At 46.6% G+C, this 144,179-nt stretch overlaps 2 long non-coding RNA genes and 3 other non-coding genes across 5 annotated transcripts; 1 reads left to right on the forward strand and 4 right to left on the reverse strand.

Moving 5' to 3' along the window:
* Positions 1-891: 891 nt before the first annotated feature.
* On the reverse strand, positions 892-964 carry TRNAV-UAC. The gene has a single exon. It is a non-coding gene; the product is annotated as a tRNA-Val (tRNA).
* A 1,788-nt stretch (positions 965-2,752) lies between these two features.
* On the reverse strand, positions 2,753-2,834 carry TRNAS-AGA. The gene has a single exon. It is a non-coding gene; the product is annotated as a tRNA-Ser (tRNA).
* A 19,101-nt stretch (positions 2,835-21,935) lies between these two features.
* LOC115653603 lies at positions 21,936-37,236 on the forward strand. Its single transcript, XR_004000963.1, has 3 exons — positions 21,936-22,207; positions 33,279-33,289; positions 37,227-37,236. It is a non-coding gene; the product is annotated as an uncharacterized LOC115653603 (long non-coding RNA).
* Positions 37,237-49,700: 12,464 nt separating this feature from the next.
* LOC115653606 lies at positions 49,701-67,582 on the reverse strand. The gene is made up of 3 exons (XR_004000966.1): positions 67,416-67,582; positions 65,618-65,700; positions 49,701-49,818 (listed from the first exon to the last, which is right to left on the reverse strand). It is a non-coding gene; the product is annotated as an uncharacterized LOC115653606 (long non-coding RNA).
* On the reverse strand, positions 50,930-51,001 carry TRNAC-GCA. Its single transcript has one exon. It is a non-coding gene; the product is annotated as a tRNA-Cys (tRNA).
* Positions 67,583-144,179: the final 76,597 nt, after the last annotated feature.

Genomic DNA, 144,179 nt, shown 5'->3' on the forward strand with positions numbered 1-144,179 from the left:
TCATTGACTCCAGCCTTTTTTTCTATTCATCATCAGCATCATTGTAAACAAGCTGTCCCCTCACCACCTGTTCCCTCCAAGGCCCAGTGTCCCCTGTAAATCACTGACCTCTTTCCTCTCTAGCACTGACTGCCCCTCCACGTCCTTGTCCCTCCCTCTGTGCTGATGGGACCCTGCTCTCCAGTCCTTCCTCATCAAGCAGCTCAGTGGATGGGAATCGTAGAGTCACCGTGGTGCTTTAGGAGCAGAAACCCCCACAGAGCTTCCATGCGATTGGTACTTTGCCCTCACTGCTCAGGACTGAAACTTGTGCAGGGAGACTGGCTGGGCCACGAGCAAAGCAGCAGGGGTGAACGGGAGTGAACCCAGGGCCTTATACATGCAAAGCAGGCACAGTACCACTGAGCCACATCCCCAAACTAGACCTTTTCTGCTGACTGTTACACTCAGAGCTGCCTCTTGCCAATGCATCCAGTGGCTTATAAGCTTCATGGGAAACCCTTTCCCCCCAGTCATGCTCTCGTGCAGGTTGCTGGTTCTTAGGGGTCACTTTTCAGCAGGGCCAGAGTCAATGTGTGGGGCAGAGAGAGTGTGTGTGCCCTGGACTCAAGGTTAGCTCAAAAAAAAAAAACGGCAAGGGAAAAACTGCTGGCTGGGAGCTAAATATGCAGAACAATGGGTTGGGATTCTTCTACGCTCAGATTTGTTATGTAACTGGCAGTCTCCCAAATGATGGTCTGTTCCTTCCCTCAAAATGCTGGCTAAGCCTCTTCTTTTGAATTTAAAGCTCCATGAAAGGAAAAAAAATAATGAGGAAGAAAGCATAGAAGCTACAGATGTAGTTGAGAATGGACTTGGAGTGATAAAAGGCCAAAGGAAGGAAAGTAGCATTGTTTCTGCCTGGTTTTGAACCAGACACCTTTTGCATGTAAGGCAAATGTGATAATCACTACACTACAGAAATCAACTGCTGTCAATTTTGAGGCCCTTTTCTAAGGCTTTCTCAGTAGCTGCTACACCAGCTTATTTCCCTTTGAAGAACAGAGAAACCAAAGGGCATCAAGAACTTATGTTTTTTTGAATGAGCCAAGAAAAGGGAGTAGCATTGTTCCCCTCGGGTAGCCCCTGTTCAATTCCAGGTCAGAAAACAAAACTCTTCTGCAAGAATATCCAAAAAATATTGTGTTTCGCTTTACTTCATAAGTACAGTTGTGTGGCAATTAAATGATGACCCTAAAGTTTCATAAAAGCAAAGAACGCTAACACAATAGTGTGGGAAATATGGATATATCTGAGATAGTGGTTTGGAATGAAGGAAGCCAAAAATTGGTGGGTCAAGAGAACAGGCACTGTTTCCCCCTGGTTTGGAGCTTCTCTCACAACTACTGGAATAGAAAAGCTAAGCAAATGACGCTCTATTGTTCCAAAGGAGATTGAAGTGAGGCCATTTTCTCCAGATAGAATTAAATGGTCATGTCAGGAGTGGGATTTAAAACCACATCTCTGTGCAGAGACCAGAACACCCAAAAGATAGGAAGAAAGAATCTTAAAACTAGTACTTTAGACCAGTCCACCAGCCTAGTGCTACAAAGATCTTGACTTATTAACCCTAGTTTTCATTAATACTTGATGAATTCTTTAGGAAGGTCAAGATGGCACATCTCTTTCAACTCCTAGAGACCTTCTACAGCATAGCTGATTTTTAGACACACTCACCCGGACCTAAAGTTACACGTTTCCTGGAGCTCCATGAGTTCTGAGGTGTTGTAATCTCCCTGTTCATGTTTTAAGAGAACAAAAGATGGGTGCTGGCATTCTGAGAAAGTAATGTTGAACCTCAAAATCCTGCCTTGCCTGCCAGACAGTTAAGCAACCAGCACCCACAACCTCTACCAGGATAGCATCCTATCTGGGAACAACTCATTGGTCAATAGCTGGGGGGTGAAATCTTCATTTCTTTGTTGTTCTGTCACTGTAGTCCCCTCTTTCCTATTGCTTGTCTGTATAATCTCTGTCTGGTGCTGTGACTGTTTCTGTCTGCTGTATAATTAATTTGTTGGGTGTAAACCAATTAAGGTGGTGAGGTATAATTGGTTAGATAATCGTGTTACAATATGTTAAGATTGGTTAGTTATATTTCAGTAAAATGATTGGTTAAGCTAGAGCTAAGCAGAACTCAAGTGTTATTATAGTCTGCAGTCAATCAGGAAGTAAGCGGGGAATTGGAATGGGAATGGGGGTAGGGGAACTGGAATTATGCTTTGCTAAGGGGTGGGGGGAATAGGAACAAGGGCACAGACAAGCCTCTGTGGTGTCAGAGCTGGGAAGGGGGATACTGAGGAAGGAAACTGGAATCATTGCTTGCTGGAAGTTTACCCCAATAAACATTGAATTGTTTGCACCTTTGAGCTTCATGCATTGCTGCTCTCTGGTCACGTGAGAAGGTCCAGGGAATGGGAGGGTGATGGGATAAACCCTGTAACAAGTACGTCTTTCAGGGTGTGAAACCCCCCAGAACCAGTATAATTAAGCTGACCTAAGCCATGGTTAGATAGTGCTAAATGAAAGGAAAGATTGTTTTGCCAATGCAGCTATTACAGGGATGGAAAACCCTTGTGGTCCCTGTAGCAACTGTATACTCCACAGTGCTACAGCAGTATTTTAACAATAGCCAGCCTCAGAGGGAGACCAGATCTGGCTCCATGGATGCTCAGGCACTAATACAGCAGCAATGACAATACACTAACACTTCCGTAGTTGACAGGATTTGAACCTGCGTGGGGAGACCCCAATGGATTTCTAGTCCATCGCCTTAACCACTCGGCCACAACTACCTGATGAACAATTACTGCACTACACAATGATTCTGTTCTCACAGAATTGTCACTTCAAATTGCTCAGACCAGCTCCCCCAGCACACTCACGGCTGTGCATTGGTGTAAGTGTGTCCATGGTGAACAACAAGAGTTCCTGCCCATTTCCCTTCCAGCTGGAGCACGATGAGAGTGTGTTTGTGGCTAACGACATTGCTATAGATTGTTGTTCATTCCCCACACTGACAATTCAGACAGTCCCTTTCCTATTCGAATCTCCACCATATCATTCCAATAGCCGGGGGCAGGATTTCTCTGGGGCACTGAAATGTTTCAGGGGATTGGTGTGTGAGCTCAGCCTTGCATTCCATCCCTGATGTTTAATGGACTAACAACAGCAGCAGAAAGAAAGAGCTGAGCCAATATCTCACTGTCAGAGGTGAAGGTGGCCACGTCCCCTCTGTCTGACCATCGCCATTGCAGGAGAGAAGGGTTCACTGGAATCGAATGCCCTGGCTCAGACCAGAGACACAGGGAGGTTTTACTGTTATTGGATCTGTGCAAAGGAAATTGTGCCTCTATGTGAAATTGAGGAGGGAAATGAAACGTCCACATGGTGGCCCAATGCCCTAAGGAATGTGGGCGATTGACTCTGGCTGAGAAATGATTTAACAGGAATTTGTATCAATGTATTGCCCTGATTAAAAGCTATGGCTGTAAGGTGCCACTGTTGTTAGTACTTGAACCTGCGTGGAGACACCCAAGTGGGCGTCAAGTCCATTACCTTAACGAGGGGTAGTTGATTATTTTGTCAAGATCCAAATTTCTTGGTCAAGATCTAGTCAATGTCTAGATGACAGAGAAAATAATACACTGATGATAATAAGAAGAATTTAGAAATATTTACAGTTGCTATGGGCATAACTATGATGATTGTTTCATGTTTCACTCTTTATATCTGACACCACCATCACCTTTCCCTTTAGCCTTGTAGTTTGCCAAGGGTAAAACTAAACATCTCTTCAGATACAAGGGAGTGTTTGTGTTCACTCCTGCTAGCTACACAGAGGCTTGATGTAGCTGCTTTCAGTCCTCCGGCTCTGCCCTGATAAGTAACATTTCAGGGTGTCACTGAACTGAAGGAGGGAGATCATTTTTTGACAGATGACGCCTCCTCTTAAAGGTGTTTGTCTGGCTGGCAGCCCTGGTTCCCAGGTGTCTCCTGAGGGAAGAAAGTTTCTGTGCAAAATACTAAAACTTTTAACAGAGAGGAGGGAAAGGCGACGACCACATGGTGGGGCCAGTATGTACCACAACATGGTTCTTTTATGTGGGATGACTCTGAACATTGACTGATCTCCACTCCCTTGGATTTGAAGAGATGTTTAGTTGTGCACTTAGGAACCTATAAGGCTGAAGCAATTTTATGGGTGGTGACACTACGATGGAAGGGTTTTTTAATGTTGTAGAAATTGTTAAAAACACTTAGCTTAAACTGGAACTGCCTGTTATTAAAGGCTGGTTTCCCCACCTCAGTTCCATAAGCTCTGCTAGAAACACGCTGGGTTCTCTCCTGCCTCGGCGGGAACTACAGGGAATCGTCCCCTGCTGCCCTTGGCTCCAGGCTGATTTTTCTGGGGAGGGGACGTGGAATTGATTTGTTCGCTGTTGAGAAGGGAGCCGGGCCAGTTCTCAGGGAACCAGAACTCCCAGCATCTTCCCAGCCCAGCCCAGGCTGCTGCCCTGTCCCAGCCTCTGTTCCCCTGGGGTCCCTGCATGTTTGACTCTAGAGCAGGCCGGGAGCAGCAGCTGAGGCAGAGGACAACCTGGGCCAGGGAGATAAGGAGTTTAGCAAGCAAAAAAGGTAAAATGGCAGTGGAGTATTGCCTTGGACTCGACGGTATTTCTCCATTGGTCTGTCTGCTTTGGGGCAGGGACAAGAACACGTCCTGCTGCATTTGTTATTTCAAAGGGTGGTTTAGGATTTTCATTCTCACACATGGTGCACAAAGCAGGACTCAACCTTTGGCGTAAACTAAACAAGCTGCTCACAGATTCTGGCAGCCACAATGAGCATTTGGTGTGAGAGCTCAGACCTTCCCCTGTCCCAGAGGGAAGGGGTCACGTGTGTGGGGACTGGACCACTGACCTACCCACTCCCAAACTTTCAGTAACTCTGTTATCAGTGCCTGTGAGTGTTATTTAAACCATAAGAAAAACCACACTGGGCTAGACCAAAGGTCTATCTAGGTCTGAATCTTGTCTTCTGACAGTAGCCAATAGCAGGTGCCCTAACAACCAATCAACAGGGCACCACTAGGAGTTGAACCCAAAATCTCTTGTTTATGAAGCAGCTGCTTTAGCCAGCTAAGCCATGGCACGTGTGGGTGGTTGAAATACAGTGTCTGCCCACACCTGACTCCCTGCCATCACCACTGGGGCCTGACAAGCTTTGCTTGTGTTTGGATTCTGCAAAGCAGAGGAGCAGGTGACGTTTTCCTTACAAGTTGTGTGTTAGTGAATCTTTGGCCAGGTCTGCACTACAAAGTTGTTTCAGCAGAATTATATTGCTCAGGTGTGTGAAAAACACACAACGCTACCTCAGTCGGCAGCTTGTGGCTGGTGTACACACTGCAATGCCACGTCTGGCGACAAAACTGCCCTGTTTTGCTGACAAAATAAAACAGCTTTGATGAGAGGTCTAGAGCTTTTTGCAGCAAACTTGAAGTGACAGAGTAGACGCTGCTGTTCATTATATCACCATAACTGGCCTCCTCCAGTATCCCACAATGGCCGCCATGAACTCGCCTGCCCTGCATTCCTGCTACAGAGCCATGGGCCCTCCCCTTTCATTGCTCTGGGAAGTTCTGACAGCTGAGCCTGCTGCTCTGCTCTGGCAGCCAGGAGCAAATCACTGCCGTGGAATGCTGCTCTCTCCCGCACTGCGAACACAGAGCAGGGTGGCGGGAACTTCGTTACAGTGTGGGGGGCCACTGGCATCCGAACTGTGACATGCCCAGGACACCCCTTTTCTCGAGGAGGCTCTTACCTTCTAAACAGGGACGGCTGTTTTCTAGTAAAATCAGGAAAAGGGAAGGAGAAAACTCGAAAGAAGTTCCTCCTGGCACTCACATACGTGAACCCGAATACTTTCTCAGTCCTCAAAGAGAGACCTTGAGAAAGAGACTTGCTGAAGCAAAGCCACAGGGGTCTCTGAGGTTTCCTTGGCCCCTCGCCCCTGTCCTGCCTGGCTGATGTCAGCATCTCTCTGTGAGGTCACCACCTCCCCATCACCTTTGACCAATAGTCTGAGGTCCTGCAAAAGGCCTTTGTGATGTCACTGCCACATCCCTCCCTTGCTGTGCTAATGTCCTGCCCCTGGCCAGGAACTTTGGAGGTTTGAGCTACTCCTGTGGTCACCCCACTCAAGGAGCGTTCATTCTAGGAAGCAAGCCGGCTAGACAGTAAAACATCAGACTCTGATCCCAATGCTACACTCCGTTTTTCAGAAATTAGTCAACTTTATGGCCAGAAGAGATCATTAGAGCATCTAATCTGACCCCCTGCATATCACAGGCCTCCTGTATGACACAATAGCTACTTCTGGGGCAAACACATTCCAGAAAGGCATCTAGTCTTCATTAAATGACATCAAGAGATGGTGAATCCACCACTTTCCTTGGTAGCTTGTTCCTGTGGTGAAACATCCTCGCTGTTGAATTTTTGTGCCTTATTTGTAATATGAATTTGTCTCTTTTCACCTTCCAGCCATTGGGGCTTGTTATGCCTTTCTCTGCTAGATTCAAGGAGCCTTTTAATACCCAATATTTTCTCTCCATTAAGGCCCTTCAACACATCACTGAAGTCACCTTTCAGTCTTCTTTTGATAAGCTAAACAGGTCGAGCTCTTTCAGCAAGCTCACTAGAAGGCATTTTTCTCCAGCCCTCAGAACATTTGATGGCTCTTTGCTGCCTCAGCTCCAATTTCACAACATCTTTTTCAAATGAGGACACCAAAACTGGAGGCAGTATTCCAGTATCAGTCTCACTGATGCCGTGTCACCTCCTGTGACGTTATTGACATAATCTGTAACTGTATAGATCACCATTACGACCACTGACATATATTTGCAGCCAATATTGTAGAAAGGTTGTCGTTTAAGGGGTCTGTGGAGAGGTTATGATTGGTTGATTAGAATTATGCTATCTCTAGATGTGTATCATTTTTTGTAGTAGACGTTATAAATATTGGCTCTATGCTGCTCATATTTCAAACTTGTGCTCTGCTTACAGGGAACACCCCAGACAAGTTGGTGTCAGTTCTGCCTAGCCTGCTTGATGGCCCATTAAGGACCATCAGCTATAAAATCGACCCATTGAGAGAAGGCAGATATGCCTTGTGACTCAGCAAGGTATGCAGGGACCTGCCTATGGACAGAACTCTAAGGTTTTTCTATGTCACATGCTGGATAAAGTGTCCTTGGGACAAAGAAAGCGAAGACTACATGGCAAAGACTATAAAATGCTGAGGCCTCGCCTCCACCTTGTTTTCAATCCTGCTTCATACCTCTGGAGGGACTTTTCTACAAACTGAAGCTCTCTACAAAGGACTGAATGACCCATCCCAGCTGTGGATATATTCCAGAGACTTGATTTCAACCTGCAGTTTATTCCATGACTGCTATAAGCCTGAACCAAGATCTTTGCCATTACTGGATGTGAAGGGTTAAAATCCATATGCAGTTTATATAACAACCTGGTCTATGGATTGTGCCAGCTCTTTTCCAGACCCAAAGTCCAGAGCATGGTCAAGGGATCAGAGGCCTAGCAAATTGTGATCAGCTAAGAGAAAGATGGGGTAAACAGAAAGCCATGCTTGCTAAGATAGGCCTGGTCAGCAAGTTGCCAGGTGTTGGAGCTGAGAACTAAAGAATTGTGTCTTATTCAGAGTTTCAGATTGAACAAAGAATCCCTGTTCCTATTGTGTTAGTCTCTTCTGTAGGGAGACATTCTTCCCACAAATCCAACCTTGAGTTTATGAGAAGTTGGCACATGTCAGTATAAGATATGACATCCTTCCACCTCCCCTCCAAGGAACCAATGCCTGCCTTAAGACACACAAAAAACAATCTTTATTGCCATATACTTTCACTGTTTCTTTGCTTTAACCCCTAGGAATGTACCTGGTGGACAATCAAAGGAGTTGCTCCATTCTGATGGACCCCAAATCAGAATTCAACATATATATTTTATACTACTAACATTTTATCAAAGTATTCATTAAATGTTAACTTGCTAACTTGAGACCATGGGCGGAGACATTATGTAACCTGTTAACTATTGGCTAATATGTTTATCTTGTCCTGCTGCAAAACCTAAGTTGGGGTGCGGAACTGCCTACCCCGTCACTTTCCCCCACCCATGGAAAATCTATATATTCTGTTGCAATCAATTAATTGACAGTGCCTCTGAGCCTAATAGCAAGGTGACACTCCGCCAGCGCTGTGTGCAATAAACTCCTCTGCTTGACCTCTACACGGTGTGGTTTACGTCCTTCAGAGAACAAAGAAAGAGGTGGAGGCCAGGTGACCAAGTTGCCAGGGAAAGAGAACCAAGGACAGAAGAGGGACAAAAGGGCCTGGCTGAGCTGGGCTGTTGGAAGCAAGGAGTCTGCTGGTTTTGGGACTCAAGGGGAGAGCCCAGGCTCTGAGTTTTGGGTCTCATGAAGATGGACTTTGCTGAATCTTCCTACTTCCTGTGCTAACAAAGAACTTTCCCAGGCTGTATTCCGGAGAACTAATAAACCTTCTGTTTTACAATGCTGGCTGAGAGTCACTGGTGATTGTGGAAGTTGGGAGTGCATGACTTCTTGGGGAGGGGTGTAAGGCTTTCCCAGGTGTCCTGCTAAGGTGACTCACTACAGGAAGCTCCTGGCATGGAACAGGGGTGCTGAAAGGTCCAAGGTCAGTCCCAGGACATGCTGAAGGCAAGGAGGTTTCCCCCAGTGACAGCATCCCTTGAGCAGTGTCACACTGGTGAGGACTCTGCCTGTGTTTGGTTCAGAGCTGTTCCAGAGCACTGAGCCTGTGTCAGACCCCCAGCATGTGACCTGCAGGCTCCACTCTGGCAAAGCTCCCTGTCCCTAGGCTTTGGCATCTGTCATAAACAGATAGTTAAGGGTTAATGTCTCCTTTACCTGTAAAGGGTTAACAAGCTCAGTGAACCTGGCTGACACCTGACCAGAGGAGCAATTGAGAGACAAGATACTTTCAAATCTTGGTGGAGGGAAGTCTTTGTTTTGTGCTTTTTGTTCTGTTCTTTGTTCTCTCTTCGGATTAAGAGAAGCCAGACATGTAACCAGATTTCTCTAATCTTACTGAAACCGTCTCTCAGGTTCCAGATAGTAAGTAATAGATAGAAAGCGGATTAGATTTATGTTTGTTTTCTTTATTTGCAAATGTGTATTTTGCTGGAAGGATATTTCACCTTTGTTTGCTGTAACTTATACTTAGGCTGGGAGAGGGAGTCCCTCTGGTCTAGGTGAAGCTGAGACCCTGTAAACATTTTTCCATCTTGATTTTACAGAGATAATTTTTACTTTTTCTTTATTTGATTAAAAGAAAGAAAAAGTAAAAATTCTTTCTTTTAAGAACCTGATTGATTTTTTTATTCCTGTGTAAGACCCAAGGGGAGTGGGTCTGAACTCACCAGGGATTGGGAGGGGAAAGGAGAGAAGGGGGAGGAAAAGCTTAATTTCTCTCTGTTTTAGGATCCAAGGAGTTTGGATCAGGTACTTCTCAGGAAAAGTCTGGGAGGGGGAAGGGAGAGGGAAAGGTTAATTTCTCTCTGTGTTAGGATCCAAGGAGTTGGGATTAGTGTCTCTCTCTCAGGGAGAGTCTGGGAGGGGAAGAGAAGGGGGGAAGGTGAATTTCTTCTCTGTTTTAAGATTCAAGGAGTTTGAATCACAGTATCTCTCAGGGTAACCCAAGGAGGGAAAATTCTGGGAGGAGAAAGTAGGGGGATTGTTTATTTCCCTTTGTTTTAAGACCCAGGGGGGTTGGGTCTTAGTCTCCCCAGGGAAGGTTTTGGGGGGACAAGGAGTGCACCAGACACTGCAATCTCTGGTTGGTGGCAGCGCTATCAGATCCAAGCTAGGAATTAATTTAGAGGGGTACATGCAGGTCCTCACTTTCTGGACACTAAAGTTCAAAGTGGGAAAGAGACCCTGACAGCATCACTAGCCTCTGCTTAATGATTAGGGGTCAGTTTAGGGCTGTGATTCCCAAAATGTGGGGCATGCCTCCTAGGGGGGCACAGAGGAATGTTCATGGAGGCACCTCAGGGTTGAGCCAGCCCCCATGGAGAGCAGGGAGGGAGCCCCACTCAGCCCCACTCTGTCCCAGCTCTTCGCCCACCCTACCCTCAGCCTGAGCCTGAGCCCCTGGCCCAGCTGCGACCCCCTTACCTGTGTCTGCACCCCTCTCCCCAGCATACCACAGCCCCCCTCCCAGCCCTGGTTCTCGACCGTGGCTTCCGAGGGCCCACAGCCATGGATAAGAGGACACAGTGTGCAATGTTTGGGGACCACTGGTTTAGGGTGACGTCCTCAATTGCTTCTATGCAGTCCAATAAAAGCTATTCCTCACCTACCTACCCCTCCATCAGAACGGACTAGGTATGTTCTGCTGCCTTTCACTCATGCAGGAAGGATAAAAACATTTCATTCCACTCAGGGCTAAGGTGATTTGTAACCTACCACCATCCAAAACTGATCATTTTGGGGAAGTGGCCCCATCATGCTGCATAGCTAGGCAGAGCAGTGGTGTCTATGCAAACACGATCTGTTCCTGAAGTCTTTCCCCCAGCTCCTCACTAGATGTTCATTCTAGGAAGCAAGCCCCTGCTTCCGCTTAGTATTTAAAAACTCCAAATTGTCCTTATCACTGCTGCCCTTCGATTTTTCCTTCTGTCCCTTTTTTTAACAGTTCAGATGAGGTGGTCAAGTGGTTATGGTGATGGATTGCTAATCCATTATGCTCTGCATGCATGGGTTCGGATCCTATCCTTATCAAATGCATTTAGTTTTCACCCCTCCTTTATAGACAACCATATCCCCCTTTGGTACAATAACAGATCCAACAATATTACTTCTTGCAAACAAAAACCTTCTCAGAAACTCAGAACCCCCTCCTTGCTTTAAATTAAATGTCTAAATCCCAGATTTCTAAAAAAAATTTTCTCTTGTCCTGTATTTCTTAGTTTTTATCTCAAACGGTAACATCCTCATCATCTTCCCCAAACAGCCTGGGACCTTCCCAAATAGTTAAAAGATCCCCATCTTGAGCAAGGCCACAACCGTGAACCAGAGCTAGTGTCTAGGCCATGCTGTTCTGAAGGAGGCAACTCAGACATTTTCTCCCTGCTTCCCTTGGCAAAGTCTGACTGAGAAAACAAAATCTCTCAAACTGAAAATTTTCTGCTGAAAAACCAATACTAGTCTGTTTGGGGACTTTGATTTGAATGTATTATTATTATTCTCTTCTGATTTATCTCAGTTCAGTGTTTGTCCTCCAGCTGTGTTTACAGGTATTGAGTTGTGGGGGAGAGAGGCCAAGTCATAATGTCTCTATCCCCCTTTCATAGTTTCTTCCAACTTGCTAGGAAATACCTTTGCTACGACTGAGTCTAGCAGTGTCCATTGTCTCCGTGCTATCTCGGAGAAGTCTGCATTGTACACGGTTTCTGGGATAGTCCTTGGGAGTGTGGATACCTTCAATGGGCCAGCAGCGAGTCTGGCTCCTCCATTGTCAAAGCTTGTGGGGGGCATTTCCCAACCTCATAACATATCTCAGTAATGCACACATAGCAAAACTTCATAACTTCCCAACCAATGCTAGCACATACAATCCGTGATATTAATGTTCAACAGATTAAGACTTTTGACATCATACCTCACCAGGCAGACTTTGTACAAACCATGTCATCATTATATGAGAGTGGTGAATATGGGGCTTCCAGGGTGCTGCTTTGAGCACAGTGTGCCACACCTGGCTTCCATTGCAATGGAGACGTACCCTTAGAGTCCATCTCTCCTGGGATAAAGATGGCAGCATGGCTGGCCTGGGTCATCTGACTTGGACTCATGGAGCTAAAGATGTGGGGCTAAAAACTGTTATGCAGATATTTGTGTTCACACTTAAGCCTGGGTTCAGAAACCCTCAGCCCTCGTGGGGTCTCAGAGGTTGGGCTCAAGCCCCTATGTCTGTACTGTAATTTTATAGTCTGGCACAGCCCAAGCCCCATAGCCCTGAGTCAGCTGACCCGGGCTTTCAGACAGGTGCCCTGGCTGTTTTAATCACAGTGTAGACATAACATTAGGCTACGTCTCCACTGCAAAGAAACACCCTCAGCTGGCCCATGTCGGATTAATCAGGATCATGCAGCTAGGTCTGGAGTAAAGTTGCAGTATACATGTCTCGGCTCAGGCTCAGTACCCTGCTCTAGGAGCCCAGAAGGTTGGGCGGGAGTTTAGCAAGTGGAAATGGTAAAACCCCAGAGGAGTATTACTCTGGACTCATGGCAGTTCTCCATTGGTCTGTCTGCTTTGGGGCAGTGACAGAATCACGTCCTGCTGCATTCGTTATTTCAAAGGGCGGTTTAGGATTTTCATTCCTAGACACAGTGCACAAAGTAGGTCTCAACCCTGGATGTAACCTAAATGAGCTACCCACAGATTCTGGCAGCCACAATGAGCATTTGGTGTGAGAGCCCAGACCTGCCCCTGCCCCTGCCCCAGAGGGAGGGGGTCATCCTTGAGGGGACTGGACCACTGACCTATCAGCTCTTAACATCTAAACTTTCAGGAACTCTGTTATCAGTGCCTGTGAGTGTAATTTAAGGCATAGGAATAATCACACTGGGATAGACCATTGGTCCATCTAGCTCCGAATTTTGTTTTCTGACAGTAGCCAATGCAAGGTGCTCCAAAAGCCATTCCCCAAGGCACCACTGGAGTTGAACCCAGAATCTCCTGTTTGCTAAATAGGTGCTTTAACCAGCTAAGCCATGGTGCCTGCTGTTAGCTACAACATCCTGTCTGCCCACACCTGACTATCTGCCAACCCCCACAGGGGCCTAACAAGCTTTGCTTGTGTTTGGATTCTGTAAAGCAGAGGAGCAGGTGACGTTTTACTCCCAAGCTTTGTGTGAGTGATTCTTTGGGCAGGTCTACACTACAAAATTTGGTGGATGTAACTACATTACACAAGAGTGTAAAAAATTCACACCCTCTCGAGCAATGCAGTTATATCAACTTAATCCTGATGCAGATAGCGCTGTGTGAACAGGAGGGCTTCTCCCAGCAACACAGCTTGGGAAGGGGCTTGGTTAGTGAAGACCCAGAGAACAGGTGGCCCATGACTCTTGCATGTGGGGAGACTGGGCATGAGTGCTGGAAGCTCCCTAGAAGCTAGTCTGCCTCTTGCTCACTCCTCTCCTCCCCTGAGACCTCCTTGCCTGCTGGTCGTGCCTCTACACCCTCTGCCCCAAAGTCTGCTCACCACCCACACCTGTCTGCCCCCCCCTGAGACCTGCTCTGCCCACCACCCACACCTCTTTGTCCCCTGTCCTGTCCACCACCCACGCCTCTCTGCCCCTCCTGTGACACCCATCCTGCCTGCCACTCACACCTCTCTGCCCCTCCCCTCCCCTGCGCAGCTCAGCCCCGCCCACCGCTTGCACCTCTCTGCCCCTCCCCTGAGACCTGCTCTGCCCACCACCCACACCTCTTTGTCCCCTGTCCTGTCCACCACCCACACCTCTCTGCCCCTCCTGTGACACCCATCCTGCCTGCCACTCACGCCTCTCTGCCCCTCCCCTGACCTGCACTGCCCATCACCCACAGCTCTCTGCCCCTCCTGTTACATACATCCTGCCTGCCACTCACGCCTCTCTGCCCCTCCCCTGACCTGCACTGCCCACCACCCACAGCTCTCTGCCCCTCCCATGACACCCGTCCTGCCTGCCACCCACACCCAGCCCACCGCTTGCACCTCTCTGCCCTCCCCTGAGACCCGCGGTGCCCACCTCTTTCTTCATGCTGCTGTTGTTATTCCATGAAACATCAAGGATACAATAAAGAGCTGAGTTTACTCCAGGGTGAGGGAAGAAAAAAACCACCAACCCCCTGGCAAAGCTCAGTGCCTCAACGAAAAACTGCCCCCCGCTATTGCAATCACAGATGTTCTGGGGATATGACAGGAGAGGGTCTGTCTGAATTAAGACAGGCCCCAGGGGATGGGGGAAGCGGCAGGGGGAGCACTGGGGGCAAGCAGGGAAGTGACTCTCCTCAAGCGGCCCCTCCTCAGCCCATCTCTGCCCCCCTGTGTCTGTGGCTGCCAGTGCTGCTGGCCCCACTGACCCCCCCCCCCCGGCTATGGCTCCTCTCAGGAGCAGCTGATCCAGCTCCAGGAGAGCATGTGCCCCCGGGGTTATAAATTAAGCATTTAAAATAAAGTTAAATATGAAAAAATGTGTTTTGAATTGATGGGGGGGGGTCGCATTCGGCACCTTGCTTTGTGCAAGGGGTCACCAGTTCAAAAAGTCTGAGAACCACTGGGTTACACAGGGAAAGCGCAAAGAGAGACACTGAAACAGGCCTGCAGGGGAAATACCTGGGGAGAGTAGTTCCCAGCTCACAAATCTTCCCCGCTCCATTTACTGCCCCATCCCTGGGCTGTATCACAAGTGCCGAGAACATCCCAGATCCCCCTCTCTGCCAAGGGGGTTTGCACAGGTAGTTCCTTCTGCCAGGCCTCTGCCTCACTGAATAATCGCATAAATTCACTGGTGCTTCTCCCTCCGCCCCCGCTTCTTTCTGTGACCCTTCTGCCAGTTGCAGTCGGCAGCAACATGGCCCAGGGTTCAATATCTTGGGGATCCTTTATAACAACACAACACAGAGCCCGCTCGAGCCCCCACCCAGTAACCTGGGACAATCCCACACCACTCCTGGGTGTCTCTAGAGGCAATACTTCCCCTCGCCAGCACCGATTCTGAGGCTGTGTCTACACTATCAGTGCCAACAATGGGTTCCGCTCGACAACGATTCACAGCAGTGAGGCCCGACACACGTTCATTTTCATCCTCTGAGTCAGGAAACCCACAAAAGCCTCTTCTTTTGTACTGAGGCAGGCAAAAATAAGGTGACACTAAATTATTCTGATTGCTAAAAGCAGGTTTAGGGGGTTATGTATTTTTGAAAAAAGAAATCCATACTGATCCTTCTAACTAGCAGCATGAGATAAAGAAAAGAACACGGACAAACCTTGTCAGTAATGGCTATTGTCCTAAATGGGAAATCAGCAGTGGGTTATAGCTGGGGGAGCGCACAGTCTGAATTTGTGTGACCCGACCTCAGGCCCCACCCCCACATAGCAGTAGGGCTTGGCACTCTCTGTGAATTGGTGTGGTGGCTGAGTGGTTAACCAAGCAGGGACAATCCAAGGAGGTTCTCTGACTTGGTTTCACTCCTGAGGAGATTCTGCACCAAAAAAATAAAAATTCTGTGCATAATATTTTAAATTCTGCAAATTTTATTTGCCAATAAATAAATGTGGAGGCTCCAGCATGGTAGAGGGGAGCAGAGGCTCCTGGATGCACAGAGGTGGGAGATCACCCTGCAGCCCTCTCTCTCCTCCAGGGAAACAGACTTGGTGGTGAGGCTGCACCTCTCTGCCGCCTACTCCAGGAGCCCCAAACAGACTCCCCAGAAGTGCTCATGAGGGGTGCATGAGGAATGCATGAGGGGTGCACTCCAGTGGCTTCCCTCTCAGACAGTCAGATCAGCTGGCCCTGGGGGCTCCAGCCACCACTACCGGCAGCACAGTGGGGCTAAAGTGGATTCCTGCCCACCCTCGCTCTGCACGGCGCACCACTGCCAGAAGCAGCTGGCACGTCCCTGCGGGGTGTGTCTCTCACACGCTGCTCCTGCCCCAAGCACCAACTCTGCCATTAGAACTGCGGCAATGGGAGCTGCAGGGTGGTGCCTGTGGGCAGTGGCCCCAGGAGATCCCTCCGGCCTCCTCCACATAGAAGTTGCTGTGAGTCACTTTCAGGAGCTGCCCAAGATAGGTGCTACACCCCAACACTCTGCCCCAGCCCAGATCCTGCACCCTACGTGCACCCAAACTCCCTCCCTGAGTTTGCCACTGCCCCCCTGCACCCCAACCCCCTGCTCCAGCCCAGAGCCCACACCCAAACTCCCTCCCTGAGTCTGCCCCCTGCATCTTCTGCACCCCAACCCCCTGTTCCAGCCGAGAACCTGCATCTCATGCACCCAAATTCCCTCCCAGAGCCTTAGGCAGAGCTGGGGGGTGGGGAGAGGGGAACAGGCAGGACTTGGTCCCTTTCTGGGCATCACCAAAAGTTATATAAACCTGGCAACCCTGAGCTGGAGCCCCAGTCACTGCACATCTCTTGCCTTCCAGGATAGGACTCTGTGGGGCAGGGCTCTGCTGGGGCTTTATTCCTTCCTTTAACCACCCTGGAAGTATGAACAGGGAGAGAATTTGTTCTTCTTTTCTGTGCAGAACACAGGCAGGCAGATGGATTATTGCCAGGGCTGTAATAAAACCCGAGCTAGCAGAGGATGGTTTCAGTCCATACACCTCTGGGTTATGGGCCCAGCTCGCTCCTGCTGCACCACTTGGCTGTGGGGGGAGCAGGGGCATCCTGCAGGATGTGTTCGCAGTGCAGCTCCCAAGCTGTGTCCTGGCGAGCGGTGCCCAGGGGATTTAGACACTTTAGAGGCAGGTGATTGACACGTGCTGGGTCCCAGCTCCAGCGCTGAACTGACACGTGCTCGCTGCATTCTCAGCCGGGGGCTCCTTGGGCTGATGGTTCAGCAGCACCAGCCCCTGCCCCTGCTTTTCCCCTGGGGAGACCCAGTCCCTCTCCTGCCCCCTCCGGGCTGAGGCGGGTCCCCGCTTCCCCACGTGTCCCAACCCCCCTGCGTGGGGCCCGGGGGCAGGGCCAGACCCGGGAAGGAGCTCCTTCCTGCCCCCCCCCACCGGCTCCCACCCCTTAGTGCCGGCAGCAGGGCCATGGCCGGGGCCGGGAGCGCAGCCCGGAAGCTGCTCCAGCCCTGCAGCTCGTGGGACGGGCAGGGACACGCATGGAGGGACACGCTCCTGCCGGGAGGGGCCAGGCCCAGCTGCCTGGTTCGCCCCCTGCCCGGGGGGGTCCCCGAGTTCCCCAAAACTGGAGCGGGACTGCGGGGGACCAGTGGCCCGGGCCGGGGAGGCGGAGCAGCCCCTGCTGCGGGGCCGGGGAGACGGAGCCCAGGAGTGGCTGGGTCGGGAGCTGCAGGAGGGGCCCGGAGCGCGGCTCGGCTGCAGAGCTCGGAGCCCAGGCTGGGCCGGGGAGCCTGGGGGGGGATCAGGGGTGTCAGAGCCAGGATGGGGTAGGGGTAGCAGCTGTGGATGGAGACTGTGGGGCTGCTGGGAGTTTGGGGTGTGCTGGGGGGTCAGGGCTGGAGAGGACTGTGGGGCTGCTGGGAGCTGGGAGTTTGGGGTGTACTGGGGGGGTCAGGGCTGTGGACGGGGACTGTGGGGCTGCTGGGAGTTTGGAGTGTGCTGGGGGCGTCAGGGATGGGGACTGTGGGACTGCTGGGAGTTCGGGGTGTGCTAGAGGGGTCAGGGCTGGGGGTTGGGGATGTTTGGGGGGCTCCATGTTCACAGCTGACCCTGCGGTAGCTTTGGGGGCTGGAGCTGGGGAAAGTGGGGGACTGTCTGAAGTTGGCTGCTTCGGGTGTGGGTGAGGCCCCGGGGACCTGGGGGTTGGGCTGCACCCCTGTCGCTGCAGCCTGGGGCCCTTCGTTTCCTCTGGAAAAGCTGCTCCCTGTTTCTCCATCTCCTCTCAGTCTGAGTCCCAGGGACCCTTCACAGGCGTCTGCAGGGCAGGACGGGACCTGAAATCTGGCAGCTGGGAGGCTGTTTGCAGCAGTTTCTAACCCTCCCTCCCCTGCTTCTTCCAGGAGGAACCACAAAAGCATCTGGCCCCTCTGGGAAAAGAGAGAGAAGCAGCCAAAGCCTAGAAAGAGTGACAAAGTGAGGAGCTGCTGGTAGGAGCCCAGAGCCCCCCGCCACTGAGGTTTGCCTGGCATAAGAATGACCTGGTGAATGCAGGGCCCCCCTGCCAGCCTCAACCAGGGACCCATACCCACTGGAGCCCAGGGAGAGGGCAGGGTCAGACACGGGGGTGACATGATGCCCTTAGGATGCAGGAGACAGCTGGGCAGGAGAGGGTCAGTCTGTGTTAGCCCAGAGCCCCTGCCCACGGGCTGTCTGGATGTCACAGTGACCAGGGATCCTTTCTAGCTCCTGGGAGGGATGAGGAGGAAGGAGGTGAAATGTGGGCTGCAGAGATGGGGGGATTTGGCTCAGTGCAAGTTGATGAGGTTTTGGGGAGAAGTGTCCCTCCTGTTGGTGATGTACAGCTCACCCCAGCCCTGATCCCTCCTCTCTTCCTGGGATAAATGAACTTCCCATCACTCACCACAAGAGATCTCATGTTCTGGTAAATAACTCTGCCACCTGCCCTGAGGCGCATTTATGATTTTCCCCAGTTACCAAACAGATGAATTTCAATGTTGATAAATGCAAAGTAATGCACATTGGAAAAGATAATATCAAATACACATAAAATGATGGGGTCTAAATTAGCTGTTACCACTCAAAAAGAGATTTTGGAGTCACTGTGGATAGTTCTCTGGAAACAGCTACGCCATCTGCAGCAGCAGTCAAAAAAGTGAACAGAATGTGGGGAATCATTAGGAAAGGGATAGACAATAAAACAGAAAATATCCTATTGCCTCTATATAAATCCATGGTATGCCCACATCTTGAATACTATGTGCAGATCTGGTCAAAAAAAAATATATATATTGGAATTGGAAAAGGCACAGAGAAGGCCAACAAAATGATGCAGGGTGCGGAACAGCTTCCCTACGAGGAGAGATGAATAAGACTGAGGCTATGGCTGCACACCGCAGCTTTAGCAACACGTCTGTGCCACTACAGCCGTGCTGGTGACAGGCCCGCAGTGTAGCTGCTAAAGCAGCAAAGAGTCCTGTGCATGCATCCGACGAAGTGGGTATTCACCCACGAGAGCTCATGCTCCAAAACGTCTGTTAGTCTATAAGGTGCCACAGGACTCTTTGCTGCTTTTACAGATCCAGACTAACACAGCTACCCCTCTGATAGTGTAGCTGCTGTTTGTCAGCAGGAGAGAAGTGCCGGTGTAGACAAAGCCTGAAACTGTTCAGCTTGGACAAGAGACGACTAAGGGGAGATATGAGAGAGGTCTATTAAATCATGACTTGTGTGGTGAAAGTAAATAAGGAAGTGTTATTTATTCCTCATAACACAAGAACTAGGGGTCATCCAGTGAAATGAATAGGCAGCAGGTTTAAAACAAACAAAAGGAAGTATTTCTTCACACAACACACAGTCAACCTGTGGAACCCCTTGCCAGAGGATGTTGTGAAGGCCAAGACACTAACAGCGTTCTAAAAAGAACTAGATGAGTTCATGGAGGACAGGTCCATCAGTGGTTATTAGCCAGGATGGACAGGGATGGTGTCCCTAGCCTCTGTTTGCCAGGAGCTGGTAATGGGCGACAGGGGATGGATCACTTGATGATTCCCTGTTCTGTTCATTGCTTCTGGGGCACCTGGCATTGGCCACTGTCAGAAGACAGGGTACTGGGCTAGATGGACTTTTGGTCTGACCCAGTCTGGCCGTTCTTATGTTCTATGTTCCCTTGTTACTGAGCCACCTTCTCCCTGTTGCAGAAACAGATGGCAGTTGAAAGGCAGAAGATCGTCTTGGAGTGGCAGGAGCTGCGAGGGTTTCTGGAGGAGCAGGAGCAGCGGCTGCTGTCCTGGCTGGAAGAGCTAGAGAGAGCCATTGTCCAGAGAAGGGATGAGGGCTTCTGCAGCCTGTCCTGGGAGATTTCCCTGCTCAGGGAGAGGGGAGGAGAGAAGGGGCAGCAGCCGCTGAGCCAACCCCTGCAGGTCAGGCTGTCATTGCAATGATGATACTCAGCGTTTCTATAGATGCTTCTGAGCCCTGGACCCCAAAGAACTTTACAGAGTGGAGTCAAGGGCATTATCCCTATGGGACAAATGGGGAAAGTGAGTCCGAGGGAGGGGCAGAGCCCTGCCCAAGGTCACACAGTGAGTCTGACAGCAGGACCATGGGTGGGTCATGGGAGTCCTGGATGCTGCAGCCCCAAGGTCTTCTCTCCTGGAAATGAGTCTCTGCATTGGCACTTGGAGGGTGAAATTCCCTCCCCCACCATGCTGAGGTCCCGAACCAGGACCAAGGCCCTTCTCATGGCAGGTTGATGGATTTAGTGGGGCCAGGGGCCTTTTGGGTCTCTCAGCACTGAGGGGAATTGGATTCTCAATGCAGAGAAATATCTGGACCCATGGGAAGGAGACTCTGGAAAAATTCCACCACAATCTCAACAGCTTCCACCCCACCATCAACCTCAGCCTGGACCAATCTACATGGGAGGTCCACTTTCTTGACACCACGGTGCAAATAAGTGATGGTCACATTAACACCACCCTATATCGAAAACCTACCAACCACTATGCCTACCTTCATGCCTCCAGCTTCCATCCCGGACACATCACACGATCCATTGTCTATAGCCAAGCACTGAGGTACAACCACATCTGCTCTAACCCTTCAAACAGAGACCAACACCTACAAAGTCTCCACCAAGCATTCTCAAAAGTACAATACCCGCACGAGGAAATAAGGAAACAGATCAACAGAGCCAGACGTGTACCCAGAAGCCTCCTACTGCAAGACAAACCTAAGAAAGAAACCAACAGGATTCCACTGGCCATCACATACAGCCCCCAGCTAAAACCCCTCCAACGCATCATCAAGGATCTACAACCCATCCTGGACAATGATCCCAAATTTTCACAGGCCTTGGGTGGCAGGCCAGTCCTTGCCCACAGACAACATGCCAACCTGAAACATATTCTCACCAGTAACTGCACACCGCACCATAATAACTCTAGCTCAGGAACCAATCCATGCAACAAACCTCGATGCCAACTCTGCCCACGTATCTACACCAGCGACACCATCACGGGACCTAACCAGATCAGCCACACCATCACTGGTTCATTCACCTGCACATCCACCAATGTAATATACGCCATCATATGCCAGCAATGCCCCTCTGCTATGTACATCGGCCAAACTGGACAGTCTCTACGGAAAAGGATAAATGGACACAAATCAGACATTAGGAATGGCAACATACAAAAACCTGTAGGAGAGCAATTCAATCTCCCTGGCCACACTATAGCAGACCTTAAGGTGGCCATCCTGCAGCAAAAAAACTTCAGGACCAGACTTCAAAGAGAAACTGCTGAGCTTCAGTTCATCTGCAAATTTGACACCATCAGCTCAGGATTGAACAAAGACTGTGAATGGCTTTCCAACTACAGAACCAGCTTCTCCTCTCTCGGTTTTCACACCTCAACTGCTAGAACAGGGCCTCATCCTCCCAGATTGAACTGACCTCATTATCTCTAGCTTGCTTGCTAGCATATATATACCTGCCCCTGGAAATTTCCACTACATGCATCTGAGGAAATGGATATTCACCCACAGAAGCTCATGCTCCAAAACGTCTGTTAGCCTCTAAGGTGCCACAGGATTCTTTGCTGCTATTTGTGGAATGGGTTTGTTTTGGGGGTGAGGGAACCCTGGACAGCGCGGGGAAAATGTTTCAGATTCCCAGTGCAAGAATATGAGCCTACTGACCAGAGGCTGCTAGGAGATTCGAAGGAGGGGTGAGAGGTTACCCACCAGTAGGGCCTAGAGTAAATAACCCCTCCCCTTCCTTCCAGGTGCCAGCACTGGGAAGCCTTTTGGGATTCCTACCCGGGAGCCGACCCTGGAGCCTGCTGGGGGCCCCGTCCCCCGCATCAGCCTCTGGCTTGTAGGTGTGTGATGGATTAGAAGACCCTTCCCCCTCTGTCTGCGGGGGAGTGGTGGTGAGGGGATTTTTATCTCCCCTCCTGTTTTGCCTCCTGGCTGCTCTGAGCAGAGTAGGGGTGGGGCCTTGCTGACTGTGAGTCTGCCAGAGCTTCCATTTGATTGGCTTCTCTCCCCCATGAATAGTGGGACTGTGAGTGGGACAGCAGGTTGTGAGTGGGGGGCTCTTGCTCTTTCAGGGACCGGTGACCTTCAAGGAGGTGGCTGTGTATTTCACCAGGGAAGAGTGGGCTCTGCTGCACCCCCGTCAAAGAGCCCTCTACAGCGAAGTCATGCAGGAGAACTTTGAGAATGTGACCTCGTTGGGTAAGGATTCCCATCCCCTCCATTCGTGGAAGGGAAAATGAAGAGGTAAGGTTCACACCACCCCCACAATGCCACCTCTGCTCTGCCCTGTCTCAGCAACAGCCCATTGAGAGCATTGAAATGGGGCAGGCTAGGTCCCTCAGGGTTCACATGCACCTCCCTTCATATCACAGTCACAGCTCTGCCAAGCTGCTCCAACTCCTCCCGCCACCATCCAGTTACAGCTACAGCTGACCCAGTGCACACGGCTGGAGGCATGTGGAGAAATGCCGGGATTCCCACCTGTGAACACAACACAGACAGTGGCACGTTCTTAGTCCTTCATAGCTATTGTAGAATCATAGATTTTATGGCCAGAAAGGGCTATTAGATCCTGTATAAGACAGGTCATAGAATTTCCCCAGTTATTGCTGTACTGAGCTGAATACCTTGTGTTGGACTAAATCCTCCCCCAAAAGGCATCCACTGGGACTTGACGACTTCAAGAAATGGAGAAACCTCCACTTCCTTTGTTAGCTTGTTAACCTTTGCACCAGCCTTACTGAACCATTCCCAGTGGCTAGTGCCAGCTGCAGGGCTGGGGCAGAGTTAAGGTTGCATTTTAGGAGTGGTGTGTATATTAACTCTTCCTCTCCTGGTTTTCAGAAGTTTAAGTTTAGCTACCACCCACCTAGTGGAAAGGCATGCAGCAGAACTGGGCAACCTGTGCTCAGTACTTATGTAGGTTATGGGCATCTGATTTCCTTATTTTTTTAATAGACTTTTTTAGCATTCTGTGTCTGCATGAGAGATTTTGCCAGCATAATTCTGTCAATTAAGGATGTGGTTTCCCTTAATTGACAGAATCTCTAACAAACAGAGCTATGCCGACAAAACTTTGCAGCTCAGAAGAGGCCACAGTGGATTTTAAAACACTTTAAAATATTGTTCTCAGCCCTGAAATTTTGGAATCAGGGGGAAACATTGAAGAGGAACTCCTTCAGAATGCAAGCAAAAACGCATAATACACCTAGTCTGAAAGTTAACAGTGGTACGGCTCCGACTCAGATGAATGGGTGTAGCTCAGAGGCAGTGGCCACAGCATGTCCTCTTGACCAATGACTGTGAGAGCAGTGTGAGGTTCCTGTTCAGGAGTTCTTGGGAGGTACGGGGGAAGGAGAGCAGGGAGCAGTGTTGGGGAGAAGATGATGGGGAAGCTAGTGCTTGTGGGGTGCCACAAGGTAGGGAAGGCTGAATGTAGTGAGAGGAAAGGGATAGGGATGTGGCAGACTAGAGGGAAGCAGGGAGGGATGGGTACCATGGAAGGAAGAGGAGATGAGGAATCAGAGACAGAATCTCCTGGGAACAAGGAGTGTGGTGGTCTGGGGGAGTGGGAGACTGGGAATGGAGACAGGGGGTGGAAGTCCCAGCAGTGGTGCTGTTGGAGTGGGAAGGATTGGGTAGAAGGTGTTGGACCCTTGGAAGTGGAAAAGTATCCCTGAGGATAGTGGGAAGGGGATGGGGAGTGGTTGCTCCAAGGAGCAGGAAGGATCTGGTGGCAGTGGGAAGGGAAGGTTTCAGGGAGGCAGATGTTTGGGGCCCTCCACTGAGAATGCTTTTGCTATAGTCTCTAATGACCTCTCCCTAAGCAAAGCTCAGAACCAGTGCTCCACCCTTATTCTTCTTAACCCGTCATCCGCTTTTAATACCACTGACCATGGTCGTCTTCTTGATATCTTGTCTGCTTCCTGGTTCTCCTCCTACCTCTGTAACCACTTCTTCAGCGTGTCCTTAGGAAGATCCTCCTCACTCCCACTCCACTTTTCTGTGGGGGTTCTACAGGCCTCAGTCCTTGGTCACTTCCTCCACACTTTATCTCTGGGAAATCTCACCCCCAAACACAAATTCAGCTACTGTCCGTATGCTGATGAATCCCAGACCTACCGCTCTGCTCCAGACCTGTCTCCCTCTGTCCAAACTGAAATCTCTTCCTCCCTCTGATGCCTCCTCGTGGATGGCCAGCCATCAGCTCAAGCTCAACAGCTGAAATGTTGATAGCAGAGCTCTTCATCCCCCAAACCAACCCCCCACGTCCTTTCCTGCTGTTCAGCCCAGAATTAGCTGTTGAAATCTCAGAGCCTCTGGCAATATTTGCAAACTCAGATGACGGAAGAGGTCCCAGAAGCCTGGAGAACGGTTAACATAGTGCCCATCTTTACAGAGGGGAAAAAGGAGTTGCTGGAGCCTAGTCAGCCTGACCCCAGTACCAGGGAAGCTACTAGATCAATGTATGAAACATTCCATTTGCGAATACCTGGAGGATGAAGGGGTAATTGCTAGCAGCCAGCATGGATTTACTAAGAACATAGCATGACAAACCAGCCTGATATCCTTCTTTGATAGGGTAACTGGTTTGGTGGCTAAAATAGACCTGGACATCAAAAAGGCTTTTGACACAGTCCCATGAGTAAGCTGGAGAAATGCATGCTCAACAGAACTCCCATTAAGTGGATATATAATTGATTACACAACCGCAAGCAAAGAATAACTATTATCGGAATGATGTCAGATTGGAGGGATTTCTCAAATGGGGTTTCACAGGGATCTGTTTTGGGTCTGCTGCTGTTTAACATCTTCATTAATGACCTGGATGTAGGAATAGAGAGCATACTGATCAAATTTGCAGATGACATTAAGATGGGGGGTTGTCAACACTTTGGAGGATAGAGCAAAACTTGAAAGAGATCATGATAAATTGGCAAACTGGGCTATAGACAACAATGACATTGAGCATAGACAAAGTGTAAGGTGCTACAGTTCGGGAAGAAAAACCCAATGCACAAATCCTGACTGGGGGATAACTGGCATGGCAGCAGCACCGCTGAGAAGGATCTGGGAGTTGTGGATCACAACCTCAGCATTAAGTCAACAGTGTGATAGTAATGCAAAAAAGAAGCAAATGCCTTAACAGAAGCATAGCACGCAAATCACAGGTGGTGATAGTACTGCTCTACTCAGCACTGGTTAGGCCTCAGGGAAGTCCTGCGTCCAGTTTTCGTCATCAGTGACTAGTCAGGATGTAGAAAAACTGGAAAGAATCCAGAGGCAAGTGACAAAGATGATCAAAGGGATGGAATGCAAACCAGTGAGCAAAGGCTGATGGAACTGGGTATGTTTACTTTGAAAAAAAGAGTTATTGCGGGGAGATATGACAGTGGTTTTCAAATACTCAAAAGGCCGTGTGAGCTTGTGTGGCCATCCTTCCTGGTCTGTCTCAGGGCAGAGCTGCAAAGTATCCAAGCATAGGCCCTCAGGCAGGGTGGGGCAGCAAACAATTAGGGGCTTTGCCCAGAGCGAGCACCAAACAGTCTAGGGCTCAGGTAGGGGCAAGCACCAAACAGTCTAGTGTCCTAGCTCGGCAGACGGTTGGCCAACACAGGCCTGCTGGCCGAAGGTGGGATGGCAGAAAGTAGGGAGACCCTGGCCCAGTCCCAGACCCTGGCCCAGTCCCAGACCCTAACAGTGGCAGTGTAATCCGCCACTGGATCAGCGGGGATCCACCCACAACACCCTTACTTAGTGTCAGGCCAACATAGCCTGACGATGGTCTAGTTTCCCTGGGCTACTTCCTACAATCCTCTGGTGACTGCCCCAGCTGGTCCCCGGTGTCCCACTCCGGCAGCAGGTAATAACTGTTTTTCTCCCTCAGCAGCTTCAGCCTAACTGAGCTTCAGGGCCCCTTCCTTTCGTGCTTCTGCTTCCTATCCCACCCCTCATCTTCCAGAGGGGTGAAGGTGGCTTTCCTGGCTCTCTGGCCCAAGGGGCTGGTTGTGGTCCCTGCTGGTTATGCTTGCTGCCGGTTGCCATACAGAGGATGGAGAACAGTTCTTCTCTTTTGTCACAGAGGGAAGGACAAGAGGCTATGAGTTCAAACTACAGCACAGCAGATTTTGATTAAATCTCAGGAAAAAACTTCCTAACTGGAAGAGCGGTAGGACAATGAAACAGATGCCTAGGGAGGTGGTGGAAGGTTTTTCACTGGAATTTTCAAAAGGCATGCTGTTAGACTAGATGACCTTTGTGGTCCGTTTAACTCTATGGTTCTAACGGGAACCAGGGTTCACCCTTGGAAAAAGCTAAAGCGAGCATGTCACTCATTAAGGGTATGTCTGCACTGCGTCTGGAAGCTGCCTCCCAGCCAGCGTCCATGCTGACTCACTACAAATTACAGTGTAGGCGCTGTTGGTTGGGTTGTAGCTTGGGTTCTAAAGCCAGGGGTTGAGTGGAGTGGGTGGGTTGGATGGTCTGAACTCCAAGCGGAGCCCTAACATCAAAGCAATGTCTCCACAGCCATTTTTAATGCATTAGCATGAGACTCAGCCTGAAAGGTGGCTGATTCCCTGATGCACCTTAGACATACCCTAAAGAGGGCGGTTCCAAGGGCAACAGTATGACGTTTGAGTCACCTAACTCCCTGTAAATCCATGACCCAGCCCCCTCCCTTGGCACCCTGTCACCAAGCCTTAGTGGGTCACAACTGAGGATGCCAAATTCAGGATGAACTGCTGAGAAATAGGACCAACACAACCCAAAACTGGTGGATATTCTTTTATAAGTTTCAGAGTAGCAGCCATGTTAGTCTGTATCCGCAAAAAGGAACAGGAGTACTTGTGGCACCTAAGAGACTAACAAATTTATTTGCGCATAAGCATGCATCTGATAAAGTGGGCTGTAGCCCACAAAAGCTTATGCTCAAATACATTTGTTAGTCTCTTAGGTGCCACAAGTACTTCTGTTCTTTTATAAGATAGACCAAAGCAGCAACAAAAGTAAACTCCTGTTTCACCACACTGGCTAACAAGAAAACATAAAGGCTGTTTTCTCAGGCATTCTGGTTCTAAAACACTGGATTCAGAGATGAGTGATTCTTTACAACCAGTGTCATTAAATGATAGTTTCTTCTGATCCCAAAGGGCCAGCCACTCCCAGGTCAATACACAACTTAAATCTTACCCCAAAATCATGCTGGTGCCCATCCTTAGTATCTAATATCTAAAGGTTTATTCATAAAAAGAAAGAAAGGGAAGAGGTAAAATTGGCTAAGGGAATCAATTACATCCAGCAATGGCAAAGTCCTTGGTTCAGGCTTGTAGCAGTGATGAAATAAACTGTTGGCTTAAGTCAAGTCTCTGGAGCACATCTACAGCTGGGATGGGTCATTCAGTCCTTTGTTCAGAGCTTCAGTTTGTAGCAAAGTTCCTCCGGAGGTAAGAAGCAGGATTGAAGACAAAATGGAGGTGTTTCCAGGGCCTTTAATACTTTTGCCATGTGAAGGGCATTCCATGGTTCTTCCTGTGGAAAATTACAGCAACAAGATGGGAGTATGGAGTCACATGTGCAAGTCACATGTTCATACCCAGTTCCCTCAGTCATTGCAGGAAGCCATTATCTAGATTCCAGACAGTCCACATGACAGTTCACTTAGTGTAGATGGGCTTCTCCCATGGTCCATTGTCAACCAGGTGTGTCTTGATGAACAACTTAATTTGAACAGTCCCTCCAAGATGTGCTAGCTAGATACCTTGTGGGTTTTACCCTGTTATGCTTATAAGAAGCACATGGGATCTTTTTCAGGGGAAAAGACAATATGCTGCATTTATTGAAGCTACAACAATTAGCATATGCATCAATCACACACCACACACACACACTGTCCCGCCAGTCGATGTTATAGTTACCAGTCCAGAGTCTAGATTAACCTAGTGGCCAGCTAGTTTGATCATGGGTAGGAGGAGCCGGGTTCCGTGGTTGCCACACAATCCTCTGGGGAAGTCTTGGCAGAATGAACCCAAAGTTTCATGGCAAGGCACCCTGGTTATATACTGATTTTCCTTCATTGGAACCAATGAGCTTTGCACTGTCATGTTGTAATTAATTGTTTGATGAGTGCTTGTTTTCTTAAATTGTCCTTTTCATCCTTCATCTTGATCTTTCATCAAGTAGTTCCTCAGAGAGTTCTCCCATGTTGGTTTTGATCACAGCTATCTTGTCCCCACTGATAGGTGCCTATCTCATCTTTAGATTCATCAATCAGCCCTCCTCTGGCAATTCAATAGGGGCGTGTTGCAGCCTCCTGGCACCCTTGCGTCTGTTGCCGCTTCCTCCCTCGTACATCTGGTTCAGCGATGGCCTTCACGCTTATCTCTTAACACACACATTTCTCATTCACACACAAAACAGAATTAATTTACACATAACATTTTGAACAGGAACATCAGATTGCAATGCAAAAGAAAACAGCCATGGCATTCTTTTACTTATTTTAAAATGCTAAACCTGCAACAAATTGGTGCCCCTCAAAGATCTGTTACTGCCTTGAAATCAGTCCAGACACAGATTCTGGCTGATGTATCTCTACCCATTGGCCTATTGGCCATTCCTTTCTGTTATTCAAAAAGGATGACTGGCAAGATGTGATCAGATCATAAACCAATACACAATGCACGCTACATAATGATTCGTAATCCTTCATTCTAAATCAGATAAAACATAAACATAAAATCCTACTACAACATTTGGGGGAAGAGTTTGGGGGAGTTCAGTTCCTAGTTTTTATTTGACCTCTCTCCAGAACTTATATTGGTTTGGCCTTCCCCTTTCCATCCCTGTCTGAGATTTCTGTCTCTATCGCAGCAAGTGATGCAATGGTGTGCGAGAAAGAGGAGCAGAATTATCAGCAGGAAAACGTTGAGTAAGTGGCTAAACACAGAGAATTATCACAAAGGTCGAAAAGGAATGTGTCCAGGAGTTATAAGCAGGAAAAATCCCATGATATTCAGCACAGACCAGAAAGAGAGCAGGGAAAGCAGCCAGGGAAGAAAGTGTTTAAATGTATTTCCTGTCAGGGAACTGAGACAGACCTCAAGGAAATCACAAAACAGCAGGAAATCTTCAGGGGAAAGAGAAAAAATACATGCACTGAGTGTGGGAAAAGTTATGTGACTACTCAACCCATATAAAGCATCAGAGAATCCACACAGGGGAGAGGACCTATGAATGCAGTGACTGTGGAAAATGCTTCACTAAGAGCTCAGGCCTTTCTGAACATGAGAGAATCCACACAGGCGAGAGGCCCTATGAATGCTCTGAGTGTGGGAAATGCTTCACTAACTCCTCAGCGCTTTCTAAACATCAGAGAATCCACACAGGGGAGTGGCCCTATGAATGCCATGAGCGTGGGAAAAGCTTCTCTTAGCATTCAGATCATGTTAGCCATGAGAGAATCTGCAAGGGAGATCAACACCTTAAAAACCTCTAGGGCTATCAATACTTGTTTTCTTTAATATTTTTTCCTGATTCTGACATCGTAACTTTTAAAACTGCTTGAACTGTTTGCAGCACCGTTATCCCTCAGCTTGTTCAGATGAGTGGCCCATTTTTGACTTTCGCAGTTTGCCCTGTTTGAGGTGGGCCCATTTGTCCTTTCTTTCAACTCCATTCTCCCATGAGTAATTCGAGTGTGCCCTTCCTATCAGGAACCAGGGAGCATCACATTTATACCATTCCTCCTATTGCAAAGTTATTGTTAGAGTCACAAATGATACAGATTGTATCATTGCCAGTTGTTCTCACATTACTCTGGGTTGTGCTGAAGAGCAGTTCTATTGGGAACTTTTCAAATTATATGTAAATGAAGAGGAGCAGGGACAGGAAAAAAGGTGTCATTTCAGCCTATGTGACACCAGAAGGAGATGGGGCGACTCAGAGATTCCTTTCTTCCTCATCACTGCAGAACTGTTAACTTTTATCTGAGCCAGGCAGAGTTTATCATCATCACATTCTATCCATCCACTTCTCAAAGTGTCCTGTGATGAAGCATTCTCCGTTGTCTGTGCTTGGACATGATGGTTTGACTTCCTTAATCCTATATCAGAGTCACTATGACTGGAGAGGAAAGTGTCAAAGACCTGGAAGAGGAATTCAAATGGATCCCAAACACAGTGTGATCATTGGGAGTTTAAATTCCAGGTCCCATCTATTGCTAAAGCCACTTCTTACAAGGTAGCTGTTTTGTCCCCCATTATGGGGATGCTAGGATACTAAACATGTTGTAAATAACATAACTGACTATTGAGACAGTGCTGAGTGAAGCAGGTTTGAATGGATCAGAGGAGAATGTGATGGGAGAATCTCTTGTCCTGATTCTGAATAATCAGATGTAACTTGCTCTGGAATTTCACTTGACACTTCCATTGTCATGTATTCTGTCTCTCTGTGATGTGGGTTTCTATCTTTCCTGAATGCTGTTTGGTTACCCAGTTGGATAATAGTTCAGGTTGATAGGATGTAGCTCAGATTTTTTGGAGAACTTAAGACAAATGACCATTTACTAAAGTCATCCATTTCTCACTTCAGCTTTGCTTTTTCCTCACCCCTCCATGACGACTTGGAGAAAATTCAAGTGCAGTTCTGCCAAAAGGGGAGAACTCCCCAATTTACTGGGCATGCTAACAAAGACACAGCAGTGATTTAAAATCTCCAGTCAGAAATGGTGAACAGCAGCAGAACCCGAGCTAACTGAAGGAAGTGCATATGATCACAGTGTAGTTCAGTTGTTGAAGTCAATATTATCTGAGCTGATCTGGGGGAAGAATTCCACATTAGGTGATTTTGAACTAGGCAAAATGCCCATGTATTTGGTTCCCAAATGATTTGTAGCCCAGACCCTACAAAAGATCTCTCCTAGCTAATCCTATGTTATGGGAAATGCTGCCCTTCTTGACACAGATGTTGAGGAAATAGAAGTGGGTTTTTTGTTGTATTTATCCTTTTTAGGTGTTGAAAATGTGTATAAAATCAGTGTTGGAAATCTAATAGCTGCAGAAAAATAGCTATTTTTGAATAGAATCTCCAGCTCTGGTAACAAACGAAGATTATGATCCAGCCCTGTGTCCAGTCCCTTCCCTGGAACTGTGCTACCAAATTAAAGAAAAACTGGGCATGTTTCGGGAAGCCATTGCTCACTAAACACAGCAGAAATTTTGAGTGTTTCTTTAAAGGTTTCTGCTTCGGAGAATTGTAAATTTACCCTAACCAAGGCCAAGGACTTGGAAAGAACTCAGGTGGAAAGAGCACGCACTCAGTTCTTTGTTCTCACCCCAGTAAAAGCAGCAAGAGTCCTGTGGCACCTTATAGACTAACAGACGTTTTGGAGCATGAGCTTTCGTGGGTGAATACCCACTTCCTCAGATGCATGTAGTGGAAATTTCCAGGAGCAGGTATATGTATGTAGGCAAGCTAGAGATAATGAGGTAGTTCAATCAGGGAGGATGAGGCCCTGTTCTAGCAGTTGAGATGTGAAAACCAAGAGAGGAGAAGCTGGTCCTGTAGTTGGCAAGCCATTCACAGTCTTTGTTCAATCCTGAGCTGATGGTGTCAAATTTGCAGATGAACTGAAGCTCAGCAGTTTCTCTCTGAAGTCTGGTCCTGAAGTTTTTTTGCTGCAGGATGGCCACATTAAGGTCTGCTATAGTGAGGCCAGGGAGGCTGAAGTGTTCTCCTACAGGTTTATTGCCATTCCTAATATCTGATTTGTGTCGGTTTATCCCTTTCCGTAGTGACAGTCGCTACGGAAAAGAATAAACGGACACAAATCAGATATTAGGAATGGCAATATACAAAAACCTGTAGGGGGAGATTTTTGTATCCTCATTAGGCTCCTATATTGGGGCCTCATTGTGTTGAGCACTGCAGATGCCCCATCCAAGAGTGAGTGCCCCAGTTGTGCCAAACACTGAAGAGACCCTGACCGACAGTGGGGGCCATGATTCTGCCAGGTATTCTACAACTCAGCATGAGAGAGAGAGAGTCCTTGCTGCCAACAGCTCACAGGTGAAATAGACAAAGTGTGGGAGGGTGGTTCCCGTTTTACAGATAGGGAAACTGAGGCCCGAAGATATGATGTCATTTGTCCATGTTTGCACAGAAAATAATGGGATCAAACTGAGAACTGAATCCGAATTTTCTGAATCACAGCCTGGCCCTTAACCACAAGCCAAGCATTGTTGATTGCATGGCAGAGGCCTCAATGGAAATTTTCAGAATCTCCATCATTGGAGAATTTTAAGAAGGGGTTATACAAACACCTGTCAGGGATGGCCTAGAGATACTTGGCCCTGACTCTTGGGATCCCTCCCTGCTCCTCCTTTCTATATGATTCAATGGATCATCTTATTTATAATGAGCAAAGTTTTCTCTCTGGACTTATCCGATAAATGGTGGTTATCCCCCCTCTGTTGCCTGGGGCAAAATGGAAGAGGAGAAAAACCTGTCTCAACAGAGGATGCAAACGTCAGTTTGTTCTCTCTTCATGTTTTACTGAAGCTTACAGGGAGGAAAACATATTACCTGCCTAAGAAGGTAGAGAGGACAGAGAGTTTATTTCGTTTTGGGCTGTGAATATAAGCGGAAGAGTGGCTGTTAACTACCACCCAATGTGGGGCTTTAATGCACAACCATGGGATTTAAAGTGTTATGTGCTACCAACTGAGCTAGCCAGGTTTGAATCTGTTCAGCTGCTAAGTCTCTATGTAGAAGGAGCCCTGAGGGTGTTTATTTGCAAGCTGAGGTCCCCTTTCTGACATTCGCCTTCTTTCCTGGTTATGTCTCCAGCGAGCAAACCGGAGCCGTTACTTAAATGCTGCTTTCTAGACCAGAGAGCTGGGGTTGATTTAGCATGCTATCGCCATCAGCTGGTCAGAGAAACCAGGAGGGGAGGGTGGAATTTAGGATTCTCCCACCAAGGGAAGGTGCTGTTGGACTCATCTAGTGGAGAACAGTCTGAAAAAGCTTCTCAGCTCCCAGAGAGGGGGAAGACAAGCTGGTGCCACACACATATTTTCTCAAGGAATCAGGCTTCACTTGGGAAAAATTCAAAAGAAGCCTGGCCCAGGAGTAACAGAGAAGGGAATCACTGTTTGCTTTAAGAGATGGGTGAGGGAAACCTGCAGGTCCTTAGATCCCTCCAGTGTCTGATAGAACCATTTGTGGGGAAGGGCCGGGGAAGTGGAGGAGGACAAGGAGAGGGAAAAAGGGTTTGCAGCTGTTGTGCAATCACCATGCTCCCAGCAGAAGGATCCAGGGGGCTCAGCACTTTGGCTGCTTGTTGAGGACTCAGAACTCACAAGATGGCAAAGCTCAGAGCCCCGTTACACGGAGTCAGAATGTGATCAGCTCACACCAAGGGGGAGCAACACTCCTCCCTTGGTCTCTATGTCAGAGCTCCTATCAGCTCGGTGTCCTTCCTGCAAGAGTCGGCTGCTGAGAGGGTTGAAATGGGGTAAATGAAGGCAGAGGAGGATTTTTCCTCATGGGTTTTCTTTGTATTGCTCTGTGATCCTGCTGGAGGAAGCTGAAACATCATTTGAGTTTGTTTCAGTGGCCTGGGTTTGGCTGAGGCTGTGACCCTGAGTACAGGGGTTCCTGCACTCTCTGCTCTTAGCCCCTCAAGGAGTGGACAATGGAGCTGCTTTAGAAATTGGACAGAAAGTAGCCTAAGGAAGTATAACATAAGTGAGAAGAAAAGCCCTATCATTAGCTCCCTGGTGGTCTAGTGGTTTGGATTTGGCACTTTCACTGCAATGGCCTGGGTTCAATTCCCAGTCAAGGGAAAGTTACTTCACATTAGGAAGCCTTCAATTATTTTTCACTTCCAATTTAAACAAATCCATGTTTCTTCCTGGTTCCCCCTTCTTCTACATGATGTTGGGAAGGGCTTTGGAGACCATATAAAAATCAAAGCTTCCCACTGACTAGTAACATAATATGGGCATTTTTCCCATGTGCACCTGGAAGTGCAGGCTGCATGCCCTTTTACACAAATAGACTTGGCAAATTATTTTCCCCCTTGCTAGCTAGTCTAACCAATGTTATAATAACAATAATAGACATTCAAGTTGACCCAAGATGAATATTTTTTCCAATTTTCTTGTGAAACAAAACCAAAAAATCATTTTAGGCTAACCAAAATATTTCAGCAAATAAAATATTCAGCCAAACACTTTCATCTCACTCTTTGGAAGTAACTAGCCCAGAGAAACTGATCATTAGCCTCTTCCATTCCTGAAGTCTAGCTGCTGAAGTGTTCTAAGCATGGACAATGGGCCTTTCACCTGTTGCCCACTGGTTACTACCTTGCTCAGGGAGCTACTGATGAAAGGAAATGTGATTTAGTGGCAGACCGACTTCTATCCCTCTGCCCAACTAGGGGTGTTTGTTTCACATTGCATGTAAAAATACAACAAATGTATTTTGTTGGTATCTAAACCTGAGATCAAGATAAAACATTGTGATTGTAAGTCAGTGAGAAAATATCTGCTGAGTTCTACAGAAGGAAGGTTTTCTCATCAGGCTCTCACACAAGATAAAAGTTCTGAAGGTTCTTAGAGCTTCCAGACACAGAGGCCAGATTTTCAGAAGGTCTCACACTCACCCCTAGAGCCAGAATTTCAGAAGAACTCAGTTGCCATTTGGGCAACAAAAATGTTGGCCAGGTTTTCAGAAACGCTGAACACACTGAGGGCTGAGCTATTTTGCAAACAAAAGTTGGAAGCAGTTTTTAACTCAATCATCAGAAATGCTGCAAGAGCTCCTCCAATTTGCCTATCTCACAAGGAGACAAAACACAGTCAAATCTCCCAACCAACAAAGCTCACATCTATTCTCCTTTTCCATGGATATTTGCCTGACAGCTCCCAGGGACCCATTCAACAAGACAGGAAATCCAAATTCAGTAAAGTCAAGGGAAAGTTTTTCACTGCAGGTTTCACTGACTGAGAAGGGTCAGGTAGAAAAGTTTGGTCATTTAATGCCAGACTACTAGACTCTCCCTTATTCCATTCCTATCTCTGGACATTTCCTTTTTCTCAGGCACAGGGAGTGACCTATGTCTGGATTCTCTCTGTCTCCCATCAGGTGTTGGGATTGTGAGTGAGAACGAGGAGGCGAATCCCCAGCAGGAAGATGCTGAGTAAGTAGAACCACATGGGATGTTATCAGGAAGACGCAAAGGAAATGTTTCCGGGAGTTGTGCACTGCCAGAAAAAGCAAAAGCCTGTGAGACTCAGCAGAGGCCAGAGGAAAACTTAAGTAGGCTCTCAGTCCTTATTACGCGCGAGAGAATCAACTCAGAAGAGACACGCTACACATGCTCTGAGTGCGGGAAAACCTTCATAGAGCGCTCAGACCTTGTCAGACATCTCAGAATCCACAGTGGAGAGAGACCCTACAGATGTTCTTCATTTGGGAAAAGCTTCAATCAGAGCTCATTCCCTATTAGACATCAGAAAATCCAAATGGGAGAGAACTGTAAGAAATGCCTTGATTAGGGCTGGCCAAAGATTTGTTTTTTTTAAAAATCACATTTGCTCATTCCAATATAGTAATCTTTGCACCATCTTCACCGTGGTCTCTCAGCTCCCCCAGATGAGTTGTCTGCTTCTACCTTTTGAAGCTCACACCACTCTGGGGTCAGTTCTGTGATCTTTTCTATCAGCTCCTTTCCTTTTGACTCGTAGGAGTGTGTGTCCCTCCAGCCAGGAATGTTCGTCAGCTCGAGGTGGGGGAGAGAGGTTTGATCCCAACAAGCTACACTGAGGTAAAAGCTCCCTGTGCCTGACATCCACTAGGGCTGCGCATGGCATTGGCTGCTCAAGTTACTGATCTTGGTGTAAAAAGACAGTTATAGCTGTAGAGCAGATGCAGCCCAGGTGCAGTGGTTGCATTAGCTTCCCCCTTGACCTGACCTAAACTCCATCACTTTTCCTAGTCTAAACAAACCCTGAGCATCACGGTTATCCTGTTCCCCCATTTCAAAGTCATCAGGTTCCCCCTTTGGAAACAAATTGTTTCATTCCAAGTTGCTGATGTTGTTTCAAGTTGTGTTGGAGAGCAGATATTTTTACTACCATTTTCCTCACTTAAAATATATTGAACTATAACAAAGAGTAGTAACAGGGCAGGGATAGGGAAAAATGTCATTTCACCCTCTGTAACAACAGAAGAAGATAGGGTAAGTCAGAGGGATTCCGGTATTCCCCATCACCATCCCAATCCCCCTGTTGTTAAGTTCGTTAGGTCTGTATTTTTTCTAATGGTCTGGGAAGAGGATTCCGTAGTCAATGACTTTTAACTAAGCAGGATACCCATGCATTGGGCTCCCAAAGCAGTTGTGGCCCAGACCCTGCAGGAGGTTGCTCCTGAAGAGATCTCCTTTGTAGTCGGATGCATGTTGCCTATTATTTTGGAAATGCAATTCCTATCTAGGTAGAGATGGGAAAATTGCAGTGACATTTTGGTTCAGCTCACCCCTGGGAGATGCTGCAAATATGTAGAAAATGAAATCCATGTTGAACGTGATATTGCTGCAGAAAGAGACCTATTTTCCATAGATACCTGACATTTGGTGTTTTACAGGGATTCTAAACCGCACCTGAATTTAGTCCCTAATTTAAATCTGTGCCACCAGATTAAAGAAATGAAAGGGCATATTTGGGGGAGTTGTACCTCACTATCGCTACTGATCTGTTGTGCGGTTGGTGAAGAATTCTACACCAGAGACGTGTAAAATTATTCCAAGTCAGGCTGAAGATTTGACAGGAACTCAGGTAGAAATTGCAGGTAGTGGTGGTTGATTTTCACCCCAGAGAGGGAAGCTATGGTGACCTGTGGCCCAGGTAAACTATTTTTAGAAAGCTGCTCCCTAGTTCAGTGGCATTGGTCACACTCCTAAAGGCACCATGATTAAATTGGAAACAACTATCTTTTACCTTTTGGATCCAAAGTTTCATGAAGCGCAGAGAGAAACAAGGAACAGCTGATTCCTTCAGAGCCATTCCATGCCTATGGGCCCCAATCTGGTTGCCTTGTTGGACAAGAAGCACTTCCATGCTGGGCAAACAATGGTAGCCAATGAGGGAATGTATCAGATTCGAAGTTCAGACTGCAGGATACTTGAATGCTGAGTCCAGGGTCTGTGGTTTAGTCCAAACCTGCACAACTCATAAGGCGACGAGGGCAATATTACTCCAGAGAAAACAACTGAGGGTTGAAAACCCCCCAGTCCCACTGACCCCCCCCAGTGCTGCCGAAATACCCCCCAATGCCACTCAGCCATCCCAAAACACAACCACCCAGCCTGCAAAAACACCCCCCCCAGCACTGCCCAGCCCCCACAAAACAATCCCCCCCAAGCGCTGCCCGCCCCATGGAAACAAACCCTCCTTCCCCAGAACTGCCCAGCCAGAACAGTGGTATTGAACCTTGGTAATATGTTATAGCGGGCCCCTAAGGTAGTGTAATTAAGGTAAAAGAAAAATGTCTTTTTGCTAGAAGTAGAATAGGATCTTCCCGCCAGGTTGTAATCAGTTGCCCTGCTGAATGAATGAGGTGTGACTGAGGAAGGTGCAGAAGGTCAACCACTGACTCACCACTCGCCTTCTCAGCCCCACCACCCCCTGCTCACCTCCTCAACTCTCCTCCACTGCCACCGACTCACCCCCCCACTGCCTGCCTGCTAGCCTCCTCAGCCCCCACAGCTCACCTGTCTGCCCGCCCCCTCCTCAGCTCTCCTCCCCCACTGCCAGCTCACCTGACCCCCTACTAATGCCTGCCAGCTTGCCTTCTCAGTCCCCCGCTCACCTCAGCTTCCCCCTCCCTGGCTCGCATACTCACCCCCTGCCACTGCCCTTCCATTCTCCTCCTCAGCCTCCCAACCCCCCGGGAAGTGATGAGCTGCCAAAATCTTAACAAATGATTCCCTCCTCACCATACACCGGGGTCATGGCCCACCCCCACCCCCCGGGACTCCTGCCTCATCCAACCCCCCGGGTTCCTTGACACCCCCCCAGGGCCCCTACTCCATCCACCATTCCCTGCCCCCTGGCACCCCATCCACTCCTCCTCTCATTCCTGATGGCCCCCCTTGGGACCCTTGCCCCATCCAACCACCCCTTCTCCCTATCCCCTGACTGCCCCTGGAACCCCTGCCCCTGACAGTTTGCGCGGGAAGGCTGAGAAGCAGATGGTTGCTCAGGCCGAGGGAGGCAGAGGGGAGGTGGGTGAGTGGGTGTGAGGAGCGGTTCCCCTGTGTGCCTCCCGGGTTACCTGCTGCAGTTTGGGTGGCCCCTCTGCCTCACCCCACCTTGTCTCTGTCTCCACCTTGCTGGGACTGAGTGTGAAGCGCCACACAGCTTCTCTTCCAACCAAGGCTTCCTTCGCGAACAGCTGATTTGCAGGAAGCAGAGAGGAGGGGGGAAATTGGGGTGGGGCATTCTGGGGGAGGGGGAGCGGAGGTGAGCTGAGGCCAGCCGCCAGCTCACCTGCCCCCCAGCCACTGCCTGCCCACTCGCCTCCTCAGGCCCTCTACCCCACCGCCGGCTCTCCTGTCCCCCCACCACTGCCCACCCGCTCACCTCCTCAGCTCCCCTCCCTCACCCACTATTGTGTCATACAGAAGGCCTGTGATATGCAGGGGTCAGATTAAATGCTCTAATGATATCTTCTGGCCATAAAATCGACTAATTTCTGAAAAACTGAGTGTAGCATTGGGAGCAGCGTCTGATGTTTTACTGTCTAGCCGGCTTGCTGCCTAGAACGAATGCTCTTTGAGTGGGGTGATCCACAGGGAGTAGCTCAAACCTCCAAAGTGCCTGGTCAGGGGCAGGACATTAGCACAGCAAGGGAGGGGTGTGGCAGTGATATCACAAAGGCCTTTTGCAGGACCTCAGACTATTGGTCAAGGGTAGTGGGGTGGTGGTGACCTCACAGAGAGATGCTGACATCAGCCAAGCAGGACAGGGGCGAGGATCCAGGGAAACCTCAGAGACCCCTGTGGTTTTGCTTCAGCAAATCTCCTTCTCCAGATCTCTCTTTGAGGACTGAGAGAGTATTCGGGTTCATGTACGTGAGTGTCAAGGGGAACCTCTTTCGAGTTTTCGCCTTCCCTTTTCCTGATTTTACTAGAAAACAGCCATCCCTGTTTAGAAGGTAAGAGCCTCCTTGAGGTTTGAAATCTGTTCAGTCTGATCCATCTGGTGACGAAGTCTAAGCATGGAAAACACGAGCTTAAAGAGGCAGTATTTAATTCTGCACCTAGGATCACTGGGGACATTAGGGTTTGTGCTTTGTGTTTCACCTTTTCCTCCATCCCTTCCTCCTGTCTCTTCTCTTGCTTCTTTTGTCCTTTCACCTGTTCCCCTCCCAACACCAGGAGTGGGGTGTGTGTGTGTGTGTATGTGTGTGTGCGTGTGTGTGTGTGTGTGTGTGTGTGTGGGAGAAAACTCAGTTCTCGCTTTTTGTTTGGATGCAGCAAAATCAAATACTTTATTATTTCTCAAGCAATTGTAATTGAGGGAGGGAGTGCCCTAGGACACAAGGTTGCCCCAGACCCGGACAGGTCTCTCAACAGGTAAACAATTACAGCAAGCATTTATACCTTTGTTGCAGACAATAGCAAGCAATATTACAGACAATGATGAGCAATAGCTGCATTTTGTTTATGCATAGGCCATCCTGCTATCTTTTTTTTCTCAGCTTCTGGGTACCAATCTGCATATTCGATTATCAGTGCAAGGTCGTGATAACTTCTCACACAGTTCTTTTCTGCTTGCCTCACACAATCCTCGCTTCTACAAATCTCATGTCATAAGGGTTACAGCTGGCCTAACTCTTGCTAACAAACTGACATGAATTCAGATCCCCCACAAATCCTTGTTAATTCTTTCCCTTCTTCCACATGTATGTGTTGCGGGGGAGTGCTCTGCAGCTCCCACTGTGGGAGGTCCACCCTAAAATGTGAGGCTGAAATAGTGCTCGGGCACTGATCCCCATCAGTCACCTGGGCCATCCTTTGGACTCCCTGGTGAGAACCCTCAGCCTCCTGTCCTCAGTCTCTACCCTGATTGGCTGAGCAGGGGTTTATTGACAGGGGGGAGACTCAGGTCCTTGTTCTTCTCTTTTAAGACCAAGTCATAACCACTTATATGTTTGATGAATTTTGCTGCTTTCTGCATTAAGTGTCTCTGAGTAGTTCATGATTCTAACATTGCAGTTCCCCTCAAATACTTGCTGAATAATTACTGTGCACTGTTGTGGTCTGGAGCTCATCTGAGAGCACTTTATTCAGGTCAGTCAATGTAAGAAATTCAAGATCTGATGGTTAGTTTGAAAATCAGGACTCTTGGGTCCTATTCCCAACCCTGCCAGTGACTGGCTGTGTGACCTAAGACAAGTCAATTCTCCTTTCTCAGCCTTAGCATCTCCCTCTTTCAAGTAGGGATAATAATGATCTGCTCCTACCTGCCTCACGGTGGGTGGAGGATGGGGATCCATTGGAGAGTGTCACTAGGAGTAGTACGTATTATGAGGTGTCCTATCATGTTTACTCAGAGCAGATTATGACATAATAGAATAGCTGAAATAGTCTTTTTTATTTGTATTTTTTTTATTTTGCAGTTGTGAAGAGCAGCAATTACTTAGCTCAGCCTGAGGCATCTTCTCTAATGTTTAAGATCTAAGTGTCTCCTCTTTGCATGTGACGAGACAATTTAACACACTCTGAGAAACAGGAGATGTTTTTCTTTTGCAATAAAATCTTTTTGCAAAGAACTTTCATCCCACTTCTTTTGATTTTGAGAAACAAACTGGTTTAGTCTGAAGGGGATTTTCTGACAGAAATGGTTTCAATGAAATTTCCCCACCTTCTCGATTCCTGGGCTCTATCTCTTCCTCTGTTTTTTTTTTTTGTCCATTAGAACAAGAGTCAGGACTGGTGGCTTCTCTTTCTGGCTCTGCCACCACCTTGCTGTGTAGGCCCTTGGGTAGGTCACTTCCCTTCTCTGTATTTCAGGCTTCTCCCCATCTGTCCAGTGAGAACAGGGACAGTTCTCGAACTCTTGGCAGTCATTTTCGGCAGAGTCCCAGCAAGGATGACTAAAAATATATATATATTTATATTAAATATATATATATATAAGGAGTTTCATTTCTCAGGAACCAGTTCCTTATAAATAGTTCTGGGATGTGCCACAGTATGTATTTTTTGTACCAATAGCGTTACCATGCGTCCATATTTTCCCAAGACAGTGATTTAAGAATCAAAAAGCCTGATGTGTCTGGGAAAATACGGATGTATGTTAACCCTACCTAAAGTTCTTTTTTAAAAAGATGGACCTGAACTAGAAATGAGCTCCGTTTTACATGTGTGGGTCCCCACCACTCCCTGGGGGTGTGCTGGGGTGACTAAATGTCCTGATTTTATAAGGACAGTCCCAATTTTGGGGTCTTTTTCTTATATAGGATCCTATTATCCCCCACCCCCATCCTGATTTTTCACACTTGCTGTCTGGTCACCCCAGGGTGTGCACATGTCTGGGTCCCAGCTGCTCCCTCCCCCCTCATTGAAGCAGGTGTGGGAACTGCAGGCACCAGTGGACATGGGGCTGGCTGGAGGCAAGGCAGGGGCTGACTGGAGGTAAGATCTGGCTGCAGGCAGGACAAGGGGTGCAGGGTTGGCTGGAAACAGGGGTATGTGGGGCTGGCTGGCTTCAGGCAGGGCTGCAGGGGAGTGCGGCAGGAGTTGGCAGGGCTGGAGACAGAGGAGTGTAGACTGGCTGGCTTCAGGCAGGGTGGTGCAGCAGGGGTTGGCTGGAGCCAGAGCAGGGGGTGCAGGGCTGGTTGCAGGGGGTGTGGGGCTGGTGCAGGCAGAGTGTGCAGCAAGGGCTGGCTGTGGGCAGGAAGTGCAGGGCTGGCTGGAGACGGGCTGGCTGCGGTCAGGGCAGGGGGGCTGGCTGGAGATGGGCTGGCTATGGCCAGAAGGTGTGGGCTGGCTGGGGATGGGCTGGCTGGGGACGGGCTGATGCGGACAGGGCAGGGGTTGAGGGGCTGGTGAGGGCAGGGGCTGCAGCAGGGACTGGCTGAGGGCAGGAGGTGTGGGTACAGGGGGTACAGCCCACCCTGTATAGTAAGTGCCCCCTCCTCCCTCCCTCAGCACTGGGGTAGCAGCAGCAACCTGGGGCTTGGGGGCTATTTAAATGGCCTGGGAATCCCCAGCTACTATTGCCCTGACCCTTTAAATAGCTGAGGGAGCCCTGGGGAAGCGCGAGGCTCGGGGCTATTTAAAGGGCTGGGGCGGTAGAAGCAATGGGAACCCTGGACTTTAAAAGAGCCCCTAGAGCCCCGCAACCCTACCCCAGCCCTATCCCAGCCCCTACTGGGAGCTCCAGGCCCTTTAAATTGCCCCCTGGGGAAGCCAGGCCACCCCAGTGTGGCGAACTGGCTCTTGCTGGTACACAGTACCGGGGCTTGGGCATAGGGCCCTCTTAGGCATGGGACCCAATTCAGGGGAATCGGGAGAATTGGCCTAATTATACAAACCTGCCACCCCTGCCACCCCTGTCCAGCCCAACCTTCTGCTGATGCACCTCAGCCCACACCAGTGCAGGGTTTGAAGCTTCCATTGCTTAAATTCCAGGACACTGAGGGATTTTAGCTCCACTTTGCCCACAGGGAGCCTTCACCCCACTCCCAACCAGGTTCTTGTCCATAGGATCACTGTAGGGGGGCTGGGTCCCTCCATGTCTTTTCTCTCTCTATGACAGGCCAGGTGCTCAGATGCCTCAGCAATAACTGAGGCATCTGAGCACCCAAGACCTTCTGTGGGGCTGCCCTTCCCCTTCCCCTTCCCCGGTCTCATCTGTCATTGACTCCAGCCTTTTTTCTACCCATCGTCAGCACCATCCCAAGCCAGCTGCACTCACCTCAAAAAGACAGCATCCCCTAGTGGGTGTAAATCACTGATCTCTTTCAGCACTGACTGCCCCTCTGTTTCCTTGCCTCTCAGTCTGTGCAGATGGGACTTTTCTCTCTAGTGCTGGAGAATTTACCTTTCTCATCTACCACTGTCCTAAGCAGCAGAGCAGGTGGGAATCTTATATGTACCAAGGTGACTTAGGAGCAGAAACACCCCCCCCCCCGCTGAGACATTCCATGCAGTTGGCACTTGCCCCTCACTCAGCAGGATTGAAACTCACACAGGGAGATTGCTGGGCCCCATCCCTTCTGGGCATGAGCAAAGCAGCAGGGTGACAAAGGAACCTGGAGATGCTGGGGATTGAACCAAGGACCTCATACATGCTCAGCATGTGCTCTGCCACTGAGCTACATCCCCAGAGAAGCTGTGTTTGCTTTAGGTTACACCAGAGGTAGACAACCTATAGCAACTGTGCAAAAGTTACATGCAAGCTGATTTTCCGTGGCACTCAAACTGCCCAGGTCCTGGCCACCAGTCTTGGAGGCTCTGCATTTTAATTTAATTTTAAATGAAGCTCTTTAAACATTTTAAAAAACCTTGTTTACTTTACATACAACAATAGTTATATATTATAGACTTATAGAAAGAGACCTTCTAAAAACGTTAAAATGTATGACTGGCATGCGAAACCTTAAATAAGAGTGAAAAAATGAAGACTCAGCATAACACTTCTGAAATGTTGCCAACCCTTGGGTTACAGTCAGAGCCCTCCTGTTTCCAGAGCATACAGTGGCCTAAGAGCAGCATGGAGGACACATTCCCTGCTCTGAGGGCCAAACCTGCCACCCTGGAGGTTGCTGGTTCTTAGGGGTCACTTTTCAGCAGGGCCAGATTCTATGTGTGGGGCAGAGAGTGGGTGCCCTGAACTCAGGGTGCAGAGATACACTCGGGCCTCTCCCCAGCAGAGGCGTAGTGGGCGCCCTCTGTACCCTCCGACCGAAGGGGACCCCACAAGGAAGGAGGCCCCTAAAAGTGGCAAAAAAAAGTAAGCTATAACTAGGTAAGTGACATTTATTGACGCTATTGCACAATCCATGTTGGTTTTACTGACAAAACCGTGAAGTCATTATGATACATCATAATGCTATTGGCTACATCAGTTGTCTGTCGGTCAGTTTCGAATTTTAGTTGGACCCATTCAAAGAACATGTATTTGTATTCATAATGGCGGTCGGCGGATAAATGTTATTAATTCAGTTGTTTAGTTTTTTATCGTTTCCAATGCAGAAGCGTGCTTTGAGATGTCTAAGAGAATGTATAAGAGCGGAGCTAGTAAACGAAAGGCAGCAAAAGATGCTGAGAAGGAACTTGAGAAAATTCCAAAGATGTCAACGTATTTTGCGCTGCAATCCAATGTACAGGTACAGGCACATGAAACGGACAGTGCTAGCAGCAAAGAATCATATCCAGAAGTATCCAGAAGTGCTTCAAGTGAAGTTGAAGGTGAAGCCAGTTGTTCTACCAAACAAACTGTGACAGATAGTCCAGTTGCTGCCGGGAAAGAAGTATCTGAATCTGAACCGCTGACTGATGATCCAGGAGATTGGCCGTCTATAATATCGGACAGGCAAGTGTTTGACATTGTTCCACGTGGCCCACCGCAGCAGAATGAAGGTTACGAATTTCCATTTAACGAGGAAAGACGGAGGTTCACAAGTACTCATTTCTATCGAACCATGGCAAATGGCGAGAAAATGAGACGTTCATGGTTAATGTACTCAGTTCAGAAAAATGCCATTTTTTGTTTTTGTTGTAAATTATTTGGCACTGGCGACATACCGCTACGTCGTGGAACATCTGCTTGGAAAGCACTGTCAAAAAGATTTCAGCAGCATGAAACAGGCAAAGGTCATCAAGACTGTATGGTGAAATGGTTTGACCTTCGGTCAGGCATAGTAAACCGTACATCTATTGACCAACTCTAATTGCAGGCTTTTCTGAAAGAAAGAGATTTCTGGAGAAATGTTGTCAAATGCATAGTTGATGTCATTATTTTCTTGTCTGAAAGAAACTTGGCATTTCGAGGAAGTAATGAAAAGCTCGGCGATCCTTCGAATGGCAACTTTTTGGGACTGTTTGAATTGCTTGCAAAGTATGATACTGTCCTCAGCGAACTTTTACAGAGGATTAAGAAGGCAGAGACACATGTTCAGTACCTCAGTCCACAGATCCAAAACGAGCTGATTCAACTTGTTGCCAGTAACATTCAAAAGGCCAACATAGCACAGCTTAAAAAAGAAAAATATTATTCAGTTATTTTGGACTGTACTCCCGACGTGTCACATGAAGAACAGATGTCTGTGGTGTTATGCTTTGTTGAATGCAATGGTGAAGATGGTGTCAATATTCGTGAAGCGTTTGTTGGTTTTCTTAATGTTCATGATACAACTGGCGAGGGCTTATTGGAAGCATTTCTTGAAAAGGCAAACAACTTAGGAATAGACATTGCTGACATGAGAGGCCACGCTTATGATAACGGCGCAAATATGAGAGGAAAGAATAAAGGAGTTCAAGCCCACATGCTAGAAATAAATGACGGTGCCTTGTATGTACCATGTGGAGCTCACACTTGGAATCTTGTGATCTCAGACACAGCAAAGTCATCGAAATATGCCGTTGACTTTTTTGGTCTGATTAACAGAATATATGTTATCTTTTCTTCTTCACCTTCACATTGGGATATACTTCAAGAACATATGCCAATATCTGTTAAACGGTTATCGGACACTCGTTGGGAGTTGAGAATTGATGCTGTGAAGCCATTGCGTTATCACCTTGAAGAATTGTGCAATGCTTTGTCATCTTTGCGAGAATATGCGCTCGAAAAGAAAGATGGCAGTACAGCAACAGAAGCTGGCGCGCTTTTAGACCATGTTACTATGTAGCCTTTTGTTCTGACTGTGTACACGTGGTACGATATACTATTTCACGTCAATAAAACCAGCAAATTAATTCAGTCACCAGATGTGTCAATTGACGTACATTGAAGTCGGTGCTACAATGAAGTTTTTGGAAGACTATCGAAATAAAGGATATAACTGTGGTCACAAATGCACGTGAAATAGCAGAGCATATGGGTATTGAGCAGGTGTTTCCAGAAACCAGGGTGCAACGTAAGAAGAGAATGTTTGATTACGAATGTGCTGATGATTCGAGTCGTCTTTCTGCTGAAGAAAAATTCAAATCGCAGTTCTTTCTTGTTCACACTGATCAGGCCATATCTTCTGTTTCGTCGCGATTTGACCAACTCGTGGAGTGGTATAAGTTGTTTGGATTTCTGTACAACGCTAACAGCCTGAAGCAGTGTCACAGAGAAAATGAACTGGAGAATCACAGCAAAAATTTTGAAAGAAAAGTGGGAGACATTGATGCCAACGATCTCATAATGGAATTGAATCGTTTTATTTATGTCATCGAGAAAGAGAGAGGACTTGTCACGGCAAACAATTTTTTAACATACATATACAAGAACAGCCTTCAGGAGATATATCTGAATCTTTGCATTTGCATCAGAATTCTTCTGACCACACCAGTTACTGTCGCTGGTGCTGAAAGGAGCTTCAGCAGAATGAAACTGATCAAGAATATCCTGCGCTCAACCAAGACAGATGACAGGCTTTCTGTGCTTGCAGTTATCTCAATCGAAAACAAGATTGCCAGATCTCTGGACTATGACGCATTGATTAACCAATTTGTGGAGAACAAGGCTTGAAAGAAGTGCTTTGCGTAAATACGGAATACATGTACACTGTAGGCCTATGTATACATAATATGAACCCTGTATATTGTATAAAATAAATACCGCATTCCAGTTTCTGCATTGTAAGGGGCCCCGGACATATGTTCGGAGGGGGCCACGTTCTTTGTTGCTATGGCCCTGCTCCCCAGCATTGAGTGGGGGGTGCTGCCACCTCCTGCTGGAAGGTAATGTGTGGGGGGCGGATATGTGAGTCGCTCAACACCTGATCCTGGTGGCAGAAGAGCTGTGGGAAGCTCCAGGTGTTTTCAGGATCTGCTATTGCCACCTGCCTGTGAAGTCCAGCTTTCCCCAGCACATTCACTGCGCTGCAATTGGGTCACTGTTTCCGTGGCTGCACAACAAAGAATCACTCCCAGTTTCCCTTCTGTCTGCAGCAGAATTAGCCTGTGTCAGTGATTAATTAGGTGGCTCTTGTTGTAGATTGTTATTCATTCCTCACCTTGACAATTCACACAGTCCCTTTCCCATGCAGATTCCCAGCACCTCAGTGATCCTGGTAGCAGGAGTTGGGCCATGAGACTTTCAGCATTCTTTCCCCCCCTCCATCTGGAGTGAACTCATGTTTTTCCCCATCTGAGACAATCCATGAAATAACAACAGGAGCATAAAGAAAGAAGGGAGGGAACATCTCATGGCCAGGGCTGGATGTGCCCAGGGCCCCCCTGCTTGTCCATTGTTTCCATGGAATTTGGCCCCGTTTTGCACAAGGGACAGAGAAAGGTCTTGCTGTTCCTGTGTCTGTGCAGGGAAAATAGTGCTTCTGTATGAAAGAGGAGGGAAATGGCCCCATGATGGGACAATATCCTCAGGATTAAGACCTAGGGACTCAGGTTGAGAACTGACAGAACTCCACCCACCTGGGATTTAACAAATTGTCTTCCATGGAGACACTGGGAACTTGTGACATTGATCCAGACTCTAGGGGTTTGGGCTGTTTTAACTCATGGTAAAAACATGATCTTGATTCCAAGAAGGGAGAGAGGAGAAGCCTGAAGCTGCCTTTAGTCCCAAGCTGGGGTCTCCTGAATGATGGGAAACATCCTTTGCTGCTACCCATGGACAGCAGGCTACTGGCGACATACCAGTGCTGGGATGAGAGGGAAATGTTGCATGGACGTTATCATACAGGCCCCCATCCTGCTTCTCAGAGCCCACAGGTGAAAATCTAGAGAAGGATGAGTCATTTCTCAGCTGCATTCTCAGGAGAAGCCGGTAGCCGTCCTTGACCAGAGACCCAGGAGAGCAACCACAGCAGTGCTGCAGCGATCTCTGCCTGCCGGGGATCCAGCTAGGAGAGGGAGTGCTGGGGGCTCTGCAGTTTTTGCAGTGGGGAGGAGGCCAAACCGGTAGGGCTGTCTCAGGAGTTGCAGGTCGCTTTGTTGGGGGTGGTGGTGAAGTAGGGACTACAGGATGTGAGGCTGGCTGAAACGAAACTGCACAAAAATCCTCCCCCTTTGCTCCAGTTAAAGCCCTCCTGTGGCCTCTCCCTCTTTCATAAATATCTCCATATCTACCCCAGCTCTCAGAAACCTCCTTTCTCCCATAGGTATTTTCACAGTTTCTTCCTTTTTCCATGGAGAGAGAGAGAGAAAAAACCTATTAATTTGAGCTACAGTTCACAGCATGAAATACATAATTTTGTGTTCAGTGAGTTGTGTTCATTTACATAACATGAAAAAATATGTTTTTTGGTCAATGCATGAAAACCTCACTGCATTGAACAACCCACTTGATACAGTCAATGTACTACAGAATATTTAAAGAAGTTAAGAAAGATGTGTTATAAATTAACGTGTTGTGCCATTTACACACGCACAAGACACAGAAGAAACTGAATTATTTGCGCTACTAAAATTTCCACTTTCTCACAGTATTTTAGTTCTCAAGGTTGTTTTAATTTGCTTATTTTTTTTGGAAAAGAAATGGGGAAAGAGCACATTGAAGTCAGTGGAATTACCGCAGTAAGAGATTAGTCTAATTATTTGTCACTAACAACAGCCTTTATTAATACAGAGTTAACTTTGACTGTGAATATCTCTTACCTTCCAGAACGTCATGTTCGGTGAAATTCAAACTCTGGAAAAACAGGGGATACAGGGTGATGGTACATGCCCAGATAACCTTAACTCTGCCCTCTAGAAGAGAATCCCTGATAGCATATGAGAACAAGGAAAGGTTTGGGGACAAATTACATCTACTTCCCAAGAGTTTGTTTCTTCTGTAATTAATTGATCCTGGCCCCATCAGTTGATCCTGGCCTGGTGTCTGGCCACAGAACTTACTATTTATATCCCAGCATATTTAAAGATGAAACTGCTTTACAAAAGCTCCATTATTTTAGATTATACAAACAGGTCACTTCCCCACCTATTTCAAGCAGATGGAATTTTCCTGACCCACAAAGAACTTAAAATAACGTGCTCAAGATCACACATTCCTTAGGAGAAAAGGAAGGGGAAAAAAACAAAAACCACCAAACTGTTGCTGTTTCTACCCAAATGATCAATGAGACCAGAAAGGGAGACTGTGCAATTAACTGTCTGGCACTACACTGACTCTGCAGTTACTTGGATGCAGACACACCCAGCTCTACAGTTGGTAAAAGTACAGAGACTCTGCTGCTGCTCATGAACTAGAAGCACATGACCTCTAAACAGCTGCTATTTGAATGTATCTGAAAGTTACAAGGAACAATGATCTGTGTTAAAGGAAGGTTGCCATTTATTAGAGCCCCAATTGATGCCGTGTGCGCAAAGAGAGGATTGAATGTGTAACAGGGAGTTTGGTAAATCTTGGTTATTTTAGTTTTGTAACAAGTTCCTGTCCATCTCCAGTAGAGTTTTCAGTCCCAATGGCAACTTACTTACCAAATATAATCCAGACTAGTCCATTCCTCCCAAGTGGATGTGGTTCTTGTTCTTCTGCACATTGTAGCCCATGGAGGCCAAGGACCTGCAAATGTGTCTTCATGTGCCTTTGTTTAATTGATGAAAACAAACCTAGACACTTAGAAGATTGGAACTGTGAGGGATCATAACCCCCCCCCGCGTCTTGTTAGACGAAGCTTTGCAACCATCCATAAAGAGCCTTGTCTAGCCACCACGACCTTTGAGAGTTTGCTGTCACTGTCACGGATGCTGCACCAGGGTCCTGATTGAAATAACAAACGAACGGTATCCTGCTGCAGAGCCCTGACATTGATACAGGCATCTGTAATCCTAACATATAATATTGTAACAAGTAATGCTTTTAGCTTTATTAGTTTATAGGTCCATATATCTAGGCCTTAGACTTTAGCTAAACTTAATATAAGCCAAATAATTGTTAAATAAAAGCCATGGTTTTAGTTCTCAAATAGACTTGTTTAGCAACATATCAGGCACTGGGTGTGGAGAAACTAGATATGAAGAAATGGGGTATGGAACACTGACAAAAGAGGAACTAGGAGGGGGACAAGGGGTCCCCTTGAGTGCCAGCTTAGCCTTATGCAATATACAATATAATAGCTAATGCTTGCTTAAGGGAAACTCCAAGGAGGGGCTATCAAAATAACCAGCTCAATCACTGCCAGAACACATGAAATATGTTCAACTAGCTTGCTGATATGCACTATTTTAATGACTTCTGCAATATGTATTTGCAATCAAGGGGTCATAAGACAGTCAATATAATTGCAAAAGAAACAATAACTGGAAATACCCCAAACTGGACTTACAGTAAATAACCTGCTGATTTGCAAAATTGCATTACCAAAAATGTAAAATAACTTGTGTAATCTATATGATGTTTTGCAGTTTTAACCTTTATAAGCTTGGCAAAATTTGTAAGGCACAGAGCGGCTTATCTCTTGCTGGAGGTTACGCTCTCTCTCCCTGTGTGCATACTTGTAATCTTGTTATAACAATAAAGGTGCCTCAGGCTGTCTGATTCAAAATCAACTGGGTGGTGGTCTTTTCCATGACAGAACTGATTTCAGCTGGGGGACATGTTTGCTAGATTTTTATGCATTTTCACAGGAAAGCATTGAGTGTGTCTATTTGGTTCAGAGATCCCTATTTAGTGGGGCTCCTGAACATACTAGAAATGAAATGATTTTTATTGAAGAAACAAGTTTGTGAGGGGGCACTTGGATTTGAACCAAGGACCACTTGATCTGCAGTCAAACACTCTACCACTGAGTTATACCCCCCTGACATTTGCATAGGCAAGTCAGTGATCTTAAGGATTTTGAAGGACAGGCTGTGCCCCAGAGAGCTCCTTTTCTATTCCCATAACACAGGGGGGTTAAAAATGGGGTTTGATTAAACTTTATATACACATTTAGACATCACAGCTTGCACACACCCCAGTATAGCTTCCCCCCACTGACAGAGCTACCACCTCTTGGGGAGATGGGTTAACTACACGGACAGGACAGCTCTTTCCCCTCCATGTAGAGCATCGTCATTATTTATGAATAGGTGGGAAATAACCTCCTGAATGGACAGTATCCAATTAGTCAAATATTGCTGTGTCTGCATTCAATATGGGTAACTGGTCATATTGGGCTGGATTAGTAGAAGCGTTGTCAGTAGATCGAGGGAAGTGATTATTCCCCTCTATTTGGCACTGGTGAGGCCACACCTGGAGCATTGAGTCCAGTTTTCCCCACCCTCCACTACAGAAACAAATTGGAGAGAGTCTAGGGGAGGGCAACAAAAATGATTAGGGTTTAGGGGACTTACGAGGAGAGGCTGAGGGCAGGGCCCCCCATGGGGAGGGCAGGTGGGGCAATTTGCCCCAGGCCCTGCAGGGGCCCCCATGAGAATATAGTATTCTATAGTATTGCAACTTTTTTTGTGGAAGGGGCCCCCGAAATTGTTTTGCCCCAGGCCCCATGAATCCTCTGGACGGCCCTGCCTAGACCGTGGTGCTGTCCTCCCACTCCATCCCCTTCCCTCGTTCTCCTCCCTCTGAGGCTCATCCTGTGCTCTGCCCTCACTCCCATTTGGCCACTTCCCACCTCAGCTCTTCTTCTTTGGCTGAGGCCTGCTGGTCCACCTTACACTTGCTCCTCTCCTCCCCCAAGGCCTCCCCATGCCTCTCCACCCGCTACCCCAAGGTCTGCCTGCTGCCCTCACCTCTCTGCCCCCTCCCCTAAGTCCAGCCCTGCCCACTGCTCGTACCCCTCTGCCCCTCCCATGAGACTGCCCACCGCTTGCACCTCTCTACCCCCTCCCCTGTGACCTGCCCTGCCCAGCACTCACACCTCTCTGACCCTCCCCTGAGACCTGCCCTGTCCACCCCTCTCACTTCTCTGACCTCTCCCCTGAGAACCGCCCTGCTCACCACCCATGCCTCTCTGCACCCTCCCCTGCCCTGCCCACCTCTTGAACCTCTCTGCCCCTCCCCTGAGACCCACCCTGTCCACCTCTTTCTTTGGTCATCTGTTGTTATTCCTTGAAACATCAAGGATGGAATAAAAAGCTGAGTTTACTCCAGTGTGAGGAAAGACAGGAGCCACCAACCCCTCGGCAAAGCTCAGTGCCCCAGAGAAAACCTGCCCTCTGCTATCGCAGTCACTGATGTGCTGGGGATATGACGGGAAAGGGACTGTCTGAATGATCAAGGCAGGAAATGGACAACAAGCTACAGCAACGTCATTAACCCCAAACACACTCTCCTCATGCTCCAGTCAGAAGGGAAAGGAGCAAGAATTCTTGCTGTTCAGCCATGGACACACTTACACAACGGCACAGCAGTGTGTGTTGTGGAAGCTGGTCTGAGGAAACAACTGGAATTGATCACTCAGTGAGAACAGAACTAGAATGTAGTGAGAGAAATGTCTCAAGAAAGTAGTTGTGACTAAGTGGTTAAGGTGGTGGACTAGAAATCCTTTGGGGTATCTCTGTCCAGGTTCAAATCCTGCCAACTATGGAGGAAGTTGTGGCTCTTTAGCTCCAAGGGAGCTGGGTCTTGTCTTACTCTCAAGCTAGGCCTACACTAAAGGTTGATGTGGCTTTAATTAAGGTGTTTTAATTGAACAGCTATTGCATGTCCACCCTGTGTCTCCAGAGCACATCCATGCTAGCATCTCTTGGATCACCACAGACAACAGTGCACTGTTGGTAGCTATCCCACTGTGCTGCAGGGTGCTTTGGGAAGGGTTTGCAATGCCTCATGGATTGGTACAGCATGACATGATGCAGGTTTCTCCATCCTATTGTTCTAATGGGCATCCTACTAGATTGCCAACTGCTTTTCAACTGCAGTGTGTGTGTGTGGGAGAGACAGTGTGTGTTGGGGAAGAGTGAGTATGTTAGCATCAGCCCCCCTTCTCTCACTGGCTCAGTTCAGCACAACTCAGCACAGCACTCTCTGTCACACGCACATGCTGCTGCCTGCTTAGCGCTGTGTCAGGGGTGCTGGAACAGGGGGTTTAGAGGGCCATGTCCCCACCACTCTTTACTGACTGTTAGGACAAATGATGAAGGCGGGGAAGGGTGCAGTCTTGGGGGGAAGAGGCATTCTGTGGGTGTGGCCTCGGGGGGAGAGGTGGTGTGAGTGTGGGTCCTTAGGGGAGGGGTATCATGGGGGTGCCACAGTTCGGACAATGGTGCCCTCCCCACCGTAAGAAAGCTTCTGCTGCCCCTGCTCTGTGTTTGCAGAGTGGGAGAGAGCAGCATCCATGGCAGTGATTTGCTCCCCGGGGCTCTGGCAGGGGGGCTCGGGAAGTGATTTAAAGGGCCCAGGGCTCCGGCTTCTGCAGGGAGCCCAGGACCCTTTAAATCACCAGCCTGGGGAAGCCAGGTCGGGCTGGCACAGCGTACCAGCTCTTGTCGGTACCCCATACCAGAACACACCGGTTTACTATCACCTCCGGAAGGTCCTCACGTGGATCAATAACTGGTTAAAAGATAGGAAACAAAGGGTAAGACTAAATGGTCAGTTGTCAGGATGGAAACAGGGAACTAGTGGTGTCTGTACTGGGACCAGGACTAGTCAATATATTCATAAACGATCTGCTAAACAACAAGGTGACAAAATTTGCAGATGATCCAAAACTACTGAGGATAGTTAAGTCCAAAGCAGATTGTGAAGAGTTCAAAAGAGATTTCATAAAACTGGGTGAAAGGGCAACAAAATGGCAGATGAAATTCATTGCTGATCAATACAAAGTGATGCACATTGGAAAACATAATCCCAACGATACATAGAAAACGATGGGATGTCAAATAGCTGCTGCAACTCAAGCAGGAGATCTTGGAGTCACTGTGGATAGTTCTCTGCAAACATCCACTCAGTGTGCAGCGGCAGTCAAAAAAGGGAACAGACTATTGGGAATCATTGAGAAAAGGGTAGATAATGAGAGAGAAAATATTATTGCCACTACATAAATCCATGGTGAGCTCACATCTTGAATATCACGTGCAGATATGGTCGCCCCATCTTAAAAAAAGATGTTTTGGAACTGGAAAAGGTTCAGAAAAGGGGTGTGGAGTGTCTGCCATATGAGGAGAGAATAATAAGACTGGGACTTTTCAGCTTTGAAAAAGGGTGACTGAGGGGGGATACGATAGAGGGCTAGAAAATCATGACTGGTGTGGAGAAAGTAAATAAGGAAGTATTACTTATTCCTTCTTATAACACAAGAACTAGGGGGTCACCAAATGAAATTAATAGGTAGCACATTTAAAACAAACAAATGGAAGTATTTTTTCCACAACGCATAATCAACCTGCGGAACTCCTTGCCAGAGGATGTTGTAAAGGCCAAGACTATAACAGGGTTCCAAAAAAGAGCTAAATCAATTCATGGAGGATATACTCTGAGCCAGGATGGATAGGGATGGTGTCCCTAGTCTCTGTTTGCCAGGAGCTGGGAATAGGTGACAGGGGATGGATCACTTGATGATCACCTGTTCTGTTCATTTCCTCTGAAGCATCTGGCTTTGGCCACTATGGGAAGACAGGAAACTGGACTAGATGGATCCAGTCTGATCCAGTACGGCCGTTCTTATGTCCTTATGCTCCTTTCATACAGATGCCTGGGGTTCTGCCTCACAATGTGTCCCTGAGGTCTCAGCCCAAATGCCCCAGACAGGCAAACACTCTGGGCTCCTGAAGCCTCTGCCCCTCACCTAGTGCCCTACGGCTCATCCCTGACCCTTGTTGCTGCTTCTTGCTATAGACTGTGAAAAGAGCAGAGTTAGTTCAGGAGCCTTCTGGGGACGCAGATCTGAGGCTTTGGGAGAGACACATTGTCTGAGACATCAGAGCACTGTAAACCATGCAGCCACCCCCTCAATCAGGGGCCTGTTCCAGCCCCGAGTCTGGGCTACTGCGATCCCTGCCCCAGAGAAGGGTGCCCACAGATTACAGCCTGAAAATAGGCATGTGACACTAACTCCTGCTTTCCCTGACAGGGCCTCCCCTAGCTCAAGTGGCATCCCAGGCAAGAAGTGTCTTCAGTTATTTTTAATTGCATTTGTAGCTCAGGCCATGGCTACACTGGTGCTTTACAGCGCTGCAACTTTCGAGCTCAGGGGTGTGAAAAAAACACCCCTCTGAGCCCTGCAAGATACAGCGCTGTAAAGCGTCAGTGTAAACAGTGCCGCAGCGCTGTACGTGCAGTGCTGGGAGAGCTCTCTCCCAGCACTGGCGCTGTGACCACACTCACACATCAAAGCGCTGCCGCGGCAGCGCTTTGAAGTTTCAAGTGTAGCCATAGCCTCAGTTCATGATTTTGATGCACAATGTGGATGCACGATTCTCTCTGTCATATCAAATGATAAATTTGCAGGTTAGGATCTGTAAACCTGTATTTATTCATGCCAAATGGAAATGGAACTGTCACCAGCACAGGGTGGGCCAGTATTAAACAGTGTTACAGGAGGAGACAGCGTTAGGATGTTAACCCTAGTGCTTTATTTCAAAGGTCACTTTTCTCGCCTTTGCCCTCACGAACTGAAGCACAGCATCAGAGAGATCCAAAGATTGGCCAATGGGATTTTCAAGTGCTAAAATAGCAAGCGATGTCGGTCTCTCATTGGCCAGCACTGATTGAAAATATGGTTTAATGAGCTGGAGCTTCAAGGCAAGGGTAGCTCTGTCCACTGCCTTCCATTGTAGTGCTGGGCACCAAGTCCCTGTTGGCCAAGATGTGAAGCTGGGAGAAGAGAGTGGGGTGGCAAGTGGCGGCAGGACTTTTGCCACCAGAGTCTAGCTGCCCAACTTCATCCTCATACCACTGGGCCCCTGTTGCCATCAGGAAACCCAGGAACTAAGGCAGGAATAGGGTGAGGAAGTGAGTAAAGCCAAGCAAGGAAGGCAAAAGTGAATCTTGCCTTCATGGGCCACTCCCAGTGACCTCCTTTTTCTGTGCCACAGCTGACAAAAACATCCCATACAGAAAAGCAGTAGGATGAAAAGAAACCTAGCAGCTGCTGAAATAGTTCAGTTGGGTGAGTGCTGAACTAAAGGTCCCTGGCTCAATCCCTGACCTTGGAATGCTCTTCTATCCTCCTGTGTGCAGGGTGGGGTTCTTCTGAAAGTGCAGTAGGTCCTTTAACTGCCCCAAGTCCCTCATTTCAGGCTATGCAGCAGGAAAAGACAGCATGGGCTTCTGCACCGAGTTGGCCCATCTGACCTTTGGTTCTTCTCTTGCTCTCCCTCAGCAAGGGGAAGAAAAAGAAGCTCTTCCTTAAGCTGGAGTCACAAGGGCGATGTAAGGATGACTTCATGAGCCCTGGCTCCAATCCTCTGCTCTGCCAGCTGACCTATTGGAGGGCTGCCACCACTATCTCTAGGTTTGCCCATCGTTGTGTGCCAGGGCGAGCACCAGCCAAGCGGATGGATTTTCTACAGTGTAGTGGTTATCTTATTTGCCTAACACGCAAAAGGTCCCTGGATTAAAATCTGGTAGAAACATGCTGGCTTCCTTTTCTCGGATCCCCTTGCTGTCCAAGAAGGGGCTCCTCCTTCTACTATTGTCCTGTCCCTGGGATAATTCCAACCCCCGCATGACAGAGAGTGCTGACGTCAGTGGAGAAAGCACCTTGGTGTCAGTCTGGAGAACCTAGAGCAGTATGGCGTGTCACCTTTTGGAGGCTTGTGGCTTGGCCTCCTCTGCCCTTGGAGGTTGGCCTATAGAGGCTGTCACTTCCTGCTGGCCTCCTTTGCATGACTTGCCGATGGAGGAAGTAAGCCAGGAATGGGGCAATAGAGGAAAGTCGAGCTGAGGAAGGCAGGGCAGAAGCTGTGCAGCTAAATGGGGTTAGTAGAATAGCCTGGGGAGGTGCGGTTGGCTGCTGGGAGGTAGAATCCTGTGCCTGCCTCTTGGCATCCCAGGGATGGCTATTTGCATCCCAGGAGAAGAAGGATGGTGCTGGGTGAAAGGAAAACAAGCAAAGCTAAGTCCAGTGGAGAATGGCTGTCCCTTTATGGCCCACCTGGGGGCGTGATTGATGGCTTTGGAGGTGGGGACTGGGCTGGCTGTGAACAGCTGGGATCCAGGAAAGCCCCATCTGCCCTTCTGAGGGCCGAACCCATGGAGGTGTGGTTGGTTTTTGGGAGATAGATCCCGTTGCGTGCCTCTTGGCATCCCAGAGATGGCTACGTACAGGCCAGGAGAAGTAGGGTTCTGGAGGGAAGGAAAAGAAGCAATGGGGAGGCTGAGTGGGCTTCTTTCTGGCCGAGATGGTGGGCTATGGGGGGTCTGGGAGTTGCCTGTAAACCATAAGTGGACTTGGTGCAGTGAAAACCACTGCTTTATTCTGGCCGACCTGAGGGCACAATGGATGACTTGGGAGTGGGGGTGGGGGGCTGACTGTGAGCAACTGGGATCCAGGAAGCCCCAACCTGCCCCTTCAGGGGCCCAGTCTTCTGATCTCCTGCCATGGGCAGCCCAGCCTTAAGCCTGTCCAGTATGTGCTGCAGCTCGAGCATTAAGCCTTCCTGTGTGCATAACCTATCTACTGCCTAGTGTAATAAGGTGTCAAGTTTAGAGTGTGAATTTTTCTTTGGTAACTTACTTTGATCTTTTATGCCTACCACTTCTAATCCTTAAAAATCCACCTTTCTGCAGTTAATAAATCTGTTTTATGCTGTACTTAAACTAGTACATTTTGCTTGAGAAAATTTGCTTCGGAAATCTCAGCTCCATTACAAGGCTGGTTCATGTACTAGTCACAGTGAGGGAGGGGTGGACTCTGCGTAATAAACTCACACCGATCAGGCTTCTGATTAAGGCAGGATGGTATGATCCAGGGGTGCCAGGCTGCAGAGCTGGGGGGAATTGGCGGAGTCTCTCTAGCGTTAGTGTTATGAGTGGCTGGGAGAAGCATTCATGTCACTCAGTTGGATGTGCCCCTACCTGTGGATGTCTGTGTAAGTGCAATATGTGCCAGAGATTCGCAGCCTGTCACAGCATCACAGTGTGAGAGGGAATCCAGGCGGTGGGACACAGGGCTCAGGTTGCATCCCCTAGATCCCTTCACAGACTTTCATGAGCCACAGCAGATGTTCACTGAGATAGAGAGAGAGATGCCAAATAGTGATCTCCAGGACCTGCAAACATCAAATGATGAGGAATTCTGCACACAGAGAGAACCCTGCTAGTGGAAAATGCCTTTGGAAAAGCCCCTTCTGTCACCAGCTGTGGTCGTACAGTGCTCAGTGCTCTGCATTGTAGCCTCAAGATGCAAGTTGAGTTACGATGACCTTTTCCTTGTTTCCACATTTCTTAGGTGCCCCCTTCCGACACTTGTCAGAAAAGATGACCGCTTTCTTTTGGAAGCATTTGCACTGCAAGGCAGAGGAAGTCTTCTCTGCTTCCTCGAAAGATTGACCAAAAGGTGGGAAGAGCAGACACACTTGGCAAGGCACCACTGGGTGCTGCATCCCTAACCACCACTTTACCTGGCAGGTGCCTCGGCCAGCTTAGCTACGGTGCTGCTCTCTGGGACTTTTCTCCCAGCTGCTCCATTTCTCATCACTGACAATCAAAAGGAAGGTGACATGGCCTCTGTGTGTGGACATCCCCAGCGAATCCCAAGGACGTGTGGCACAGGCTCTTGTGTTGCAGCAATTGCAGTTGAAGCAACTGCCATGCCATTGGCAGTCACAGCAGCCTTTTCATCAGCTCCAGGCTTGTGATTTGATTCTTTCCAATGCTTCTCTCCAAAGAAGCCTTTTTCTTAGCAAGCAGTTACTTGTATACAAAGGGAGGTCTCTTCTGTTTCCTAGAAAGACACAGGAAAATGTGAGCAGAGGAGACAAAAGCCATACAACAAGGCACCACTGGATGTTGCACCCAGGATCTCCTGTTTACTAGGCAGGTGCTTTAGCCAGCTAAGCCAGGGTATCTGCCTCAAGAAAGTATTTACAACTGTTCCATTTGATGGCCCAGGAAAACACCTGCAAATTCCAAAGTACAGACATTCTCCATTTCCCTCAAGGCTTGCAGACCTTGCGGTGTCTGGCTCTCCGTGCACAGAAAGCCACAGCTGAGTTGACAGAGGGCTTCTAACATGTGCTTCTCCCACCAGCCACTGTGATCATATAGTGGCTAGTGACCTGTGTTTCAGTCGCAGCAACCTCGGCTCAGTTCTGAGTCATGGTAACCTTTCCTTCAGCTCTAGACTTCTCATTTGCCACTTTCCAAGTGTGGTGGGATGGCTGCCCCAAACAAGCAGGAAAAAAATTAAGGCAGCCTTGCAGAGGCGGCGCAGAACTCAGCCAGTCAGGAAAGGGCTTATTGGGAGAGCCAATCAGGAGAAGGCTTGATGGAGCAGCCCATATATAAAGGGCTGCTCAGCACCGCAAGAGTCAGTCACTCCTTGGAGTTTGAGGAGGGAGGATTGGCTGCCCTGAAGGAAGGAGGTGGGGGGGTACCATGATCAGAGTAGTGCTGGGCGGGTAAGGGGGGCATGAGTGACCTCCTGGCCCACTACTGCCAGACTGAGGCCCTGATACAAAGGTGGAGGAAGGTGCTAGGTCTGTGGGGAAGTGGTCCAGGGAAGGAGATGGCGGGTGTTGGAGGTGCACCCCGTTTGCCTCAGTCGCCACTGACACAGGTGGCTACACCCTGGACTGCAGCTGGCCACTGAGGCAAGTGTCTGGGTAGAGGACAGGTGCCCCCTGGAAGTGGGGAGAGACCTGAGTGGGGCACAGCCAGAGGGCTGTGTCCATAAGAGGACACTGAAGTCCTGAGAGCAACATGGGTCCTAATGATAAAACAGATGGCAGCCAGACGCCACTGGATGCAGGTGCACCGGAGGACCAGAGCTAATTCCCAGGATGGCCAACAGGAGGCTCTGCAGTGGTGAGACGTGCCCCATGGCACCAAGGCTCAGCCACAAGGAAGGTTCTCTCCATCTTGAACCACCACTTAGAAGGATTCTGCTGACAGGTCTTTTCTTTTTATGAAGAGAGATATGAAAAAGGAGCCAACAGAGACATTAGGTTCAGCAAGGAAGAACTGTCAGGCCAAGCCAGAATTTCTTGGTTACTAGGAAGGTTCTTCAGCCAGCTCTTCCCAAAGACCCCTGTCCAGAGGCCTTTCAACAGTTACTGCAGATGTTCACCCCAAAGAGACAAAGAGATGCCAAAACAGAGTTCTCCACTGCCTGCAGCCATCAAGCTACCAGGAGTTCTGTGCACAGAGAGGCCCCTGCTGGTGAAAAAAGGCTTTGGTAGAGACTCTTCTGAAAGTTCAGTTAGGGGATGTTTTTCTTGTCTCCACATTTGTCTAGTGGCTCCTTTCAAAACTTGTCACCAAAAAGACCTGTTTCTTTTGCAAGAAATGTATAGCTAGGCAAAGGCAGTCTTCTCCATTTCCTCAAAAGATCACCAAGCTGTGGGGAGAGGAGGCACATTCAGCCAGGCACCACTGAGTGCTGGATGCTGAATCTCCTCTTTATTCAGCAGGTGTCTGTGAAGGACATAAATCTACACCGTGTAGAGGTCAATAATAGGAGTTTATTACACACAGCACTGGCAGAGTGTCACCTTGCTTATTAGGCTTAGAGACACTGTCAATCAATTGATTACAATAGAATATATAGGTTTTCCTTGGGCGGGGGAAAGTGATGGGTTAGGCAGTTCCACACCCCAGGCTAGGTTTTGCAGCAAGACAAGACAGCACATTAGCCAGTGGTTAACAGGTTACATAATGTCTCCGCCCATGGTCTCAAGTTAGCAGGTTAACATTTAATTAATAATTTGATAAAATGTTATTAGTATAAAATACCTGTGTTGAATTCTGATTTGAAGTCCATAGGATGGGAGGAACTCCTTTGATGGTCCAACAGGTACATTCATAGGGGTTAAAGCAAATAACCAGTGACAATATATGGCAATAAAGATTGTTTTCTGGGTGTCTAAAGGCAAGGCATTGGTCCCTGGGAAGGGAGGTGGAAGGATGCCATATCTTACACTGTCATGTGCCAACTTCTCATAAACTCAAGGTTGGATCTGTGGGAAGAATGTCTCCCTACAGAAGAGACTAACAGAATAGGAACAGGGATTCTTTGTTCAGTTTGCAACTCTGAATAAGACACAATTCTTTAGTTCTTAGCTCCAACACCTGGCAATTTGCTGACCAGGTCTATCTTAGCAAGCAAGGCTTTCTGTTTACCCCAGCTTCCTCTTAGCAGATCACGATTTGCTAGGCCTCTGATCCCTTGACCATGCTCTGGACTTTGGGTCTGGAAAAGAGCTGGCACAATCCATAGATCAGGTTGTTATATAAAATGCACATGGATTTGAACCCTTCACATCCAGTAATGGCAAAGTTCTTGGTTCAGGCTTGTAGCAGTCATGGAATAAACTGCAGGTTGAAATCAAGTCTCTGGAGTCCATCCACAGCTGAGATGGGTCATTCAGTAGTTTGTAGAGAGCGTCAGTTTGTAGCAAAGTCCCTCCAGAGGTATGAAGCAGGATTGGAGACAAGTCATCAGCCTTTTATATATCAGGGGGTAGCCGTGTTAGTCTGGATCTGTAAAAGCAGCAAAGAATCCTGTGGCACCTTATAGACTAACAGACGTTTTGGAGCATGAGCCTTTTATAGTCTCTTGCCATGAGGTCTTTGCTTTCTTTGTCCCAAGGGCACTCTATTCATCACGTGGCAGAGAAAAAAACCCTTAAAGTTCTGTCCATAGGCAGGTCCCTGCATACCTTGCTGAGTCACAAGGCATATCTGCCTTCTCTCAGTGGGTCAGTTGTATAACTCATGGTCCTTAATGAGCCATCAAGCAGGCTAGGCAGAACTGATACCAACTTGTCTGGCTGGAGTGTTCCCGGGAAGCATAGCACAAGTTTGAAATACGGGCAGCATACAGCCATTATTCATAACATCAACTAGAAAAATGATACACTTCTAGAGATAGCATCATTATAATCAGCCAGTCAGAACTTCTCCATACACCCCTTACACAACAACCTTTCTACAATATTGGCTGCAAATATATGAGTGGTTGCAACAGTGATCTATAGTTACAGATTATGTCAATAACATCACAGGAGGTGACACGGCATCAGTGAGACTAAGAGTGGAATACTGCCTCCAATTTTGGTGTTTTCATTTGAAAAAGATAATGTGAAATTGGAGCTGGGACAGCAAAGAGCCGCCAAATGTTCTGAGGGCTGGAGAAAAATACCTTCTAGAGAGCTACTGAAAGAGCTCAACCTGTTTAGCTTATCAAAAGAAAATTGAAAGGTGACTTCATTGAAGTCTTGAAGTGCCTTAATGGAGAGAAAATATTGGGTATTAAGGGGCTCTTTAATCGAGCAGAGAAAGGCCTAACAAGACCCAGTGGCTGGAAGATGAAAAGAGACAAATTCATATTACATCTAAGGCACAAATAGTCAACAACGAGGATGATTCAGCACAGGAACAAGCTACCAAGGAAAGTGGTGGATTCGCCATCTTCTGATGTCATTTAATGAAGACTAGATGTCTTTCTGGAATGTGTTTGCCCCAAATGTAGCTTTTGTGTCATACAGGAGGCTTGTGATATGAAGGGGGTAAGATTAGATGCTCTAAAGGTCTCTTCTGGCCATAAAGTCAACTAATTTCTGAAAAAATGACTGTAGCATTGGGAACAGTGTCTGATGTATTTCTGTCTAGCCGGCTTGCTTCCTAGAACGAACGCTCCTTGAGTGGGGTGATCCATAGGGAGTAGCTCAAACCTCCAAAGTGCCTGGCCAGGGACAGGACATTAGCACAGCAAGGTAGGGGGTGTGGCAGTGACATCACAAAGGCCTTTTGCAGGACCTCAGACTATTGGTCAAAGGTGGTGGGGAGGTGGTGACCTCACAGAGAGATGCTGACATCAACCAGGCACGACAGGGGCGAGGAGCCAGGGAAACCTCAGAGACCCCTATGGCTTTGTTTCAGCAAGTCTCCTTCTCAAGGTCTGTCTTTGAGGACTGAGAGTATTTGGGTTCACGTACGTGAGCACCAGGAGGAACCTCTTTCAAGTTTTCTCCTTTCCTTTTAGTGATTTTACTAGAAAACAGCTGTCCCTGTTTAGAAGGTAAGAGCCTCCTCGAGGTTTGAAACCTGTTCAGTCTGATCCATCTGGTGACAGTTGAATTCTAGGCATGGAAAACACGAGCTTAAGGAGGCAGAATTTTATTCCACACCTGAGATTTTGTCCCTTAGACTCACTGGGGACATTAGGGTTTGTCCTTTTGGTTTCAAATTTTCCTCCATCCATCTCTCCCTCCTTTCTCTTTGTCTCTTGCATCTTTTGTCCTTTCTCCTGTTTCCCTCCCAATACCAGGAGAGGGGTGGGTGGGTGTGTGTGTTGCGGGGAAGTGCTCGGCAGCTCCCACTGTGGGAGGTCCACCCAAAAATGTGGGGCTGAAATAGTGCTCAGGCAGTGATTCCCACCGGTGACCTGGGCCATTCTTTGGGCTCCCTGGTGAGAACCCTCAGCCTCCTTTCCTCAGTCTCTACCCTGATTGGCTGAGCAGGGGGTTATTGACAGGGAGGAGACTCAGGTCCTTGTTCTTCTCTTTTAAGACCAAGGAAATAAGTCATAACCACTTATATGTTTGATGAATTTTGCTGCTTCTCTGCATTAATTGTCTCTGAGCAGTTCATGATTCTCTCTAACATTGCAGTTCTCCTCAAAAACTTGCTGAATAATTACTGTGCACTGTTGTTGGTCTGGAGCTCATGTGAGAGCACTTTATTCAGGTCATTCAATGTCTGAAATTCAAGATCTGATGGTTAGTTTGAAAATCAGGGCTCTTGGTATCATACCCCAGCTCCCTAAGCCCTCAGCCACAACCACTTAACACAGGAGACTTTCTACATTCTGGTTCTGTTCTCACTGAAGGGGCATTTCCAATTGTTTGCTCAGACCATCTTCCCCAGCACAGTCACTGCTGTGCAGCTCTGTACTTGTGGCCCTGGCTGAACAGCAAGAATTCCTGCCCATTTCCCTACTGGCTGGAGCATGGTTAGAGTGTGTTTGTGGTTCATGATTTTGTCATGGTATATACCCCCCACTCTGAACCTTAGTCTCCAAAAGATGAGGTACCAGCATAAATTCCTCTAAGCTTAATTACCAGCTTAGAACCTGTAGCGCTGCCACCAACCAGGAATTCCAGTGCCTGGTACACTCTGGTCCCCCCAAAACCTTGCCCAGGGAACCCCAAGACCCAGACCCTCTGGATCTTAACACAATGAAAGTAAACCCGTTCCCCCACCGTTGCCTCTCCCAGGCTTCCCCTCCCTGGGTGACCCTGGAAGATCACTGTGATTCAAACTCCTTGAATCTTAAAACAGAGAGGAAAATTTACCTTCCCCCTTCTTCTCTCTCCCCCTCCCAGACTCTCCCTGAGAGAGAAAGTAATCCTAACACAGAGAGAAATTAACCTTTCTCTCTCCCTTCCCTCCTTTCTCCCCACCAATTCCCTCTTGGATCCAGACCCAGTCCCCTGGGGTCTCACCAGAATAAAAAAACAATCAGGTTCTTCAACAAGAAACTTTTAATTAAAGATGGAAAAACAGTAAAAATTATCTTTGTAAATTTAAGATGGATTAGGTACAGGGTCTTTCAGCTATAGATACTGGGAATACCCTCCTAGCCTAAGTGTACAAATACAAATTAAAATCCTTTCAGCAAAATACGAATTTGGACTCCTTCCAGCTAAATACACATTTAAACTCCTTCCAACCAAATACACAAATGCAAATAAAGAAAACAAACATAAGCCTAACTCGTTTTATCTACCTAGTACTTACTATTCTGAACTATTAAGAGCCTGTATTGGAGAGATTGGAGAGAAACCTGGTTGCACGTCTGAGCCCCCAGAGTGAACAACAACCAAACACTAACAGCACACACTAAACTTCCCTCCCTCAAGATTTGAAAGTATCCTGTCCCCTGATTGGTCTTCTGGTCAGGTGACAGCCAGGCTCACTGAACTTGTTAACCCTTTACAGTCAAAAGAGATATAAAGTACTTCTGTTCTATTAACTCCTACTATCTGTTTATGACAGATGTTGCTGTAGATTGTTCATTCCCTGCCTTGGGAATTCAGACAGTCCCTTTCCCAACATATCTCCAGCACATCAATCCCTGGCTGGGTCTCCTGGGCAGTGGAAAACATTCCTTGTTTGGTGCTGCCAAAGGGATCATGCAGAGCTGAGATGCCCCTCGGCTTGGATCAAACGGGGCTGTTGGATGGAATTTATCACAGAACCATCCCTGATCCCCAGAGCCCCACAGGGAGAATCTAGAGAAGGGGGAGTCATTCCTCCACTGCGCTCCCAGAAGAGCTGCTAGGACTCCTTCCTGCCAGCTACTCACCCCTGGATTCCTCCTCAGCTCCTGGGATCTTTCTGCTCCAAAGGCTCCAGAGGCCTGGGGTGGGGAGGGCGTCACTGCACAGTCTGAATCACAAGGGAGGTTTCTGGGATTGAAGGAAGGAGCAGAAAATGGAGAGGAAAGAAACAGAGAGAAACCACCTCTTCTCTCTCCTCTCCCCCTTCCAGCAAGAAATGTTATCAAGCGTTAGGGGAAATGGTGCCCTGGGTAAAACTTGTACTTAGGCACTTCCCCATCGGCCCTGGATGATCCCCCTCCCCCTTTTCCACTAGTTCCTGCACTCCCAACCCTTGCGCCTCCTTCACCCCTAACTCCGGACCCCTCCTGGGCCCTAACCCCTACACTGTGTCCCTTTCCCCTTAACTCCTACACTCCCCTCCTGCACCACCAGCCACTGTCCCTCTCCTGCACCCCCTTCACCCCTAACTCCTGCATCCCCTCCTGCACCCATGTGGTGACAGTGATCTGTGTGCATGGAGCAGCTGGCATTGCTGCCCACTCCTCCTCTGGACACCCCTAGGAGCTGCAGAGTTGAAGTGGAGGGGCAAGAAGTGACATCATCTGAGTTCCCTGCATCCAGGTCACTTTCCTCAGCCTCACAGCACAACCCAGGTGGGAAAAGTGACCAGGAAGCATGGAGCACATAGTGTTGCTCCTCGCTCCCCCTAACCCTCTATGGGGCCATGGAGGAGCATTGGGAGAGCAGTGAGCACCTTTCTACTGCCACACTGTGCCCTTTGACCCCCTGGAGCCCTGGGTGGTGGCCAGGGGGTCCCCCACCCCTAAGGCCAGGCAGCCCCCAGCAAGAACAGCAGAGAACACAGAGAGACTGGCCACACACTGAGCAGTGGTAGCCTGGGCGGCTCGTAATGGAGGCTCGACTGGGCTCAGCCTCCTCAAACCTTACGTCATCAAAGAGACAGTGGGGCCCATGACTAGAGGCCCTGTAGAAATTAGGTCCCCCTGGAAAAGTCTCCCCCATGTCAGCCCCAGGGCTGGAGGATCTCTCACTATGTGCTACGGCCCGGGGGCTGCAGCAGGGGCACAGAGCTTCTCTGATCTCGGGGCCACAGTGGGGTAGGGGTAAAGGAGTGACAGGGTGGGGCCAGAGGGGGAAGGGGTGGAACAGAGGTGACAGTGGATGGTGCCGTGGGTGGAAGGTGTGGAAGGGGGCGGAGCCACAGACAGAAGTTAGGGGGGCATGGTTTCAGTGCTGGGGGCCCCCGCACTTGTTCTCCCTTTCCCTGGGAATTGGCATCACTAGGCTCTGCTTAGCGATTAGGGTTCAGTGGTCCCCAAAATGTGGGGCATGACTCTTAAGGGGACACAGGAAGATTCATAGCAGCCAGCCCCCATGGAGGGAGCACGACTCAGCCCCACTCTGTCCCAGCTCTTTTCCAACCCCAACCTCAGCCTGGGTTCCTGACTCCCAGTTCGGCCTCCACTCCCTTCCCCCTGTCTGCACCCCTCTCTTCAGCAAGCAATAGCCCCACTCCCAGCCCCGGTTTTCGACTCTGGCTTCTGAGGGGCCACAGCCATGGATAAGAGTGCACAGTGTGAAATGTTTGGGGACCACTGGTTTAGGGTGACGTTCTCAGTCACTTCTATACAGTCCAATAAAAGCTATTGTTCCATCAGAACAGACTAGGTATGTTCTGCTGCCCTTCACTCATGCAGGAAGGAAGATAACAATTCATACCACTCAGTGCTAAAGTGATTTGTAACCCGCCACCAGCCAAAACTGGTCATTTTGGGGAAGCGGCCCCATCATGCGGCATACCTAGACAGAGTAAGTGTGTCTGGGCAAACACGGTCTGTTCTTGAAGTCTTTCCCACAGCTGGTCACTAGGTGTGAGGGGGGAGCTCATTCAGCCCCTGCTTCTGCTTAGTATTTAAAAACACCTTAGTGTCCCTATCTTTGCTGGCCTTAGATTTTGCTTTCTGCCCATTTCTTAATGGCTGAGTGGTTAAAGTGATGGACTGCTAGTCTAAGGTTCTCTGCACAGTTGCGTTCAAATCCTATCTTCATCAGATGCATTCAGTCTTCACCCCTCCTTTATAGAAAACCATCTCCTCCTTTGGTACAATGACAGATCAAACAATGTTGCTTCCTGCAAACAAAAACCTGCTCAGAAACTCCCTTGCTTTAAATAAAATGTCTAAATCTCAGATTTCTAAAAAAAATTTCTTAGTCCTGTATGTCTTAGTTTTTATCTCAAAAGGTAACAGCCTCATAATCTCCCCCAAACACCCTGGGACCTCCCCAAATTATTAAAATACTCCAGTTCTCAGCAAGGCCATGACAGTGACCCACAGATAGAGTGTCTAGGCCAAGCTGTTCTGAAGGAGGCAACTCAAACATTTTCTCCCTGCTTCCCTTGGCAAGGTCTGACTGAGAAAACAAAATTCCCCAAACCGAAAATTTTCTGCTGAAAAACCAGTACAAGTTATTTGGGGATTTTGGTTTGAATGTATTATTATTATTATTATCTTCTGATTTCTGAAGCAGTTTTGTCCTCCAGGTGTGTTTCCAGCTGTTGAATTGTGGGGGAGACATGCCAAGTCATGTCTCTGCCCCTTTTTCATATTTTCTTCCAACTTTCTAGAAAGCTCCTTTGCTATGATGTGAGTCAAGCAGTGTCCATTGTTGCTGTGTTGTCTCGGCGAAGTCTGCATTGTACACGGTTCCTGGGATAGTCCTTGGGAGTGTAGCTACCTTTAATGGGACAGCAGTGAGTCTGGCTCCTCCGTTTTTGCACCTGAAAGGCTGGTGGGGGGCATTTCCCAACCTCATAACATATTTCTGTAATGCACACAGAGCAAACTTCATAACTTCCCAAACCAATGTGAGCACACAGAATGCAAGAAGACATTAAGGTTCAACAGATGAACAGTTCAAGATTTTTAGAATGATACCTCACCAGGCAGACTTTGTTCAAAACGTATCATCTCTACATGAGAGTGGTGAATATGGGGCTTGCAGGGTGCTGCTTTGAGCACAGCGTGCCACACCTGGGCTTCCCTTGCAATGGGAACATACCCTTAGAGTCCAACTCTCCTGGGATAAAGATGGCAGCATGGCTGGCCTGGGTCATCTGACTTGGGCTCCTGGAGCTAAAGCTGAGAGGCTAAAAACTGTGGTGCAGATATTTGTGTTCACACTGAAGCCTGGGTTCAGAAACCCTCACCCCTCGTGGGGTCTCAGAGGTTGGGCTCAAGCCCATCTGTCTGCACTGTAATTTTATAGTCTTGCAGTCCAAGCCCCATAACCCTGAGTCAGCTGACCCAGGCTTTCAGACAGGTGCCCTGGGTGTTTTAATCACAGTGTAGACATAACATTAGGGTAGGTCCACACTGCAATGAAAGACCCAGGGCAGGCTTGTGTCAGATTAATCAGGGTCATGTGGCTTGGGCTGTAAAGTTGCAGTGTGCGTGTCTCAGCTCAGGCTCAGTACCCTGCTCTAGGAGCCCAGAAGGTTGGGCGGGAGTTTAGCAAATGGAAATGGTAAAACCACAGTGAAGTATTACCCTGGACTCATGGCAGTTCTCCATTGGTCTGTTTGCTTTTGGGGCAGGGATAACAACTCCCAGTGGTGCCCTGTTGAGTGGCTTTTGGGGCACCTGCTCTTGGCTGCTGTCAGAAGGACCTTTGGTCTAGCCCAGTGTGGGTTTTCTTATGGTTTAAATTACACGCATAGGCCTTGATAACAGAGTTACTGAACGTTTGGGAGTTAGGAGCTGGTAGGTCAGTGGTCCAGTCCCCTCATGGATGACCCCCTCCCTCTGGAATAGGGGCAGCTCTGAGCTGTCACATCAAATGCTCATTGTGGCTGCCAGAATCTGTGGCCAGCTCACCTAGTTTATGCCGAGGGTTGAGTCCTGCTTTGTGCCCAGTATCTGAGAATGAAAATCCTAAACCACCCTATGAAATAACGAATGCAGCAGGACGTGTTATTGTCCGTGCCCCAAAGCAGACAGATCTATGGAGATATGCCATTGAGTTCAGGGTAATACTTCATTGCGGTTTTATCCTTTTTGCTTGCTAAACTCCCTCCCAGCTTTGAGGGGGCCCAGAGCCCAGTATTTAGCCTGAGCTGAGACATCTACACTGCAAATTTACCACCCCACGGCCAAAGCCTCGGGAGCCCGAGCTGGCATGGGGCAGCCCGGGGTGTTTCACTGCAGTGTGGACATAGTGTAGCATTATATCTGCACTGTCATAAACACACCCAAGTCACTATTCTCAAACCCTGGGTCAGTTGATTCAGGCTTGTGGGGCTTGTGCTGCAGGGTTATAAAATTACAGTGTAGACACTTGGGCTTGAGCCCAGCCTCCGAGACCCCACAAAGGGTGAGGGTCTCCGAGCCTGGGTTCCAGTCTGAGCCTAAATGTCTACACTGCAGTTTTTAGCCTCACAACCTGAGCCCCAGGAGTCCAAGTCAGATGATCCAGGCCAGCCGGGCCACACGGCTTTTATCATGTTATAGATGCCCTCTCAGGGTATGTCTACACTGCAATGTAAGCCCAGGGTTAGCAGAAGTCATGTCAGCAGCTCCAATGCATAAACATAAACCACGAGGAAGAGACCCACCCCCAAATAAGCAGGACAGTGTCCTTCTCCCTATGGTTCGTAAGTCCAGCAACCAAAAGTTCTTTAACATGAGCTATCCCCTCTCTGCACCCCACTCACAGCTGTTGTCCTTAGTCAGTGCAAGCCCAGAGGTGCCTATGTAGAGTTCACCTGCCATTCTGGGTGGAAAAGGGGGAAAATAAGAAGGCATCATACTCACTATGTTGTCTAGAGATTCACTCATCCCTCCACAGTCACCCTGTCCTAACATTGATCCAACTCCTAAATTTTAGTATTAGGACCCAGACCCCGGCCCACTTGGCTTTGGAACACATGTCCCCTGCCTAGCAAGTGCTATTGAATTGAGGGTGAGTCCCTCAATCGGGGTCTGCCGAGCACAGTTGTGCTGCCCTCAATTTACTCAACAAGGATAAGAACCCTTTATTTCTCCTACCCCAATAACATGGAGACTAGGAATCCAACACCAGCCAAAAGTGATCATTTCGGCAAGCAACCCAACATATTTCCAGCATACTGTAAAATCCACATGCAGACTCATACACGAAACCTTGGAAGAAAATCATCCTGAGGGGGTCTGAAGCACCTGCTGCTGGAGGGAAGGAGGGAGCTGTGGGTTGGGATTGAGCAGCAGCGTGAGGAGGAGGGGGCTGTGGGTTGGGATTGAGGGGCACTGGGAATAGGAGGGGGCTGTGGGTTGGGATAGAGGAGAAGGGTGAAGAGGAGTAGGCTCTGGTTGGGAGTGAGGAGCAGTGTGCACAGGAGGGATTTAGGGTTGGGATTGAGGGGCACTGGAAAAAAAGGGGACATGGGTTTAGGCTGAAGAGCATCCTCGTTTGGGAATCCATCAGGACAGGGGAAGGCAGCAGGTGATTCTAATTCCTTAGGGATATTCTGTGTGTGTGTGTGTGTGTGTGTGTGTGTGTGTGTGTGTGTGTGTGTGTGTGTGTGTGTGTGTAAGGAACCTGCTATATGCCCAGAGGCCTTTATTCTTCCAAGCTTGTGCAACCTACCCCAGAAGTGGCTGCATCTCAGTGTTGGGTGAGGAATCCTTGACTGCATCACCTCCTAACCGCGTCTCTCTCTCCCTGCAGATGACCCTGCAGCAGTCGGCAAACATCCACAAGATCATGGGGCGCTTTGAGCATTGGGCAGGCAGGGGCCAGGTGCCCAGCCCCCCCCCAGACAATGGGAGCCAGGCCTCCCTACTTTTTACAGGGATTAAAGAGGGCAAAAGGCGCAAATCAGAGGAGGGGGTGGCCAGGGTCTGAGCAGCGGATGGAAATTGATTGATCAAGGGGTCAAGCAGCTGGAGGCAGAGTTAGGAGATGGGCTGAAGGGCAAAATCAGGGATGGGGGAAGGAGCTGCAGTTCAGCCCAGGGGGAGGCACTGCCAGAGGGTTAAACCCCGGCAGAGGCAGGGGCAGAGGGGTAACAGTTACTCCGGGGGGCTGAGACTCCAGTGTTTGCAAAAACAGGGTGGGGGAGCAGAGGGGCTTTTCTATTTCTCCTCCCACAGGCAGAACCTTTCAGCATGGGCTTCCCAGGGCTGGGCTCTTAAAGGCACAGGCATCCCACTGCCTAGACACTGCAGCTCCTCTCTGATGTAACCTACTGAGGAGCTGCAGTAGGAGATTCAATTCAGTGAAACCGGACATTCCCTATACGCCCCCCGCCAGGGAGCTGTGCACCCCTCCCCCGAATTTCCCCAACCCTCCCACAGTGCTCAACTAGTTACATGTAGCGTTGCCAATGTTGTCAGCACTGCCAATGTTGTCACTGGTTGCAAATTTGAGTGGAAATTGCAACATTAACACACACTTTAAAAGCAGATACAATGTATGAAAAATACTTGTACCTGAGAAAGTAAAATAGGTTTGGAAAGTCTGGACAAAGCCGGGTTTCCTCACCCAGCTGTTGTGTTTGCTGACAATGTCGGTGCATTGACTTCGGCAATGTTGGCCAACCTTAGAATTTCAAATGATGATTTCTAAGCGAGGTGTGAATGAGCTCTCCCCTGACAGCTACTGATGACCAGGGTTGGGGGGAGGTTTTGGGACCAGACTGTATTTACATGAACTCACCTACTCTGCTGACGTATCCAGCAGACAGAGCTGGGCTGCCTCTGCTATACGTGCCCAGAGGAGGCAAGGTGTGTGGGGTTCCAGCCTGGGAATCTTCTTCCCTCCTGCCAAGCCCTGACTATTAATCCCAGCCCTGGCACTCCTTCCTTCAAGTGCCATGTGGCCAGAAGCACAAGGGCCAAATTTGTGGGCATTAGGTGAAGCAGCAAGAATCCCAACCACCAGGGTAGCAAGTTCTAGAGCCCTAACACCTTGTGGCCATCCCAGCCAAAGACCTGGCTCTAGGAGGTGTGAGTCACCCAGCAGGAGGGGAAAGATTCACTCTTACACAGCTGGAGACAAGGAAATTGAACACTGTGAGTTCTGGGGCTTTACCACAAGGTCCCACTGAGATTTGAACTCAGATTGCAGGATTCAGCATCCTGAGTGCTGCTCATTACACCATGGGACCAGCTTAGGCTGATTTCTCTGCACATCAGTTACCCTCATGTGGCTGGCTTGTGTAAGGGGGTTCTTGGCCCTTTACTAAAACTTAGTGTGTGTTTGTGGGGGGGGGTTGGTTAGCTAGTTCCCAGCACCTTTAGAAGGGGGAAGGATCAATGGGAAATCAGGCCCCTGAGACTGACAGTCCCCAGGGGCAATGGGGAGAGGCCAAAGCTCCAAGTTAGCCGCACTGACAGGCCAGGTAGTGTAATGAGGGAGTCACCAGGCCAGGGTGTCCCATCTTCCATGTGAGCTGGAACTGCCTGGGCCAGAGCGGCGCAGAGCTAAGGAGAGAGCAGGAGCCTGAGAAGAGCCGGGGAGCAAAGCAACACAGGTGTAGTGCCAGAAACTGCTCCCTGTGGGAATTTGAAACCTGTAGCAGTTACAGAGACCTGAGGTTGTTCTTATTTGCTGACTTGTCCTAATTAGCTAAAACTTGACAGTGGTTTCTCTAGCATAGGCCAGTCCCTGGCCCGTTGGTCCAGACATCCTCATTCACAGCAGGCTAGGGGGACCAGATGTCAAAGATGAAATATCAAGATGTGGGGGGAGGAGCAAAAAAAAATGCCAGAGGCCCCCCCCCGCTGCCAAGCAGCAGTGGCACAGCCCAATCTCCACCCAACTCTCAGCTCCAACCCCCGATACAACCCCAGCTTCCCCCATCCCCTCACTCCTGCGCCCAGCCTGGGGGAAGAGCTGCACTCTGGGCCCCTCCTGCAGCTCTCGGGTAAGGGGCGAACCAGGCAGCCGGGCCCGGCCCCTTCCGGCAGGAGTGCGTCTGCTCCATGTGTGTCACCGCCCCTGGCCCACCTGGCTCCAGCCTCACTGCACTGCCCTGCAGGCTGCAGGGCTGAAGCAGCCTCCGCGCTGCGCTCCCGGCCATGGCCATGGCCCGTGTGCAAACCTGGGAGGGAGGAGGAATGCCAGGGCTGGGATTTGGGGAAGGATCCAATGGGGGAAGGAGGGGGCAGAGTCAGGGAGGCGAGTGTCCCTCCGGACTCTGCCTGTGTGCCGGAGTATAGGGCAAAATTGTTTGTTTGTCCAGTGTCCCGAACAAACATCGGTTGGGACACGGAACAAACAAGCAAATATCAGGACAGTCCTGATAAAATTGGGATGTCTGGTCTCTCTACATCAGGCCTCAAGTTGAGAATCATTTCCCATTCCCGCTCTGTGGGAGGGGACACTTTAAAACGCACTCTTTGTGCGACTGAACATGGCTAAGCAAAGAGAACAAACCCAAATCCCCCATGTGCTTTGGGAGCCAGGTTTGCGGTGGGAATTCTGTAGTTCAGATGACTTCATGACTGGGCATTGTGATTCTTTACCAGTTTCTCTGGCTTTGTAGCAGTTTTGGGCTCACAGCTGTGATGGCCAAGTGGTTAAGGCATTGTAGTTGAAATCCAATAGGGTTCCCCTGTGCAGCTTCAAATCCTGCTCACAGTGAGGCCTGTGTTTTAGCCAGTCCCTCAACCGGGCAATACCTCTGTACTGAAACCCCACCCTTCCATTGAGGGTACTGCGGCAGTGTCGCTGAGAGCAGAGCACCCATAGAAACACCACTGAAAGACGACAAAAGGGTTACTCACCTTGTGCTGTAGTTGTGGTTCTTTGAGAGGTGTGTCCCTGTGGGTGCTCCACTACTTTCCTCCTTCCCCTCTGTTTTGGAGCCCTGTCATAAACAGATAGTTAAGGGTTAATAGGACAGAAGTACTTCATGTCTCTTTTTCCTGTAAAGGGTTAGCAAGATCAGTGAGCCTGGCTGTCACCTGACCAGAGGACCAATCAAGGGACAGGATACTTTCAAATCTGGATGGAGGGAAGTTTTGTGTGTGCTGTTAGTGTTTGGTTGTTGTTCTCTCTGGGGGCTCAGAGGGACCAAATGTGCAACCAGGTGTCTCTCCAATCTCTCTGGTACAGTCTCTTATTTGTTCAGAATAGTAAGTACTAGGTAGATAAGGCGGATTAGGCTTATGTTTGTTTTCTTTATTTGCAAATGTGTATTTTGCTGGAAGGACTGTATCTCTGTTTGCTGCAACTTGTATTTGTGCTGGGGGGAGGATTCTCTCTAGTGTCTATAAGCTGAAAGACCCTGTGACATTTTCCAGCTTGATTTTACAGAGATAATTTTTACTTTTTTCTTTCTTTTATTAAAAGCTTTTCCTTTTTAAGAACCTGATTGTTTTTTTTATTCTTGTGTGAGACCCCAGGGGACGGGATCTGGACTCACCAGGGAATTGGTGGGAGAAAGGAGAGAAGGGGGAGGAAAAGCCTGATTTCTCTCTGTTAGAGTCACGGTCTCTCTTTCTCTCAGGGAGAGTCTGGGAGGGGGAGAGAAGGGAGGGAAGGTGAATTTCCTCTCTAAGATTCAAGGAGTTTGAATCACAGCGATCTCCTAGTGTACCCAGGGAGGGAAGAATCTGGGAGGAAGAAAGGAGGGGAATGGTTTATTTCTCTTTGTTTTAAGATCCAAGGGTTTGGGTCTTGGGGTCCCCAGAGAAGGGTTTGGGGGCCAGAAAGTGTCCCAAAACACTATATTTTTGGGTGGTGGCAGCACTATCATTTCTAAGCTAGTAATTAAGCTTAGAGGGGTTCATGCAGGTACCCCATCTTTTGGACGCTAAGGTTCAGAGTGGGGAATCAGACCTTGACAAGCCCTTACCTATGAGCTCTGTGGTAGAGAAGGAACCGGGGGCAGTTTGCACACCGCTATATTGACTTAATGCAGAGCACAAGATGGGGAGAGTGTATGTGTGGGCCAAACAGAAACTGCTACCTAAAATCTCCAATGTGAGGCCCAAGGGTATGAATACACATAGCATGGAGCAACACACCCCTCGAAGAACTGCAGTTACTGCACAAGGTGAGTAACCCTTTCTTATCTCATTTTATGCTCAGGGCCCCAAATCAGCTAGAATCAGGCTTAACTTTAAGTGTGTGAATAATCCTATTATTACAAGTCACTCTCACACTCAGGCATTTTTTCTAGCCCTCAAATAATTTTTGTGGCTCTTCTGCATCCTTTCCAGTTTTTCAACATCTTTTTTCAAATGAGATCACCAGTAGTTCAGGCAGCCCCACAACCAGGTGCACTGCCTGCCAGCCACTGCTGAAGTGGCCCAGGGCAGCTGGTCCTGGGGACCACCCGAGCAGCAGCTGGTGGGGCAGGCCCCAAAGATCGCCTGAGCAGAGGTCCCTCGGGCAGCCAGAGCAGCTGGTGCCACTGGCCCTGCCCCCCACCTCCAGCAGAATCCCCCCTAAGATTTACTTAGGGGTACTTATACTATAAGTCATGAACTGGTCATGGCGAATTTTTTTGTTTATTGCCCATGACCTGTCCACAACTTTCTCTGAAAATACCCGTGATTACATCATAGCCTCATGCATGGTACAGGGGTGACTGAGCGAGGGTTTAAGGTCTGTGATGTACTGGAGGTCAGACTACGACCCTTCTGGCCTTAAGCTCTGTGAATTAACAACATGAAACCTCACCTCCTTCTTCCTTTTCTCCTCCAGAGATTCTGCGCTCTGAGCTGGAGAACAAGAGGGAAATGCCTGGGCTCTCAGGAGGCTTGAATGATTTTCTCTCACTGTACATAATTAGACAGACTTTGGCTTTTGTCTCTGCGCTATCTGTTAGGAGACTCTGGGAATCAAACAGACGGGGAGCTCTGACTAATCAGAGTGGGGTAATTGCTCCATAGATAAGGTTGCTGCTCAGTTTCCAGCATAAGCCTGATTTTAGCCTCCTCCTTTCTAATCTGCACACAGGGGAATGTCCATATCCAAACCTGGTGGGTCTGCCTGGGCCAATGTACCTTTTTGCTAAAGCATTTAAAGGAATGGCGGGGTGGGGGGGATCCTGATGCCCTGGAAATGGGCTCAGCGCAGTCTCAAAGTCTCCTACCACTCTCTGACACTTAGAGACACAAACGCAATGAGAAGGAGCTAACTAATGTTGCTAGGCCCATTCACTGAGATCCAGTGTCCAGGGCCAAGGATTAGCTCATTAAACCCTCACTTCCATGTTATCAGGGCTATCATAACTTTAGTCCCAAATTTGGACCTTAGCGTCCAAAATATGGGGGTTAGCATGAAAACCTCCAAGCTTAGTTACCAGCTTGGACCTGGTACTTGCTGCCACCACCCAAAAAATTAGAGTGTTTTGGGGCACTCTGGTCCCCCTGAAAAACCTTCTCTGGGGACCCCAAGACCCAAATCCCTTGAGTCTCACAACAAAGGGAAATAATCCTTTTTCCCTTCCCCCCTCCAGGTGCTCCTGGAGAGATACACAGACACAAGCTCTGTGAATCCAAACAGAGTGACTCCCCCTCTCCGTTCCCAGTCCTGGAAACAAAAAGCACTTTCCTCTTCACCCCGAGGGAATGCAAAATCAGGCTAGCCAATTCAACACACACAGATCTCCCCTGATTTCTTCCTCCCACCAATTCCCTGGTGAGTACAGACTCAATTTCCCTGAAGTAAAGAAAAACTCCAACAGGTCTTAAAAGGAAGCTTTATATAAAAAGAAAGAAAAATACATACAAATGGTCTCTCTGTATTAAGGTGACGAAATACAGGGTCAATTGCTTAAAAGACTATTGAATAAACAGCTTTGTTCAAAAAGAATACAAATCAAAGCACTCCAGCACTTATATTCATGCAAATACCAAAGAAAAGAAACCATATAACTTACTATCTGATCTCTTTGTCCTTACACTTAGAAACAGAAGACTAGAAAGTAGAAACTACTTCTCCAAAGCTCAGAGAAAGCAGGCAGACAGAAAACAAAGACCCAGACACAAACTTCCCTCCACCCAAAGTTGAAAAAAATCCGGTTTCCTGATTGGTCCTCTGGTCAGGTGCTTCAGGTGAAAGAGACATTAACCCTTAGCTATCTGTTTATGACAAGGGCCTATCCCCTTGCCAAGCTGCCTGGCACATGGGGAGTGTAGAGACTACACCACAGGTAAGCCCAGCTAGGGCAGGGCCATGGGAGCCCAGCAACGGTCAGATGCCAAGAAGGGGTGTGTGATCCATGGAGAGATCTGTGAGGCTGGAGCTCAGACCAGGAGACCTGGGCAGAAAGAGGCCAGTGGAGAGCACAGTAGAGAGGGCAAAGTGGCCCTTTAAAGGCACATTCCCTAACCCAGGAGCTGTTGTAGAACTGACTGTATACTATGTCTCTGTTTGCAGGGAAATCCCTGGCTGACCTTGATAAGTGCCATGTGTCTCCTTTCCCTCATATGACATTGTGTCCTATGCCAGCAGTCCATGCTCTGGGGACTGCTCACCTCTTGTGTGTTTGATTTCAGGCTGGAGTAAAGTCAGCAAAAATGCAGGTAAGCGAAGCTGGTATTTTAATGACAAACACACACGTGTGCACGCACACACATGCACCACTCTGCTGCCCAGCAGATGCACACATGCCAGAAGTCACAGGGAAAGAGCAGTATGGTCAGTGAAAATGCCAGATTTGTCCCTGGTTTCCTTGCATGAAACACATGCTTATACTTAACTATGCAGTCACGAGTGCTCCAGTGTAATTACAATACCTCAGAGTGCTCCTGAGGCCAGGAACTTACCCGCTGTCAGTTCGGGGGATACGTGCTCACAGAGGTTGGTAATTATGGTTCAGAGTTGAGGTTTTACTGGACACACATGGTGAATTCTCATGTGTTGTGTTGTTAATTGACTTCGTGAACTAGAATGGTTCTAGGAAACTGTAAATTACCTTAACTGGCTGCGGGTAATTGTCTTAATGCTTTTCGGACTCTGTTTTTACAGAGTTGTCAATCAATTCAGACTCTGTTTTTACAGAGTTGTCAATCAATTGTTGGCCAATTCAGTTCAAATTTGGTAGAAAAATTCTTCCTCACACCCAGACCAAATCTACCAGATTTGAGCCTGATACGACTCTGTGGGTGTTAGAATAGAGGGCTCCCAACTCAGGCGTAGATTGGAGACTCAGTTGTGGTCTTAGCTGTGGAGACGTGGTAGCAGCCCCATAGCACAGATTTTGTAGCAGGTGGCTACTGAGTTCTTTTAACGGATGAAATGATGTCTGTGTGTGTAACACCTGAGCTCGTTCCTCACAGTGACCTCTGTAGAGGTTACAGACAGGCCCAATGGGAGCTAGAGGCATCTCCAGCTCTTTCAGGGGAATCATTTGTCCCAAGAGCATGGTAGGAGAGCTGCAGTGAAATGCAGAGAAGCAGGTCCCCGGGAGGTAGAGGCTGGATATCAGAGAGTGTCCTAGCTAAGACAGAGCTGTGGGGAGGATGGGAAACAGCCCCAATGAGCATAAGCTCCAACTTCTGCTGGTGATGGTGGGTGCTTGACCCCACCCCCGCCCCGCCCCCATTCTAACTCCTTCCCCAAAGTCCCCGCCCCAACTTTGCCTCCTCTCTGCCCCTATTGGACTCCTTCCCCAAATCCCCACCCCAGCCCTCCCTCTGCCCCAAGTGCACCGCCTTCTCCCTCCTCCCCACTCCCTCCTGGAGCTTGTTATGCAACAAAACAGCTGTTTCGCAGCAGCAAGCACTGTGAGTTGGGGGAGAAGTGGGGATGCAGCGCGCTCAGGGGAGGAGGTGGAGTGGAGGTGAACTGGGGCAGGGGACGGGGAGCTTGGCTGCTGGTGGGTGCAGAGCACCCACTAATTTTTCTCTGTGGGTGCTCCAGTCCCGGAGCACCCATGGAGTCAGTGCCTATGTCGATGCGCTGGGCTCTGCCCCGATGTTCTGCCTCATCTCTACAGTGATAGCGATTCTGGATCCGGACACAGCTCATCCCAGCCTCCTGATCTCTGAGAATCGCCGATCTGTGAAATGGAGGGGCTTGCAGCAGGATGTGCCTGACAACCCTGAGAGATTTGACAGTGAAACCTGTGTGCTGGGCTTGGAAGGGTTCACCTCGGGGCAACACTACTGGGAGGTAGAGGTCAGGAGTGGTAGGACCTGGGCTGTGGGAGTAGCCAGAGAGTCTGTCAGGAGGAAGGGCTGGATCAACTTTTCTCCTGAGGAGATGATCTGGGCCGTGGATCAGTGTGGGAGCCATTACCGGGCTCGTATCTCCCCAGAGACCCTCCTGCCCCTGACTGGGAGCCCTGGGAGGATTGGGGTGTACCTGGACTATGAGTGGGGCCTGGTGTCATTTTATCATCCTGGTATGGAGGCCCGAATCTACATTTTCACCACCTCTTTCACTGGGCAGCTCCAACCTTTCTTCTGGGTCTACTCTCCAATCACACTGTGTCCCTGAGATGTGGCATGGGGGGGGGAGATAGCACCTCTCACTGGTCAAAGACTTTTTTGTTCCGTTTTTCTGAAATTGACTAACTTTTCATTTTTTCATTAACTATAAGAACATAAGAAAAGCCGTACCAGGTCAGACCAAAGGTCCATCCAGCCCAGAGCCCAGTATCCTGTCTACCGACAGTGGTGAATGCCAGGTGTCCCAGAGGGAGTGAACCTAACAGTGATCTCTCTCCTGCCATCTCTCTCCTGCTATCCATCTCCATCCTCTGACAAACAGAGGCTAGGGGCACCATTCCTTACCCATCCTGGCTAGTAGCTATGAATGGACTTAACCTCCATGTGTTTATTCAATTCTCTTCTCTTTTAAATGCTGTTATAGTCCTAGCTTTCACAATCTCCTCAGGCAAGGAGGTCCACAGGTTGACTGTGCGCTGTGTGAAGAAGAACTTCCTTTTATTTGTTTTAAATTTAAATTTGTTTAAATTTGTTCAAATAAAATTTGTTTATTTGCTGCCTATTAATTTCATTTGATTGCCCATAGTTCTTATATTATGGGAAAAAGTAAATAACTTTTTCTTATTCACTTTCTCCACATCACTCATGATTATGTTTTCCCAGTGTGAATAACAGTACTTTACATTTATCAGCTCTGAATTTCATCTGCCCTTTTGTTACCCAGTCACCCACTTTTGTGAAATCTCTTTGTAACTCTTTCCAGTGTTCTTTGTACTTGACTATCTTGATTAGTTTCTTATCTGCAAATTCCGACACCTCATTGTTTATCCCTTTTTCCAGATCATATATGAATTAGGGCTGTCAAGCAATTAAAAAAATCCTCATTAATAGCACTGCTAAACAATAATAGAATACCATTTATTTAAATATTTTTTGGTTTTCTATATTTTCAAATATATTGATTTCAGTTACAACACAGAATAAAGTGTACAGTGCTCACTTACAAAAAATATAAAGTATTTGCACTGCCAAAAAAAAATAAAAAGAAACAGTACTTCCCAACTCACCCAATACAAGTACCGCAGTTCAGTCTCCTTATCATGAAAGTTGAACCCACAAATGTAGAATTCTGTACAAAAAACCCCTGCAGTTAAAAACAAAACAATGTAAAAACCACAGAGCCCACAAGTCCACTCAGTCCTACCTCCTGTCCAGCCAGTCGCCCAGACAAATCAGCCTGGTCACACCTGCAGGAGACAGTGCTGCCCACCTCTCGTTCACAATGTCACCTGAAAGTGAGAAAAGGCGTTCCCATGGCACTGCTGCAGCCAGTGTCGCAAGATACCTATGTGTCAGCTGGGTCTCATGCCTCAGCCACCACGCCAGGGGACACGCGTCCAGTGATTTCCCTACACACACCCTAGTTTTGTGAGCTAAGTACATACCAATTTAGTGACTGTTTGGAAATCTGAATTTAAACTGAACCATTAATACACACTTTAAAAGCTTATACAGTGTATGATAAAATATGTGTATCTGAAAAAGTATAATAGATTTGAAAAGTATGAACATAGACTAGCTTCCTTGCTTCCTTATACAGCTGTTGTTTTTTATGAAGTTAGTGCATTCATTTCAGTGATGTTGGCCAACCTAATAATTTCAAATGATGATTTGTAAGCAAAGTCTAAATGAGCTCTCCCTGACAGCTAGTGATGAGAGAGGGCTGCGGGAAAAGGCTTCAGGGCCAGATTATATTTACATTCATACCTAATCTACCTAAGTATCCAGCAAACAGAGCTGTGTTGTCCAAGTGATAGATTTTGGCTGGGGTTGAGTTACAAAGCCCTTGAATGTGGGGGAAACAGGGGATGAAATGTTGTTCTTATTGTATGAGTAACAGGCAGTAGAACTGTACGTAGCCTGTTATGATTTGAAGGCATCAAGAGAGAGGGTGGGGACCTATCCCTCTCCACTGTTTAAAGTTAGAGCTGATTAGGCTCCATAGAGAGTCTTTTGTTTTGTTAAGTGACCACTGCAGCTGCAATCACTGACAATCAGGTCTAAGTGCTTAGTCCTGTTGTGGGGACAGTGTTCCTGTGGGGACAATGTTTTTGAGTAAGAGACAGCCCAGTCTGCACTAGCAGCGAGCGAGGTTCCCACACTGAGAGCTCAGATGAAATCACTGAGAGCTGGTGGAACCTCAAGAGCCCAACTCGCAGAGGTCACAGTGGCAGGTGGCAGCTGAAGATGACTGTGCAGGGCCATTGGCAACAGAGTGGTGGAGTGAATGGTGGCACAATGAACAGAGGTGGCCAGAGTGAACAGTGAGCAACTGGAGGAACAAGCAATGTGCTCTCTTCTCCCCCAACTGGGAGGTGTACTCATGTGAAAGCACCTCTGAACTCTGAGTTTCCACTGACCAAGGACAACACTGGTGAGTGGAGTGCGGTGGAGGGAAAAGTGAGGGGCATGTTAAATAAACATTTGTTTGTTGCACTATATTTTAGTCACTTTACTCCAGAATGCTAGATTTGTGACTGGGAATGGAAACTTATATAAATATGTTTCCTAATAGGCCAAGATTTTTAAAATGCATTATTTGCCAAGGTTGTTATCTCACATTGTTTCTATCTTGGGAGGTCATTATGTTGGGGAGTTTCTGTACTAAATATTTTTATTATTATAATTAGTTTTTACATAAGAATGGTCATACTGGGTCAGACCAATGGTCCATATAGCCCAGTATCCTGTCTTCTGACAGCAGTCATGGCCAAGTGCTTCAGAGGAAATGAACAGAACAGGTAATCATCAAGTGACCATCCCCTGTTGCCCATTCCCATCTTTTGGCAAACAGGCTAGGGACACTCAGAGCATGGTGTTGCATCCCTCCGCATCCTGGCTAATAGCCACAGATGGACCTGTTCTCCAGGAATTTATCTAGTTCTTTTTATAATCTTGTTATAATTTTGGTCTTCACAGCATCCCCTGGCAAAGAGTTCCCTGGGCTCACTTTATATTGTGTGAAGAAGTACTTCCTTTTGTTTTTTTAAAACCTGCTGCCTATTAATTTCATTGGGTGATTGCTAGTTCTTGTGTTATGTGAAGGATTAAATAAAATTTCCTTATTCACTTTCTTCGCACCAGTCAAAATTTTGTAGACCTCTATCATATCCCCATTAGTCATCTCTTTTCTAAGTTGAAAATTCTCAGACATGTTAATCTCTCCTCCTGTTTCATACCCCTGATTATTTTAGTTGCCCATCTCTGTACCTTTTCCAATTCCAATATATATATTTTTAGGATGGGTGAGCAGATCTACACACACTATTCAAGGTGTGGGCGTACCATGGATTTATATAGAGGCATTATGATATTTTCTGTCTTATTATCTATCCCTTTCTTAATGATTCCCAACATTGTTTGCTTTTGTGGCTGCTGCTGCACATTGAGTGGATGTTTTCAGAGAACTATCCACAATGACTCCAAGATCTCTTTCATGAGTGTTAACAGCTAATTCAGATGCCATCATTTTGTATGTATAGTTGAGATTGCTTTCCAATGTGCATTACTTTGCATTTATCAACATTGAATTTCACTTGCCATTTTGTTGCCCAGTCACCCAGTTTTATGAGATCCTTTTGTAGCTCTTCGCAGTCTGCCGGAGACTTAACTGTCTTGAGTAGTTCTGTATCATCTGCAAATTTACCCATTTTTCCAGATGAATATGTGGAACAGTACTGGTCCCAGTACTGACCCCTCTGGGATACCGCTATTTATCTCTCTCCATTCTAAAAATTGATAATTTATTCCTACCCTTGTTTCCCATCTTTTAACCTGTTACTGATCCATGAGAGGACTGCCTTCTTATCCCATGATGGTTTACTTTTCAAAAGTCAATTTAAATTAAATATATTTTTTTATTTTTTTTTATTTTTATTTTTTTTAGAAATCTAGATCTGTTATGTGTTTTGGTGTAACTTGCATTTTCCTTATGTTAAATTTGCATTATCCTAACAAAACATTTACTTTATTCACTTTCTTCACATCAGTCAAGATTTTATAGACCTCTAGCATATCCCCCCTTAGTAGTCTCTTTTCTGAGCTGAAAATTCCCAGTCATTTTAATTTCTCCTCCTGTTTCATACTCCTAATCATTTTAGTTGCCCATCTCTGTACCTTTTGCATTTCCAGTATGTCTTTTTTGGGATGGGGTGACCAGATCTGCACACAGTATTCAAGGTGTATATGTACCGTGGGTTTATATAGAGGCAATATGATATTTTCTGTCTTTTTATCTATTCCTTTCTTTAAAAAGCAAAGGTTTCAGAGTAGCAGCTGTATTAGTCTGTATCTGCAAAAAGAACATAAGCTTTCGTGGGCTACATCTGAAGAAGTGAGCTGTAGCCCAAGAAAGCTTATGCTCAAATTTGTTAGTCTCTAAGGTGCCACAAGTACTCCTGTTCTTTTTTAGAAAGCAAACAGAATGTTGGGAATCATTGACTGTAGCTGCACATTGAGTGGATGTTTTCAGAGAACTGTCCACAACGACACCAGGATCTCTTTCTTGAGTGTTAACAGCTAATTCAGACTCCTTCATTTTGTATGTATAGTTGAGGTTGTTTTCCAATGTGCATTACTTTGCATTTATCAACATTAAACTTCATCTGCCATTTTGTTGCCCAGTCACCCAGTTTTATGAGATCCCTTTGTAATTCTTCGCAGTCTGCCTGGGACTTAACTATCTTGAATAGTTTCGTGTCGTCTGCAAATTTTGCCACCTCACTGTTAACCTCTTTTTCCAGATACTTTTTTTAATGTATATTTTTTTAGAAATCTAGACCCATTATGTGTTTTGGTGTAACTTGCATTATTCTTATGTTAAATTTGCATAATCCTAACAAAACATTTATTTTATTCATATCTCTTTTATTTATCTCATTGGTCCTGACACCCCCCCTGGAAATTCAAACAGCCCCCCTAATTTCAATTCCTGGGGAACCACTGCATGCATCTATGCTGATGATAGTTCCGCTTGATAACAATCCAAAGTAGTGTTAACTGATGCATTTTCATTTTCATTATCTGAGTCAGATGCCACCAGCAGAGGGCTGATTTTCTTTTTTGGTAGTTTGGGTTACGTAGTTTCCGCATCAGAGCACTACTCTTTTGCCCTGCTACAGGCTGCGAATTAACTGACTAAGCAGCAGTTCTGCAGAAAAGGACCTGGGGATTACAGTGGACAAGAAGCTGGATATGAGTCAGCAGTGTGCCCTTGTTGCCAAGAAGGTTAACAGCATTTTGAGCTGTATAAGTAGGGGTATTGCCAGCAGATTGAGGGACATGATTATTTCCCTCTATTCGACACTGGTGAGGCCACATCTGGAGTACTGTGTCCAGTTTTGGGCCCCACACTACAAGAAGGATGTGGACAAATCGGAGATAATCATTTTTGTTGCCCTCCGCTGGACTAAGGGGCTGGGACACATGACTTATGAGGTATCAGAGGGGTAGCCGTGTTAGTCTGGATCTGTAAAAGCAGCAAAGAATCCTGTGGCACCTTATAGACTAACAGATGTTTTGGAGCATGAGCTTTTGTGGGTGAATACTACATGCATCTGAGGAAGTGGGTATTCACCCACGAAAGCTCATGCTCCAAAACGTCTGTTAGTCTATAAAATGCCACAGGATTCTTTGATGACTTATGAGGAGAGGCTAAGGGATCTGGGCTTATTAAGTCTGCAGAAGAGATGAGTGAGGGGGGATTTGACAGCAGCCTTCAGCTACCTGAAAGGGTGTTCCAAAGAGGATGGAGCTCGGCTGTTCTCAGTGGTGGCACATGACAGAACAAGGAGCAATGGTCTCAAGTTGTAGTGGGGGACGTCTAGGTTGGATATTAGGAAAAAGTTTTACTTTAGGAGAGTGGTGAAACACTGGAATGGGTTATCTAGGGAAGTAGTAGAAGCCCCATTCTTGGAGGTTTTTAAGGCCCAGATTGATGAAGTCCTGGCTGGGATGATTTAGTTGGGGTTGGGCCCGCTTTGAGCAGGGGGCTGGACTAGATGACCTCCTGAGGTCTCTTCCAACCTTAATCTTCTATGATCTTTTTAAGACTTCTGAAAGCATGCTCCACACCTCATCCCTGTCAGATTTGGAAGGCGCTTCAGATTCTTAAACATTGGCTTGAGTGCTGATGCTATCTTTAGAAATCTCACATTGGTACCTTCTTTGCATTTTGTCAAATCTGCTGTGAAAGTGTTCTTAAAATGTGCTGAGTCGTCATCTGATACTACTGTAATGTGAAATATATTGCAGAATTTGGGTAAAACCGAGCAGGGGACATACAAGGCTCCCCCAAAGAGTTCAGTTACAAATTTAATTAATACACTATTTTTTTAACAAGAATCATCAGCATGGAAGCATGTCCCCCAGAATGTTGGCCGACGCATGATGGGCCATACGAATGTCCAGCACATCAATACCCACAACATCAGCTACAAAAGTGCCATGCATAATGCCCATTCCCATTTACGTCACCAGAAAGCGAGAAGAGGGCAGTACCATCTCCCGCAAGTACAAACAAACCTGCCCATCTTAGCAACTGGATGAACAATAAATAGGACCATGTGGACCTGCAGGCTTCAAAGTTCCACATTGTTCTGTCATTGAGTGCAAAACAAATAATAAAAAATCTACACTTGTAAGCTGCACCCCCACAGCAAAGAGAGTGCACTACAACACTTCCACAAGGTGAACTAAAAAACATCATCTCTCCCGTTTATCATTTCTACAACACAAATATCTGTAATAAAAATACACTTTGATTTCAATTACCACACAGAATACAATATATATGAAAATGTAGAAAAACAAAAAAAATTAATAATTTTCAATTGGTAGTCTATTTTTTAACAGTGCGATTAAAGCTACTATTAAGGGTGATAGATCTTTTCATCACAATTTTTTTGAGTTAACTACAGTTAATTGACAGCCCTAATTTTAACTTTTTAATTAACTTTTATAAAGTAATTTATGCTCTACAGACTCAAACCCTCCAAGAAGGCTAGCCAAGACTCCTCCCCCAATAGCATTGCTTCAAGGACTGATCACTTTTAAACAAATAATAAATAATCATGAAGTCCCTCAAGGTGGAAACTTTAAAATGGAACAATACAAGCTCAGTCAATTGTTATGCCAACCAATTTTGATCATATCTCCTCATAAGTAAACAGCAAAGCAGAAAAAGAAGTTAAAATAATAATTCCTATGACACTGCATAAAAAGGAAGATAACTAGTTACACTAATATGGTCACCACTGTTACAAATGTGCAATAAATCTCATACAAAGTATGTCATGCAAGGTATCAAAGGAAAAGTGAGACTGCTAAGCATTATCCTGTTTAAATCAATGTATCATCTATGTATATGAAGTTATGAATATGTGCCAAGTGTTTTGTATCTCAAACGTTGTTTTCTTGAGTGACACCCAAAGAGATTTGCAGCAAGGCTAGCCAGCCTGCTTGATGACCTATTAAGGACAATCTGCTCACCCAGTGAGCCCCTCCTGGAGAGGTGTCAAAGAGCACTGAAGCAACGGCTGCCTCGTGATTCAGCAAGGACCTCATCTCTTGCCAGTAACTTTCCGTGCACTTGGGTTAAAAGTCTATAAGGAGACTGACCTCATTTTACCTTCATTCCTGCCTCACATCTCTGGATATGATTTCAAACAAAGGAGAGCTTTGAACAAAGGACTCCAATCTAATGGGTGAACCAAAGAGACTTATTACAAACTATCAGAGTTACTATCACTGTGAACCTGATCTATAGACTCTGAAATAAATTATGTATATGATTCCTTTAACCATTTAACAACACTTTTCTTTTTAATAATAATTTTTTAGTGTTTAGTTATTAAAGGATTGACTACAAGTGTCGTATCTGATAAGATCTAAAGTATATATATTGACCTGGGGAGTGGCTGATCCTTTGGGATTAGAAGAACCTTATGTATGATGTATCTGGTTTTCAGTAACTTCTCCTCACAAAAACCATATGTCTGGGGGATGATGAGGCTGGCATGCCTAAGGGAAATGTGCTTTAGATTCTTGTTAACCAGTATGGTCATACAATTCACTTTTGTTACTGACTTGTTGAACTCCAGTGTTAGAATAACCACCAGTTTGAGGTGTGTTTGCCCTGTTTTTATCATCAGTATGTCCTGAATTTGGCCCTCAGCTGTGACCTCCACAAGGCACGGTCACAATTCCAAAAGAGGAAGAATACTTAGGGTTGTTTAATTATTTAATGAATGCTTCATTTTAACAAAATTGCTTCAAAAAATCTTACAGAATACAAGTTGCAAACTGGTCTCTTTCATAAGTGATTCTTTGTCAATGAGTATCACTGGACAAAACTAATGACTTACTTTTTTTCCCCAAAAAAATTTCTGTGAAATGTTTTCCAATTTATTTTTCATGATTCTGCAAGAAGCTTTTGGATACAGGGCATTTTTTTAAGTTAAGCTGATAAAAACTCATAGGTCCCTTTTATACTAAATTCTCTAATTTTTTTTTATTCTTCTCAAAACTTGGAATTTTCCGAAGTAAATATTTTCAGCTCTGAAAATCCATTACTCCGTATGTTAGCCATCTTGGCTGCAGCCTGGAGTGCCCTGGCCCTTAGGCTGGTATAGAAAGTGACTCCCTGACCCAACCTTATGTCTGGGTTTCCAAGGATTTGGTGAGGCAGGGGTGCCGAGTGCTCCTGCACATTGGAAGACCCCCTTGCTCAGCTTCCCTCCCTCCACCCCTCCCTGGTGGGCTGTGATTCAGTTTCTTTTGGTTAAGAGAACTCACCATGGCCACAACCATTCTCCAACATAGTCTCTGTTACCAGCAGTGACCTTCCAGCTGCTTTACCTTCTCTGGGGCTTCTCCCACTCCTGGAGAAAACAAACATGTCTGGCAGCCATCTTTCCTCACCCTTGTCGCCCCACACTCAGCTGGGTCTCAGCTACCACCGTGCTCAGCTCTGCCTCTACTTCCCCAGTGAGAATAGGCCATGAGCTGGCTCCCTTGATCACAGCATTTGAGCCAGTGTGACTCATACATTTCCCCTGTGGAGGTGAGTGTGGGCCATTCCTCTGCCCCATTCAGATCCAGGTGTTTGGTTACAGACAGAAAGGTGCCCTGAGCTTAACAGCCTTGCCTGTGTGTTGCAAGCAAGGGGAAGAAAACACCTCCTTCTCCCTGCCAGCCGAGCTACCTGCATTTTCATCCACACCTCCTTTCTGAGCCTTATGACTCACTTGGTTCGAATCCTCGGCTGGTACAGAAACAGGGACTAAATATTTTCTCAGCATGATAGTCATTCCCCAGAATGATATCCTGGAGACCCCCAGCTACCAGCCCCTCCCCCCAATCCTTGCTGGGTCTGCCAAGGGACCTGAGGCATAGGTAGGGTGAACAGCTCCATATTTAGGACCTTAATCCAGGTTGCACAGCCCTTCAGGCCAGCAGTTGATGGGGTTGCACCACCCAGAGTGTGACAAGGGGTCTCTCTGTCCCAGAATCTTTCCACTCCTGAATGTCTTCCCATTATCCACCACTCCCACTGGAGTCAGGTGTGCCTGAGCCCAGGAGAATACAATAGCACATGTATATTGGTGCCTTGACTGGAGTGAAAAATGGCTTTTTTCTCTCAGGGCAGGCTTCAAGGTTGAAAGAATAGCCTGAGAGAGCTTAAAGATAAAAAAAGAAAGCTTTAGTAAGGTTTAGAGGAAAAGAGGGAAGAAAGATTGTTTGGTGAGCTTTAGTAAGGAGAGAGTTTTAAAGGCCTAGTTTGGCAAGGTTGTCATAAACAGCTAGTTAAACGTTAATGTCTCTTTTACCTGTAAAGGGTTAAGAAGTTCAGTAAACCTGGCTGATACCTGACCAGAGGAACAATAGGGAGACAAGATACTTTCAAATCTTGGTGGAGGGAAGTCTTTTGTTTGTGCTCTTTGTGTTGCTGTTGTTTGCTCTCGGGACTGAGAGGGATGGGACATCAATCCAGGGTCTCCAAATCTTTCTGAATCAGTCTCTCATGTTTCAAACTTGTAAATAATTAGCCAGGCAAGGTGTGTTAGTCTTATGTTTGTTTTCTCAACTTGTAAATGTTTCTTTTTGCTGGAAGGATTTTTACTTCTGTTTGCTGTAACTTTGAACCTAAGGCTGGGGGGAGGTGGTGGTGGGTCCCTCTGGTCTATAGGAATCTGATTATCTGTAAAGCATTTTCCATCCTGATGTTACAGAGATGATTTTTATCTTTCTTTCTTTAATTAAAAGACTTCTTTTTTAAGAATCTGAATGATTTTTCCTTGTTTTGAGATCCAAGGTGATTGGGTCTGGACTCACCAAGGATTGGTGGGGGGAAAGGAGGGGGGATGGTTAATACCTCCTTGTTTTAAGATCCAAGATCTGTGTTCATCAGGGAAGTGGTGAAGCCTCTCAAGGCAACCCAGGGAGGGGAAAGTTTTGGGGGACAGAAAGTGCCCCAGACACTGAAATTCTGAGTGGGGCAGTTTTACCAGATCTAAACTAGTAATTAAGCTTAGAAGGGTCCATGCAGCTCCCCCACATCTGCACCCTAAAGTTCAGAGTGGGGAAAAGCCTTGACATGGTGGCAGCGCTGAGATTTTTTTTTAGGAACTAAAAGCCAGTGGGATTTTTTCTCTCTCCTTTCTAGCTGCTTGGAAAGCAGCCTGAGGGCAGAGGTGTTAAGTTTTTAACAAGGGTCTTTGTTAAGAGGAGGCTCCAAGCTGTGAACAAGCAGACAGCAAAAGGAATTTACAAGCTGAATTGTTTCCTTTCTTTCTACCTCTTGGGTATAGCTAGTTAAAAAAATCTCTGTTAACCAAGCAGCCTTGAGCTGAGTGCATCCCAGTCAGTGAGCTGCAGGGGTGTGTGGCCAGCACAAGAAGCAGGAAAATGAGTACCAGTGAAACAGTTAACAAACTAGAACTGGCTAGGCTGGACACAGAAGAGGAAGCCAAAGAGGCGGACCACAGGAGAGCTATGGAGATGAAACAAAAAGAGATGGAGATAAGAGAAAAAGAGATGGAAGAGAGAGAAAGAGAGAGAAAGCATGAACTGGACTTAGCAAAGGATAAACCAGATGTACCAGCCAACCCTAACAACCCTTCTCCAGGTAATGTTTCCCATCCCAGAAAATTTCCCACCTACAAGGCAGGTGATGACACTGAGGCCTTCTTAGAAAATTTTGAAAGGGCCTGCCTTGGGTACAGCATCTCTGCAGACCAGTACATGATAGAACTGAGGCCACAGCTCAGTGGACCTTTAGCAGAGGTGGCGGCTGAAATGCCTAAGGAACACATGAACGATTATAAACTTTTTCAAAGCAAGGCCAGGATCAGAATGGGGCTAACACATGAGCATGCCCGCCGGCAGTTCAGAGCCCTAAGGTGGAAACAAGATGTGTCATTTACCCAACACATCTACCACACTGGAAAGAATTGGGATGCCTGGCTATCAGGAGCAAATGCTAAATCTCTGGAAGAGCTGTCCTTCCTAATGCAAATGGAGCCGTTCTTAGAGGGTGCTCCTGAGGAAATAGAAAGGTATATCCTAGATGAGAAGCCCAAAACTGTAACTGAGGTGAGGGAGATTGGAGCCAGATAGGTGGAATGGCAGAAAAGAAAAAAAACTACTAGAAAGAGGAGTGAATATTAGAGGAGGCAAACCAAAACTAAACCCTATTATTGGGGGCAACCCAAGGCCCCACCTACAACCCAAGGAAAGCCCCAGACACCCTATTGTCCTACCTCGCCAGTCTCCAGCCACCCACCTCGTCCCAGTGACCAGTCAGCTGGGCGATGTTTTAAATGTAATGAACTGGGACACGCAAAGGCCAACTGTCCCAAGAATCCCAACCGATTACAGTTCATTACACCACCATGACACCAAAGATCCCCAGGCCCAGATGCCTCTCAAATACCCTCGCAGCGAAGGGAAACCTTGAGAGTGGGCAGAAAGAAAGTTATCACGTGGAGAGACACGGGGGCACAAGTGTCAGCAATTCACCAATCCTTAGTGAACCTCAAATTCATCACCCCAGAGGTCCAAGCGACAATTCACCCATTCATGTCAAAATCTTTAAATTTGCCTCAAGCTGAATTGACAATTCACCCATTCATGTCAAAATCTTTAAATCTGCCTCAAGCTGAATTGCCTGTCCAGTACAAGGGCTGGTCAGGAATGTGGACTTCTGCAGTCTATGACAATTATCCCATCCACATGCTACTGGGGGAAGACTTGGCCAACCGGGTGAAGCAGGCCAAGAGGGTGGGAATGGTCACACGCAGCCAAGCCAGGCAAGCTTCCACATGCATCCCTGTTTCTGAGCTGTCCACAAAGGCCCCGTCTGTGTTAACAGAGACCCAGACAGAGGTGGTGGACCCGGATTCCCTGCCAACGACTCCAACAGCCATAGTGCATCCAGTCCCAGAACTGGAACTGGAAAAACAACCCACACCAGAACCATTGCCAGCACTGATGCCAGCGCTTGCAAACCCATCTACAACTCCAATGCCAGAGGGCACCAGCGGGCCTGAACTGGCAGAAGCAGCAGACAATCCTACCCAAGAGGCTCAGCCAGAACCTGAAATATCACATAGTGCACCAGCGGAAAGCAGTTCACAATCAAAGGAAACCACCCCATCATCTACAACGCTTCTACAGGGACCAAGCCCACGTCCACAGTCTAAGGAGGAACTGACGTCTCCAGCATCAAGGGAACAGTTCCAGGCTGAGCAGGAAGCAGATGACAGCCTTCAGAAAGCTTGGGAGGCAGCACGGAGCACCCCACCGCCTCTCAGCTCTTCTAACCGATCCCGGTTTGTTGTAGAACAAGGACTTTTATACAAGGAGACTCTTTCTGGTGGACACTAGGAAGACTGCCGTCCTCAAAGACAGTTGGTAGTTCCAACTAAGTACTGACTAAAGCTATTGAGCTTAGCTCATGATCATCCCAGTGGCCATTCTGAGGTGAATAGAAGCAAGGACCGGTTGGGGAAGTCTTTCCACTGGGAGGGAATGGGCAAGGACGTTGCTAATTATGTCCAGTCTTGTGAGGTGTGCCAATGAGTGGAAAAGCCCCAAAAAATGACGGTGGTGTGGAAGAGGTGAACCTCTCTGCAACCCTGGAACATCTGCAGCGGCAACAGATCAAGGAGCTGTGCACTAGCTTCACCCCAATGTTCTCAGCCACCCGAGGACAGACTGAAAGGGCATACCACTCCATTGACACAGGTAATGCTCACCCAATTAGAACCCCACCCTACTGGATGTCTCCTCATGCGCAAGCTGCTATAGAATGGGAGATCCAAAACATGCTACAGATGGGTATAATCTGCCCCTCTAACAGTGCATGGGCATCTCCAGTGGTTCTAGTTCCCAAACCAGATGGGGAAATACACTTTTGCGTGGACTACCATAAGCTAAATGCAGTAACTCGTCCCGACAACTATCCAATGCTATGCACCGATGCGCTATTGGAGAAATTGAGATGTGCCCAGTTCATCTCTACATTAAACTTAACCAAGAGGTACTGGCAAGTACCGCTAGATGAACCCGCCAAAGAAAGGTCAGCATTCGTCACCCATGCGGGGGTGTATGAATTTAAGGTGCTTCCTTTCGGGCTGCGAAATGCACTCGCCACCATCCAAAGACTTGTAGATGATCTCCTAGCAGGATTGGGAGAATCTGCCGTTGCCTACCTCGATGATGTGGCCATTTTTTTGATTCATGGGCAGAACACCTAGAACATTTGGAAAATTCTTGGAGAGCATCAGGCAGGCAGGACTAACTGTTAAGGCTAAAAAGTGTCAAATAGGCCAAAACAGAGTGACTTACCTGGGACACCAGGTGGGTCAAGGAACGATAACTCCCCTACAGGCCAAGGTGGATGCTATCCAAAAGTGGCCTGTCCCAAAGTCAAAGAAACAGGTCCAATCCTTCTTAGGCTTGGCCAGATATTACAGGCGATTTGTACCACACTACAGCCAAATCGCTGCCCCACTAACAGACCTGACCAAAAAGACCCAGCCAAATGCAGTTAAGTGGACTGATGAGTGTCAGAAGGCCTTTACCCAGCTTAAGGTGACACTCATGTCTGACCCTGTGCTAAGGGCCCCAGACCTTGACAAACCATTCCTAGTAACCACAGATGCATCTGAGCATGGTGTAGGAGCAGTTTTAATGCAGGAAGGACCAGAACAAGAATTTCATCCTGTCATGTTTCTCAGTAAGAAACTGTCTGAGAGGGAAAGCCACTGGTCAATCAGTGAAAAAGAATGCTAGACCATTGTGTATGCCCTGGAAAAGCTACGCCCATACGTTTGGGGACGGCGCTTCCAGCTACAAATCGACCATGCTGCACTAAAGTGGTTTTATACTGTCAAGGGAAGCAACAAAAAACTGCTTTGATGAAGTTTAGCTCTTCAGAATTTTGATTTTGAAATTCAACACATTTCAGGAGCTTCTAACAAAGTAGCTGATGCACTCTCCCGTGAAAGTTTTCCAGAATCAACTGGTTAAAAATTGTCCTTGAAATGTGAAAAAACTTGTAGTTTTACATAATTAGTAGTATATGTAAAGGTGCATGTGTTTTATTAATCTGTTTATTGTAAGTTCTAGGAAGAAATCATCGCCAGTGTGGTTCCCCACTGTCTGCGATTTGGGGGGCGTGTCATAAACAGATAGTTAAGGGTTAATGTCTCTTTTACCTGTAAAGGGTTAAGGAGCTTAGTAAACCTGGCTGACACCTGACCAGAGGACCAATAGGGGGACAAGATACTTTCAAATCTTGGTGGAGGGAAGTCTTTTGTTTGTGCTCTTTGTGTTGCTGTTGTTCGCTCTCAGGACTGAGAGGGACGGGACATCAATCCAGGGTCTCCAAATCTTTCTGAATCAGTCTCTCATGTTTCAAACTTGTAAATAATTAGCCAGGCAAGGTGTGTTAGTCTTATGTTTGTTTTCTCAACTTGTAAATGTTTCTTTTTGCTGGAAGGATTTTTACCTCTGTTTGCTGTAACTTTGAACCTAAGGCTGGTGGGAGTGGAGAAGGGTGGGTCCCTCTGCTCTATAGGAATCTGATTACCCTGTAAAGCATTTTCTATCTGACAAAATGGGTATTCACCCACGAAAGCTCGTGCTCCAAAACGGCTGTTAGTCTATAAGGTGCCACAGGATTCTTTGGTGCTTTTACAGATCCAGGCTAACACGGCTATCCCTCTGATATTTTCCATCCTGATTTTACAGAGATGATTTTTATCTTTCTTTCTTTAATTAAAAGCTTTCTTTTTTTTAATAATCTGATTGATTTTTCCTTGTTTTAAGATCCAAGGGGATTGGGTCTTGACTCACCAAGTATTGGTGCGGGGAAAGGAAGGGGGATGGTAAATTCCCCCTTGTTTTAAGATCCAAGGGGTTTGGATCTGTGTTCACCAGGGAAGTGGTGAAGCCTCTCAAAGCAACCCAGGGAGAGAAAGTTTTGGGGGGACAGAAAGTGCCCCAGACACTGAAATTCTGGGTGGGGCAGTGTTACCAGATCTAAGCTAGTAATTAAGCTTAGAAGGGTCCATGCAGGTCCCCCACAGCTGCACCCTAAAGTTCAGAGTGGGGAAAAAACCTTGACAATGGTGTTAAAGAATCAAAAGAGAGAACTTTAAAAAAAATGGAGATTTTTGTTTTTAAAGGATTAGTCTGATAGAATAGAGGCAAGTTATTAAAGAAAAGAGATTTTTGGTGAGGTTTAGTAAGGAGAGGTTTTTAAATTACTAGTTTGGTATTTTATTAAAGAATAATTTTTTGAGATAAATGTGAAAGGTGTATTAAATATAAGAATAGGTTAAGAAAAGAACATCTAAAAAGAGTTAAGTAAAAGAGAAACATAAAGGAAAGTGTTTAGAAAGCACATGGTAAAAATACACAGGCAGGTTAAGAGAAGAACATTTAAAATGTTAAATATAATGGTAGATTAAGAAAAAAGCATTTAAAAATATTAAATAATATTGAAAAATAGGTTAAAAATACATATAGCAAAAAAGGGCATTTACTAAAGCAGAAACTGTTTAGTAAACACATGGTAAAAATATAAAGGTTGGTTAAGAAACATTTAAACTATTAAATACAAGGATGGGTAAAGAAAAGAGTATTTAAAAATGTTAAATAAAAGAGAAATGCATAAAAAGAGGTTAAAAGTGAGAACAGGGCAAGAAAAGGGAAAAGAAAACCTCTTTGCAAAGGGCAAACATAGACAGCACATGGCTGAGTGAGAGAGAGATGTTATTCTTCCAACTGTTCTTGGGGAAAGAGGCAACTTCCCAGGTTCACAGCCCCTCAGGCTAGTTATCATCACCTTTGGATCAGACCAATCAGATGCTTTCTACAGCTGTGTCATAGAATACATTTTCCTGAACCAATCCTATAGTCCCAAGATTTTTAAACAAGAGCCATCTCCCTCCCCCTTTAACTGCCTTATTCTTATCTAAAAAAAACCAGACCCCAAGCATCTTTCTTGCCATGTAGCCCTTTTACATAGGTACTTTAATAAAGGTTAAAACTATAAGCCCTTAGTAACAAACAATTTTTAAAAGTTTCCCCCAGTGTTTTAGACTACCATGGGTTATTTTTTAGTCAGGACAATTTGGAGTTGCAGCAAAGCCCCTGCTAGCGAGAACAGTGTCTGAATCAGTGCAAGGCCGCCCAGAGAATTCAGGGGGCCTGGGGCAAAGCAATTTCAGGGGCCCCTGAACCTGGTTTGAGGTTTCAGAAGCGTGCGGCCAGATATTTGCTACTTGCTGTGTTTGACTCTTTCAAAGAAACTATAAAAAAATCTGCTTAAAAAAAACCCAAAACTTTTGAACCACCTCAGCTTATGACCAAACGCCTGAGCCTATCCAGTCAGAGATTTTTCCAGGTTTCTGATACTCTGCTGACTTCCTTGACTCATATCTGTCTCCATAACTTAGGTTCATTTACATTAGAACATAAGAACAGCCATACTGGGTCAGACCAAAGGTCCATCCAGCCCAGTATCCTGTCTACTGACAATGGCCAATGCCAAGTGACCCAGACGGAGTGAACCTAACAGGCAATGATCAAGTGATCTCTCTTCTGCCATCCATCTCCACCCTCTGACAAACAGAGGCTACGGACACCATTCCTTACCCATCCTGGCTAATAGCCATTAATGGACTTAACCTCCATGAATTTATGTTTCCTCGAGACATGGGGTCCCTCTCAAACTGAAGACGGTTACTGTGGGTTTGTCTTTAGTATAGATTATGTACATACTCCACAAACTGAGCATTTGAGCTTGTTCCAGAATCTGGGATGAGCCTATGTTGTGAAAACTGAAATGCTCAAACTAGCACATGAATGTGAACGGACGCAGGGTGCTAAAATTCAATTAATCCAGGGGTTCTCAAACTGGGGGTCAGGACCCCTTAGGGGGTCACAAGGTTACTACTGGGGGTTGCAAGCTGTCAGCTTCCACCTCAAACCCTTCTTTGCCTCCAGCATTTATAATAGTGTTAAATATATACACACACTAGCCTGCCCAACACAGACTCAGGGTCTGGGTCACGCCCCCAAAGCTGCAGGCTTCACTGAAAATAGCCTAGCACTCGAATACCCAGCTCTCAATGGGATCCAAACCCTGAATAAATCTGTTTTACTCTGTATAAAGCTTTATACAGGGTAAATTAGTAAATTATCCACTCTCTACAACACTGATAGAGAGATGCACAGCTGTTCGCTCCCCCAGGAATTAATCACTTACTCTGGGTTTATTAATAAACAAAAGTGATTTTATTAAGTATTAAAAGTAGGATTTAAGTGGTTTCAAGTATTATCAGACATATCAAAGAAGGTCACAAAAACAAAATAAGAAAATGCAAGTCTAAGGGTATGTCTACACTACAGGATTACTCTGATTTTACAGAAATCGATTTTTGGCAACAGATTGTATAAAGTTGAGTGCATGAAGCAACCCTCCTCCGTCCCAAAGGATATCTCAGATAAGGAGGCAAAAAAATGCACGTGAGACAACATGTTCTCTGAGACAATGCAGTCAACCCGCAATGAAAGAGCTCATTTCAATGAGTGGAAGGACACAGTATCAAAGTACAGGAAAGCTGCCAGTTGGGATTGAGTTACAAATCACTTGAATGTGTTGAGTTACAAATCACTTGAATGTGGAGCGGGGAGGAGGTAGTGAAATGTTCTTCTTATTGTATGAGTAAAGGGCAGTAACCCTAACCCTAACCCTAACCCTAACCCTAACCCTAACCCTATCCTGTACTTAACCTGTGCTGATTGAGGGCACCAGAAGAGAGGGTGGGGACAGGTGTTTTGCTTGATGGTCTGCCTGAGTCACAAGTACTATTTGACCTGCCCCTCTCCACTGTTCAAAGACAGAGCTGATTAGGCTTCATAGATAGTCTTTTGTTTTGTTAAGTGACCACTGCAGCTGTAATCACTGATAATCAAGTCTAGGTGCTTAGACCGGCTGTGGGCCAGTGTTTCTGTGGAAGAGACAGCCCAGAGTGCACTAGCAGCGAGCGAGGTTCCCCCACTGAGAGCTCAGCTGAAATCACTGAGAGCTGGTGGAACCTCAAGAGACCAAGGCGCAAAGGTCACAAGGGCAGGTGGCAGTAGAAGGTGACAGCGCAGAGCCATTGGCAACAGAGCGATGGAGTGAACGGTGGCACAACGAACAACAGTGGCCAGAGCCAACACTGAGCAGCTGGAGGAACGAGCAAGGCGCCTTCTTGCCCCCCACATGGGAGGTGGACTCATGTGAAAGCACCTCTGATCTCTGAGTCTCCTCTGACCAAAGACAACACTGGTGAGTGTTAATGAGACTGTTAAGAATGCTGGAGACACTACAGAGTTCATGCGAACAAACATGCCTGTGGCATCATACTTTCTATTTAGGCAAGAGAAACCACACACTACAGACTGGAGGCCAGTGTTAAGAGCATTGTCTCTTGTTCATCCTGAAGTTGAACACTGGTCCCAAACAAGACCAGCAAATGCTCACTGTCTTTCTGCAAGAAACTCAACTGACTGGCAAGAAGCATGTGGTGAAACAGTGAAAGACTCAGCAGTTGAAAAAGTGAAGAACTTTCTCACCACTTTCAAAAAATTTGCATACCTGGGCGATGAATGCACCGATGCAAATGAGCATCAAGTATTAAGTCATTGTGTATGTTTTCTTGATGTCAGTGGTAGGCCAATAGATGTATTTCTAGATGTTCAAGTTATAAAAGACAAATTGGCTGCATCTGTGACTACCCACATCTTAGAAGATTTAAATGCTTGTCAACTGAACCCCAAACAGATGGCTGCTTGTGCATTTCATGAAGCTGCAGACTTCTCTAGAAGACATGGTGGAGTACAAGCAAGTTAAAAAAGTATGGATTGGATGAATGGACTATAAGTTGGATAGAAAGCTGGCTAGATTGTCGGGCTCAACAGGTAGTGATCAACAGCTCGATGTCTAGTTGGCTGGAGGGTAGGGATAGGGTCCAGAGTGACCTAGACAAATCGGAGGATTGATCAAAATAAATCTAATGAGGTTCAACAAGGACAAGTGCAGAGTCCTACACTTAGGAAGGAAGAATCTCATGCACCGCTACAGGCTGGGGACTGACTGGTTAAGTGGCAGTTCTGCAGAAAAGGACCTGGGGATTACAGTAGACGAGAAGCTGGATATGAATCAGCAGTGTGCCCTTGTTGCCAAGAAGGCCAATGGCAGATTGGACTGTATTAGTAAGAGCATTGCCAGTAGATAGAGGGAAGTGATTATTCCCCTCTATTCGGCACTGGTGAGGCCACACCTGGACTATTGCGTCCAGTTTTGGTTCCCCCGCTACAGAAGGAATGTGGACAAAATGGAGAGAGTCCAGCGGAGGGCAACAAAAATGATTAGGGGGCTGGGGCACATGATTTATGAGGAGATGCTGAAGGAACTGGGGTTATTTAGCTTGCAGAAGAGAAGAGTGAGGGAGGGATTTGATAACAGCCTTCAACTACCTGAAAGGGGGTTCCAAAGAGGATGGATCTAGACTGTTCTCAGTGGTAGCAGATGACAGAACAAGGAGTAATGGTCTCAAGTTGCAGTGGGGGAGGTTTAGGTTGGATACTAGGAAAAACTTTTTCACTAGGAGGGTGGTGAAGCACTGGAATAGGTTCCCTAGGGAGGTGGTGGACTCTCCATCTTTACAGGTTTTTAAAGCCCAGCTTGACAAAGCCCTGGCTGGGATGATTTAGTTGGTGCTGGTCCTGCTTTGAACAGGGGGTTGGACTAGATGACATCCTGAGGTCTCTTCCAACCCTGCTCTTCTATGATTCTATGATTCTACGGGACCCCCAACGACAGGGGAGCCCCACAGTGGAGCAGCACAACAAAGAAAACAAATGACTCATTTTCCAACTTTGTGCTTTGTGTTTATGTTTGCTCTTACGGTAATGTCCACAGGGTAGTTAGCCAGCACATGAAGGCAAGGGACAAATCAAATAATGGTATTGAATGGCTGAATGGCCTATTAAGAAACACAATAGACCCTCACGGTGGCAACCCTCATTGGCCCTGACACCCAACCCTGTCTACACTTGACCTAATGGACTTTTTCTCTCACAGAAGGGATGGGGAAGACAGCGTTGCTTGAGGACCCCAGAAAGATGAGCCAACCAGGGAGGGAGGGGCCAGCTGGGAGGCGGGGCTGGGGCAGTTCAGCCTGGGTGGGGACTGCCCCTTTCTGGGGCTCATCTCTGATATCTCCCAGGCCAAGAGGTGCAAGAGTCCTGTTTCCTCTTGGTCAGTGTCTCAGTGCCTGCCCAGGGGAGCCCCTTCCCCATCACCTCCAGCTTGCTTCTGGAACTTCAAAGGTGGCAGCAGTGGCAATTGAACTCCTGATGCACCAAGGAGCACAGATGCCCAAGGGCTCACCTTCAAGCAGTTCAAGAGGGAACATTACCTAATCCAAACTTTAGTGTGCATGCCACCCTTGCTATGTGACTGCGCTTACCCATAGAATGGATCTATTGACTGCGCAACTCCATAGGTGTTTTCATGTTGAAGGCTGTACTCCCTGAAGAGTGAAGGTATCTATGGGATGAAGAAGGAAAGTCCATTCCTACCTTCTGGAGACACAGATTATGATGCTGTAGGACATGGTAACTCTGAGGGATCAGTATCAGAACAAATTGATGAGATCAAATAATCTTATGATGCAAAAGGCAGGGGCAGCTCCAGGCCCAAGCATGCCAAGTGCGTACTTGGGGTGGCATGCCACAGGGGGCGCTCTGCCAGTTGCCGCGTGCGGCAGGCAGGTTGCCTTCGGCGGCATGCCTGCAGAGGGTTCGCTGGTCCCGTGGCTTCAGTGGATTTCCTGTGTGCCTGCGGGAGGTCCGCCGAAGCCGCGGGACCAGTGGACCCTCTGCAGACATGCCGCCGAAGGCAGTCTGCCTGCCGTGCTTGGGGCGGCAAAATGCCTAGAGCTGCCCTTGGTAAAAGCTTTGCCTTTTTCTCTCAGAAATGCTTCTTTTGGCATGATGGGCTTACCATTTTTATTGTGTGGGTGCTGATCAGTTGAGAAGTCAGGAATGTTCACTGGATGAATCCTCCGTGAGATTAATACTAGAATGTAAGCAGAGTACATCACTGTTTCACAGAAAGGTCTTTACTATGAAAGGCTGCACACAAATGCTGCATTCTGTTTTGGTCACTTCATCTCTAAATAATAAAATGGAAATAGAAAAGGTTCGGAGAAGGTGAATACTGATTATTGGAAGCAACAGCACAAGAACTCATATGAAGACAGATTAGAAATAAAATAATGTATTTTTGAGAGGAGAAAAATAAAGTCAGTGCAGAGGCCTGCAACAGAGTGTACTGACCCTCAGAGACTAAGGAAGGAAGTTGCTGTGATCATGCTAACCTTTCGGAGGTGTTGCAACCTCAAGACAGAGCTGGGGACAAAGAAATCAAACATTCAGAGAGAGGAATAGGTCACGGTGGACATTTGTATTTTGGCAACAATCCATTCTGCTGACTCTGCCTAAGGTCTAGGATTACAGCCTTCAAGTGTGAGTGGATCAAGGTGACCCTCTTCTTTAAGGGCGAAGGAAATCTGGCAAATGTATTGTCAGGGGCCACTGGGATCTGGATGCGTCCACAGCCAGGCATGCTGAGAAGGGAGCAAATTAAGCAGTTTCCTTCATAATGGAGGACACTGTAGAAGGATCAGGATCTGGAGCTGCTAACAGTCTCTTGTGCAGATGGGGAACTCTATTGTTCAATTTTTACTTTATCCATCAGGTCTCCGTGCATAGTGTGCAACCCCAGCAGGAATGCTGGGAGGCAGAAACCCGAGGGAAGAGTTATTTGTTTTTATTTGAACTTTATTTCAAGACTGTCAGATTATTTATTTGGACTGTGCCACCAGATTTCTGGAGAGAGTCTGGTTCTCCAAAGACAGTGGTATTTTGAAGAGAATTCCAGAGGTGTGGTGGCTTTTTGCAGGTGTCATCCTGCTACACAGTCCATAAAATAAGATACTCTGATTACCCCTTGGGAATTTAGTTTCACCTTTGCCAGTATAGCACACTAATACAAAGACACTCAGTATTCCATCTGTTGACATCAGCACAACTATAGCACTGGAATCTTAATTTAGTTTACATCTGCTCATATTTATGTTGTTGATTTAATGAATGGAAGGAAGGGAACTAGCTGTCTTGGTGAAGTTTGAGAAAGAAAGTAATTTTTTTAAATAGTTTACTATTTCACTGATAATCAGGGTTATATTTTTAAAACTCCTGTGTACAGTAGCCAGAATCGCTGAGTAGGCTCTTGTCCCTAACAGTATTTTTGAAAGTGCCTGTGTCTACTTCTGAGTGTCAGAAATTTATCTTGCGTTTGCTGAAAGTTGAATTAGATTTGCATACAAAATAATGCAAGTAGCTCTCAAAACCTGAGAATGAGGAGAAGTCTGACAAGAGAAAAGATTTCCCAGTGGTTAGAGCTTTATCTTTTGGGAGACTCCAGTTCAATTCCTGCTCTGCTGCTAACATCCTATACGACTCTGAGCAAGTCACTTACTCTCTGCATCTCAGTTCCCCACCTGTAAAATGAAGATATCATCACTTCCCTGTCTCGTTTGGGTTTTGTGAGGACATTGGAGGTTCTCAGATACTGCAGTAATTAGGGACACAGAAGAACTTAGAATAGATAAGGGTCACAAGGACCTAGAAATAGCTAGATGGATCAGAGCAGGGATCCATCCAGTGGCCAGTACCAGCTGATTCAGGGGCAGGTGCAAGAACCCCTTACAGATAACCTCACCCCAGGGAAAGTTTCTTCTTGTCCCCCAATAGCTAGATATTGGCTCCTGCCCTGTGTTGCCTTCATGACCATTGAAATTTGCTGAGATACTTTTGCTTACACATTCTCAATTTAAATTAATTTTAGCAGGTGATGGGGGTTCTCTTCTGGAGAGACCTAGGGTGAAAACCTGGCCCCTTTGAAGTCAGTAGGAGCTTTTTCATTGTTTTCCATGGGGCTGGGATTTCACCCATAGAGTGTGGATGTTTCCCCTATATGTCAGAGAGAGCCAAAGTTTGCTGACCAACAGGGCAAAGAATAAGACTGGGCTATATACTGATAATGGAACCTGAAGAGACTGTATTTTATAGCGATAATCTCACTGTGTTGTCATTTGTTAATACATTATGTCTGTGTTAACTTCTTCTCCTGTCCCTGGCGCCTGGGCAATAGAAGCAGTTTATACTACTTGGGAAAAAAATAAATGTAGAAGTTAATAACTGCCCGTGTCTATCAGTAGGGATGATTGTAAAGACACCTTTATTTACACAGACAGGAGGCTATGAAATGACACAGTTGAAATCAAACACACACGTCCAGAGATATTGCTGAAGGCATTTGAAAATGAAGTCTCAAACAGTATCTTCTTGTTGTGGTCATGTGATTAATCAACTCAAAGTTTGGATTCCAGATTCAGAAGCCACAGTATAAAGCAATTTATCAACATAAGACATGTATCAGACAGGTAGCCCTGTTTGTCTGGATCTGTAAAAATTCAATAGAGAGTCCTGTGGCACCTTTAAGACTGAGAGATGTATTGGAGCATAAGCTTTTCACCCATGAAAGCTTATGCTCCAATACATCTGTTAGTCTTCAAGGTGCCACAGAACATAAGACATGAACTCTCTCCATCAGGGTCAGAACAAGGAAAAAAGTAGTTTTACTTCTGTGATGGGTTGTGATCCCAGGGGTGCATCCTAGGAACTCTACCGCTCTAATCTACCATCTGGGCTGACCTTTTTCTCACACTGCCTGGTTGGAGTCACAGACACACCAGGTCCTGCTTTCATCCAACACAACAGCAGGTGGCACCACTCACCCAAACTGAGCTACTTGAATTCAGTACCTAAGCCACTCCAAATACAAACAGCAAACACTTGCCAATTTTCCACCTCCCGAGGCTTGCACCTCCTGCTGGATTATAAACCTGAAATTGTACCACCTTGCACTGCACAATGTAAGCTCATAAATAGTGTACTCTCCCTTCAATGTGGAAAAGATATGCAACAGTCATAGAATCATAGAACTGGAAGGAACCTCGAGAGGTAATCAAGTCCAGTTCCCTGCACTCAAGGCAGAACTAAGTTTTATCTAGCATATTCCTGACAAGGTGTTTGTTTAACCTTCTCTTAAAAATCTCCAATGATGGAGATTCCACAACCTCCTTAGGCAATTTATTCCACCCTGCTTAACCACCCTGACTGTTGGGAAGCTTTTCTTAATGTCCAACCTAAACCTCCTTTGCTGCAATTTAAGTCCATTGCTTTTTATCCTATCCACAGAGGTTAAGGAGAATAATTTTTCTCCATCCTCCTGTAACAACCTTTTAGATATTGGTAAATGCTTATCATGTTCCCTTCTCAGTCTTCTCTTGTCCAGTCTAAACAAACCCAATTTTTTCACTCTTTCCTCATAGGTCATGTTTTCAAGACCCCTAATCATCCTCCTTGCTCTTCTCTGGACTCTCCAATTTGTCCATATCTTTCCTGTAACATGTCACCGAGAAATGAACACAATACTCCAATTGAGGCCTAATCAGCATGGAGTAGAATGGAAGAATCATTTCTTGTATTTTGCTTACACTCTTACTAATACAACACAGAATGATGTTTGCATTTTTTGGCAACAGTGTTACACTGTTGATCCATATTAACGTGTGGTCTACTATGACCCCTAGATCCCTTTTGCAGTATTCCTTCCTAGGCCTCATTTCCCATTTTGTATGTGTGCAACTGAATGTTCCTTCCTAGGAGGAGTCCTTTGCATTTGTCCTTATTGAATTTCATTCTATTTACTTCAGACCATTCCTCCACTTTGTCCAGATCATTCTGAATTTTCATCCTATCCTCCAAAGAACTTGCAACCCCTCCCAGCTTGGTTTCATCTGCAGACTTTATAAGTGAACTCTCTATGCCAAGATCTAAATAGCTGATGAAGACGTTGAAAAGAACCGGACCCAGAACTGATCCCTGTGGAACCCCACTCATTATACCCTTCCAACCTGACTGTGAACCATTGATAACTACTCTCTGGGAATGGTTTTCCAACCAGTTATGCACCCACCTTATAGTAGTTCCATCTAGGTTGTATTTCCCTAGTTTCTTAAGGATAAGGTCATGCAAGACTGTATCAAAAGCCTTACTAAAGTCTAGCTATACCACATCTACTGCTTCCACCCCATCTGCAAGGCCTGTTACCCTGTCAAAAAAAGCTATCACGTTGGTTTGACATGACTTGTTCTTGACAAATCCATGCTGACTATCACTTATCACCTTATTATCTTCTAGATGTTTGGAAATTGATTGCTTAATTATTTGTCATTATCTTGTCTGGTACAGAAGTTAAGATGACTGGTCTGTAATAGTCTGGGTTGCCTTTGTTTCCCTTTTTATAGATAGGCACTATATGTGCTCTTTTCCAGTCTTCTGGGATCTCCCCTTCTTGGTGAAAACCAAACCAAAGAACTCATTGAGCACTTCTGCCATTTCCACATTTTTGTTATTGTTTTCTCCTGTCCTTGGTCTTCCTCATGCTTCTAATGTGTTTGTAGATTATTTTCTTGTTACTCTTTATGTCTCTAGCTAGTTTGATTTCATTTTGTGCCTTTGCCTTTCTAATTTTGCTCCTACATACATGTGTTATTCGTTTATACTCCTCCTATGTAATTTGACTTGTTTCCACTTTTTGTAGGACTCTTTTTTTGATTTTTAGATCATTCGAAATCTCCTGGTTAAGCCAGGATGGTATCTTGCCACTTCCTGTCTTTTTTACACAGTGGGACAATTTGCTCTTGTGCCTTTAATAATGTCTCTTCAAAAACCACCCCCTGCCTTCTATTGTTTTCCCCTTAGACTTGCTTCCCATGAGATCTTACCTACCAACTCCAAGTTTGCTAAAATCTGCCTTCTTAAAACCCATTGTCTTTATTTTGCTGTTTTCCCTCCTACCATCCCTTAGACTCATGAACTCTCTCATTTCATGATCACTTTCACCCAAGCTGCCTTCCACTTTCAGATTCTCAACCAGTTCCTCCTCCTTTGTCAAAATCAAGTTTAGAACAGCCTCCCCTCTAGTAGCTTTCTCCACCTTCTGGAATAAAAAATTGTCTCCAATGCATTCCAAGAATTTATTGGATAATCTGTGCCCTGCTGTGGTATTTTCCCAACAGATGTCTGGTTAGTTGAAATCCCTCATTATCACCAAGTCCTGTGCTTTGGATGTTTTTGTTAGTTGTTTGAAAAACTCCTAATCCACTTCTTCTTCCTGGCTAGGTGGTCTGTAGTAGATCCCTACTGTGACGTCATTTTTATTTTTTATCCCTTTTATCCTTACGCAGAGATTTTCAACAGTCTGTCTCCTATTTCCATCTCAACCTCAGACTAAGTGTATACATTTTTAATACCTAAGGCAACACCTCCTCCCTTTCCCCCCTACCTATCCTTCCTAAGTAAGCTGTACCCTCCTATACCAATATTCCAATTATGTGTATTGTCCCAGCAGGTCTCTGTGATACCAGCTTTGTAATAGTTCTGTTTATTTACTAACACTATGAGTTCTTCTTACATATTCCCCATACTTCTTGCATTAGTATACAGACATTTAAGATACTGATTTGATTCCTCTCCCCTCCAAGTTCCATCTTGTCTCTTGTTGATCTCTGCTATTACAGCCCATGCTCTCCCCAATTTCTGACCCTTCTCCCAGATCTCCATGTATCTGACTTACCTGTGGGCTTCTGGCCTCTTTCAACCTAGTTTAAAACCCTCCTCGGTAGGTTACCCAGTCTGTGTCCAAATATGCTCTTCCCCTTCCTTGATAGGTAGACCTCATCTCTGCTTAGCAGTCCTTCTTCCTGGAACAGCATCCTATGGTCAAGGAAACCGAAGCCCTCCTGGTGACACCGTCTTTGCATTCATGCATTCACCTCTAGGGTGCCTCTGTCTGCCCAGGCCCCTACTCTTGACTGGAAGGATAGAAGAGAACACCACCTGCACTCTGAACTCCTTCACCCGTACTCCCAGAGCCCTGTAGTCACTTCTGATCTGCTCGGGGTCAGACCTCGCAGTATCATTAGTGCCCACATGGATGAGTAGCATGGGGTAGTAGTCAGAGGGCCAGATGATTCTCGACAATCCCTCTGTAACATCTAGAATATGGGCCCCTGGCAGGCAGCATACCTCCTGGGATGCCATGCCAGGGCGACAGATGAGTGCCTCCATCCCCCTTAGAAGAGAGTCTCCAACTACTACTACTCTACATTTCTTCCTGGGAGTGGTGGCTGAAGACCTCCCAGCTTTGGGGGTACATGGCTTCCCCTCCTCCATCTTAGGTGGCGATTCTTCATCTCTCATTGCCAGAGCAGCATAACAGTTCTCCGTCAACATAGGGGGTGGGAGGGTGTACTGGTGGAACATTGCCTGTTGCCAGAAGTAACCAGCTGCCATTGTCCTCCCTCTGACAGAGCCATATCCTCCTTCCCCAGGGGTGTGACAGCAGCCCTCTGTAGCTGGATAGCTTCCCCTGTCTTGGACATCTCCACAGTTATACTCTCAAGGGATTCCTTGTAAATATGGATGCTCCTCAGCCAGGCCACCTCCTCCTGTAATTCTCCTACCTGCTTCCTGAGAGATTCCACCCACAGGCACCTTTCTCATTGGATGGTCCCTCCAGTCTAGTTTTCTGTGACGCCACTATGAGTAATGCAGGCCACAGTCTCTGCAAAACCACACCAGGATCTGGGTAGAGGCATCCATGATCAGACTGTCAGTCTCACTAGAGGCACAAGTGGAGGAGAGAGGAGCGGTGTTGGCACAGGCGAGCTGGCCCTTCCTAACCATAGTCACTAGCTCAAGACTCCCTTCTACAAACTCCCTCTCAAACTCCCCTGGCTGCTTAGCCTCTGGCTTTTAAGGCCTTCTCTGCTAGGTCAGTCCTACCCCCTTGTTAATCACACAAGGGGAAGGTGATTGAGGCTGATCAAGGGTGATCAAGGGAATAAAGGCTCCAACAGTCCCCAGACACATAATCCCAACTGACCCAGTAACTGAAATAGCTGAAATAAACTTGAAAGTGAAAGAAAGACACAAACAAACAAACAAACAAACAGTCAAGCAAACTCAAACTCACTCACCACAAAGTTCATGCTCGCACCTTGTTCAATTCAGCAGGGGGATCTCCTTCTCCTTCTCCCCTCTCAATTTCCCCTATTTGTGGTCCTCTGTTCACTAGCTTCCCTTGGTCGCTTTGCCTGTGCTTAACCAAGCTGAGATTTTCCCCCAGACACTTCATTAAAAGGCATACTGGTTTAGACAAAGCAAAAACCAAGTTTACTGACTACAAAAGATAGATTTTTAGTGATTATAAATGATAGCAAACAGATCAAAGCAAATTACCAAAGAAAGAAAACACAAACTAAGCCTAACTTCTCTCCCTGGCTGATGATACAAGCAGTTTACCAAGTTTTCATACACAGGCTAGAAATTCATTTAGCTTGTGTCCAGAACTTACCTCAATATAGTCTTTATTCCTCAGGTGTTTCCAGGAGTTCTCCTGTGTGGGAAGTGAGGCCCCTAGATGATGTCACACCCCACCTTATATAGCTTTAACATATGGTGGGAAGTCTTTGTTCCAAAAACAGTTCCCAGCCCAGTTTGTGGAAAATGCAGGTAAACAAAATGGAGTTCAGTGTCATGTAGTCTGAGATATAGCAGCCATTACTTACAGGCTGGCTGAAATGTTTACAGAAAGGCTAAGCTCTGCCACAGTCCATTGTCATTGCTGATGGGCCATCAGCACTGTTTAGCTTCTTTATGTTGTACCTGAAATGCTAGCTGTGGGTGTTTTCCAGAGTGAGCACATTTGAAATACAGATACATAGTCAGTATTCATAACTTCATATAAAAATGGTACATGCATGCATATAGGATAATCATATTAATCAAATCATAACTTTTCCAATGACACCTTACATGCCCCATCTTGTACGAAATGCATTACAATTATGTCTAAATCCTATCATAATGACGCCACTATGAAGAATACGGGCTGTACTCCCACTACTCTTTTCTTACCTGCAAAACTTAATTTTTAATGAGCTTCGTCTTCCATTCAGACCAGCTGGTTGTAGGCATTTCCCTCCCATGGAACAGCAGAGAGTTCATCACTTCACTACACAAGAAGCGTGCTGGCTTCAGCACAGTAACTTCCCCCTCAAATTATTTGCTACAGATTTTATGAATTAATTGTTATCATGTTCAATATTTTGTAAAAGCTTTAATTTATGGATTGTTCATTTGCTGTGAATGTTCATGCAAGTCTCCCCTATAAGTGACTTGCTATTCTCATTGCATAACCTGTGCCCTAAGTCATTAGAGTATTGCTTCTGCTCACTGACTGGATGACTGAAATATTTATGACCCACAGGAAGCAATGCCAACTTTAAAAAATGCTCCAGAGTCAATTCTGGCAATTACAGTCCAGTGAGCCTAACGTTAGACCAGGCAAATTGATTATAATAAAGCATAGAATGGAACATTATGTTGTGGAAGAGTGAACACAGCTTTTGTAAAGGGAAATCATGCCTCACCGATCTATAGGAATTCTCTCAGAGGGGTCAACGAATGTCAACAAGGGCAATCTGGTAGATATAGTGTACTGGTACTTGGAAAATTCTAAAGGTCTGTCACCAAAGGCTCTTAAGCGAAGTGTGATTAGGCATATGAAACAGCTTCCATATGCACAGAGAATCAAAAGACTAGGATTGTTCAGTTTAGGAAAAAGAGACGACTAAGCGGGAACATGATAGAGGTCTACATAATCATTAATGGTGCAGAGAAAGTGAATAAGGAAGTTTTATTTACCCCTTTGCATAACAAGAACTGGAGGTCGCCCAATGAAATTAATAGACAGCAGGTTTAAAACAAACATAAGGAAGTATTTTTTCACACAAATGTATAGTTGACATGTAGAACTCATTGCCAGGGGGTGTTGTGAAAACCAAAATATAGCTGGTTTCAAAAAAGAATTAGATAAGGAGGATGAGTGCATCAGTAGCTATTAGGTATTATCATCAGGGATGCAGCTCCATGCTCTGGGTGTCCCTAAAGCTCTGACTTCCAGATGCTCGGACTGGAAAACAGAGGATAGTTCACATGATCCTTTCCCTGTGCTATTTATTCCCTCTAAAGCAGCTGGCTCCAGCCAACATTCAGAAGACAGGATACTGGGCTAGATGGAGCACTTGTATGACCCAGGATGCCCATTCTTATGTTCTTACACTAAGTAAATCAAAATCTTTTCCAGATGACTGTGCAAATAATTGCCATGTGAAGACTTGTGAGAATTATATATTTGTGAGAGTATTACCTCCAACACCATTTTGCTTTTTATAAATGTTCCTGAAAATAAAAATTAACTAACCTGGATATTCTCAAATTATCAAATAAAAAGTAGGGCTGTCAAGTGATTAAAAATCGTGATTAATCGTAAGATTTAAAAAAATTGTGACTAATCGCAGTTTTAATCACACAATAATATAATACCATTTGTTTAAATAAATATTTTGGATGTTTTCTAAATTTTCAAATATATTGATTTTAATTACAACACAGAATACAAAGTGTACAGTGCTCACTTTACATTATTTTTTATCTTTTTTTTACAGTGGAATTTTAATAAATGAACGAAATATCATTTTTCCATTCACTTCATATATGGACTGTAGTACTATCTCTTTTCTGTGAAAGTGCAACTTTCAAATATTTGATCCAGCCTGCCTAACCTAGTGAGGAGGGCTTTAAGCTAGGTTCAGTGGGGGCAGGTGACCAAAGCCCATGGGTAAGTCAAGAACACGGAGAGCTGGGAGAAGGGTCAGATATTGTGTGTGTGTGTGTGGTAGAGGAGCATGGGCTGTAATAACGGATAAAGGAGAGACAAGTGAAAACTGGTGGGGGGGGGGATCAAATCAGTATTTTAGATGTCTGTATACTAATGCGAGAAGTATGGGGAATAAGCAGGAAGAACTCATAGTGCTAGTAAATAAACATAACTATGACACAGTTGGCATCACAGAGACTTGATGGGTTAATACATATGACTGAAACATTGGTATAGAAAGGTACAGATTGCTCGGGAAGGACAGGCAGGGAAAAAAGGGAGGAGATTTTTCCTTTTCTATTAAAAGTTCATACACTTGGACTGAGGTTGAGATGGAAATAGGAGACAGACTTGTTGAAAGTCTATGGGTAAGGATAAAAAACAAGGGTGATGTCATGGTAAGGGTCCACTACAGACCATCTAACAGGGAAGAAAGGTGGATGAGGCATTTTTTTAAAACAGCTAACAAAATCACCCAAAGCACAGGACTTGGTGGTAATGGGGAACTTCAACTAACCAAACATCTGTTTGGAAAATAACACAGCATGACGTAGGTTATCTAACAAGTTCTTGGAATGTATAAGAAACAATTTTTTTTATTCCAGAAGGTGGAGAAAGCAACTAGAGAAGGAGCTATTCTGGATTTTATTTTGACAAATAGGAAGGAACTGGCTGAGAATTTGAAAGTGGAAGGCAGCTTGGGCGAAAGTGATCATGAAATGATAGAGTTCATGATTCTAAGAAATGGCAGAAGGAAAATAATAACATCAAGATAATGGATTTCAAGAAGGCAGAGGTTAGCAAACTCAGGGAGTTGGTAGGTGAGGTCCCCTGGAAAGCAAGTGTGAGAGGAAAAACATTGAAAACAGTTGTCAGTTTTTCAAAGAGACATTATTAAGGGCGAAAGAGCAAGCTATTCCACTGCATAGAAAAGATAGGAGATATGGCAAAAGATCACCTGGGCTTAACCAGGAGATCCTGAATGATCTAAAGATCAAAAAAGAGTCCTATAAAAGTGAAAACTAGGTCAAATTACAAAGGAGGAATATAAATAAATAACACAAGTAAATAGGAGCAAAATTAGAAAAGCAAAGGCACAAAACGAGATCAAACTAGCTACAGACATAAAGAGTAACAAGAAAACACTCTACAAATACATTAGAAGCAAATGGAAGCCAAAGGACAGGGTAGGCCTGTTACTCAATGAAGACGGAAAAACAATTAACAGAAAATGTGGAAATGGCAGAAGTACTTAATGACTTCTTTGTTTCAGTTTTCACCAAGTAGTTTGGTGGTGACTGGATGCCTAACATAGTGAATGCCAGTGAAAATGAGGTAGGACTAGAGGCTAAAATAGGGAAAGGACAAGTTAAAAAAAGTTAGATGTCTTCAAGTTGCCTGGGCCTGATGAAATGCATCCTAGAATACTTAAGGAACTGGCTGAGGAAATATCTGAGCCATTAGCAATTATCTTTGATAAGTCATGGAATACGGGAGAGATTCCAGAAGACTGGAAAAGGGCAAATATAGTGCCCATCTATAAAAAGGGAAACAAAGATAACTCAGAAAATTACAGACTAGTCAGCTTAACTTCTGTACCAGGAAAAATAATGGAGTAAATAATTAAGGAATCGATTTTGCAGACATCTAGAAGATAATAAGGTGATAAGTAAAAATCAACATGGATTTGTCAAGAACAAACCATGTCAAACTGACTTATGAGGAAAGGCTGTGGGAACTGGGATTGTTTAGTCTGCAAAAGAGAAGAATGAGGGGGGATTTGATAGCTGCTTTCAACTACCTGAAAGGGGGTTCCAAAGAGGATGAATCTAGGCTGTTCTCAGTGGCACCTGATGATAGAACAAGGAGTAATGGTCTCCAGTTGCAGTGGGGAAGGTTTAGGTTGGATATTAGGAAAAACTTTTTCACTCAGAGAGTGGTGAAGCACTGGAATGGGTTTCCTAGGGAAGTGGTGGAATCTCCTTCCTTAGAGCTTTTTAAGCTCAGGCTTGACAAAGGCCTGGCCGGGATGATTTAGTTGGGAATTGGTCCTGCTTTGAGCAGGGGGTTGGACTAGATGACCTCCTGAGGTCCCTTCCAACCCTGACATTCTTTGATTCTATAATTCAAACCAACCTGATAGCTTTCTTTGACAGGGTAACAAGCCTTGCAGATAGGGTATATGCAGTAGATGTGGTATAGCTAGAGTTTAGTAAGGCTTTTAATACAGTCTTACATGACCTCATTATCAAACTGGGGAAATTCAAGCGAGCTGGAGCTACGGTAAGGTGGGTGTATAACTGGTTGGAAAACTGTTCCCAGAGAGTAGTTATCAATGGTTCACAGTCAGCCTGGAAGGGCAGAACAAGTGGGGTTCCATGGGGATCAGTTCTGGGTCTGCCTCTTTTCAATGTCTTCATCAACGATTTACATCATGGCATAGAGAGTTCACTTATTAAGTTTGCGGATGATAAGTAAGCTGGAAGGGGTCGCAAGTGCTTTGGAGGATAGGATGAAAATTCAAAATGATCTAGGCAAACTCTAGAAATGATCTGAAGTAAATAGGAGTCAGTTCAGTAAGGATAAATGCAAAATACTCCTCCTAGGAAGGAACATTCAGTTGCACATATACAAAATGGGAAATGACTGCCTAGGAAGGCGTACCATGGAAAAGAATCTGGGGGTCATAGTGGATCACAAGCTAAACATGAGTCAAAAGTGTAACGCTGTTGCAAAAAAAAAGCAAACATCATTCTGGGATGTATTGGCACGAGTGGTGAAAGCAAGACACTATAAATAATTCTTCTACTCTACTCTGCGCTGATTAGGCCTCAAATGGAATATTATGTCCAGTTCTGGTTGGCACATTTCAGGAAAGATGTGGACAAATTGGAGAAAGTCAGAGAAGAGCAACAAAAATGATTAAAGGTCTGGAAAACATGACCTATGAGGGACGATTAAAAAAATGGGTTTGTTTAGTGTGGAAATGAGAAGACTGAGGGAGGACATGGTCACCGTTTACAAATACCTAAAAGGTTGTTACATGGAGGATGGAGAAAAATTGTTCTCTTTAACAGTTTAGAATAGGAGAGGAAGCAATGGGCTTAAATTGCAGCAAGGGAGATTTAGGCTGGACATTAAGAGAAACTTCCTAACTGTTAGAGTGGTTAAGCACTGGAATAAATTGCCTAATGTGTTGTGAAAGCTCCCTCATTGGAGATTTTTAAGAGCAGGTTGGACACACACCTGTCAGTGATGGTCTAGATCAGTGGTCCCCAACCTTTTTGTGGCCAGTAGCACATTCTTGTTTTCAGAAGAGTGTGGTGGGCACCAACAATTTTTCAAGACTTATTTTGTATTTGTACATTAAATAATACCAAAAAAATCATATTTAATATTACATAATATATGAATCAAGAGAGAAGCCGGAGAAAAGCCACGAGGAAAGAGAACACTGGTGCCTGCAGCCCCAGAGTACTTTGTCCCCAGCAGGCGCGGGGCCCCAGATTCCTCTGCTGGACACTAAGCGGGACCCGTGCCTGCTGGGGACTGAGAACACCAGTGCCTGCAGCCTACAGCCCCGGAGCTCTCTGTCTCTGGCAGACATGGGGCCGCAGCTTCTCTTCCCTGCTGGGCATTAGGCAGGCCCCACACCTGCTGGGAACAGAGAATACTGCGCCTGCAGCCTGAGCTCTCTGTCCCTGGCAGGCACAGGGCCATAGCTTCTTTCCCCTGCTGGGCACTAGGTGGGCACACATAAATGCTCTGGCGGGCGCCATGGCACCCACAGGCACCACGTTGGGGACCACTGGTCTAGATGGTGCTTGGTCCTGCCATTAGTGCAGAGGGCTAGACTTGATGTCCTCTTGGGGTTCCTTCCAGTCCGATGATTCTATGAAATGTAGATTTTTTTACAAAACTTTACTCAAAAATAAAATAATGTAAAAATTTAGAGCCTGCCAGTCCACTCAGTCTTATTTCTTGTTCAGCCAATTGCTTAGACAAACAAGTTTGTTTATAGTTATGGGCGTTTGAATGGCACTGTTCTATCCGGCTTCCACTATGAAAACTTCAGCCACTGCCTATTTTCTTCTAATGCTATCTATTGTAAAACAGTTTGCTTAGAATATTCTCTACTAGTGGCAGTTTGCTTAGAATAGTCACTATTAGTGGCTGACTGGGCCCGTGCCCAGAGGTCTTGGACAACTGGTGAGCCACCAGAAAAATCTGCTCCCACCGGCATGAACCTAAAGCCCTGGCTGCTGGGTGGAGAAGACAGGGGATGTCCTTGCACTCTGACCCTACTCTGAGGCAGCAATGCTGGGAGGGGAAGTCCCCCGCCCCAGCAGCTCCCGACTCCATGCACGGCAGCAGCCATGGAATGGGGAAAGTCGTGTCTCCTGTGGCCCCCGACCACATCTCCGGTAGAATCTGAAGGATAAGAGAAGCTCCCTCCAGTAGCTCTTTCGCAGCAGCAGCTGTGGGACAGGGGAAGCCCCCACCAGCGCCCGCAACCCATTCCCGGCAGAAGCCACATAGTAACAGAGCAGGCCCCCACACTGCACCCGCTCTCCAGAAGACGTGGCAGATATGTAAGGGAGGAGAAGCCCCAGCACCCTGACCCTGGTCCCCTACCGAAGCCCAGGGTCACAGGGGAAGCCTCAGCACCTGGATCCCCGGGTGGCCCTGGGACTTCAGGAGCTCTCACTCCCTGATGAGGCACTGGGTTGTGGCGTGGGGACAGAGCTCCTCCGGTCATGGGGCCACAGGAGAGTGGTGGGGGGCAGAGAGGAGAAAAAGGGTTTGTGGAGCTACAGTGGGTGGGTGGTATTGGGGAACCTTGGGTGGAATGGGGTGGCCTGGGGAAGGAGCAGAAAGGGATGGAGCTGTAGGTTGGGCTGCATGCGGAAAGGGTCGGTAAGGGTCCCCCGCTTGTTCTGGCCTAGGGCCCCAGGAAACATTAATCCACCTCTGTTCCCTATGTGTTTCTGCATGGAGCCAAGGAACGTGCATGTTAGACAGGAAGGCTTGTGCTGCAGTGTAACTGAAATATTTACTTCCAAAACCACTGAAGATTAATTCAATAACTTCCTCATTCTCACGATCTCATTCTTTTTGAGCACATGCTTGTATTCCTGTATTCCTAACTTTTGTTCTGGTTACGTTATATTAAGAGCTAAAAGTGGAAGGACCACATGCATATTGACCTATCAAGTTTTAGATCTTTTTCCATTTGGGGTACAAAATGAAATGTTAAAGTTGATCCCTTTCTGTAGGAATACAGACTCACATAGATTTAGGTGAACTATGGTTTTTAATTGAGTAGGGATATTAGCTTGAGTCATAGGTCCAAAGCATGTGATAAAAAAGAGTGAGATTGTGAGAACGAAGAAGTTATTGAGTTAATCTTCAATGGTTTTAGAAGTAAATATTTCAGTTACACAGTCATTAACTGCAGCATAAACCTTCCTGTCTAACATGCACGATCCCTGGCTCCATGCAGAAGCACATAGCGAACGGAGGTGGATTAAGGTTTCCTGGGGCCCTGGGCCAGAGTAAGCTGGTAATGTCAGCACAGAGCAGTCAGCAAACTTTGCATCCTGTATTGCATTTTCTAACTGAGAGAGGGCATCTTAGTGAGGAGAATATCCATGACTAGTGCACATTCACTTCCCATTTTAGTTTTATTTTTGATTCAGTTCCTTTCGCCTTTCAGAAAGCTCTTAAAATCTGTTACCAAAGGCTCTTAAGCAAACTAAGCTGTCATGGGATAAATGGTCAGTTTTCACAATGGAGGGAGATAAATAGTGCCCCCCCACCCCAAGGACTAAGCCATATTAGGCCAGTGCAGTCCAACATATCCTTAAATGCTGTCTGGAAGAAGAGGTAAAGAGTGAGGTGACAAAGTTTGCAGATACAAAATAACTCAAGATAATTAAGTCCAAATGACTGAAGTGAAAAGTTACAAAGGGATCTCACAAAGCTGTGTGACTGGACAACACAACGGCAGATGAAATTCAATGTTGAAAAATGCAAGTAATACACATTTGAAAACATAATCTCAACTATACATACAAAATGATGGAGTCAATATTAGCCATTACCACTCAAGAAAGAGATCTTTGGGTCGTTGTGCATAGTTCTCTGAAAACATATGCTCAAAGTTCAGCAGCAGGCAACAAAGCTAACAAAATGTTAGGAACCTGCTAATGTTAGAGCTCCTGGCCCTCAGAGACCATGTACAGGCCTTGGAGACCAGAGTGGCTGAACTGGAGGAGCTGGGGGAGTCAGAAAGGTACATGGATGAGACTTTCTGGGACGTAGTGGAGTGGGAGGGCACGTGTCCCCCTACCCTGGCCACCCCATTTGTGAAGAGGCAATGCTTCCAACACCTCTCTGCCCTGCTGCCCCAGAACCCCAGTCCTGGAGGGGCAGGAGCCCCAGTGACCCCCACCATACTGATCCAGATCACCAAGAAGGGTCCTGAAGATGATCCAGAGGCATTTCTGATCACTTTTGAGAGGATTGCCTTGGTTGCCATGTGGGCCCCAGAACACTGATCCATGCTCCTAGCCCTATATTTGATGGGGGCCACCCAGACCACCTATCATGGCTTTTTTAATGATGAGGCCCGAAATTACAGGGCTATTAAGGCTGCTATTTTGGATGTTCTGGACATAACACCCGAAACCTTTCAGCATAGGTTTTGTGGGAAGACTTATCTGCTGGGGGCGCAACCCTGTGTCATGGCCCAGGAGCTTAAGGGTGCCTACTGGCACTGTCTGCAACAGAGCAACAGAAATGGCCACAGAAATGGTCAAGCAGGTGGTAGTGGAAGAATTTATCCATGTCCTCCTGCCTCGAGGGAGGGCATGGGTCCTGCGGCACTCACCTACGACCCTGAAGATGGCAGTTGGACTCATGGAAGACTTCTTAGTAGCTGAGACCCTCGGACCTCTAGGCCCAGGGTGAACCTCCTTGCCAAATTGGGGAAAGCACTCCATACTTTCTGCGGCACCCTGCCCACCCTCAGGCTGCAAAAACAGCTGACACAATGGGGTCCCCCCTAGTTTGACCCTGAAGTCCCCCTGCCCTCTTATGAGCCCTGACAGTGGACGAAGGACTCCTCTGAGAGAGATCCCAGATCGTCCGCTGAATTTGGAGGCTCAACTGAATTTGGAGGCTCGACAGTGATCAGCCCCTGCTTCAGGTGTGGCCAGTTAGGGCACCTCCAGAGGCAGTGCTCTGCCATGGATTGTTCCTTCGGTGAGATCTATGCTGGAGATGCCCAGGCCCACCAATGTTCTAGGCCCAAAGTGACCGTCCCAGCCAGTCTTGGGGGAAGCCAGTGGAGGCCTTTGTGGATTCAGGGTGCAGCCTAACAATAGTGAAGGGAAACCTTGTCCCAGCTGACTGCTTGACCCGCAGGCCCATCCGACTCCACTGTGTACATGAGGATGTGAAGGTGTACATCAGTGCTCCGCTGTCCCTCACAACTGAGGGAGTGACCTGGAGAATGACAGTGAGAGTTGCCCCAAACCTCCCCTATCCACCATTCTCGGAAGAGACTGGCCATAGTTCAGCCATGTCCAGCACGCAGCAACCATCCAGACTGCACCGGAGAGGCTGGGGTTGGAAGGAGACCACCTTGAGGGTGATGAGGCAGGACAAAACCCCAGAGACCTTCTAGACTCCCCCGAGGGAGGTCTGACCAACCCTCCAGAGGAACCCCGAGTGACGCCCGAAGACCAGGGACCTCTCTGGGGCATAGATGGAGACTTATGTCGAGATCAGAGAGAGGACCTCACCTTTAGCTGGGTCTATGATCAGGTGGCATATGTCGATGGCATCACTACAGACGCACAGTGTGTGACTCAGTGGCCCCGGTTTGAACTCAAGGGTGATCGCCTCTGCTGGGTTTACCAGGACCCTTGTACTCATGAACCCTGCTCCCAACTGGTGGTATCACATTGTCACCAGCAGACCGTGTTGAGGATGGCCTATGATATCCCCGCTGCAGGCCATCTGGGCCAAGACAAAGCCCTGGCTCAAATATTAGCCAGGTTCTACTGGCCAGGAGTACACCAGGACATCAAGAACTTCTATGCATCCTGTCCCAAATGCAAGCAGGCTGCACTGGCCAGAGTCCTGAAAGCACCACTGGTGCCTGTGCCAGTGGTGGGGACTCCTTTTTAAAGGGTTGCTATGGACCTAATTGGACCCCTCGTAAGGTGCACAGCAGGCTTTTGTTATATCCTAGTCATCATGGACTATGCTACCCGCTTCCCCGAGGCCATCCCCATAAAGTCCATCACTGCCCAGAGCATTGCGGCGGAACTTCTGAAGATCTTTGCTCTGGAGATACTAACCTACCAGGGAACGAATTTCACCTCCCGGCTGCTCCGTGAAGTTTGTCACCTGTTAGGAATCCAGAAGTTGCAAACCTCAGTTTTTCATCCTCAAACCGATGGCCTCGTGGAATGATTCAATCAGACACTAAAGGGGATGATGAGAAAATTTCCCCTAGAAGAGTTGCGCCGATGGGATCAACTCCTCCCACTGTTGCTACTGGCTATTCAAGAGGTACCACAGCTTCCACTCAATTTTCCCTGTTTGAGTTACTGTACGGACACCAGCCACGCGGGCTGCTGGACCGCATGCTGGAGACCTGGAACAGAGCACCTTGCTGACTCAGAGGCTTCTGCAATATATGATGCAATTGCATGAAAACCTGAGACAAGTTGGTGACCTAGCCAAGGGGAACCTGCAGGCCACCCAGTGATCCCAAGCCTACAACCGAGGAATCAGAGCCCAGACCTTCAAATCTGGGGTCCAAGTCCTGGCATTGCTCCCCTCGGAGGAGTCTCATAGACTCTGGGCTGGGAAGGGACCTCGAGAGGTCATCGAGTCCAGTCCCCTGCCCTCATGGCAGGACCAAATACTGTCTAGAGCATCCCTAATAGACATTTATCTAACCTACTCTTAAATATCTCCAGCGATGGAGATTCCACAACTTCCCTAGGCAATCTATTCCAGTGTTTAACTACCCTGATAGGAACTTTTTCCTAATGTCCAACCTAAATCTCCGTTGCTGCCGTTTAAGCCCATTGCTTCTTGTTCTATCATTGGAGGCTAAAGTGAACAAGTTTTCTCCCTCCTCCTGATGACACCCTTTTAGATACCTGAAAACTGCTATCATGTCCCCTCTCAGTCTTCTCTTTTCTAAACTGAACAAACCCAATTCCTTCAGCCTTCCTTCATAGGTCATGTTCTCAAGACCTTTAATCATTCTTGTTGCTCTTCTCTGGACCCTCTTCAATTTCTCCACATCCAAGCTGTTAGCCTGGTGGCAAGGCCTTTACAAAGTGGTTCACCAAGTGGGACCAGTTAACTACAAGATACACCAGCCGGGGTGGTGGAAGAAACACCAGATTTACCATATCAATGTCCTAACGGCCTGGCGTGATTGGAGCAGACTCAACATAACCACATATTCCCAGGGACCCTGAACTGAGGCCTCAGGTGCCTATTCCGATGGAGTGAGAATAGCCCCTCTTTGGCGAAACTCTTGCTTCTGAGCAAATAAAACAGACCAGATCCTTTAATTAATTTAATATGGAGAGATACCTAGCTCATAGAACTGGAAGGGATGTGGAAAGGTCATTGAATCCAGTCCCCTGCCTTCACTAGCAGGACCAAGTGCTGATTTTGCCCCAGATCCCTAAATGGCCCCCTCAAAGATGGAACTCACAACTTGGGGTTTAGCAGGCCACTGCTCAAATCACTGAGCTATTCCTCTCATTCTCCTTTCTCCCAAAACTTCATGGCTGCACCAGGGCAGACCCAACATATCATCCATACCCCGCTCCCTTCAGGGAGGTGGTATGGGAAACCACCTGACCTCTCCCACTCCAACTGTGGGAGGCAATGGAGCAAGAAGTACAGGCCATGTTGGAGCTGGGGATCATAGAACCCTCCCAAAGTGAGTGGCAAAGCCCCATCATTCTGGTCCCCACGTCAGACGGGACCCAAAGATTTTGTATTGATTTCTGGAAAGTTAACATCATTTCTAAGTTTATTGCGTACCCAGTGCCCTGGATCAATGAAGTCCTGGACCAATTGGGCAACGCCAGCTATACGACCACCCTGGACCTGACAAAAGGATATTGGCAGATACCGCTCGAAGCCAACTCAAAGGAGAAGACCGCCTTTGCTACACCTACTGGGCTCTACCAATTTATCCACAAGTCTTTCATTCTTCATGTGGTCCCGTGACATTCCAGTGGTTAATGGACTGCCTTCTTCATCCACATCTCAAATATGCCACTGCCTATTTGAACGATGTGGTGATTTACAGCCAACACTGGGAAGATCACATAACCAGGTGGTGGCCGTCCTGTGATCCCTCTCAGCACAAGCCTGATGGCTGTCCCCAAGAAGTGCTGAATTGGCTTCCAGGAGACCACCTACTTAGATTGAGTACCAGCAGGGCACTACCCAGGGGCTGCTGGCCCTGCTTGAGAAACAGCAAGGAAGAGTGGTTTCCCACCCTGTAGAAGGGGAGAGACTTGCACCCCTCCTACAAGGAAGAATGGGCTCCACCTAAACCAAAATGGAACCAGATTGCTGGCACTTAACATTAAAAAGGTCGCAGAGCAGTTTTTAAACTAAGGACTGGGGGAAAGCCGACAGGTGCAAAGGAGCATGTGGTTCGGATATCCCTTAGGGGAGGATCTATTAATAGAGAATCTCTATGTCCTAATAAGGATGAGAGGATGGAAAATGATAAAATACATGCAGGGTCTGATCAGAAACAGTCAAATAAAAAAGAGTCTCATTCAATTACATTGTGTAATGTCAGATATCTAAAAGGAAACAAGTTTTTAAAGTGGTTCTGTCGTAACTATAAAGGGAAGGGTAACAACCTTCCTGTATAAAATACTAAAACATCCCTCCTAGTCAGAGACACCAAAATCCTTTTATCTGTAAAGGGTTAAGAAGCTCAGGTAACATGGCTGACACCTAACCCAAAGAACCAATAAGAGGACAAGAAGCTTTCAAATCTTGGTGAGGGGAAAGCTTTTGTTTGTGTGGTCTTTGTTTTGGGGGTTGTTCGTTCTTGGGACTAAGAGGGACCAGACATCAATCCATGCTCTCCAAATCTTTCTGAACGAGTATTTCAGACTTGTAAGTAACATCCAGGCAAGGCATGTTAGTTTTATCTTTGTTTTCTCAACTTGTAAATGTTCCTTTGCTAGAGGGTTTATCCCTGGTTTGCTGTAACTTTGAAACTAAGGCTAGAGGGGGTTCCTCTGAGCTCTATGAATCTGATTACCCTGTAAAGTTATTTTCCATCCTGATTTTACAGAGATGATTTTTACCTTTTTTTAATTAAAATTCTTCTTTTTAAGAACCTGATTGATTTTTCCTTGTTTTAAGATCCAAAGGTTTTTGGATGTGGGCTCACCAGGAATTGGTGGGAAGTGAATTAGTCTCAAATCTGCCCAGGAAAGGGGAAGTTAGAGACTTGGAAAATATTTGGGGAAAGGCAGAGTTCCAAGTGGCTGTCCCCTAAGATTTGGAACATGCTTGGTGGTGGCAACTTACTGTTAACCTAAGCTGGTAAATAAGCTTAGGGGGCTTTCATGTGAGTCCCCACATCTGTACCCTAGAGTTCAGAGTGGGGAAGGATCTCTGACAGGTTCTATACCAATGCTAGAATTCTAAACAATAAAATGGGTGAACTAGGGTGTCTTGTATTAAATGAGGATATTGATATAATAGTCATCACAGAAACTTGGTGAAATGAGGATAATCAATGGGATACAGTAATACCAGAGTACAAAATATATCAGAAGGACAGAACAGGTCGTGCTGGTAGGGGAGTGGCACTATATGTGAAAGAAAGCATAGAATCAAATGAAGTAAAAATCATGAATGATTCAGACTGTACCATAGAATCTCTATGGATGGAAATTCCATGCTCTAATAATAAGAATATAGCTGTAGGGAGATAGTACCGACCCCCTGACCAGGATAGTGATAGTGACTCTGAAATGCTCAGGGAGGTTAGAGAGGCTATTAAAGTAAAAAACTCATGAATAATGGGGGATTTCAGTTATCCCCATATTGACTGGGTACATGTCACCTCAGGACAAGATGCAGAAATAAGATTTCTTGACACCTTAAATGACTGCTTCTTGGAGCAACTGGTCCTGGAACCCACCAGAGAAAAAGCAATCCTTGATTTAATCCTAAGTGGACAAGATCAAGTCCAAGTGATGAATATAGCTGGACCACTTGATAATAGTGACCATACTATAATTAAATTTAATATCCCTGTGGCAGGAAAAATACCACAGCAGCCCAACACTGTAACATTTAATTTCAGAAAGGGGAACTACACAAAAATGAGGAGTTTAGTTAAACAGAACTTAAAGGGTACAGTTTCAAAAATGAAATCTCTGCAAGCTGCATGGAAACTTTTTAAAGACACCTTAATAGAGGCTCAACTTGAATGTATACCCCAAATTAAAACACATAGTAAGAGAACCAAAAAAGAAGCAGTGAAAGGCAAAGAGATACATTTAAAAAGTGGAAGTTAATTCCTAGTGAGGAAAATAGAAAGGAGCATAAATGCTGGCAAATGAGGTGTAAAAATATCATTAAGAAGGCCAAAAAAGAATATGAGGAACAGTTAGCAAAAGACTCAAAAAGTAATAGCAAAAAAAATTTCAGTACATCAAAAGCAGGAAGCTGCTAAACAACCAGTGGGGCCACTGGATGATTGAGGTGCTAAAGGAGCACTCAAAGACAATAAGGCCATTGCAGAGAAACGAAATGAATTCTTTGCATAGTCTTCATGGCTGAGGATGTGAGGGAGATTCCCAAACCTGAGCCTCCTCTTTAGGTGACAGAGCTGAGGAACTGTTCCAGATTGAGGTATCATTAGAGGAGGTTTTAGAACAAATAGATAAACTAAACAGCAATAACTCACCAGGACGTGATGGTATTTACCCAAGAGTTCTGAAGGAACTCAAACGTGAAATTGCAGAACTATTATCTGGAGTTTGTAACCTATCATTTAAATCAGGTTCTGTAGGAGATGACTGGAAGATGGCTGATGTAAAGCCAATTTTTAAAAAGGGCTTCAGAGGTGTTCTTGGCAATTATGGGTCTGTAAGCCTCAGTACTGGACAAACTGGTTGAAACTGTAATAAAGAACAATATTGTCTGACATATAGGTGAACATAATTTGTTGGGGAACAGTCAACATGGTTTTAGTAAAGGGAAATCATGCCTCACCAATCTACTAGAATTTTTTGAGGGGGTCAACAAGCATGTGGACAGTGGGAATCCAGTGGATGTAGTGTACTTAGATTTTTCAGAAAGCTTTAGATAGGTCCCTCAACAAAGGCTCTTAAGCAAGGCCTGGTCTACACTACAACAGGGCCGGTGCAACCATTTAGGCGGACTAGGCAGTTGCCTAGGGTGCCGAGATTTGAGGGCACCAAAAAGCGCCCCCAATTTTTTTTTAAATGGTTGAGCAGCCGCTGCTGCTGGGACAGAGAGGGAGTCTGACCTGCTGGCGGCAGCCGGCAGTCCAGGGTGTCCCCTGGGTTAGGGCGCCTCCACAGTAGCCGGCAGTCCAGGGTGTCCCCTGGGTCAGGGCGCCTCCATGGCAGCAGGGAGCCCAGTGTGTTCTCTGGATCAGGGCGCCGCCCCGGCAACCGGCAGCCCAGGTTGTCCCCTGGGTCAGGGCGCCTCCGCGGCAGCCGGCAGTCCAGGGTTTCCCCTGGGTCAGGGCACCTCCGCGGCAGCCGGCAGCCCAGGGTGTCCCCTGGGTCAGGGCGCCTCCGTGGCAGCCGGCAGCCCAGGGCGTCCCCTGGGTCAGGGCGCTGCCCCGGCAGCTGGCAGCCCAGGGGCGGGGGTCCCCTGGCCCAGGGAAACCCCAGGCTGCCGGCTGCCATGGAGGCGCACTGATCCTGGGTTAGGGCGCCGCTGTAGCAGCCGGCAGTCCAGGGTGTCCGGAGGGGGCGGTAGGCAGCTCCCATGGAGCTACCGCAGTCGTGCCTGCGGCCAGTCGGCTGCTCGCGCGGCTCCGGTGGACCTCCCGCAGACACCACTGTGGCAGCTCCACTGGAGCCACGGGACCAGCGCGCGGGGCAGCGAAATTGCCATCCGCCTAGGGCGTTCAAAACCCTTGCGCCGGTCCTGCACTACAAGTTTATTTCGAATTTAGCTGCATTAAACCGAATTAACACTGCACCCGTCCACATAATGAAGCCCTTTATTTCGATATAAAGGGCTCTTAATATCAATGTCTGTACTCCTCCCTGACGAGGGGAGTAGCACTGAAATCGATATTGCCATCTCGGAGTAGGGTTAGTGTGGCTGCAATGCGATAGTGTTGGCCTCCGGGAGCTATCCCACAGTGCACCATTGTGACTGCTCTGGACTCATATACTTTAAGGTCAGAAGGGACCATTATGATCATCTAGTCTGACCTCCTGCACAATGCAGGCCACAGAATATCACCCACCCACTCCTGTAACAAACCTCTAACTTATGTCTAAGTTATTGAAGTCCTCAAATTGTGGTTTGAAGACTCTGAACTCAAATGCACTGGCCAGGTAGACAGGAAAAGCCCCACAAACTTTTGAATTTCATTTCCTGTTTGCCCAGAGTGGAGCGCTGATCAGCACAGGTGACCATGCAGTCACAGAATCAAAAAAGAGCTCCAACATGGACCGTACGGGAGATACTGGATCTGATCTCTGTATGGGGAGATAAATCTGTTCTATCAGAACTCCATTCCCATAGACAAAATGCCAAAACATTTGGAAAAAATCTCCAAGGCTATGATGGACAGAGGCCACAACAGGGACTCGACACAGTGCGGCGTGAAACTTAAGCTGTTGAGACAAGCGTACCAGAAAGCCAAAGAATGAAATGGACGCTCACAGAGGAAGGGGCGACTGACGACTGTATCTATCCCACAGTTCCTGCACTCTCTGGAAACCATTTGAATTCTTGACTGAGCTCCCAAAGCCTGAAGGGTCAAAAACATTGCCATGGGTGGTTCAGGATATATGTCATCAGTCCCCTCCCACTCACCCCCCCCCCACCATGAAACCGAAGGGAAAAAAATCTTTTCTTGCTTTTTTTCAGTGTCACCGTATATCTACTGGATACTGCTGGCAGACACGGTGCTGCAGCGCTACACAGCAGCATCCCCTTCCCTTCTCTTCCCCTCCCTTGCTGACGGCAGACGATACAGTGGGACTGATAGCCGTCATCGTCATCCCATGGGTGCTCCTGGCTGGCATCGGTGAGGTCGGCTGGGGGAGCCTGAGCAAAAATGGGAATGACTTCCGGTTATTCTCTTCTTTAAGTTTTGTCTCCTGGAGATTCACTTCTGCCTGGAATATCATAGCAGTTGGAGGCTGCCCTCCCCTCCCTCCTTTGATCTCTGGTTGCAGAGGCAATAAAGTCAGTGTTCAAATTCCTGCATTCTTTATTACTTCATCACACAGATAGGAGAATAACTGCCACAGTAGCCCAGGAGGGGTGGGGGAGGAGGGAAGCAATGGGTGGGGTTGTTGCAGGGGCACCCCCTAGAATGGCATACAGGTCATCATTTCTGCAGGATTTCTGGGGCTCTGACCCAGAGCGGCCTTTTGGCTCTCTGCTTCTTTAGTGGGCTTGCCTGATATTCCAGGCAGGACTGACTCTGCTTTTAGACAAAACTTAAAGAAGAGAATGACCTGGGAGGTCATTCCCATTTTTGTCCATGCGCCCCCGGCTGATCTCACCGAGGCCGGCCAGAAGTACCCATGACAGCAGCAGATGGTACAGTATGACTAGTAACCGTCATTCTCAACTTGAAAAGCAGCAGATGGGACGGTATGGCTGGTAACCATCTTTGCTAACTTGCAAAAGGCAAGGGGATGCTGCTGTGTAGCACTGCAGCACCACGTCTGTTAGCAACATCCAGTAGACATACAGTGAAATTGAAAAAAGACTGAACAGGCTCCATGGTTGCCGTGCTATGGTGTCTGTCCAGGTAATCCAGGCAAAAGGGCGCAAAATGATTGTCTGCCATTGCTTTCACGGATGGAGGATTGACTGACGACATTTACCTAGAATCACTCGCGACACTGTTTTTGCCCCATCATGCATTGGTATCTCAACCCAGAATTCCAATAGGTGGGGGAGACAGCAGGAACTATGGGATAGCTACCCATCATGCAACCCTCCGGAAATCGACGCTAGCCTTGGTACATGAACGCACACTGCCGATTTAATGTGCTTAGTGTGGCCGCGTACATGCGACTTTATACAATCTGTTTCCAAAAATCGGTTTCTGTAAAATCGGAATAATCCCGTAGTGTAGACATACCCATAAATAAACTGCCATGGGATAAGAGGGAAGGTGCTCTCATGGGTTGGTAACTAGTTAAAAGATAGAAAACAAAGGGTAGAAATAAATGGTCAGTTTTCAGAATGGAGAGAGGCAAATAGTGGTGCCCTCAAGGGGTCTGTTCTGGGACCAGTCCTATTCAACATATTCATAAACGATCTTAAAAAAGGGGAATCAATGAGGTGGCAAAATTTGCAGATGATAGAAAATTGCTAAAGATATTTAAGACCCAGGTAGATTGCGAAGAGCTACAAAAGCCTCTCTCAGAACTAGATGAGTGGGGAACAAATGGCAGTGTAGTGGGGCGGGGTCATCCCACTCCGTTATGGAAGGGGTTAAAAACAGCCCTGGAAAAGGGCTGCCCTAGAGAGCCAATCACGAGCGGGCTTGAGGCAGCCAATCAGGGCCCAACCAGGCCAGTGATGAGATAACTGGCTCTGTGGGTATGGGAAAGGCAGTGGATGTGATATATCTTGACTTCAGCAAAGCTTTTGATACAGTCTTCCACAATATTCTTGCCAGCAAGTTAAAGAATTATGGGCTGTATGATTGGACTATAAGGTGGATAGAAAGCTGGCTAGATCGTCAGGCTCAACGAGTAGTGATCAATGGTTGCATGTCTAGTTGGCAGCCGGTATCAAGTGGAGTGCCCCAAGGGTCGGTCCTGGGGCTGGTTTTGTTCAACATCTTCATGAATGATCTGGAGGATAGGATGTATTGCTCCCTGGGGGCAGGACAGGTAAATATGCTGGAGGGAAGGGATAGGGTCCAGAGTGACCTAGACAAATTGGAGGATTGGGCAGAGAGAAATCTGATGAGGTTCAACAAGGACAATGGGGGGATGGGATAGCTCAGTGATTTGAGTATTGGCCTGCTATACCCAGGGTTGTGAGCTCAATACTTGAGGGGGTAATTTAGGGATCTGGGGATTAGTCCTGCTCTGAGCAGGGGGTTGGACTAGATGACTTCCTGAGGTCCCTTCCAACCCTGATAGTCTATGATTCTGAGGGCTTCTGTGGAGAAAGAAGTCAGTCTTGCTCCAACAGTGGAGCAAGAAGGACCTAGCTGCCTCCTAGAGACAGGATTTACTTTGCACAGAGCAGTGCCAGGAAAGGGCAGGCTGAGCTGGGGAGTTCTGGCCCAGTAACCTCCCCGTCAGAAGCCTTACAGCAAAGGCCTGAGGAGGTACTGGGGATGCAGCCAGGGCAGGAAAAAGCAGCCAGTCCAACCCAATTCCTAGTGATGAGTGTCCATTACAGACTGCAGTTTGCCCCTGAGAGAAGGGGCTAGAAGATGACTGGCAGTAGCCACTGAGGCAAGGTGGGTATAGGGGATTGGGGTTCCCCTGGGAGGGGAGACCCAGAGTGTGGGGACGCTGCCAGGGACAGTACCCCAAGGGAAGGGGAACTGAGATCAGGGAGGGATGCGGGGTCTGAACTTGTGGAGATAAAGGGACTGCAGAGGCGCAGGTAAGGACAGGGGAGAAACTGGCCAGAGGAAGGCACTCCTGAGGTGGATGAGCTAATTCCCGTACTGACCAGCAGGAGGCACCATGGTGGTGAGTTGCACCCTGCTACAGGCAGATGAAATTTAATGTTGATAAATTGAAAGCATAATCTCATACTATACAGATAAAATGAGGGGGTCTAAATTAGCTGTTTCCACTCAAGATAGAGATCTCAGAGTCATTGTGGATAGTTCTCTGAAAACATCCACTCAATGTGCAGCAGCAGTCAAAAAAGTAAACAGAATGCTGGGAATAATTAAGAAAGTAATAGATAATAGGACAGAAAATATCATATTGCCTCTATATAAATCCATTTTACGCCCACATCTTGAATTCTGTGGGCAGATATAGTCCCTCCATCTGAAAAAAGATATACTAGAATTGGAAAAAGTTCAGAAAAGGGCAACAAAAATGATTAGGGATATGAAACAGCTTCTGTATAAGGAGAGATTAATAAGATTGGGACTTTTCAGCTTGGAAAAGAAACAGCTAGGGGGAGATATGATTGAGGTCTATAAAATCATGACTGGTGTAGAAAAAGTGGATAAGGAAGTTTTGTTTACTACTTCTTATAACACAAGAACTAGGGGTCACCAAATGAAATTAATTGGCAGCAGGTTTAAAACAAATAAAAGGAAGTATTTCTTCACTCAATACACAGTCAACCTATGGAACTCCTTGCCAGAGGATGTTGTGAAGGCCAAGACCATAACTGAGTTCAAAAAAGAACTACATGAGTTCATGGAGGATAGGTCCATCAATGGCTATTAGCTAGGATTGGCAAGGAAGGTGTTCCTAGTTTCTGTTTGTCAGAAGCTGGGAATGAACGACTGGTGATGGATCACTTGATGATTACCTGTCCTGTTCATTCCCTCTGAGGCACCTGGCACTGGCCAGTGTTGGTAGACAGGATACTGGGCTAGATGGACCTTTGGTCTAACCCAGTATGGCCATTCTTATGTTCTTAACAATTAGGAAAGGAATAGATAATAAGACAGAAAATATCATAATACTGTGACAAGTTTGGTCACAGAGATCCCCTTAAGACTGCCACTTGATGATCTGAGAAACCTCCCTGCCAGAATGGTCACCCCTCTGCAGTTCCTTAGACATTGAGATTCACTCAGCCCTGGGGCATCTCAGTTAACAGGGACTTGTCCCACACCCTGTGTACCACCTTTTTGGGAGTCTGAACCCCAAATATATCCATTTTACTCTGTATAAAGCTTATACTGGGGAAACTCGTAAGTACTTGCCCTCTTTATCACTGAAAGAGAGATTGCATAGCAATTTGCCCTCCTTCCCAGTAAGAATTACTTACACTGGGTTTATTAATAAACAAAAGTGATTTTATTAAGACTTCTTTCCTGAGTACTGGCTGGTGAGTCTTGCCCACATGCTCAAGGATTAGCTGATCTCCATATTTGGGGTCGGGAAGGAATTTCCCTCCGGGGCAGATTGGCAGAGGCCCTGGAGGTTTTTTGCCTTCCTCTGCAGCGTGGGGCATGGGTCACTTGCTGGTGGATTCTCTGCAGCTTGAGGTCTTCAAACCACAATTTGAAGACTTCAATAACTCGGACATAGGTTGAGGGTTTGTTATAGAAGTGGATGGGTAGGGTTCTGTGGCCTGCTTTGTGCAGGAGGTCAGACAAGATGATCATATTGGTCCCTTCTGACCTATGAGTCTATGAGTCTAAGAGTCTATAAAAAATAGGATTTAAGTGGTTTTAATTAACAGACAGAACAAAGTAAGTCACAAGGCAAAATAAAACAAAACACACAAGTCTAAGCCTAATACACTAAGAAAATGATTACCTGTAATATATCACTCTCAAAGACGTTCCAATGATCTTCTTTCACAGACTAGACTCCATCCTAGTTTGGGCCCAGTCCTTTCCCCTGGTTCAATTTTTGTTAGTTCCAGCAGACATCTTAGGTGGTAAATAGGGTTTTTTTCATGACTGGCAGCCCATTTGTCCTGCTCCACCCCCTTTTATAGATTTGGCAGAAGTTTTGTGTCTCCATTTGATGCCGTTCCCCACTTCTGAATGGAAACGTACAAGGTTTAAGATGGATTCCAGCATGAGGTGACCTGGTCACACATCTCTGTGAGACCCCAGTCTCCATTACCAATGGGCTGGCTCACACATACACAGAAAGGCTTTCAGGCAAACAAGGCCATTTGCAGCCAATTGTCCTGGTAAATGGGAGTGATCAAGTTCCTAATGCTCCATTGACGACCCTCACCTTGTATGGCTACATCAGTAACACAAGTTCATATCTCATATTTCTAGCTTCACACATAAGAATGATACATGCATACAGACAGGATGAACACATTCAGTGGATTATAAATTTTTGAATGATATGTTACAAGAGGTATTTCGCATAAAGCATAAGTCCAGTTATGTCATATTCATATTCATATGCATATTTTCATAAAGCATGTGGAGTGCAACATCACAAATACCACTATCTAAATCCATGGTACGCCCACACCTTAAATACTGCATGCCATTCTCATCACCCCATCTCCAAAAAGAGGTATTAGACTGCGGAAAAGCTCAGAGCATGTTGACCTATCAAGTTTTAGATCTTTTTCCATTTGGGGTACAAAATGAGATGTTAAGAGTGATCCCCTTCTGTAGGAATACAGGCCCACATTAGATTTAGGTGAGCTATGGTCTTTAATTGAGCTGGGATATTGGCATGAACCACAGGTCTAAAGCATGTGGTCAAAAAGAATGAGATCTTGAGAAAGAAGTTATTGAGGTAAACTTGTAGGGGCCCTTCAAAATACTAGTGTTAACTTATTTAAGGTTTGGACTGAAGTAATAGAAATAAAACATGGTTAATTGGATACCAGGTGCAATAAATAACTGGCTATAGAAGAAACTGCTTTCACTGGCCAGCTAACATCTGATAATAGGCAATGACACCACTTCTTTGCTCAAGAGTATAAAAAAATAATCTCTTAGGTTCATTGTTAACAGCTACCTGACCAAGCTGGAGCTGATCAATATTGGTGTAAGCACTCCTGGATTTATCCTCTTTGTAATTATCTTGGTCAAATGCTTGTCAATGTTTTGTTCCTGTTTGTGTAGTCAATTGCTTGTTATTTAGGCTTTTTAGGCATGTTTAGAGCAATTGTATAAATACAGTTCAGCCTTTTTATTTAATAAAGGGATGTATGGTGAAATTAGTATTGTAGTAAAACCTTGCATAAATAATAAGAATTCCAACACCTTTCTTTCTCTAAAATCTTGTGGAAACTAGTTCAGTGAAGTTTCAGGCATTTCCCAGAGCACTGCAGTTGGTGTTCGTAATGTCAGCATAAAGCAGTCAGCAAAGTTTGCGTCCTTTATTGCCTTTTCTAACTGAGAGGAAGGATCTTAATGAGGAGAATGTCCACGAGTAGTGCACATTCACATCCCATTTTCAGTTTGATTTTTGATCAAGTTCCCTTTGCCTTTTAGGGGCAGTTACTTATATCAGGGTTTCCTGGGCTTCCTTTTCTTTTTTCCTCACTTGAATAAATCTTTCCTTCACAGCAACTGGCAGCTGCCAGGCAGGTAGCTTTCTGCAGAAAATGCAGCACTTTCAGTCATGCAGGGAAGGAACTAGAAGGCTAAAAGAGCAGCCTGCTGGTCTCAGGAGCTCACTCTCCCATTTCTCTCCACATTTGTCACTTGAGCACATACACATGGTCTTTTTCCAAGGCTCAGTTTCAATGAAACAGATGCCCAAACCCGCCATACCTAGAGTTATGCTAACGAGTGTTAAGGACAGAGATAGATAATTGCACCCTTAAAGAGATCTATTTTTTTAAGTTTTGTATTGTGATTTAGATGTAATGATGTGAATGAATTTAAGTCTGTAGTTCTAATACATTCACTTTTGCCTTTTAGCTATAAAAATCAGATGGACACTGGGCTGCTGCTGCTAACACTAATGTCATGCATCAGATGAAGTGGGTATTCACCCATGAAAGCTGATGCTCCAAAACGTCTGTTAGTCTATAAGGTGCCACAGGACTCTTTGCTGCTTTAACATTAAAGGAAGTCTCTAGGAAATAAATAAATACTAATTAATGCAGGGCAGCTGCAGCACAACATGGGCAGCCAGATTAGATTTCAGCACCTACCAACTGGCATCCTGCAAGATGGCATGTTTTGAAGATAAGAGTTGGGAGGACAGAAACACTGAATACAATGTTAAACAGTGTAGACAGCAAATGACTTAGAAATTAAAGTTGGATTGTTCCGTTTTGCAAGACTTCCTCCAATGTTGAACAAAAAGGATTAAAACCCAAAGAATTCAACATTTCCCACAAAACAAAATTCTGGGGGGGGAAATCATTTTGGGTCAAACAAAATGTTTCATTCTGATAAAATCAATACATTTTGCTCCAATTTAGACTTTAAAAAATATGAAATACATTTAATTGCTAAATGAAAAATTGAAATGCTCTATTCCAAAAATGTCAAATGGGACAGTTGCTACAATATCAGTTATGCATGGGTAGCATTTGTCTACAGTGTTTTTTAACCATGTTAAAAGAATGGAAAAAATGCACCAAGACAAATCAACTGTATCATCTTTGATTATAACAGCCAAAGCAGAGTCCCCACCATCGGTAATGTTCATAGCTTAGAAAGTGTTATTGAAGAATTTCTTCAACCTCTGAGGGCACCTGCTGTAATTGATAGACATGTGCCATACAGGAAATCTTAAGAAACTGTGTTTCCACTACTGGTCTTCGCTTCCTCTTTTCTGATGTAGCTGATCCCAACTGCCAAAAGAAGCTCTGGGTCTGTGATGTGTGTGTGGCTGCAGGTGAACCCCACGCCGTGGGTGTTAGTTTTCAGACATTCTACTTTGTTTTTTCCTGAACTTGATGCCAGCAGCTGAATCTGTATATTTCCCTTCCACTTCTTTGTGGTCACATCTCAAACACAAATAAGCCTTGGCAGGGGGTTTAGATTCAGCCAATGCAGTGAGGGAGAAAGACGGGTCAGAGTGACAATGAAGGAACTTCTCTCTATTCAGTTGCTTTGGCTTCTCCTTTCTTTTCACTCCACCATAGGTAAGTACCTGCTTTTGTCTCAGTTCTACCTGTGAACTAACTGACCCTAAAGGATTGTAATTTGGGTTCCAATAGGTTTTAGTGATTTTTTTTTTGCTTTCAGTCACGAATGATGTAAAAAGTAAGAACTGTCTTCTCATAGAAACAAAACTAAACTAAAGTTGTGTCTGTCTCCTGTAGATGAGTACCAGGGAGAAAGTTTATCTACTTCAATAATTAGTTCTCACTCACAGATTATGCATATTGTGCAAAATCTCTTGCCCCTGGAGCACTGTGATCCCAGAGCTGTTTATTAGCAAAGCCAATGACTCCAGAACTAATTACCACTCAAGTAAAAGCATTAGGGCCAGATTCTCTCTTCAGTACAAGACAGAAGAATGAGGTAGGCCTAGGAACTGCTCTGACTTAGACCACCTGGGAAATGGCAGTGCGTATCTGTACTCCAGCAGGTCCCCTGCCATCCCCTATGTGCTCCCTGCACCAAGAGTTGGTGAAGGAGCCAGGTACACTGGCTTTACAGCGGCTGAGAGCTCTTCCTCTCTGGGAGAATTCTGAGCAGGGCAGTTAGCACCAGACTCTGGCCACTCTGCACTCTCTGAGTGACTGAAAAGGAGCAGACGGGGGGAGGAGAGTCTGGCCTTACAGGAGGGAGGCTTTTGACTGGCTTTTCTCACTCCAACTCTCTCCCCAACTGCCAAATTCTTCCTGTATGCCCCTCTGACCCACACTAAATCATCCTGTGGGAAACTTCCCAGCCTCCTAGCCTGAGTCAAATGTCTGTCTTTTCACTTTGAAAATGTAGTCATCCTCCTCTCTAGGCAATGACTGGGGAGGGAAAGGGGCAGCAGTGGGCGTGAGGGAGGAGCGGGGGCCCACTGACTGGGTACAGGAGGGATGGGTGACGGGGGGAAGAGGAAGAGAGGTTATGCCCGGCACTGATTAGGGGAGGGTGGTGAGGGAAATAGGCAGGCTGGGGAGTAGGGGCACCATTTGCAAGTGGAGCAGTTGCCCCCCTCAGCTTTTCATATATGTCCCATAATGTCTTCCAGCCCCACCCAGCCTTTGCAGCATAGACTATCCCATAGAAAGGTCTAAAGCTGACATAACTTCCGCACCCCTTATTTTTTCTGAAATGCCCACTTGCTGGGGAGTTCTGTGCAAAGCAAGCGATTCAACAGCTGGTGGGTGTGGCCGATGCAGTGGGTAACCACAGGTGCTCAGGTAAAAGGGAGATTTGCTGGTTCCCAATGAGAATGTTTTCCAGTGGTTTGGAGGGAAAGGAAGGTACTCGGTGTCTGGAGGAATTGGATGTAGTGAAGAGTCTCTTGAGGGCTGCCAGGAACATTGCTGTGTATCTTTTGGCTGTGACTATGCTCATATGCAACAGCCCAGCTGGATGGTACAGAGAAGATGAGTGGGATTTGTGACGGCAACACCTTCCACCAGGGGTTGGCACCACTAAACTGTGTAACAGACGCTTGAAAAAATTACTGTACCTAGTGACAGACATTGTGTGGGAGGTTGTCATTCAGTCTTTCAATTTTTTTTAAAATCACCACGGACCTCAGTTTTTACCATGCTGCTGACCCCTGCCTTCCATTGTCTGATTATTGTGAGGAATATGACTGGGAGAAAGGAGATGAAGCCCACTCTGGCATTTGATTCATGATATTGACAAAGCCAGATGAGATAACTGACAACAATAAGGGTGCTCTCTCTTGCAACCATGTTCTCTGTCTGTCTGAAGGTGCTGATGTCCTGAGGCTGGTGGATGGAGACAGCCCCTGTGCTGGGAGAGTGGAGCTTAAACACCAGGTTCAGTGGGGGATAGTGTGTGATGATGATGAAACAGAGCGGCAGTATTATTCAGTCATTTGTAAACAGCTGGGATGTGGATCTGCTGTTGCCACGTTTGAAGCTTTAATTTTTGGAGAACATTCTAGACTGACTTGGCTCACAGAAGTTATTTGTCATGGTAACGAGTCAGCTCTCTGGGACTGCAAACATGGAGGATGGAAATTGAAATCTTGCCCTTATCCTGCTGGCGTGCTCTGTTCCGGTAAGAAGTCAGCCATCCGACTCCCTCAAGGGAAAATGATGTGTATCCATGGGTGGCGGATAACATAGGCAAGCCAAGGCATTGCCTTCCCAGGCTCCCTGTACAGTGCCTTCCCAAAATAACAGGGGTGACCCCGACCATGCTCTGGCCGGCTGGGAAGGCTGGGGCAGCAGCATGGATGATAGGTTGCTCCAGGTCAGAGCCATGTGGCTGACTGACCAGCCAGAAAGGTTGGAGCTGTGGTGTGGCTGCCTGGCTGCTTTGGGGGCTGAGAGGGAGCTGGGGCCATACAGCTGTCTGGTGCTGCTGGGGGAGGGGGAGGTGTTAGCCGTTGGCAGGGGCCATAATGGGGAGGGGGCTTGGGGGCACAGGCCAGTGGCCACAATGAGGCTGGGCTCTGGTGGATGTGGAAGGGATGTGGACTTGGGCAGAAGGGGCATGGCTAGGGCTTGCCTTCCCAAGCCAGCCATTCACCCATTGCCCATGTGTGTATCACATTTCTATGCCCTGAGGGAGAAATGAATACACTCTGGGTTAACTCCTGTAACTGTTGTTATTTATATCACTGGCTAATGAGGAAATCCTGGTGTGACGCTGTGATTTGTAAAGGTTCTGAATTATGCAAATGGCAGTCTTGGCATGAAGGAGCCCTTCGTAAGAAGGCAGAGATTCCGAGGTAGACCTCTCCCTAGCCAAATGGTGTTAATTCCTCTCAGTACTGGTGATTTGATTGTCAGCACATTCTTCTCTGAACTGTTATGTGGCTGTTTCAGGGATGGACAGCACAGCTCCTCTTACCGCTCCCTGCTGGAGAAACAGCTTCACTCAATGCATTGTTTCCAAAGCAATGGCACACACAGCTATCTGATTTCCTTATAGGGTGACCAGATGGCCTGATAAAATCGAGACTGTCCCAATATTTAGGTCTTTGTCCTGCATCCTGACTGGTCTTTGCTCGAGAGGCAATTTGTCCTGATACTTCGTTCCACTGGCAGCACTCGCCATTTTTATTTTTTTCCCCTCACTGCTCCACCAGCAGCACTCTCCTTTCCTCCCCCCTCACTCGCTGCTCCGCCAGCCCCATTCGGCTTTGTTTTGCTCCGCTGGTGGACCCCCCTCCCTATGTGTCCCGATATTTTCTCCCTCTCATCTGGTCACCCTATTTGCTTATGTCATCTTGAGTCTTCTTGGACAGTGGATTACGTTTTCCTTCCTTCCCATGACAAATGGGCAGAGGTGTTTCACAAAAGGTAGAGCATTTCTCCTTAAACACTCAAGAGCTCAATCCTTGTCCCATTAAAGTCAATAGCAAAATTCCCATCACTTACAACTTTGGGCTGGATTCTCCTCCAATTGAATCCTTGGCTACTTCCAGGATGAAGCCTTTTGTATGAACAGTGAAGTGTATTATTCTTTTATAATCACCTCTATTAAGTCCTTCTATTGCATCTCACCTGATTCCTGAGGGGAAAAAAGTGGTGTTTTTTTTTAAGCATTGTAAATATTACCTTTCCCATCAGTGTTACAAAAACGGTTTTCTCTCCACTATCTTAACTAGCATTTATGTGAAATTAGTGCTTGAGTCTCTCTATGTAAGTTTGAAATTCTTTTTTTAAACTGGAAAATTTCCATATTTCTGTCTTTTTCCCCCCTTCTCTTTAACCAAGAGATTGGTTTCCTTCTCTGCCTCATCACCCTCTCCAAGCTGTACATTTGTATTTAAATCTCTCTCATCTCCACTTCTCATTTTGTTTTATTTTAATTCAACATGGTAAGAATATTCAGTAGTTTGTACAGCTGAAATTAGAAACTTCGGCAGCTAGAGATCAGGCGCCTTTTGGATATGCTTGGCATTTTCAAAAATAGGGTGTAAATGGCCCTAAAGGAGCCTGAGATTAGTGTCACTAAGGAGATTTAGGTGTTACACCTCATCACCCAATGGAATTCAAAAAAATCTGATTTTTAGGCACACAGGCTCCCTGTACAATGCATGGGGAAAGTCAGATGCCTCAGAATGGGGTTCACAAAAGCCAGCATATTGAGTGAGAAGCTGCCTACGCTAGCCAAGACTCGATGCTAAGGAGAGACGTGTCCTAACCCCTGTCCCTCAAAGGGAGTTAGGTGCCTAAGTCTGGTCTGGAAGCTTACAAGAAGTGGAAATTTGGATAGATGACTAGGGAGGAGTATAAAAACATTCCTCGGGCATGAATGGGGTGTAATCAGGAAGGTCAAGGCACAACTGGAGTTGCAGCTAACAAGGGATGTGAAGGGTAACAAGAAGGGTTTCTACAGGTATGTTAACAAGAAGAAGAAGCAGGTCAGAGAAACTGTGGGACCCTTACTGAATGGAGGAGGTGACCTAGTGACAGATGATGTGGAAAAAGCTGAAGTACTCAATGCTTTTTTTGCCTCAGTCTTCACAGACAAGATCAGCTCCCAGACTGCTGCACTGGGCAACCCAGTATGGGGAGGAAGTGAGCAGCCCTCAGTGGTGAAAGAACAGGTTAAAAACTATTTAGAAAAGTTGGACATTTACAAGCCCATGAGGCCAGATCTAATGCATCTAAGGGCATTGAGGGAGTTGGCTGATGTGATTCAGAGCCATTGGCCATTATATTTGGAAACTTGTGGTGATTGGGGGAGGTTTTTAAGACCCGGTTTGAATCATAGAATCATAGAATAACAGGGTTGGAAGGGACCTCAGGAGGTCATCTAGACCAACACCCTATCGTTCCCGGAACCTGATGGTGGAGAGGCACCTCTGGTGAGTGCACATTTGTAATGACGCTGAAAGGGTTAAATGTGATTATGTTTAATGTTTGATCTGCCCTGAACAATTGGGATGCATTCACGGCCAGTACAGCTAATAGAAAAGTCTGGTTAAGTGTCTGTGAATGGAGTGGGAATCCTCCAGGGCAATCTCCATGAAGCTCTCCTGGAGGTATTCTGAAAGCCTTTGCAGAAGGTTTCTGGGGAAGGCTGCCTTATTCTATCCTCCACTGCAGGACACTTTACTATGCCAAGCCAGTAGTCTGGAATCATTGCAGCACAAAGCATAGCAGCAAAGGGTCCTGGGTTTTGGCACATTCCTGCAGCATGGACTCCTTATCTTGCTGTCTTAACCTCAGGAGACTGATATCACTCATGTCACCTGGTTGAAATAGTGGAAGTTTAATGAGGGAAAAGTAATCCCCGCTATATGCTGACCCCCGACACATTCTGACCCCAGATATGCCGGGCTGTTTGCACTTGGCTAAAAGGGATCATCCCGGAGAACAGCCAAGCTGTGTGTGTGGGTCCCATGCCGACAGGGCATGTTGTGCACACCCAGCCCAAAACCGCAGTCCCTCCTTTTCAACTGCAAACACAAGCAGCATTGGTTGCTGTGGGGAAGGAGGGCTCTGCAGTTTGCAACCATTCCCACGTTATCAATGCTGAAGCAGAAAACCCCACCTACCCTTCTGCTTACCATGGCTGCCTGCAAACCAGATTCTGTTGCCCAGACGTGTGTATTGTGACACCATACTGGTAGGTGCTCAATTTAAAGGCAAAATGAGACCTTGTACCTAAAACAGATGTGCTGTCTGGGGTGAAGTGCTTCATTCACTGTAAAAGAGTCAACCTTGTGTTCTCAACAACGTATCTTCTGTAAAGTCTACTCTTGCTCTCCTCCCTTCCCTCTCCCCCCGCCCCACAGCTGAAAATGCACCTATGCTCCCTGCATCAACTCCGTCCCTGGGGTTATCGCAGATTAGAAGGTGAAAAAAGCACACTTGCAATGCCATGTTTGCAGAGCTCATGCAGTCCTCCCGCACTGATAGGGCTCAGCTTAATGCATGCAAGTGTATGGTGTCAGAGGCCAGGAAAGCATGCAGTGAGCATGATCGCAACACACAGGACGAGATGTTAAGGCTTATGGGGGAGCAAACAGACATGATGAGGAGGCTGGTGAAGATGCAGAAAAGGCAGCTGGACTACAGAGCCCTGCTGCAGCCACTGATGAACCGCCTGCCCTCCTCGCCAAGTCCTGAATCCTCCTCATCCAGAGATCTGAGAATGTGGGGTCGGGAAGGCTCTGGGCACCCTGCCACTCAACTCCAGGGGATGGTTCATGCAGCAGAAGGCTACTATGCAAGCAACTTTAATTTATTTATGTGGCTACAATAAGCTATGTGACCTTGTCCTTGCCTCCTTTCCCCACCATGTTATCAGACCCTTTGTACACCCAGGCTTCCTTTACTATTCAGCGGTGCCTCTGATCTCACGGTTTTTTATGAACTTTATTATGAGCTGTGGTCGGAGCAGGGATTGGTTTACAGGGAAGTACATTCATCGACAGGGGTGGCTTTGCATCAATGACAAACACACATATCACACAATTGCCTGAAAAAAACCTCTATTTCAAAGCCCCTTGATGTGCTGCGTGCCTCAATGTGCTCTTCTAATTGCCTGGTATCTGGCTGCTCAAAATTGGCCACCAGGCGATCTGTTTTGACTCCCCATTCTGCCAGAATGTCTCCTCCTTACTTTCACAGATATTATGGAGCACACCGCAAGCAGCAATAAGCAATGGGAATATTGCTTTCACTGAGGTCTAACCTACTCAGTAAACTGTGCCCTTTAGAAGGCCAAATGCACATTCTACTACCATTCTGCACTTGCTCAGCCTATAGTTAACAGCTCCTGACTACACACAACAAAGGTGTGACAAGGTTATGGCAATCAACAGATGGCTCAGGCAGTGGTGCTATAAGGAGGGCTTTGGGATGTATGGCCACTGGGAAGCATTCATGGACAGAGGACTGTTCTCTCGGGATGGACTTCACCTGAGTAAGGAGGGACTTCTAGGATGGAGGCTCGCCCAACTGATTAGAATGTTTAAACTAGGAATTTGGGGGAGATGGTTGGGAGATGTCCAGGTAATCTCCACGCCAGAATTCAACACTGAGAGGGAAGAAAACAAAGTAAGAGAGTATACAGCCATGAGCAGAAGAATGGACATAAGGAGGAAGGGTAGTGTAGATACCAGTCTAATAGGTGATACTGGTGGTAGAACGTCTGTGCCAAACCAGATAAAGAATGTGAGTGAAGCCAAATGGCAAAAATTAAGATGTTTGTACACTAATGCGAGGAGCATAGGTAACAAAATGGAGGAACTAGAGCTACTGGTGCAGGAAATGAAACTGGATGTTATAGGGATAACAGAAACATGGTGGAATAGTAGTCATGACTGGAGTACGGGTATTGAAGGCTATGTGCTATTTAGGAAAGACAGAAATAAAGTCAAAGGTGGTGGAGTAGCATTGTATATCAATGTTTAGGTTAACTGTAAAGAAATAACAAGTGATGGAATGGACAAGACAGAGTCTATCTGGGCAAAAATCACACTGGGAAAGAAAGCTACTAGAGCCTCCCTTGAGATAGTGGTTGGGATGTGCTACAGACTGCCGGGATCTGATCTGGATATGGATAGAGACCTCTTTAATGTTTTTAATGAAGTAAACAGTAATGGGAATTGTGTGATCATGGGAGACTTTAACTTCCCAGGTATAGACTGGAGGACCAGTGCTAGTAGTAATAATAGGGGTCAGATTTTTCTGGATGTGATAGCTGACGGATTTCTTCACCAAGTTGTTGAAGAACCAACAAGAGGGGATGCCATTTTAGATTTGGTTTGGGTGAGTAGTGAGGACCTCATAGAAGAAATGGTTGTAGGGGACAACCTTGGTTAGAGTGATCATGAGCTAATTCAGTTCAAACTAGATGGAAGGATAAACAAAAATAGATCTGGGACTAAGGTTTTTTATTTCAAAAGGGCTAACTTTAAAGAATTAAGGAAATTAGTTAGGGAAGTACATTGGACTAAAGAACTTGTGGATCTAAAGGCAGAGGAGGCCTGGAATTACTTCAAGTCAAAGTTGCAGAAACTATCAGAAGCCTGCATCCCAAGAAAGGGGAAAAAATTCATAGGCAGGAGTTGTAGACCAAACTGGATGAGCAAGCATCTCAGAGAGGTGATTAAGAAAAAGCAGAAAGCCTATAAGGAGTGGAAGATGGGCAGGATTAGCAAGGAAAGCTACCTTATTGAGGTCACAATATGTAGGGATGAAGTGAGAAAGGCTAAAAGCCATGTAGAGTTGGACCTTGCAAAGGGAATTAAAACCAATAATAAAAGGTTCTATAACCTTATAAATAAGAAGAAAACAAAGAAAGAAGAAGTGGGGCCGCTAAACACTGAGGATGGAATGGAGGTTAAAGATAATCTAGGCGTGGCCCAATATCTAAATAAATACTTTGCCTCTGTCTTTAATAAGGCAAATGAGGAGCTTAGAAATGATGGAAGGATGACAAATGGGAATGAGGATATGAAGGTAGATATTACCACATCTGAGGTAGAAGCCAAATTCAAACAGCTTAATGGGACAAAATCAGAGGGCCCAGATAATCTTCATCCAAAAATATTAAAGGAATTGGCACATGAAATTGCAAGCCCATTAGTAAGAATTTTTAATGAATCGGTAAACTCAGGGGTTGTACTGTACGACTGGAGAATTACTATTTTTAAGAAAGGGAAAAAAGGTGATCCGAGTAACTATAGGCCTTGTTAGTTTGACATCTGTAGTATGTAAGGTCTTGGAAAATATTTTGACGGAGAAAGTAGTTAAGGACATTGAGATCAATGGTAATTGGGACAAAATACAACATGGTTTTCCAAAGGTAGATCGTGTCAAACCGACCTGATCTCCTTCTCTGAGAAGGTAACAGATTTTAGACAAAGGAAATGCAGTGGATCTAATTTACCTTGATTTCAGTAAGGCATTTGACACGGTTCCACATGGGGAATTATTAGTTAAATTGGAAAAGATGGGGATCAATATGAAAATTGAAAGGTGGATAAGGAACTGGTTAAAGGGGAGACTACAACGGGTCGTACTGAAAGGTGAACTGTCAGGCTGGAAGGAGGTTACTAGTGGAGTTCCTCAAGGATCGGTTTTGGGGCCAATCTTATTTAACCTTTTTATTCCTGACCTTGGCACAAAGAGCCGGAATGTGCTAATAAAGTTTGCGGATGACACAAAGCTGGGAGGTATTGCTAACACAGAGAAGGACCGAGATATCATACAGAAAGATCTGGATGACCTTGTAAACTGGAATAATAGTAATAGGATGAAATTTAATAGTGAAAAGTGCAAGGTCTTGCATTTAGGGATTAATAACAAGAATTTTAGTTATAAATTGGGGACGCATCAGTTGGAAGTAACAGAGGAGGAGAAGGACCTCGGAGTATTGGTTGATCACAGGATGACTATGAGCCGCCAATGTGATATGGCCATTAAAAAGGCAAATGCCGTTTTAGGATGCATCAGGTGAGGTATTTCCAGCAAAGATAAGAAGGTGTTAGTACTGTTATATAAGGCACTGGTGAAACCTCATCTGGAATACTGTGTGCAGTTCTGGTATCCCATATTTAAGAAGGATGAATTCAAACTGGAACAGGTTCAGAAACGGGTTACTAGGATGATCTGAGGAATGGAAACTCTATCTTATGAAAGGAGACT

This window comes from Gopherus evgoodei, chromosome 6 (assembly GCF_007399415.2).
Source record: "Gopherus evgoodei ecotype Sinaloan lineage chromosome 6, rGopEvg1_v1.p, whole genome shotgun sequence".
In the NCBI taxonomy this organism is placed as follows: domain Eukaryota; kingdom Metazoa; phylum Chordata; order Testudines; family Testudinidae; genus Gopherus; species Gopherus evgoodei.